This window comes from Hippocampus bargibanti, linkage group LG13 (genome assembly GCF_051943395.1).
Source record: "Hippocampus bargibanti isolate YZ-2025 linkage group LG13, ASM5194339v1, whole genome shotgun sequence".
In the NCBI taxonomy this organism is placed as follows: domain Eukaryota; kingdom Metazoa; phylum Chordata; class Actinopteri; order Syngnathiformes; family Syngnathidae; genus Hippocampus; species Hippocampus bargibanti.
This window is the reverse complement of record NC_142746.1, coordinates 5,931,637-6,075,815: the sequence shown is the minus strand read 5'-3', so window position 1 is coordinate 6,075,815 and position 144,179 is coordinate 5,931,637. Positions and strand designations below refer to the sequence as shown.

Sequence of the window (144,179 nt, the reverse complement as noted above, 5' to 3'; positions counted from 1 at the left end):
CACTCATGGTTGGCCAACCTCATGAAACTCATGAAACACAAACTTTTTGGTGTTTAAATTATCTTAAAATTTACATTTCACAATACAAGTTTTGCAACCACGTAAATATGATAAACAATTTATGCATCTTAAATACCAAAAAACATAATGTTGAAGCCGACACTTCCAGATTTATTGGCAAATTCTGGGTGCCCCACATGTTGCGGTTATTGACAGTAGAATTTGGGGTACATGAATTGATATCCATGAAAATCCTCAGGTAAGTGAATTTGCGCAGTCAGTCAAAAGCATCAATTGTTATTAAAACATTCTTAACATTGCAATCATCGCTGCACCCTGTGACAGATTAATTTGTGCAGTCATCTAGCCACCAGTCAACTGTCCATCAAGTTCATGCTTCCTCTGATGATGAAACGTTTTTTCACCAGGTCAGTCACCACAGGCAGCCTCTGACATGGGCTTGGCCTATATGAAGTCCAGAGTGAAGGGATTGGGCGGGGTGACAGTGGATCCACATGGTCAATGGGCTGTTCGCTTCACCAGTCGTCAAATGGCCTGGGCTGCAGCCCAAAAGGAAACCCTTCACTACGGTTTATACACAGGGGAGTGCTTTACCCAAAGCATTGATGAACCTCAATGAGAGAAAACACACATGTCTGGAAGGTTTGCCATATTAATTCCTTTGGATTGATTATTTCTAAAAACAAACACACACAAAAATTATTTCCTTTTCTATAGCTATTCTAAAGGTTTTGCAAAGGGGCTCTCTTTCAACAAGTGCCATTCTGGACAAACAATTATACAATCTAAATCGCTTTTTATCTGAAATATGTTGTTTTGAAAGTGAAGGCAGTCATTTTTGCGTTGGTGATGGTTGCGGCTAAATCACAAAAACGACAGTGACATCTTCCAACCACAAGAGGGACGTGAGTTCTCATCTCATCTCATTTTCCGTATCGCTTATTCCTCATTTGGGTCGCCGGGGTTGCTGGAGCCTATCTCAGCTGTCTTCGGGCACGAGGCCGGGAACACCCTGAATTGGTTGCCAGCCAATCGCAGGGCACACAAAGACATACAACAGTCACTATCACACTCACACCTAGGGACAATTTGGAGTGGTCAATCTGCCTGCCATGCATGTTTTTGGAGTGTGGGAGGAAACCGGAGGACCTGGAGAAAACCCACGCGGGTCCGGGGAGAACATGCACAGGGAGGCGAACCGGCGACCTTTGCACTGTGAAGCCGGTGTGCGAACCACTCGACTACCGGGCCGCCCGAGCCTGAAACCGTTAATTGAAATGTATTCTCACATGACGAATCCACAAGATCCACCTAAAAATAAGGTTTGAAAATCATAATGAGCTCAAATTCAATAATGTACGGTTTGCTTGAGCCATTACACATGACAAATTGGTTTGGGTGCAGGATGGTACGTAACTCAAAATCATCTGTTAAAATGTTTTGAAATTATGCAATTTGTGACTAATACAGGAATACAATATCGCTCGATATAAAAATAATTCATCTGACCGACAGCTTTCCTCACAAAGGTCGCGGGGTCGATATAAAATGTTTGTCTTAATTTGTTTTTAGACTTTGCTGACGAGAATATTTTCATTGTATTTTGGGTTCATTTTCTGTGCAAAAGACAAGTTTATGATGTGAAACATCAATAAGAAGTACTATAAAGTGGATGATGTCATAGCTCGTCACCTGACAACATAACCGCACGTTGGTTTAAAAAAATAAAAGCTATTTGTATACAAACTTTGTGATCCCAATATACCAAATTTAAAGGACTTATGACAAATATGGGCGGCCCGGTAGTCGAGTGGTTAGCACACCGGCTTCACAGTCCGGAAAATGGATGGATGGATATTACAAATACACAACAGTTGGACAATTGAATCAAGGTCCTTGTATTCTTATATTCTACGTAGGTTTTATAAAATGTTTTATTTTGACGACAGCAATTTCTACCGGAAACTGAATGCCTTTGAGGCAAACGTGTGAATGGAGAAAAGACGCTTTCATGACACCGGGAGGAAGGGGCAGGACTCTGTCCGCACTTGCACCAACAAAAACCTTTTTGCAGTTTGACGACACGAGCTACCATAAGAAGTTGGTTGAGGGCAAGACACGATGTAAAAATTGTTGTGAAGTATTCCGGAGAATTCAATTTAAATATCCACCTATGGGCGTTCGGTTCATATTTGTACGAAGGCGTTTTAAAGGACAACTACCCAACAGCTTTGACAGAAGTGTGAAGTTCGTATTTGATCCCTCAAATCACCTTTACAATAATATCCATTTCTAATAATCTCAGGGATGGAAACCTCCATACTATCTAAAGCTGCCCTTCTCCCCTAAAATTTTTCGAAGGTCAAGTAAACGTGGTGAGTAATTGTTAACTTCATAATTTGTCAGTTTCCTGTACGTTTGCATTAAAAAAAATAACAATTATAATCGTAATTTTAAGTCTCATAATATTTGTATGAGTTACCATAATAAACACTGTCATGTTTTAGTAATTTCACTTTATCTGTCTATTCATAATCTCCGTACTCCTGTTTCTCGTGAATGACATGAGTGGTACGGTGAGGTATATTACACATTTTGCAAAGTACAATTCTATTTTATTTGTTATTTCTTAAGAAACATGGTTGTTTACAACCCTTTACGTCTTTTTTAAGGGGCGTGGGGATTTGTGGGTGTTTGTACTCTTCAGGCTTGTTTGGTTGACGATTTATCAGTTGTGACTATCCCCTGCCCGCCCCCCAAATGTTTTTTTCCGTGTTAATTTAAAGCTCCAAATCCGTACACACAATAATCATAGTGCTGCCTGTTAGTGCCTTTTATTTTTTTCTCCCTTGGGACTCTTGATTTCTTTGATTCCTTACTAACTGGACTAAGAGTTTGTAAGAAGCAGTGAAGGAAGTATAGCATCATCCCAAAAAGATATAACAGAAGCCCAGTAAACACAACTACTGATCTGTCGACATAAGATACACATTTTCTGAATTTGTTCGGCGCAACAGCGTAACACACAATAATCACCACTCCAGATATTTTCATCAATTAGCTTTTAATATTGAAGTGAGTTACAGTATGTATTGATGTGGTGTACCATTAACACTCTTCTTGATTTAAGTGAAATTAATTACATCTTGACTTTGTGCATGTGTGTGTTTGTGCGTGCGCGCGATAGGTTGTTTGTGTTGATCTCGAGCTCTGGCCCTCTATGTTTGAGGAGGGGTCTCCGGCCTTGCTGAGTTGACCTCAGTGTTGCCATGGAGATTACCAGAGTCACTTCCTGAATTCTCAGCCCATCCCTGGGTGTATTCGTCAGGGAGAATGAAAAGCATGTCGACGTGGATTGTATTTGAGTTGTATTATTCACAGAGTGAACATGTAATGATGAAGCACGTTGCAGCCAGGTTAAGGGAGAGAGTTCAAAACAAGATATTAAGTGATGAAATCCATCCCCATTTTAGTGACTGCTCACTCATTATTTATGTACTCCAGCCTCTGATTATGATATTGGAAGACAATAGAGTAGTAGAGGTCCGTACTTGCCTATGTAATATACTGTATCTGTTTGTAACTTTTCATTTAGCATTGGTAAAAATGTCTAGGAATAATTAACACGGTAAACTTTTTGTTGATGCTGAACAGCCAGCAGTCTACAATGATGCTCAGTTGGAGATCACCCGAAGCTCAATAAAGAGATCTCACAATTGAAACTATTGTTAGATTGCATGCGGACAGTCGCTAATAAAATAGACACATGTATCACTTTATATCTTTATAACTTTCTGTTTTGTGTTCGGTCTTTGACAGCAATGCAACTAAATCCGTTGATTTAGCTTGTACCCTATGTGGATGGTTCATTTTGCTTTAAAGTGGTAAATTATACAATAAACAATGAGCGCACACACAAAAAAACTAACAAAAAAAGATTAGTGGGTACTATTATAAAATCACTTGGCTGTATTGCATGTCCATCTCCTGAGGAAGTGTTTTCTGCAAGCTACTCACAGGGTGTCAAGGAACATTAACCGGCATTGTAATCCTTTCGGAGTCCTCAGTGTTAATAATCACAGTTCTGGTTACACAGACCATCAGTTCTGTTAGTGTTCAGGAAGCTGTTTGGAATATCCGGCGGCCTGTTAAATTGCTGACATGGACAGATGTACAAGGTCAACTTGTCTAGGATAAGAAAACCGAGGGAAGGACGAAAGGAAGGTTTTCTGACAAAGAATGGAAACTTATGTCAAGCGTAGTTGCATGTATTTATTTTTTTTAATATCTTGAAAATTTGGACCTTTGTTCTTTTTACAGTGTCCTTATCCAGTGCATTGACAATATCTCCACCCGGACTTTGTGAAAAGAGGGATAAATAAGTTAAGAAAATCATAAATGTAAAAAAGCAGCCATTTATATGAGTATTTTCACTTCAAGATAAGTGGAAGCGTATGTGGAGCCCGAATGCACTTGCGTACCCTCAGGCTTAATTGTAGAAAAGTCACACTGTTGACATCAAGGCCATTCCAGGAAACCTGTAAATGTAAAACCCACTAAGCTGAGCAGTAACCAGCATAACGAGGGTTATACGTGACTCTACAAAAATCCAAGTACCCAAGTTACCAATTACATTTTTGTAAGTACCAGTGTTTCTGACAACACTGTGACAGTATGTCACTGTGTTTTTTTGTTTTTGTAGAATGTCTCAATAAATGGCCACGTATGTTTTTTTTTGGGGGGGGGGGGGCAATATTAAAAATTACAAAGCTGTGATTATTATTATTGTGAAAATAATAACCCCCTGAAATTATTTTAAAGACACTACATGCCATAGGTTCCTGGAACTCAATGGAACAGGACTTTGATAGAAATGAAGAGGATGTAGGCCATTGAAGAAAAAAAATACAAAGGTTGGCAAGATTTCTCACTTTTGTTTCAGACTTCTGACTTTATTCTCAGAATTCTGAATACTGAGAATAAAGTCAGAATCTTCGTTCCGTCCATTTTCTGCTCTTTGCTATTGACTTTGTTTGACATCATCTTACAAACATGGAAGGCTCTAATGAGAATGGGGGGTTACTTTATTTCTTCTTTACACTTACACAGGCAAGAAATCTCAGAATTACTGTAATTTTTACAGCGGGCAAGGCAAGAGGTTTCAAATCTTCACCCATTTTGAATGAGTTACCTGCAACAGATTCCCAACAAGCTTCTAAAATTGGAACACAAGATTGGTTGTGGGCTGTCCCCACTCAAAAAAAAATACACCAGTTTTGAACATTTCACATGTGAACAGGTTTATTGAACACTGGTGAGTGAAAAGAAGCATCCCTGAACCTGAAATGCTCAGTGGTTTCACAAGCAAGGATGTGGGGCATGGTTCACCCCTTTATAGGCAATTAATTTCGCAAAAGGGCTACATGAGAAACTGAAACACTTAGCCAGGGCCAAGCCTACATATTAACCTAAAGTTTGTCTCTATTTTTTTAATCTATTTAGAAAAAAACATATTGTCTTGTTTCAATAATAGAAATAGTTTGTGTAGTTATAAAATATATATCACACATTTTCCAAAAAACTATAAAAATTATAAGGCATTGAAATTATAACACATATTTATTGTGTGCAAATATTCCCTACTCAAATTTGACCTTCCAAGTCAGAACATAGTTTGGTAGGAAAGAGGTATTGACAGTGATATATACTTTTGCGATTGGCTGGCAACCAATTCAGGGTGTCCCCCGCCTCGTGCCCGAAGACAGCTGAGATAGGCTCCAGCAACCCCCGCGACCCTAATGAGGAATAAGCGGTACGGAAAATGAGATGAGATGAGATGAGATATACTTTATGGCACAGTGATGATTTATAATACCACATATATATACTGTATGATACTGAGCACATGACACATTTATTAAATACAACAAAGATTCTTAATTTGATGATGAAATATGTTGATTAATAATAATACATTTCATTTATAAGCGCCTTTCAAAACGTTCAAGGACGCTTTACAGTAACAGGATATTTTTTTCTGCGGGTGAGCAGTTTAATAGTATATTCATTACACTGCAGTCTTTCAGATGATTCACCATGAGAAAAAAGGCTCGCAGACTTCAAAGTTTCTTTTCTGGCACACAAAGGTATAGAGGTCATGTAATAATGTTACATTGTAATATACTGCCCCAATTTTGGCGTGCAACCAGCATGCTAGCTCACTCATTGTATTGTTGTCACATTCATGAAAGAGAATGGATGAAAGAACAAACATATCTCTTCTGTACGTTTATTATAAACAGAGCAAGAGCGAAGTCACATAACCTTCACGATTCCACAATGCCCTAAATACTGAAATGTGTCTTTTACTGAAATGCAGGTAAAGTGACTCCACCATCATGCAGTTGCGCTTGTTTGAACAGTTTCTCTACATTTGTGTTAGTTCATACTGAACTGTGAGGTGTAACAGCTGTATGTTAAAGAAGTAGTGTACAGTCATGTTTTATTTGACATTCAAAAGTTAGCGCCTAAGTTCGAGGGGGAAGGATTGGTTATGATTGGTCTGTTTGTTTTGTTCTGTCCTTTTAAGAGCTGCCAATTGGGCATTTTTAGAAAGTCCTGCCCCCAGTTCGTCACGTCACGCCCAGACGTCTTGCATTGCTTGTGAATCAAAACAATGGCTTCAGATTCGGAGAATATGCTTTCTTGTTACACATCCAGTTATGAATATGATTCAAATAGTTCTGAAGAGGAAAGCATACATGTTTGCAATCGATTAAAGAATTTATTTGTGCCATTTTGAGGCAAGATTGGGGGAAAATCTCTCACCCAAAAAAGAGTCACAAAATGGTGACCTCCTGTGGCCACCTCCGTTTCCACAGGCTGATAAATTCCTTATATGGCACTTGGACGCCCTCTTCTGGCGGCTTTTGGGTGCAACACGAGGTCCCCAGACAACACAAGTACAGCAAAATACATTGACGTGATGGAAGGACCGCTACAAAGCGTCTTTTTTACGGTCAAGGGCGGTCCTTCAGTGACGTCACGTACGGACTCGTCACCAACTCAAAAACAAGACTTCCTGAATATTCAGCGTGAGTCTTAAAATGTAAAATATAGCTATATGCGGTGGAATCTTTGTAAAATATGTTCAGAAGAAGTCATTTGAAGCCATTTTACAAATTATGGACACAACTTGTCCGGAGACATCGGTTGTCCTTTAAAGGACAACACAACCGACGCCTACGGACAAGTTTTGTCCATAATTTGTAAAATCACTTCAAATGACTTTTACTGAGCGTATTTTCCAAAGATTCCACAGAATATGCCTATATTTTACGTTCAATCCAATCCCTGATTCTGTGTTTAAGCTGCACCTGTACCCTAATTGTGTCACGTTTCGGTGTGCGACCAACGGGTGACACTGTAGGGCCCCGCCTACAGCTGCACATTTGTTGGTCGTTTTAATCAGTGGCAGTTGAAAGGACTCCTGGCACGACCATTCAGTTGGGTCAGTGTTTGTTTCGTCTTGTCAGGTTTATTTCTTGTTGTCTGGTTTGCATTTTTTTCAGTCATCTTTTAGGCATGGTTTTGTTTGTTACTTTGGACCTTTTTTTTCTGACGACTTTGTTGTTTTACATTTCGTTCCTGCCAACTTGATTTAATACAATTTGCCAAATACGGCATGCTCCTCTCTCCTGTCTGCCTTTTTTTGTGGTCCACAACCACCACCACCACCTTGCAAATCATGGCAATTTGTTTTTGGGAAACAAGGCAGGTGACTGGGAAGTCCTTCATTTATGAGTGTGTTTGTTCAAGACGTTTCCATTTCCCTGTAGTGACTTGTCTTCAGCTAAGGTACAAATTGAAATACTTTTTGTCTTGCCTCTCTAACGCTGCAAGAGATTAGGAAAAATACAACTGATGCTCTGCTTGGGCCTCATAATTTCAAACCCCAATAAAAATATGTCCTGGAAGTGTCGATCATCACTCAAGAATGAGATGGAACTGCAGATACAAAAAGTAATGTCACAACAGTTTAATAACAGAGTATACTTATAAACAATGACATAACTGATTACTATTAGGAATCCAAAACTGGTTGCTGAACAGTGAAGTAAATGTTCCCACTTGTACCTTGCGCAACTATTTTTGGAAACGCATTTTTTTTAACTTGTGAGATAGTCATAGCACCAGCCCCAAGTATATGGCAATTATAATTATGTTATATTAATTGGTGTGGAAAAAAACACCATCGGTGCTAGCTGACTTTTTTTCTACATTTGCCACTTGTCAAGTCCCAATTCGTACCGGTACAGTGTCGAGTTGTTAGTGTGTATTGGATTATTAGAAACATAAATGCATAAATTAAATGCTCTTTTAAAGTAACCTGTGTGAGGTACGGACAAATCATTTTACTAAGATCGTTTTAACTTTTAAATCCACTAAGCAAGTTCATTTAATTTTTACAATCAAACACATTTTCCAAATGGGTTGCTATGGAATTCTCTTGTGTCATGAAAACTATCTGATCCGGAAATTCGGGCCACTTTCAGTCTTCACCGACTTATGCCTCTTTGGTACTTGCACATGAATTTCCAAATTGCACATAGTAGGTGCGTCAAGAGCAAACATGGTTTGTGACGGTGACGCAAAGGCTCCAGTGTTGACTAAATTATCAGTTATTTGTAAGGAGGTTATCACAATATTGGCCAACATCAGTATTGTAAGGTCCGCAACAATTGCAACAAAGTACACATTTGAAATGTGAGAACTGGAAAGTGTCACTTTGTCATGCATGATCCAGGATAAATGTTAGCTGATTAGACGTGCCCTTTGTATTTCACATTTCCCCATGCAAAGGAAGCTTACTGCAGGTCACTGCATAACCGTTTCCCTGTTAATGAGGACCACTGAATGTTATATTTACTCAAAGTTGTTTAGCGTGTTTTACACATAAATATATACACATAAATACATACCATATTTTCTGTTGTGTAAGGCGCACCTTCAATGAATGAAAAACGTTTTCCAAATATAATATATAAAGATAGAAACATTACACAGTAGAGGTGGTGTTAAACACGACTTCTTCTACAGAGGGAAATGGAGTTGGTTGCTGCTGACATTGTTTGCGAGATCTGTTGGGATTCTACTTTGCATATAAGGCGCTGGGCCATCTTTTTTTTTAATTGAGGCTTTTGGGTGCACCTTCTACATCGGAAAATATGGTACATAAATATCAATATGATAAAATAAGTAAATAAAGTAAAGTAAAAATCACAGCTTGATTGATCATTGGTTCTTTCTCACTTATAGTTCTGGGCAATGACGTCAGACTGGAGATTGCATTGAAACATTCGAATACAGTACTGACGGGAGTGGAAGTTACTACGGATACCTGCACTTTTTTAAGTCATGCTCTCTTTCTCATTTGGTAATCTTTTGTGTTTTACCAGGTTTCTCTCTCTCTCTCTCTCTCTCTCTCTCTCTCTCTCTCTCTCTCTCTCTCTCTCTCTCTCTCTCTCTCTCTCTCTCTCTCTCTCTCTCTCTCTCTCTCTCTCAACCCCACCACCCTTCCATTCTACATTTACTGGTTGCCAAGAATCTGAGGAATGCAGGAATCCAATGTTCTGATAAAGTTTGCTTTGTTCCGCAAGAGACCTTTGTGCGTGTGTGTGTGTTTTCCTGAAATATTCTATGCCATCAGGTCTTGCGCATGTGAAAGCATACCAACAGCCTGCTGTGCATACATACAGTACATACAGGATGCACAAACCACTGACGTCGGGATACTGTGTTCAGCAAAAATAACACAAACACTGGTTTACCAATAATGTTTGACCTATATGTAATTTGATACATTTGACGACAAGATATTTTGTTGATTATTCCAGTCGCAAAATTCAAAGTTAATCATTATTTGCTAAAAATCATAGTTTATCAATTTCCATATCTTCAATTAAATATGGGTTGAATCTGATTTGCAAATCATAATATTGTGTTTTTATAAATGTTTAACACAACAACTTCATTGTAATTGGACTTGTACATGCGGTTCTGATCCTCCAATTAGTCTTAAATAACATGTACTTAAAGTACAAGCATTCCTGTGGCATTATGTTTGCACTGCATTGTCAAGCATCCATTGTGACTTTTCACAGAGACCTCTGCTTAGAGTTAAGAACATTCAGACAATGAGGCACAAAATGTTGCGTGCTCCTTAGTTCCCAGGGAGAGGGACAGGACAGCCCCTGTCGAAAATTCTGCTGAGTCTTTCCACCTAATTTAATGGCTCCTGATGATTATTGTCCATGTAGTTGTAAAGCTAACTAATGAGGAATACCACGCACGACTAAATCATTTCAAAGCAAGCTTTTGCAACGCATGAATGGTGAATCCAATGTCAGCAAGCTCTGATATTGTTTTCCCAATTCAATGATTTAGGCAAAAGACCATTTGAGACCTCCAGTACTCAACTCAACTCAATTGTATTTATAGAGCACTCTAAAACAATCACCACTGTTTGCAAAGTGCTCTACACAAAGCAAAAATAATTCGTACAACAACCAATAAATTTATAAGCGAGACAGCATAAACCACAAAAACAGTCACACTAAAATCAAGTCTCATGCTGAGTCAAAAGCCAAGGAATAAGAATGAGGGGACGATGGGAGTTCTTCACAATCATTCATGTGTGTGATGTACTCGTAATTTACTTGCTTCTTGTTTGTGTGTGTGTGTGTGTGTGTGTGTGTGTGTGTGTGTGTGTGTGTGTGTGTGTGTGTGTGTGTGTGTGTGTGTGTGTGTGTGTGTGTATAGCGTATAATGGATCAACAGAGTGTATGATGGCTCAACAGAAGTTGAGAGGTATTTACATGGTAAATATGTGCATGTATGTGGGATAGGAGTTTAATGTTGCAGAATGTCTGACACGATGCTTACTGAAAAACGGAATGAGCCAGAGTGTAAACTAACAACTCTCCTGGCGTTCTGCATTACTTTTATTCATCATATGATTTTACCAGGCCTTCAGTACTGCTACGTCCGAATCAATCCACAGCTGCAAGGGTGGTGTGATTTACTACACGTACACTAGAGGAGGCCATTATCGAGGAAATAACTTGCGACTTGAAGGAACTTAAAGGACAACCGCCACCAAAAACGTTTGAAGCATGTAAAATACCCAAAACACGCAGGATGATATTTTAATCAAATGCAAAACACCAATAAAAATGATTTGAAGTGTCCCAAAACTGCCACAAATGAGCTCGAAACTGGGGAGATTCAGAGAGTCCTGCTCCCTTGTTCGTGACGTCATGTTATAATTGGCCCACCCACAAACTGCCTTGCTCCAGAATCAAAACAATGGCTTAAAAAAATCCCATGACTGTAAAGTGTCCTTGAGAGTTTTGAAAGGCGCTTAGAAATTAAATGGATTATTAAGAGAGTTCAGATTCGGAGAAGATGCTTTCTTGTTACTCATCCAGTTCAGAATATGATTCAAATAGTTCTGAAGAGGAATAAATGTTTGCAATCGATTAAAGAAGTCCTTCCATATCAATTTGAGCCGTCTGCAAGCGATGGAATCGGGGAAGGAGATCTGGACTCCGATGTAGCAGCCCAGAAAATGCACAACATGGCGCACAAGCGGTGTTTCGTGTGGCGCAGTGTGACTAAATGAGTAAACATACATCAAACCTCCGCTATCCAAGTGCCGAATCTCTGGTTAGCTTCCTCGTTTCGCTGGTGCTCTACTGCTCTTCTTGTTTTCCTTTCGGCTTTTCCCCTCAAGGGGTCGCCACAGCAAATCAGTGTCCTTCATCTTTAGAGGTTTGGTCCGCATGTTTGTTTTGGCCAAGCTTTTGCTCCGTTGGAAATGGCTGGTTTGTCCGCTGGGAATTTGTGTAAACTTACACCTTCTTTATGCATGTTACCGCAATTGGCTGCCACACAACGATTCACCATCGCATTATTTATGTAGTTTTCCTTCTAATTTAGCGAAGTGTTTTCAGTTGAAAAAAGTACCCATAATGCATTGTGTGTCGCTTTCTCGGTCAGGGGTGTACCGAATGTGATGTCACTTCCGGTATTAAGAAATACTGTCATTAAACTGTTCAAATTTTACTATGAATGTGTGGATTCTTGATAACCTCATAAAATTGGAATATTTGCTCTTTTTGCTAGCTTCAGAGCTGTCCAACCTTTCTTAATGATGTCCATCTATTCTTGAAAAGTCCGTCTTGAAAATGGCTTTAACAGTATATCTGCAACCAAATCCATTTCTTCTCCTACTTCAGCCATTGACAAAACCACTATTAAATTGGCACAACAATACATTTGCTCATGCAGCTCGCTACAGATAGTATATTAACTCTGGCTCGTATGCTCTTGTCACTTGCCATGATTGTCTAGTGACTAGCCAATCATGTGACTAGTCAATCATAGTTTGCGAAAACACAGACGTTTCTAGCGGCTCCCAGCAGGCCTTGGGTTGCTAACTCGAACTCTGATTGGTTCAAGCAACAGTTTCAAGCAGCATCACCCAGAGTCTGAAGAGCAAAATAAAATATCTTCAGGAAGCCATTGTCAGAAGTGGCACTTTTTTATCATTGCCAAAACATTGTTAGAATCTGTCAACTATTTTCAAAGGTTCTTGATATAACTTTATCACGAAGAAAACATTTTGGAGTTAAAGTCAGCAAACAGAGACCTATGCCAGCAATAATCACTGTTGTGCAGTGATGTTAGTGGACTGTAATTCATTTGAAACGGTGTTGCCCTTTCCCATGTTTGAAAGGAAACATCTTTTCATTGCTCCTGATTGCTGTTCATAGAGTGTGTCTCCGGGGTCTTCATTGGTAGCCCGTGAAAAATTAATGCTTGGAACACTATGTTTGTCGTGCTTTGTCCTCTGCTCACCAAGACAAATCATGAACTCTTATGTGTTTCAGGCCTCTGCTGCGTCAGACTACGGGAGCATCAGACCAGGCCGGTTGAATCCTTGACTAACTGATCCTCACAAAAGTGTTGGTTTCAAATCCATGATGGACATTGTTTCGTTTTTTTGGGGGGGAGATATTGTGTCAAGGTTTACCTCCTTGTTTGGCAGTCAGGCTACTGTAAACATCCTTGACTGTAAGCTGATGTTGGGACTTGGAGCTTTCAGTCGGATGTTTGCAGCAGCCACCTGCTAGTACCATCATACCACACTTCCCTAAGACGCTTGATGATTGGGATAAATGGACATTTAAAATGCTCTTCTATTGGTGTTGTCCTTCACGTGACCAAATAAGGGGAAAGCTTGCCGCATTGTTGTACAAGTTGGCAGACCAGTTTCCCTCAAGCTGGGTGGCAGAAATTCATCAAAACCTAGGACTGCTCGGACCACATCCAAGTGCCAGTGCAAGAGAAATAGCTGGACTGCAATGACATATAAATACAAGACAATACAATACATCTTGATTTTTATAGCGCTTTAACAACAGCTCAAGCTGTAACAAATACCCAGAGAAAACCCATGCAGGCTCTGGGAGAACATGCAAACTCCACATAGGAAGGCCGGAGTCAGAAGCGAACCTCGGAACTCTGCACTGTAGGGCAGATGTGCTGTGCAGTCGTCCACTGTGCCGCCCAATTATTATTATTATTATATATTAGTTTTTTATGTTTTTAATCCATGCCCAAAATCTAGAGTGTCAAATTGTGTAAAGTTTTTCCGAACTACTATAGGTCGCTGAAGTAATATTTGTCTGCTTTATATGGCCCAGAGTTACTTTTTCATAGTTATAATGTATGTTCCAACAGACAAGAAATAGTCATTAATTATGAAATTATTACTCAATGAAACAAAAGAATGTTATCTTTTTCGTCATTTGGTCATGTTGCTTATGTTTCAATTGTTGCTGGGCAGATTTTTTTTTCATTTCATTTTGCATTTGCCTTTTTTTCTCTTTTTCCTAGACAAAGAGCAGAGAGACTATTTTTATTTATTTATTTGTAAATACAAAGGATAGGTTAACTGCGATGTCAACGGCGGCATCCTAAATGGCACGGCTGCTTTATTTTAGAGATATCGAACCGTCAAAGCAAGCGAAGTAAAGATCCCAAGTAAAATCCGAAACTGTTGAGCGGAAACGTGTGATTGCATGCAGTAGATACTTATCTGTTCCCAGTGGATGGGAGTGGCCTCCATCCTCTTTTGAGGGACAAGAACTCATTTAAACCAAAACAGCGGTGAAAGTTCAGATATTGATTGATGTCTGCGCATATTAGTCGTACTGTGCAAAACATAACAGGACCTCAGATGCGAGAGGAAGGACGGAAGGAAGGAAGTAGGCGTGCCGCTATTGCAAACACTTTCCCGCCACATCCATCATTCCATGCCGTGGTTCTTGCAGATTTTGTTTAAACAGTTCTCTGCTCTCTTCAGTAGTCATGGAAAAACTCAAGAACAGATTACTCAGAAAATACTGTCCATATATATACGTACATATATTACACGTATATAGATATTTATAGATAATATGTCAATTTGAACTAAGAGCATACATGATATTTCTATCAATAAATGAATAAAAAATGTGGCGTGCCAAAGTATTCAGCCCCCTTTTCTCTGAATGCAACAAATTGCCTTCAGAGGTTGTCTGATGACTGTTGCCGTTTACCTAATGATCAAATGGAGTCCACCATTGTTTAATCTAACCTTAGTATAAATACAGCTGTTCTGTGATGGCCTCAGAGGTTTGCTAAGAGGACACTTGTCAATGAACAGCATCATGAAGTCCAAGAAACACACCAAACAGGTCAGGGATAAAGTTGCTAAGAGGACACTTGTCAATGAACAGCATCATGAAGTCCAAGAAACACACCAAACAGGTCAGGGATAAAGTTGTGGAGAAGTTTAAAGCAGGGTTAGGTTATAATAAGATTTCCCAAGCTTTGGACATCTCACGGCGCACTGTTCAATCCATCAACAAGAAATGGAAAAAGTGGCACAACTGCAAACCTACCAAGACATGGCTGTCCACCGACTTCAGAGACGCAGCCAAAACACCACGGGTAACTCTCGAGGACTGCAGAGATCCACAGCTCGGGTGGGGGAGTCTGTCAATAGGACAACAATTAGTCGTGCACTGCACAAATGTGGCCTTTATGGAGGAGATGCAAGAATAAAGCAGTGAATAATTTTTCAAACCACTGTATATAAGTCATGCTTTATTGGATTTTTGATCCTTTTTTTCTGGGGAGAAAAACACGTTGGTCGGGGCCAGGGGGTCTCACTTGCAACGACTGCTGAGTTACAGGAAGTGTAAACATCCTACACTCTCGGCATCCACCCCCCTGGTGGCCGGGAGTGGGCCTGTTTGCACTACATGGCTCAGGAATTCAGCTCTTGGTTGGGGTCGACAGAGAGCATGTCAGCGAGTATTTATTATGCTTGGAGCAAGTCAAACAATAGCCGCATCCTGTTCATACTGTCCACCTAATGTCATACGTATCTTAACATTGATATACAAGGATCTGAAAATAGGGAAAAGCTTATTCACTCAAAGCCGGTTAACAAATAGTTTTGCAGGGATCGCATATTATGACATGCACATAAATCAATAATAACATAAATTCAAATGAAATACTGCAAATGTAAAAGATTGCATCGTTTGATTCGTGTTGTAATGAAGTAACACTACCGTTGAACTCATTCACTGCAAGACGATGTGCAAATATGTGTCCACTCCAGTGCCAGGGTTTTTGTCATTTTCACTCAAATTGCAGGACCCACAGAATATTGAGGTTTAGGACTACATAAACATTTAATGCGGCGTAAGAAACTTTTAAAAACGTTTCTGTTGAGCTACAGTTAGCTGCAGTGAAAATGGGGCGGCTGTACCAAAGGCCTCTCTTCCATAAAGGCCAGATTTGTGGGTGGGAAAAACATTGCCAGAGGCCTGACCAGCACTTTATTGGCGCACACACATCCCCCCCCCACAAGAAAAAACAAAACCCGAACAATTTCGGGAATGGCGCTCCACGTCATGCTTTTCGATTCCCGAATATATTCGAGAATGGTAGTGAATGAGTTAATATATCATTGACGTCTTCAGTGAGTTATTGCAAGTATGAAAATGATTGTCGTTTATGAATTATGTGCATAACAGATGCTGATACAGAGATGCTGCTGATCATAATAACTATGTTTTGGATTATAAATAAAATCGGTTGCAAATTTTTGGCAGCCTTGGGTTTTTTTTTTCTACCTCTGGACAATGTTGTACCATTAATCGTGTTATGAAAATGAGAAATTTTAGAAAAATGTGAAAATACCGCTTATTCCTCATTAGGGTCCTCTGGGGGTGTTGGAGCCTATCCCAGCTGTCTTCGGGCACGAGGCGGGGTAAACCCAGAATTGGTTGCCAGCCAATCCCAGGGCACACAAAGACATACAACATCCACTCTCACACTCACACCTAGGGTCAATCTGGAGTGTTCAATCAGCCTACCATGCATACTTTTAGAATGTGGGAGGAAACCGGAGCACCCGGAGAAAACCCATGCGGGCCCGGGGAGAACATGCAATACTCCACACAGGGAGGCCGCAGCAGGACGCAAAGCGGCGACCTCTGCACTGTGAAGGCGGCGTGCTAACCACTCGACTACCAGGCCGCCCTGTTTGATTATATGATTGAGAATATTCATATTATTTGAACAGCATATTAAATGTTTCCCTTAGGCGAGAGTATGATCTCCTTAAAACACCAGTCTTGACTGAGAGACATCGTTTTTTTCGGGAGCTGTGAATATTCACTCATTTTGACAACATGAAAAAAAAAAAAAGAGTACATGAACACTATTTGTGAAAGTGGCACATGAATGGTGTCACAATGCTGAAACCACTGGCGGCAATCTTACCATGCCTCAGCCCGCCACACCTCAATACATTCATTTCTGTCACATGGAAGTCAAGCAAATTTCTTGGAAAGAAATGCAATTTGAAATGTTGTCTTATCAGGTGAGAATGTGTCTAAGTGCTCCATCTGGTGTACAGTATAAGGTGCACACAAAAGCCTTCATTTTCTTCAAAAGATGACCCTGCGCCTTATATGCCGATGCACCTTCTGTGCTTTGCTCATGTATTGATCCATGTGTCCCATTCTTAGCCACAATGAGGCCAGACATGAGCTTCCATGTTGCGGAGAGACAGGTTTGGCAGTTTTGAGTGCTTCGTGTATGGTCATCTGGATGTACCTCTTGGGTATTGGCCTTTTATTTACACCTCTCTGGGCCTCCGTCAATTGACTCACATCTTTCCGAGCCGTCTTGATCTTAGCCTCCAACCGTCTTTTTCATGGTGGGTAACATACCTCATGGCTTTCACGGTTGCTCTTATAACCAAGCATCTCTAGGATCACTGATGCTGAAGCGTATATCAGCTCATTGGTTTCCGTGGTCGTTACGGTAGGGATCGCCCTCAGTGCTGCATTAACAGTTTCCATAAGACTTTCTGGTACTACTTAACATAGCCATTGTCAAAGGTAATAAATGAAGCTATAATTTGTCCAAATTCCTGTGAACACAAAAATGCACTTTTGTAAAAGGCTTTTAATTATTCAAGGCTACATTTGTGGAAATAAATACTAAACTCACAACCACAAGGCCAATATTTTATTTTATATTGTGTGCATACATTTTGAGTGACTGTGTCCTACATAGGCTGATTAACACTGTAAATTTCTGGAAGTACTAATGTAACCATAGTCGAACATTGAATCATATTGACATAATGAGCCTATTACAAACTACACCAAGATTTCCTTCCACAAAGTGTATGATATATATATATATATATATATATATATATATATATATATATATATATATATATATATATATATATATATATATATAAACTCACGCACACAGCAATAAACTACAAAAGAGGCACTTAATAGTCTCAGTTACACTCACTGGCATGCCCACGTTCTGTATACAGATAATCCATACAGTGTGCTAAAAATCAATTAGTTTAGTCCATGTGAGCACATGTTACCTGAAAAGTTTATTTTCCGCATTTATCCACATACATGGCTGTGGAATAATCTAGTCAGCCATAAGGAAGTCAGTGAAGGAAGGCGTTTCAGCTTATACAAACACAAGCATCTGCCACATATTTGAAAGTGGTGTGATGCCAAGTCCTGTTGTGGCTGAGTAGAAGACAGGCGTTCTGTGGTGCTCTCATATTTCTCATACACCTACCAGAAGTGAGGACCTGAACCTTATACACGATTACAATTAAATACTCAATGGAGACTGATCTAGAACATTAGCATCAATTTAGTGTAAGGCGCTCCTCACTCAAACAAATACAAAAAATGAGAATTACAATGTTCAGACCCCTATAATAAAGTATTAAAACCTCACATTTATGGGCTTTAGTGCTTACACAATTTACAGTCACAGTAGGTTTGTCATCTTGCCTTGCTTTAACGATTTCAGGAACAGAGTTTTATATATAGCCTTCAGCTAGTAGGCTCCGCGGAGTACACTGTAAACTGGTTGCTGGACAATCGCACGACAAACAACTATTTGCAGTCACTGGAGTACGGTACCTGTAGTCACTTGTTAAGTATTATCGTGATTTTGAATGTAAAATGGAAACTTATCTGGTAGTAGAGAGGTTTTTTTTTTGCTTTTCAAACAAAAAAAAAAGATACATCATATCGTATACCGTTTGACAAAACAATCACTGTTGATAAACAATTTTCTGAATAAATATTTGGAGATACTGTACACCACACTTGACAAATGAATGTCATGATTAAAGATCTAGAAACCGTTTAATGTGTATCACTTTGATGGGAAGTGATTAGGATTTACGAATAGGTGGTTTAAAATGCATATTATTGTCATTCTATAGTCAATCACAATTATACGAGTAGATCCCATGGGCCAGGCACTAAAAATTAGATCTTGCAGAAATACAAACAATTTTAGGTTCATTATGACTGCAGAATGTCTTTTAAATCACATGAAGTACATTTGGCCATTTTTTGTATCATTAACCTGCGCTAATTTATTGCATCATTTTTTTTTTGAAAGAGTAATAAAATGCACAGCCCGTCTTAAAGATCCACAAAACACAAGTGAGTCACATTATTACAGTAATATTTGCAAAAGGTATGCAACTATCTTGAAAAGGAACATTTCAATACGTATGAATCACCTCGCACCGACTATTTTTACAGGGACAAAACCTGAATTTCCTGTTACTCTACAATATGTATCATTAATTAAGTATTGCTGTGATCCTCAACTACACTGAATAATATTTAGTTTTTTTATTTTACTGAGTTTCGAAAGTCAAAAAAATGTTTTCCCTGAAAACTCATTGTTATAAAAAGTAGGCCTTGTCTTGGTTCCAATAATGGGGGAGCCCACAGGAGTCAAAATGAAACTAATCCAAACAACTTTTTGAAATAAATACCAGAAATAAATACAGAAAGATATATTACAAAATCTAGCAAATGTATTTCAAGATTTCCTTCCTCTTCTTTAATATGTAATTACTGTAATTTATGACAATTAAATATATCATAATAGTTGTTTTTGTCAGATATTTTTAAATAACTGATTATTTTTCCATGACTTTATGACAAATGTTTATTTTTTTTTCATTTTAAAATTGCCTTTTTTCCCAGTTTTGTTTAATATTATTTCTTGAATCTTGCCATTTTATATAGGAAAACTGACGTCTCCGGACAAGTTGTGTCCATAATTTGTAAAATGGCTTGAAATGACTTCTACTGAGCGTATTTTACAAAGATTCCACCACATATAGCTATATTTTACATTTTAAGACTCGCGCTGAATATTCCGGAAGTCTTGTTTTTGAGTTGATGACGAGTCCGTACGTGACGTCACTAAAGGAACGCCCCTGAGCGAGAAAGGACATACCTTGCATCACCTCAATGCATTTTGCAATACTTTGTTTGGTCTGAAAACTTCGTGTTGATGGCGAAATTAGAAGGAAAACATAAATAATGCAATGGTGAAACTTGTGTGTGGTACCGAGAAGCTATTTGATATTCACTGACAAAAATTGTAAGGAATTAATCAGCCCGTTTCCACTGAGCTTTCCACGGAGCTTTGTCGCCCTCTTCTGCCTCTTTTCTGAGCCTTATACTCCGCCAAAATGTTGGAAAATACACCATTCATTGGGGGTGGGGCTTGTACTCTGGTGCGCCTTATACACCAGAAAATACGGTAATGCAATAATCTGTTTGGCCGTAATTTACTTACCTATTGTATAGAGTAAAAAAAAATCAAGAAAAAGCTGATTTTTCCTCAAGTTAATATGTGTACTTTACTTTTAAACAGCAGTTTCAGTCAAAGCAGAAAACTGGCATGTTACAATGGAACAGCCCCACTGTAATTATTCCTCTCTTACATCATTGTAAATCCTTCCTCAGGTCCATCCATGCTGGAGTCCAGCGTTGTGCATCCATTCAGGTTCTCTGCATCCACGTCCTGGCAAACGGTGGCATCGTGGTAAGACACAAGTGTCCCGCTACATCCAGAGGCAGGGATGCGGCTCCTGTCCCCCTTCCTCTGTGGTTCAGGTGTGGGAGCCGGAGCTCGGATCCCACTGCTCCCAGCACCCACACTAGCACCTACATCTCCACTTTTAGGTTTGGATCTCTTAGGTGGCGGACCCCAGAGGAAGGCGTGAGCAGGCTTGTAGTATTGGCGGGCGTAGCGCAGCAGGCGTCTACGGGCGGCTGGCCGGCGAACGGTGTATACAAAATATTCCAGGATGCTGTGCTGCATGTTGGGAAGCGTGTTGCGATGTAGCGACTCCTCCAAAAACAGGCGGACCAATGGTGCTTTGAAGGCCTCATAGCCGAGCTCGCCCAGCGACTTCAGGATGCGTGTAATGCGCAGGTAGTTGTGCTGTGACCTTCACAAAGTGACACATTCGAGACAATAAGTTAATGCGCTAAATCCAGGGATCCCAGCCAAGGGAAGTTAAAATCGAGGAAAATGATACAGATCAGCCGGGGATGAGGGGGGCCATAAATATATGAATGCAAGACTGCCTATTAAATATTTGCTACATAATTATACAAATACCATTTATTATGTTTATAGAGGTTTTTCACCAACTTTGGTCATCCCCCATCAGGTCTTATTCAAGTTAGTTAGTTTAGTATTATAAATCCTAATTCAAATCATGGTATACTACAGGTCAGCATTAATAAATATGCCCTATCATAATTTCCTTGATTAGAATCATCATTTATGAATTCAAATGACTCACCAGGTAGTTTGTGATTCTGCTTTCCTCAATCTTTTTTCTCTGCATGTTTGCTTCCCTCACAATGCTGTTTGAGTGACGCCAACCTTTGCCACCATAGTTGATCACATTTCCATCACAAAGACTGCAAAGGGCTTTCCCCAGCCGGATTTCTATATTTGAATATGAAATCTGAAAGCAGGCATCCCTCGACTTGTTTTTCTAACCATGCCCAATTCCACGAATTCTTTATCGCTCCATACAGAGACGTCACCGTTCCACTATGACTCTTGTGTAGCATATCTCTCTTCCACGACATGTTTACAATGTGAAAAGTCGTGCGCTCTCCGAGCGAGCAATCACACGGAACACGTGTACGAAAGCTTTACATCAAAACAAAATCTATATTCTGTACTGTATATCTAACCTACACTGTCTATACTATTAACACACAAAACATATAAGTACCAAAAATACGATGATGTTTTCGTCAGTCTCGAGGTATTTTACTCCCGAGCGATCCGATTGTCAACGGAAGCAACCGACATCGCCCAAAACACACAAAAGCATGCCAACTTAAGCACTACGCATTCTGATCATCCGATTACTCTTCAAAACAAATGTTTTAGCGGTTGTGTACGAAAATAAAAGAACTTTTATATGAAAACAGAAAATATCACTTTGGCGGAAAAAAATAACTGAATTCCACTAAATAGCGGACGTCTGGGATCCCTGTAAATACTGTCGCTTAGTAGACACTCCCCAGAATTGCGCTCAGATTGTGTAGATCAGTGGTCCCTAACCACCAGTTTGCACAAACAAATTGGAAAAAGAAAGAATGAATAGGTTTTTTTTTTGTAAGTGGAGCATGTACCCGGAATACAGAATATGTCAGCAGGTTGCATTTGGAAATACACAAACATTCTGTATTCTGGCAGTAGGCGGGATAAACCCTGAACTGGTGGCCAACCTCCTGTGACAAACTGTGAACGAAACGAAAAATAAATAAATATTTATACGTTTGTTTAGGGCAAGGGTGTCAAACTCATTTTTCGCTGCGGGCCGCATTGTAATTATGGTTTCCTCATGGGGGGCGTTCTGAATTTGGGGAATGATTAACTAGTTTTCTAATTTGACGTAAAAAATAATGACTGTTATCGTGGATTACATGCGACAATTTGAAATTTTGGTTCGGACTTTAGCAAGCGTCATGGAATTTCACAAGTTTGATTTGCTTTCGCTGGCCAAATAAAATGATGTCGTGGGGCACATTTGGCCCCCGGGCCTTGACTATGACACCTGTGATTTACACCCATGATCGTGATTGAGGTAATAGGCGCCCCTGATTTCGAGCATTTCCTTACTCTGCCAAGTATGCTCTTGGTATAATATGTATTATGTAACTGTACAAAATTTTCACTTGGATACTTTGAAGGTGATACCTCTTCCTTTCAACTGCCGTATTCGCTCGCGTCATCCACCATTTCCGGTCTTCATGACTGTATGTTAGTCTGTCTCATTTTCTCCCCACTGACTTAAAAAGTGGAAAATGTGCTGTTAGAAGTGAGTTACTCTCCACTGTGACACGGTTTCATGTGACAAGTGCAATAAACAAACGAGAGCATACAGTATGTTGGTATTTTGACACCGCATTTCACTACTTTAGCAATTAGCATGGCTTCCTATCATTCTCCCCGACTTCCTTTTGTCTTCATCGTAACACAATAACAAAAGTGCAGCATTTTTGCCGCTGCGGAGGCGATGATTAATAACTTACCCTTTGTTGAAATCAGATGGAAAATGAACTTTTGCCGTTGCAACAGGTTTAGTCATATCAGCTATCTATCCGCAGCGAGTAGGTCGCAAAGTGCTTACGAAATTGTGTGCATCGAGCATTTCTACGACCCTAAGCAGTGCGTACCAAAGAAGGACACAAAAACATAACAATCATGCATTACAGGTACTACGATTAAACAGTCGTGTCCACGTCTCTATGTGCATAAACGGACCGTCTAAGATATCATATGAAGTGTACACAACCAGTGTTGATGATGTTCAAGTAAGAAATAATGTGTTTACTGACTCGTTAAGGTGATGGAAGCGTTCCTGCCAGTTGGAAGAACGAGCAACATTTCCGCTCTTATCGAGTAGCTTGATGCCGTAGAAGTCCAACATCAGGGAATAAGCTGCCAAGAACCTCCGCTTGGCTTCTCGAGTGCTTTGGAATTCCTGTAAGGAGACATTAATGGTGGTTAAAAATCTGTGTGTCATGGTGATGGTCATGACCGTCATCACAAACACAGAGAAATATTTTGAGGGACTTTAATCTCTTACTTTAATCTCATCCTGAGTTAGTTCATGTGCGTAGAAGTTTAGCCCTTGTTCTCGTAATGGGAACAGCCTTCCACCCAGCAATGAAGAAATAAAAATCAGTGATCAACAATGTACAGAATATCAGGACGAATATCATCCACTCAAACCTTTCTGGCGAGATACAGTTTAACTCATTCGCTGACATTCCCGAATTTATTTGGGAATTGAAAAGTGTGAAATGGAACGCCATACCGAAATGTGTTCTGGTTTTTCGCTGGTCAGACCTCTGGCAATGTTTTTCCCTTCCACGAGGGAGGGGGGCCTTTTGTCCATGTTAGCGCTTTGTTACAGCTTCAACTGTTGTTCAAGCGCTATATAAATCAATGTGTGTATTGTATTATATTTTGGACAGCCGTCCCCATTTCAAGCTCAGATAACTCCCGACCCATATTACTTAGGAATGAACTCTTTTTTTCTGATGAAAGAAGAGAGTCTAGCGTTTCTTACGCTGCATTGAATGTTTGTGTTGTCCTATAACTCAATATTCTGTGGGTCCTGAAATTTGAGTGAAAATGACACAAAACCCTGGCACGGAGTAGACATACTTGCACACCGTCTGGCAGTGAATGAGTTAAATGATGCAGTGCATTGTAACCTATAGTGTCTTACTTACCACTGAATGTAGGTGTGATTGTGCTCCAGTTTGTCATAATCACCTCGCCACCTTGTCAAAATTTCTTCGATATAGATACCTAATAAGACAACGTACGTGATAAATTGAGAGACATTTAGCTCTAAGTGGGGAGTCTCTTGACAAATGTCCATGTACACATACTGTATTCGAGTATATTTTTGGCTCACCGTCGGGTACAAGTGGGATCTTGTTCAGGTAGAAACGCAGGTTACGGAACTCGTTGGGTTGCCGGGACTTTTTGTAATTCTGCACAAACACACACACATGAAAAAGCAACATTGTTATATTATCACTCTGCACGCCCAGTGTGGACCTCAGACAAAGCCAAACTGTGAAAACAGACAGCTATAGTTATAGTGATATCTCGGCTCACGAACTTAATTGGTTCCCAGAAAGTGTGTGTAAGGCGAAAAGTTCATCTGCCAAACATTCATTTCCCATAAGAAATCATTAAAAATCAGAATAATGCATTCCCAGGTCCCCATAAAATATAATTTTCTACTAAATAAGCCTTAAAACTACACAAAATATACCTTATTTAATGTATAATAAATGTGCTATTGTAATGTATTAAAGAAACTGTACTGTATAATAGTCGTTTTATTTACCTTTGTGATGGTCGTTGATGTAGTTGCCTCTTGATGATATCCGAGTGAATTTGGCGTGCTTTCTCTGCGATAATACCCTCACTCACACTTTCCCCTGCTAGCTGCTTTTCGTTAATCCAAATCACCAGAAGTTTTTCAACCTAATTTAAACCAGATTCGTTTCTTACATACAGTGAATTGTAGGTGTTCAAATACATCAAGTAGAAAGGATGAACTTAGTACAACTATTACGCCAAAGTTTTTCAACCTCTTCTATTGCCTGAGACCGTTGCTTAAACAACAGGGGAAACACCCTTAGCCACACACGCATCCTTAATAGCTTCCTTGTACTTAAGGATGGTAGCAATGTTCGGCTTAGCGTACAGTGACGCTAAGTCACACAAACGCACACCTCGTTTGTGTTTTTGGATGATCTTCTTCTACTCAACCGTAATTATCTTTTGTGTCTTCTTCGGCTTAACACTAGCCTGTGGTGGGGTCTTTTTCTGTCCCATAATAGTAAAAGTACTACACTTGATAACAAACCACGTCCGCACTCAAAGAAAGGGGGTGACGAAAACTAGTCCGCCAGCCACCGTGGCGCCGTGTGGTTTGGTTCGTCCGCCGAAAACTAGTTTGTCAGCCGAGACCATATGCTCGCGAATGTAATGTTCGTGAAGCGAAATGTTCGTGAGCTGAAGCGATCGTATACCGATGTATCACTGTATTGGAGTGACGGAAATTTGATGACGTTCCGCCTTCAAGTAAATCTCCGGTGTCATTATGGTTTCAAGGTGATAAACAATGATGAAGGGGTGCACAAATTTACGGTCTGGAAGCATTGCTGAAAATATGCACACGGCTTTAAAGGAACTAAATGACTTTATTCAAGGAATTCCTGTGCTTGGGATGCAGGAAAATGCTTAAAAACATTTTGAGCATTTGTCAACTAAACCTAGATATAAAACCTTATTCATTTTTTGTCAAATAAAACTAGACTAAAACTGCCATGAGTAGTAAAGACTAAAATGTTATGAAGACTATAAGACTTTTTTTTCTCAAAAAGCATCGACTAAATATAAAATGACTGCCAAACATTTTACTCTAAGTGTTATCAGGATACCACATGCTTTTTGTTGTGAAATCTCATGTGACTAAAAAGCATTTTGTATTAGATTAAATCTGCAAAGCTTTGATGGCATTTGCCTGCAGGTTCAAATAGCAGAAAACTAAAGGCTGACTGTCACCCACTGAAGAAACCTTGTTGTTGAACCTTGCACAATATACAACAGTTCAGTCCAGTTCACCCATGTATTTGGCACATAACTGTTTGTGTCTGCAGTTACCGGATAGCAGTGGCGATATTTGTACAAATCTCTGGCAGCGTAAAAACTCCTCTTCATCTTTGGTAGAAACTCTGGAGAACCAGTCAGCTGCAAGAAGAGGAAAGATAGAAATGCTATAGAATCACATGAAACAAGGTCATAGAGTTTCCCAGAGGGAGGTGTGATCTAATACTCAAGCGTCAACCGGCTGTAATGAAGCATGTTCATTGCCTTATAAATTGAGCAATACAGTATTGTCAAGCAAGCAAGAATGAATGATCTTGATCCAGATTCATTTAAATTGGCTATACCTGTACTTAGACTATACAGTGACGCAGTGTAGTGTTCAAATCAAGTCCCTGGCTTTCCAGTGTGCAATTTGCATAATCTCTCCCTGCCTGCGTGGGTTTTCTACTTGTCCTCCGGTTTCCCCCTACTTTCCAAAAACATGCATGGTAGGTTACTGAAAACTCTAAATTGCCCCTTTATGTGAGGGTGAGTGTGAGTGCGGATAGTTGTTTGTCTCTGTGTGCCCTGCGATTAGCTGGCAAGCGGTTCAGGATGCCCCCCCCCCACCCCACCCCACAGCTCAATAACTGCCCCCCATGACCCTGTCAGGATTAAGCAGATGACAAAATGAATGAATGAATGATAGTTTCCTCTGCTCATATCAATCAAAACCCAGCATTAATAACTTTGCAAGGTAAGCGTATTCTGAACAACAGCAAATATGGGGTACAGTATCTTTATTTTGTGCGGGGAATTCATAATGGCTGTCAGATTGTGGCAGTCTACCATTTGACAGTTGAAGAAATAAACAGCCGCATTCCACCACCACAACGTAGCCTGACGCAGGGACTTCAAGGGTTTGTTATATACAGGACAGCAGTGTAAATGTTATATGAACAGTTTTGGAGATAATTCATCTTCTTTTCCTTTCGGCTTTTCCCTTCAGGGGTCGACACAGCGAATCAATGTCCTCCATCTATCCCGGTTTTGTGCATCCTCTTCTCTCACACCAGCTACCTTCATGTCCTCTTTGACCACATCCATAAACCTCCTCTTCGGTCTTCCTCGCAGGAGATAGGAGTTTTGGAGATAGTTGAAAGCGCTAAATAGATGAATATGTATTGGATTGTACTGTATGTGAGGCTGTCCTATATGGTTTCACGCAGCCTCCAGTCGCGACAAGGAAGTGCTGCTGGCTTATATTTAACATTACGTGAAGAGAATTAGTAAAATGTGAATATGTTCTGAGTTAAGTTCACAACATAAAATTACTGCTGTCAAAAATAAGGGTAACCTTCGAATTACGTAATATCGAGGTGAAATTTAATTTGCCCTTTCTTGTTTGTGCTTTGTCTGCCTCCAAACGTGTTGGAGCCCCATTGCTTCACTCCTCCGCTCCGTACGCGACCATCTAGCGAAAGCGCCCCTGCGTACCTTGGTGGGCAAGTCTCCATTGTTTCCGGCCGGCCACTCGCTCTCCCCCGGGTTTAAGCTCTCGGAGATGCCGCTGTCGTCTTCCGCCGCAGCTTCGTCGCTGTCGGAATCCGATCCCCACGTCGAGTCGCATTCTTCCACGGTGCTCGGCTCCTTGAATCGCCAGTTGGCCAACAAATTTCCCATTTAACACACGCTACGCCCGATGCTCTCAAATGGTTCCTCTCACCTAAAATGCATTATTAAGAAGAAAATATTGCGAAGCGGCATTTGTTTGCCACTGTCGAGCCCCGCCCACCTGAACTATCTTAGACCCTATTCAGTGGTAAATGACGGACAAAAGGTTTTAAGCCTGGCAATGAGGATGCGTGTCGATGAGGGCTGGCTTTTGCAAATACAGTCTTGCCCAATAGGAATTGCACACTACAATAAATCAAGTTATATTTGATGTGTGACTGACTATCGCATCCATATAAAATAACCGCTTTTCTTTGTATTTTATAATTCCAATTGGCGGCGTTTTGTTTTCCTCACCAGCATTTTAATTTGTTTTGCACCTTAGTCGACACAAAGTAAACACATTCCAAATATAATTTGTGTTGATTTCTGAAATATTTACATATCATGCAATATACATATTGCACAATTTGACATTAAAAACGCGTCACGTCAATGACAGTAAATAAAAACGAAAGAAAAAATCGCAAGCAATCGCCAATATTGCTCGAATGCTGACGGGTACACCTCTAACGGAGTATGTCACACATTCCAATCCAGTTTGCTGTGAAAGGATTCCGTCATCCAACCAGCTATTGCGCGTAGAATTGATCACTCTTTACACGACAGCCTTCCAAGCATCATCAGAACGAAGCTGTAGCACGTGACTTTAGAGGCTACGGCCCCATCACCAGGTCACAATTTGAGATTTTGCCATTCCAACAAAGACAGGGAAGACTCCCTGCAAAGGCTTAATGAGCCAACATTGTCCTTTTTTTCCTGATCCTCCACCATTATGGAGAATACTACTGACTTCACCTTAGTCCAAAATATATTTATTATCATCCTCTATTAGGAAACCACTTCAAACAAGGTTATCGCTAAAAACCGAAAATCCATTAGCTTTGCTTAACTGACCAGCAAACTCATCAATGGCAATTGCCAAGAAGGAAGCAAGACCCAATAATGCTGACGACGCATTAAAACAATTACCTTTGGACTCTGACATGCCCATAACATGCGCTTCATTTATTGATTTATTTTTTGTTAGCCATTCAAAGGACTTGGTGGCATGCTTCCCCTATGAGGAAGCATACTGATTGTGATTTGATTGCATACTATTTTGGTAGACTGCACAATGTGATAACATCGCCTCTGTTTTCAAATTTGGGAAGGGGTTTTAAAACACAGAGTCATCCCACTGAGTCCAAACCATGAAATCGTTACATTTGCAAATCTTTACATCCTTGAATGATATCATACCCCATGTATCTCCAATCATGTTAAATTGTATAGAGTTATTCTCCACAACATATTTTCAATATTAAAGAATTGCACCTGAAGCAGTTCTGGATTTAATTCTCACATTAAATAGTAGTTGCACCTTAAAGATGTCTTTTCTCATTCACTCTGTATGTTGCAAGCACCAAAATAACAGGTCAAAACAAAACACAAGAATGCATAAACAATTTCCTCATGTCAAATGAAACTGGGAAGTTGGGCAATTAGAGTGGTCACATCCACTGCAGCCCTCGCCGAAGGAGGAACGAGGAGAGTACATATGTTTATATAAATTATCAGGACGTGTGAACAAGTAAAATTGCATTATTATTTTTGCAATTGACTGGTGACTCGTGCAAAAAGAAATTTGCCTGATCATCAAATGTGAATGTGAGTTATTTTGTTGTTGAATGGTTGTTTCTCTATGCGTGCCTTGCGATTGGCTGGGAACAAATTCATGCAGTAACCCGCTCGCTTCCCTCCTAAACACTCTCTCTTTCACAGAGCTCAGCTCTTTCACAGAAGTGGGCAAACTTCTGTGACTTGGATCTTTTTCTTTTTCTTATTTTCCTTTCAGCTTTCCCTTCAAGGGGTCGCCACAGCGAATCAGTGTCCTCCATCTTCATAGGTTTAATTCGCATGTTTGTTTTGGCCAAGTTTATACGTCTGATGCCCTTCCTGACACAACCCTCTGTATTTATTTGATGACAATTCTCTGATCTTACCGTGAAATGGGCATCTCGTTGGTCTTTTTAATATTTTTAATCCTCGAATCTAGCACATGCCACAACCCTTGTGAGGGGAAGCAAATCATAAAATAGATGGATTGGATAAAACATGAAATAATTATACATTGTATAACATTTGACCATGTATTTATTAAAATGTATATGCTTTTCATTCCATTCAATAATACATTGTCCACTTTGTTAGGTGCATGTTACACCCTCTTCAATTTGTCTGCTGAATAAGGTTTAACCAAACAGGATTATTTTTTTTTTTAATAAATTATCTTGTGCTCTGTCAGTCATGTATGTGTCGCTAGCTTGCTTTAATACAAAAACTTGAATATATATCTTGCTAGCTTTCAATTATTTCAGAATGTTGCTGACTTTCTTTGCAATTCAGCATAACAGGATGTAAAGGTAAGAATAGGACATTGCAAAACTTGAATAAATAATAAAGACAAATAGATAAATACATAATACGCAGAACACAGACAGGAAACTGGTTCTTAAAATGTCATGTAATGTAATGTATTATTATTATTACTGCTCCTTGTTCATTGAAATGTCCATGTATGATCATGATGAGGATTATTATGTATATCATGTACATTTAAAGCATCTTAAAGAAGAAGTTCTGTTATTGATTAAATGTAGGGAAAGAGCATTGTCATCAAATGGGTCTAGTTTTGCTTTGTTTGAATGCTGCTGTGCCGATGACCCGTTTGTGTTTGGGAGTCTGTTCCTCCCAAAAAAAGGAAAAAAAGACAGCAGCAGCAAACTAACTACTTGCTGTACAGATATTGCTTTCTAGATATTTTTTTGTCTTTTGAAAGTCACGTGTTGTACCACAACTGCTGAGTTTTTTCCACTAGAGAGCAGTGTTTTACAATGTAATACAGAACCACTTGTCATTTGGAGCGAGAGATAAATACAATGGGCGGCAACATAACCGCACATTGGTTTAAAAAATACTGTTCCAGACGAAGTGCTTCAGAGGCCGCTTCCCAAGCACAGGATCATCGGGCCTTTTTGGTTCGGACATGATGACGGCCGATCTCAGAGAGCGATACATGTCTGTTCTGAACAAGTACTGGTCGGCGCTGGGACACCAGAGAGGGGTTGTGAGAGCTTCACAATGGTTTCAGCAAGACGGGGCCAACGAAACCATTGCTTGATTGAGGCAGAGGTTCGAAGAGAGACTCATAAGCAGAAGATGCGATGTGGAATGGGCCCTGCACTCACCAGATCTTAACCCTCCAGATTTTTATCTGTGGGGGTTTCCTCAAAGACAATGTCTCATCTCTCATCTCATTTTCCGTACCGCTTATTCCTCATTAGGGTCGCAGGGGTTGCTGGAGCCTATCTCAGCTGTCTTCGGGCACGAGGCAGGGGACACCCTGAATTGGTTGCCAGCCAATCGAAGGGCACACATACAACAGTCACTCTCACACTCACACCTAGGGACAATTTGGAGTGGTCAATCTGCCTGCCATGCATGTTTTTGGATTGTGGGAGGAAACCGGAGGACCCGGAGGAAACCCACGCAGGTCCGGGGAGAACATGCAAACTCCACACAGGGAGGCCGGACCGGGATGCGAACCGGCGACCTCTGCACTGTGAAGCCGGTGTGCTAACCACTCGGCTACCGGGCCGCCCTTCCAAAGACAATGTATACCAGGGAAATCCACAAACAATTGTAGAACTGAAAACTGCCATCACAGCAATAATAAGAGCCATCCCGAAAGAGGAGTGTGTAAAAGTGCGTGACAACTTTATCAGACGAGTACAGGTTTGCTTGCAACAAAACGGTGGACATTTGGAACACATCTTGGGAAAGCCATTAATTGACTAAAAATTGACAGAAATTGCTGAAACGCTGGTGAATGGTCTTCCATAAACTGAATAATGTGTGACTGTAATTTGAAATAAATGGATTTTTCATCAAAGCCACAATTGAAACTTTCATGGGTACGGATCTTTTTCGGCATTTATCTAAATAATAAACAAAAATGGATGGCCAAGCATTCAAACCTCAGCTGGGAGAAGAGTTTGGCGAGGCTGTGTTAGCTGACCTCCGGCTGGCTTCCAGGAAATCCTGGTTGACCACCTGATGTCTCAGCATAGGAAAGCAGTGCACCATGAAAACCATGTACAATGGAGATGGTGCACTGATGACCTCAACTCCGGACATTGTGACTTCATGAGCAGAATATTCAAGTGATCAAGTTCACCAACGTGCCTTCCTTCGAGGGAAGAGAGCCTGGGGACTCTGTGGTGGACTCTGGTGGACTCTGTGGTGAAACAGTGGGCCGGCTCTAGACTGCCCTTTGTCACTGACTTTTTTAATAACTTTTGAAATCATTTCTAGGGAGAGCGGAGGCATCGAGGGGCCCAGGTTTGGTGGCCTCAGTATGGCCTCAGTATTTTTGGGATGTGACATTTTGGGATGAAAATCATCTATCCATCCATTTTGCATCCCGCTTTGTCCTCCCAAGGGTCACGCTTGGTGCTAGACCCTATTCCAGTCACCTTTAGGCAGTCGGCGGGGGACACCCAGGTTGCCTGGGAACGCCTTGGGATGCCCTGGGAAGAGCTGGAATACGTATCTGAGGTGGGGGACTCTGGGCTATTGCCCCCATGCCTCAACCTTGGAAAAACAGTCGGGAATTGATGGATGGGTAGTTTCGACCTTTATTCTCCCAGTTGGTCCTCATATGGAAGTCAATATGAGGGGTGTCTAACTAAAGTTTGTCGTTGTCGGAAAGGTTTCCTTGAGAGTGCCGTTATCACTGAGGAAACAAATATTTCACCGCATCATCATATTATTAGAAATTGATGGATGATTCGTGCAAGTTACTGTTGCCCAACTCCCACCGGTATCACCTCAAATAGGCCAGTCGTTAGTCAGGAATGTAGGAACAATCAGTGGGGCCACAGGGAGTGGTCCTCGCTCCCCCCAACCTGAGAGTAGGGACCTATCATAGCTGTGTCCGGCGCCGCCATGTCCGGACATTAGGGATATATAAATAGGGCCGATACGACCAGTCAGACTTTAGTTCGCTGACGAAGCCTCTTGGATAGGAGGCGAAACGTCCGAAACCTTCAAAATTGTACAGATGACGGCTGAAGAAACCTTCTCATTGATGGCCCACTCCTGTACGACTGAGAGCTTACACAGACTTTAGAGATTGTTGACCAAAAAATTGCTTGCAGTATCATAATGTTATTAATTCAATGACCAAAATTCAAATCATCCTCCCTGTTAATCTTGCAAACAATGTGGACTTGTATTACTTGATCTTTTGTCAATCCTGCAGCTCCCCAACTGGGAAGGGCAATTCATCGCAGGACAGCTTGTCCTCAATGTGTGACAATCAATTGACAAACACCTTATGTTTTTCCTAAAAAAGTACCTATACATACAGTTCATTTACTGGAAACTCTTATTGATGATCATGTCACAGAGAAATATATTGTGTTGAATTGCACCTCCATTTTCCTCTTCCCCAGAGCTGTAAAGTAGCAGTGCATGAAAGGCTAATCTCTCAACCCGACGGACTGGCCAATGCTAAGTGTCAATGTAACTGATGAGGCTGCTGTCCACATTGACCTGTTTAGAGACATTACATTTTACGTCCGTGAATGGTGCCCATGATAAATGTCAAATCCACAATAACTAAAATATCTAGCAGAAAAGAATCATCAGGATACATGGTAGCATTTGACATGTGGTTTTCCTCATCAATCAAACATTGTGTTGCATTAGTTTGATCTGAAGTCAAGCTGATCTACTGAATCATTTGTCATTTGAAGCTGAAGCCATAATACGCAGTTCGATTGTTTAAACATTAGTTTTAGTTCAATCTGGCAGCAATGGTGTTTTTGCACTAGGATGTAAAAGTGGATATGATGAATGTTCTGTCAGAAGAAAGATAATAAGAGGTGTCTCATCCACACCGAGACAAAAGTCAGTCATGCAGAAAAGATGTATGGCAAGTTTGAAGAGGCCTGTGGATTATTGTCAAGATGCCTGTGTCACGGTTTGCAAGGTGGTGATGGCGGTTGTGGATCCCAAAAAAGCAGGCAAGAGGGAGCAGCAGGTTGTGTTTGACAAATTGTATTAAAATAATGTCAGAAATACGTCTGTGGAAGCTCCCAGTCGTACCGGAGTGGTGCATCGATGATGACGGCTGAAGAAACCTTTTCATCAATAATATCAGCAGGAACAAAATATTAAACATCAAAATCATCTGAACAGAAAAATACAAAGTATCGAAGAAAACCAAGAGTAAAATCTGCTAAGGTGAAACACACCTGACACGGTGCAGAAAACACATACACACTACAATGATTCGACACCGAATGGTCGTGCCGGGAGTCCTTTTAACTGCCACTGATGAAGACGACCAGCACCTGTGCAACTGAGGGCGGAGCCGACAGCACTACCCGTTGGTCGCCAACCAGAACGTGACAGTCTGCCACTGATCGGAACGACCAGCACCTGTGCAGGTACAGGCGGGGCCGACAGCGCCACCCGTTGGTCGCCAACCAGATCGTGACAGCCTGCACTGTCTGAATTGTTGAAGCGATGGTACCCAAATATTGATGACTCAAAACTTACATAATAACAAAAATGCATTGTATGTATTGCTTTAAATAAATGTCGTTCAAAGATAACCATTCAAACACAAACACAAAGGAGCATTACGAAAATGTAATATGCTTGTGTATTCTTGAACAATTGTAGCTGCGATTGAACAGTTTCAGTAGATAAACGCCCACGTTCATGAAGAGTAAGTTCCCTCGCCTGTCTTTTCCCCTCCAACTGCAGCACTGGGTGAACTGCACCCATGCGCAAAATGCGGGTCATTAGAGAAGCCTGCCCAATATTACATTTTCATTTTGCAGTTTGCACTCTACCTTCAATTTATATCTATCCAAAGTTGATTTAATTTCACATTTTTGACATTGCCTTTTTTTTACATTAACTCGATGCTGTCACTCATTTTTTTCCTCACATGCTCGTCACACTTGCTCTTCAAATTGCCGATGCACTGGCGCATGTCTACAAGTCCCCCTTTGATCCTTCTGCTTAGTGTGGACACGTCACACTTTGACCGATCACATGTTGTATTAAAGGACAACCGAAGTCACTTTTTGTTTCTTAACTGACATCAGAAAAACGTTTTATAGCATCTAAAATACCCAAAACATGCAGTATGATATTTTTATTCAAATGCAAAACACCAATAAAAATGACTAAAAGTGTCCAAAATCTGCAAAAAATTGAGCTGCGAATTGGGCATTTTCAGAAAGTCCCGCCCCCAGTTTGTGACGTCACGCCAAGACGTCTTGCATTGCTGGAGAATCAAAACAATTGCTTCAGATTCGGAGAATATGCTTTCTTGTTACACATCCAGTTATGAATAACACTATCAGAATCAGAATCAGAATCAGAATCAGAATCAGAATCATCTTTATTGCCAAGTATGTAGGACACACAAGGAATTTGTTTCCAGTAGAACACGCTGCACTAGTATCAATGTCAAAAAAACTGCTAAGTGGCACTATACAGTTCCATTTTGGCTACTGTTGAAAGAGTTCAAAGAGTTAATGGCTTGGGGGAAGAAGCTGTTTAAATGTCTGCTGGATTTGGTGCGCATCAGTGTCGTCCATCTTCAGAGGTTTGATTCGCATGTTTGTTTGGGCCAAGCTTTTCCGTCAGATGCCGTTCCTGACACAACCCTGTTTATTTATCCGGGTTTGGGACCGCCACAATGAGACATTGGCTTGAGTCCCCTTGTGGCTACAGAACAAGCAATGCTACAAACCTGTCTGTTTTACCTTCCTGAAAATAAAACTTCAAGATCAAATCAAATTGCAAAAAAATAGTTCTGTTTCTGAATCAAACTTCAACCAGTCTTAAAGTGAGGACATAATTTCAACAATAGTTGAAGATTCATTGATAAGCACTCCAACAACTACAGAGCAAGCAACTCTATGAACTTAATAAAGATGAAGATGCTCAGGAAAAGGCTCCCAAACACAAAATGGTCATTGGCACATCAACAATCGAAAAAGCAAAACTATACTCACCATTTGATGGCAATGCTCACAACTGAATGACTCACTATTTGAATAATAATTCTGGCTTCAGGGTCAATTTTCATTATTCATTATTTGTATATGTCACATGTAACGAATAACCTCAATATGACCTAAACATGCTACCACAATGTTCCACGTTTGCCAAAACTGTCTCTACTTTAAAAGCTATCTAAAAATAGGACAATGAGTGTATGATGACTACACGATGTTTATAATATTCTATACAATGTACTGTATTTACCATGTTTCGCAATGTGTCACTCAAGTCAAGAAAATCCTTTGTCTATGAGTCACTGTTAACTTGGTTGTTTGGAGCGCCGAGGACCTGCTACAGGCCTTCCTATACTGCCTACTCAAAGAGCTGCCAGAGGCACAGGCATCAATGTCAACAACATCATTTGTTTCCCAGTCTGTGTCTGGTGTGATGCACAAAAGTGAGAAGGAAGGCCAAGTGCCAGCGGAAGATGTCATTGACAAAATTGTGTTGGTGTGTGTGTGTGTGTGTGTGTGTGTGTGTGTGTGTGTGTGGTGTGCGTGCGTGTGTGCAGCTGACACCACAGTGTAGAGTCTGCACTATGATTTGAACAAACTAACTCACTTCAATCAATTCTGTGTTGGTTTTGCGTATCCATCCATTTTCCAGACCACTTAATCCTCATTAGGGTACTGGAGCCTATCCCAGTTGTCCTCGGGCATTAGGCGGGGGGCACCCTGAACTAGTTACCCAGGCGCGGGGAAAACATGCAAACTACTCACAAGGAGGCTGGACCAAGTATTGAACTCACAACCTCTCTGGTCTTGTAGCTAATCACTATTCATAAAAACCAAAATGAACAATGTAACTAAGAATGGAGCAGCTGATTTCCTTAACCTTTATAATGACAATTTCATCAAACAGCGGTCGATACTCCCTCACCCATGTGAAGAAAGTGCAGGAAAGAAATGTATTCTGTTACTCATGGTGTTGACAAATGTGGTTTAACTGGATTGCCATTTTACAGCCCGATCAAATTGCCCCACACGGAATTGCATTAGTCTGCCAGTTATCATATAATTGCGTTTTCATGTGCACATCAGGTCAGGGTGCTTCACTTACCTGTATTTTTAGTTGCTTTTTAAGCACCGCATGTTTCATACTCTTGCACATTATTTTTTCTTATGCTTTTCACCTTCATTCATTAGTTTATCATATCTTCAACAGTAGCCAAAATGGAACTGTATAGTGCCACTTAGCAGTTTTTTTTGACGACGATACTAGTGCAGCGTGTTCTACCGGGAACAAATTCCTTGTGTGTTCTATATACTTGGCAATAAAGATGATTCTGATTCTGATTCTGATTCCTCCCCCTCCCTGACATGTTCCTGCAGACCAAATTTGCATGCACACTTTCACATTTCCCTTCATTTTCGAACTATGTCCACTGTATTTTAAGGATGACAGAGAGCAATTCACAGCTGCTGTGCCTCCATGAATGAGCCCACAAGCATGCTATCATCTCCAACATTGTTATTTTGTCCACACATTTCTTTTTAAATATTTTATGTTTTAAGAAACTGGGTGGTTGTGGATAACATACTGTAATTTGCCAGATGATAAAAAATGCAATTTTGCTCTATAATAATAATAAATATAAATAAAAATAAGAAAAAAATACATTAAAATAAACAATAAAATATAATATTTTGTGTATGAGCAACAATTCAATTTCACTTCATTTATATTTATTCATATTTGTAGGAAAAAAATGTGATCTGTGTTATTTCTAACGTAAAGAATATTTTATATTATCTGCCAGTTGATAAAAATTATAGTTCCCATATAAAAGGATTAAATTGACTAGTTGTCAGACTTGACCTGAAAATGTATTCTTGGGATATCAGAAATGTAGGCTGAGACCAAGTGCCCCTGCCGATGCCCATTAGGTGGAAGCGCCCAGAGATGGACTAAAATCATCAAGATGTGACCCGAACTCACCAAGATATTCGATACAATACAAAACAATACAATACATCCTAATTCATGGACCGCTTTCACAACAGCGGCAGCTCTAACAAAGTGCTTCACATAATAGTCAACACAGTAGGCTGATTGAACACCAAATTGTCCCAAGGTGTGAGTGTGAGTGAATGTTTGTTTATCTCTGTGTGCCCTGCGGTTGACTGCAACACAATTCAGGGAGTACCCCGCCTAGTGCCCGAAGACGGCTGGGAGAGGCTCCAGCACCACCCGCGACCATTATGAGGATAAAGCGGTACAGAAAATGGATGGATGGATGAAAGAAAGACAAGACATGGTTACAAAATCTTAAACGAGCAACATGAAAGATCTTTAACATTTTCTTAAAATGATCAGACTCGTCTCCAAAGTTCTGCCTTCACATAGAGCGCTTTATTGAGTGTAAATAAACAATGAATGCATAACTTTTATAATACTCGGGTTGATTATGTATTCTGCTCATTAAGTTATAACCTCTCCACAAATGCTGACACATAAATGAATCGCTTCAATTCAAACACAATGTATTTAACACACCTTCCTGTGGAGGAAGTGTTTTCTGGGTTAAATGATGAGAATAAAGCTAATTTAAAGCGACATGCTGCTATTTCCGAGTACTCTATGCTTGATGATTTTTATTTCTGAACTGCACATTGTGCCAACAGATGGAGGAACACACAATCAAGGTTGATCAAGCTTAACAATTTAGTATTGGAACAGAGCCTATTAAACCATTTGCTGTCATCCCATCAGTCCCGGGAGTGATTTATCCCCGGACGAACTTGTTAAATCCAAATCACTAAGCATAGGATTGATTTTAGTCTCCAAAAGCTACTTTGTCTGAGGACTGTGTCACATCCAATAAAATGTGGAGTAAAATGATCGAATTGTATACTTATGCGTATGAGTCTGGTGTGGACTACAGCGATATTATTTTGTGATATGCATATAATGTAATGCAAACACACCTATCCTAAGACATAAATCTATTTTGCTTATATTGTATTGTTATTTTTTTATTTGAGCGAATGCTGTCGTTTCGTTTCCTCCCCTTATTATGCAGAGTAGGGGGGGCAGCTGAAAAACTTAATGAGAAATGTTTTGTTTAGTTTTTCCTTGGGTTGTGCAGATTTTGCATCCAAACACACTAAATTGTGATGCTCCGTATGTCATAAATAACACCTTCAGGACATGCAGAGAAGCCTCACTGGCATACGCCCTCGTATTCAATGGAAGGGCGTGAAAAAATGTTGGAAGGGCCCCTAATCAGGGTATCCAGGGCTTCAGACGGAATAGAGAAAAAGATCTTCAAACCTCCATTTCTGCAGACACACACACACACACACACACACACACACACACACACACACACACACACACACACACACACACACACACACACACACACACACACACACACATGAACACTCGTCACTGTTATGCTCACACACCTAAGGACAATTTAGAATACAGTACAGTACAGGCACAGAAAGCCAGAATTGAACTTCCACCCCTGCACTGTGAGGTGAACGTGCTCACCAGTCAATGACCAAGCCACCAGAATACTTGACTGGATTGGATTAGCCTTTATTAGTCTCGCAGTGGAGAAATCAACCATGTGAACATTTTGAGATGTTCGACCATGCAAATGTTGACAGTTTATTGACAAGGTGTGGCTCTGCATATATTTCATTTTGTTTGTACTTCTAAATGAACTGGATAAACGGGCGCTCTCTCTTTCTCGCTCCTCTCCCTCGCCCCCCACTCGTTTTATCTCTCTCTCTCTCTCTCTCTCTCTCTCTCTCTCTCTCTCTCTCTCTCTCTCTCTCTCTCTCTCTCTCTCTCTCTCTCTCTCTCTCTCTCTCTGTCTTCAAGCCGCTATACCCCTGCTTGGGCCGCCTCCCACCTCTTCCACTGCACCTGCTCCTCCCCATCCTTCCCTTTTTATCCTCTTGTTCTTTCCAAGTGATGCTTCTCAGCTCCGGGAGCGAGTGACACAGAAGAAGCCCGCTCATAGGACCGATCTCTTGGGTTTTTTTTTTTTTTTTTTTGCCCCGTTGAGTCGCCGTATTGACGGACGAAGGATTCTAGACAAGTGGACTTCTCCCGAGAGCAAACTGGAAGTGGACAGGAATACGTTGTGACAGGGAATGAGAGCGACTTCTGGGAAACATGACCGCGTGGAGCGTGGAGATCAGCCGAGGAACAACATTATTTTTGACTAGGTAATCGAAAAAGAGAAAGATAGAGAGAGACAGAGATGGTCGGCAATTTGCAATGAAGTAACTAGAAGAGTAAACGCTCAATAACTTCACCATGAAATCAGTGTTCTTCAGCCGATTTTTCATCCTACTGCCTTGGGTCCTGATCGTCATCATCATGATCGATATTGATAGCAAAAGAACGATCTGGACTCCAAACGGTGTTCCGCGCAGCAGGGGTCAGCGTGCTGGCCGAACAGCGGGACTCGGTGGCTCGAAGAACCAATCTGCCCTGCCGGTCATCTACGCGATAACTCCCACTTATAAGCGACCGGTGCAGAAAGCCGAGTTGACCCGATTGGCGCACGCTTTCCGCCAGGTTCCTCAGTTCCACTGGATCGTGGTGGAGGACTCCTCCGTGCGCACGGATCTGGTGAGCCGCTTTTTGGCTCGGTGCGGAGTGCCCTACACGCACTTGCACGTCTTGACGCCGCGCAGGTTTAAGCGCGTTGGGATGCCCCGTGGCAACGAGCAGAGAAATTTGGCCCTGGGCTGGCTCAGGCAACACCGGTCAAGCAGGGACGCCGGGGTGGTCTTCTTTGCCGACGATGACAATACTTACAGCCTGGAGCTGTTTCAAGAGGTGACCCTTTTTACATTTTCATCACACATCGATCTTAATCGGACAGTAATACACTTGACCATGCAGTGGTGTGGTGTTCCCCTCATACGAACACGATATATGAAGCGTAGTAATTCAATTTCTAATAATTAACTTTGATCGACATATGTCTACATTATCTTTTTCAAATGTAGAACATGTTAAATTATATAATTTATAACTTGACTGTGTTTTTCAATAATATTCATTTGTTCATTCATTTGTTCATTCATTTGTGAATTTGTGAATCACAAATGAATCACAAAATATGAATCACAAAAGAAACTACAGATATGGGTGGCTACCTTTAATATAACATAAATCCATACTGTACTGTACACTCCAAAAACATGCATTACAGGCAGATTGACCACTCCGAATTGTCCCTAGATGTGAGTGTGAGAGTGACTGTTGTACGTCTTTGTGTGCCCTCCAATTGTCTGGCAACCAATTCAGGGTGTCCCCCGCTTTGTGTCCAAAGCCGGCTGCGATAGGCTCCAGCACACCCCGCAACCTTAATGAGGATTAGGCGGTCTGGAAAATGGATGGACGGCTGGAGAAATACATACTGTACGAATTGTCCCGACCCGATGGTCTGCAAAATTAGAAGATGGATACTACAAAATATTGTATTTGCTGCTTATATGTTTGGTTGACTCGTCCTCCTGTATTTAAATCTCTACAATTTTATTAGCAGCCGTTCATTACTTCCGTGGGCATCCACAGACCCGCGAACATGCTAATATATTTTATAGCTATGTGAATAATGCCGACACACCTCATATGATATAGTATGTGCGTAGTTTGCACGTTGCACGGCTGGTCTCGTACTGAGTTTGAGTGAGAAGCCTTGTTTGTGTTGATGTGCTCTGCTATTTACTGGCAAGCGTACCAGATAACCTATTATCCATAATTAATTGTGGGAGGTTCATCTGTGACCTTGATGGGAACGATCAAGTATTAAAAAAATGCATTATGGATGGTTGGATTTAGATTGTTTTTAATTGGCAGTTTGATTAAATGTTTTTTTTTTTCAAGATGGCGCCTGACTAGGCAACCGTCTGCATGTACTCTCTTGAGCCTTGCTTTTTTTGTGGTTTTTGTGTTGTCTGTGTTTTATTTTGTCACTTTATGTTATTGTACGTTTTGTGGACCGGATGCAGATCGGCACACATAGTGACCATTTTTTTATTCATGTCACAAACTGTACCTATACGCCAGTACAGGGAAGTAAACAAACATATCTGACTATATCCATCCGTCGGCTCCTCAAGCTGCACTGGTTGCTTCAATAACCCAACAGGAGTCCTTTCAACAATTTATAGACTGTTCGACTGTTTTTGGTTTTTGCTTATATATATTTTTTCTTTGGCTAGTAGCTTCCATTTTTTTGCAGCAAAGATAATTGATGGTGAAAGCAGACCAGAGACAAAAGGATAATTTACACATATGGAGGGACATGGTGAAGTTAAATCACAGCACCACCTGGTATGTATACACCATAAAATTCCGCAGACTCACGCATCACTGAAAAGATTGTCTTCAGACAAAATAATGAACGGAGATGCATTGACATCTTTGTGCCTGTCCTTGGCGCAAAAATCTTTGGAGATCACTGCACTATGGAGTGTTTGCTGTCTCACCGATGACAGCATACCAAAAATATTATGATGAAGTATGTTGGATGAAACAAAGCTTTCCTTAAAATGCAATGCTACTGTAATCTAACATATGATACATTTGTTGCCAGTCAATCGCAAGGCACACTGAAACGAACAACAATTCACACTCACACCGAGAGAAAGTTTTCAGAGTTCCATGCATGTTTGTGGAATGTGGATGTTAACAGGAGAACCCAAAGAAAACCCACACAGGGCCAGGGAGAACATGCATACTCCACACAGGAAGGCCGGAACTGGAAATGAACCTGCTACCTCTGTACTGTGAAGTCGACGTGCCAACCACTTGTCCACCAATGATAAATCAGAGCCAACAAATTGATCAAAAGGATCACAACTGAAATTAGCATCTCTCGAGTATATCTTGCCTGTAATTCACAGGTGTCAAAGTCAAGGCCCGCGGGCCAAATCCGGCCCGCCACATCATTTTTTTTTTGGCCCGCGAAAGCAAATCAAACGTGTTAAATTCCAAATCTGAGCCAAAATGTCATATTTTTGGATGTCAACCACAATAAAAGTCATTATTCTTGACTTCAGATTTGAAAACGAGTTATTCATTAATTTGCTGTGTGCTCTATATGTAATATTTGAAGGGATTTAAACATTCTAATGGGTTCCCCAAATTCATAACGGCCCTCGAGAGGAAACCATAACTACAATATGGCCCGCGGCAAAAAATGACTTTGACACCACTGCTGTAATTGATCTGTTTTTTCTTCCTTATATCACATTACACTTCGACATGTTAACAGAGATTATCAGACTCAGTCCACACTGCACAATTGACCAATGATGACATTCATTCTTATTCGTATTCTTATTCTTATTCTTATTCTTATTCTTATTCTTATTCTTATTCTTATTCTTATTCTTATTCTTATTCTTATTCTTTTATTCTTGTATTCTTATTCTTATTCTTATTCTTATTCTTATTCTTATTCTTATTCTTATTCTTATTCTTATTCTTATTTATTCTTATTTATTCTTATTTATTCTTATTCTTATATTCTTTTATTCTTTTATTCTTATTCTTATTCTTATTCTTATTCTTATTCTTATCCTTATCCTTATCCTTATGCTTATGCTTATGCTTATGCTTATGCTTATGCTTATGCTTACGCTTATGCTTATTCCTATTCCTATTCCTATTCCTATTCCTATTCCTATTCCTACTCCTATTGTAAGCATAGGCATTTCAATGCTAGGTACAGTAAAGTCTCGTTATATCGATATCGGTTATATCGATAGTACCGCTTATTACGATACTATTTCTATGAACGCAAGGAGAAAATTACATGCGCGCAGGGTCGGATATATCGATAGTCCCGGTTATATCGATATTTTTCAGACTCCCGAGAATAACGATATAACGAGACTTTACTGTAATTGCGTAATTCACTTGTGCCATAATGTAACTGCATGGACAAGTCATTTGAAGAAATTCCCAAAATGGGAACATTTCAAAGGAATATGGGAAGGACTTTTTCTGTCGATGGTTGCCATGATTACCCCATGGAAGCTCAAAGCGTGTTCCACCAGGGACGCCTTACTAAAACCCTAGGTATAATGCTCAGAAATCTGCACGGCTGCACAGCATTAAATGATAGGGATATGCATCTCAGAAAAAACTAGAGCTGTGTGATTGCTGCGAAAAAATATGAAATGAGCACACAGGCTTGTTGCTTGCGCTTAGGTTGTTCGTCCCAGTTCACCTGAATTTGATCCAGATACCTGCACGGAATTTAGAGTCAAGATTGTGTTTGGATGATCTGGAGCAGCTTGCAAGTGTCAAAGGGTGGCATTGATCTTGAAAGATCACAAGAAGACATCCACATGCTGGTTTTATCCATCCATCTGCTCACCGTGTGCAGAGTGGCAGTGGGACTGGCGAGGATCCTTGCTGCGTGGTTATGCTTTGAACAGATCTGTAGTCAATCACATGGATGGCAGATGAAGTCGTCATACCCACATTTTGCCATCTTCAGTACCCAGTACTTCTCAAATAGTAGCCCCTGGGACGGGCGCAAGGTTCCGTCAAGGCGGGTGTGTTTGACCTTGGGGAAAATGCTTTTTTATTTGTATTTTTTCTGTGATTTGTTGTCGAATAAAGTGCACCTCCACAACGTTTGGGGACCGTGGTGCTCTCATTGGCAGAGCGGAGCATTCACTGTTTTTTTGTGTGCACTGGGCATGTGGGGTTTGCACACAGTACAGAGGATGAGTATGAAGGGACACAAAGTGTAGCAGACCCTTAAATGACTCCATGAAAAAAAAAAACATTTAAAGTCTCCCAATGGCTAAGACGAGAAAATATGGCGAAGCGTATGTAGCGCTTGGCTTCACCGTAACTACGGTGGGAGACAAGTTTGCTTACTGTGTCTAAAATGTTGGCAGTTGAGAAAATGAAGCCAAATAAAATAAGGGGTCACTTAAAGACATTGCGCCCCAATTATGCTTTTTTTCAGTGACAATGTGCCGAATATCATCAAAAATCATCCCACTTAATGAATGCTACTTTAATCATTTATTCAGACATCATCTTTGGTTAAAAAGACAGCACAAATTCATTCATTCATTCATTCATTCGTGTCATGGGGCACTCGGTGGGGGACACCCTGAAATGCTTGCCAGCCAATCACGGGTCACACAAAAACATTTTCCATGATAAAGTTTTTATGTAATATCGTGCTCCTGTTGGTGATCAGTTTAAAAGTTGTATTATTTATTAATTTATGTAATTATGTTTTTCAGTTTCGTACGGTTTGCCGTAGTTAGTCAAAAATGTTTATGGTTTAAAGGACAACCGACGCCTCCTGACAAGATGTGTCCATAATTTGTAAAATCACTTCAAATGACTTTTACTGAGCATATTTTACAAAAATTACACGGCATATAGCTAGATTTTACGTTTTAAGCCTCGCGCTGAATATTCAGGAAGTCTTGTTTTCGAGTTGGTGACGATTCCTGACGTGACGTCACGTCTGGAACGCCCCTGACCGAGAAAGCGACATACAATGCATTTTGGGTACTTTGTTTGGTCTGAAAACTTTGTGTTGATCCGTGTTGATGGCGAAATTAGAAGGAAAACACATAAATAACGCAATGGTGAATGGTTGTGTGTTGTACCAACACTACTATTTCATATTAGATGACACAAATTCCCAGCAGACAAATCAGCCCATGTCCGATGGAGCTTGGGCGCCATCTTGTGCATTTTCTGGGACGCTACATTGGAGTCCTGACGCCTCAAAATGATACGGAAGGACTACTTTAATCGATTGCAAACATTTATGCTTTCCTCTTCAGAAGTATTTGAATCATATTCATAACTGGATGAGTAACAAGAAAGCATCTTCTCCGAATCTGAAGCCATTATTTTGTTTCTAGAGCAAGGCAAGACGTCCTGGCGTGACGTCACGAACAAGGGGGGAGGAAACTCACCATCTCCGGGGTCATTTTGAAATAATTTTGGGACACTTTAAGTCATTTTTATTGGTGTATTGCATTTGACTAAAAATATCAGCCTGCGTGTTTTGGGTATTTTAGATGCTATAAAATGTTTTTCTGATGTCAGTAAGGAAACAAAAAAATGGTGTTGATTGTCCTTTAAGGATGTAATTTTATTTTTGAATTTCACATTCAGTTAAACATCTTTTTTGTTAGTTAATCAGGGTATTCTTTGTTGTAAATTGGTCCACATTTGTTTCTTAAGTCTCTCATAGGTTAGTAAGGAAACAGTGTTATGCATAGGTGTACTTAAAACAATTGTTTTAGAGTCTCGTGGGGATCAGGCGGGGGTTTCTTCTTCCTATTGGGGGCATAACAGAAGCTAATTGAGAAGCACTGATTTAACTGTTCGACATGTACTGTACTTCGTTCAAGAGCCTTCTTAGTGCAATAACTATCATCCCAATCCCCTACAGTTTGGAAGTATCCTGTGGTAAAATCAAAGTCACGCTCAGGGTTTGAAATGCTGGAGTCCGTGTCGAGTGTGCTCATTGTTGAACGCGCTGCTGTAATTCTAAAAAGGAGCATCTGTTTTAGGTTCTCTGATAGAAGCCTGTCCTCCCCTCTCACTTGCTTCTTATTTCATTAGCAGCACCACTGTGCCAGTAATGGCCTGTCATAGAGAGACAATGGGCTGCCATGCAGCGGGAATAACCTGGAGCGAACCACGACAGGCTCAACAGTGGATGAAGACAAAAATAGTTTAACATAGAAAGGAAGCTTTATATTAGAAATGCCATTCTATGAAAGTTACGCAGTACTTGTTTCGAAGAGATTATGATAGACTATCGAAAGAGCGACGCTATTAATTTCCTTCCACCTTGAATTGAGTTAGATAGAAGCAGTCTGGCATTATGAATCATTAATGAATGAAAAGTGAAAATTGGATGCCATCTGAGTAGTGTCTTTTCACAATAACAGAATATAATTGAATCAATAAGACATTCTTTTTTTTGCCTGTTAAATAATTAATATAAATGGAATAGCCCCGTATTTGCCCAGAGTGAAACTCATCAGCATGTTAACGAACACTTATTTAAAAAAAAACGTGTCAATTGACAGAAAGAAAAATAAATTCTACTTTACAATTGTCTTCCAGGCCCTAGATGAAAAATTGCAAATGTGTTTTGATAACAGTGCATCTTGAGATCAAGCATCCAAATTGGATCATCATTTGTACTGCTTTACGTAAATATATAGACGCCTTCTTTAAATGCATTGTTAAGACCAACTCATCAAAAGTACAAACGGGCCTAGAACAAATTAAATGCTCTGTTTTGAATTCATTTCATGAAAACACGATACAATGCACAATAATTTTAAATGAAGACAAAGAGACATGTTTTGCACTGGTGCATGTTGTTGCGTGAAATGTTGTTCTTCCTGGTTCAGCTCTCCATTTGTCTAGTCTAACTATTAAATCAGCAGGAAGCAAGGTGATGTACAATAAAGGAATATTTATTATCAGGCAGCGAGAGGATGTTTTCGAGGGGAGAAGCTAAGCCAAGTGACAGAGAGAAAAGAGCGCGCTCAAGCGCGCGTCCCGGTCAGATATCTAGACAACAGGAGTGATGTCACTTTTAGAAAGGACCTATCATTTGCTAGATACAATCATGAATATTTATTATTAGACTGAAACATGATAGTTAGATTTGTACACTAAGTACAAGCTGAGTACATGTAAAAACAGTAAACTAAACTACATACATGTATGGACTTATAAATTGATAAGAAGTAGCCTTCATCGAGTTGCTTGTTCTGTAGCCACAAGGGGACACAAGCCAATGTCTTATTGTGCCGGTCCCAAGCCCGGATAAATACAGAGGGTTGTGTCAGGAAGGGCATCTGACGTACAAGCTTGGTCAAAACAAACATCCGAATCAAACCTCTGAAGAAGGAAGACACTGATTCACTTCCCTTGAAGGGAAAAGCCGAAAGGAAAAGAAGAAGATCTTAAGCACATCCGATCATATGCAAGCTCACTGACAAAAAGGGATGTCATCTTCCTGTTTATGAAGAAATAAATAACAAAGAGACAACTACATCTTCTTTTTTTTGCTAGCCACATTAGTGCTATATTTTGTTGTAAAAGTGACAGTCTATCCTGCAAAACATGATCCGTATCCTGATGTCATTTAACCTTAAGCCAATTCTATAGATTCATTTTGACAAGTAGCTTTTATACTGAGTGGATGTGCATTTGGGCAATTATTTAGAAACCCTGGCGGGGACCAAATCCATCTTAGTGCTGGCTCTATACCCCAAACACTACTCTGCTTTGTTGTTGATTACACATGAAAGAGACTGCCCAGTCAGTTATGCCCTAAGAGACTACAGCACAATAATGAGCTAAATGTGTTACAAACAACCCCTACTTGCCTCTTATGAAAAAAACATTGGTACGAAGCAAATGTTTAACAAGGCTCCTCACTCTCTCACCAGAAAGAAATCAGGTGGAAAGGCAATTTGCATTAGGACAAGAGTAAGGAAGTCTCATTGTCAGTTTGTTAATGTTGGCAAGGTCATTGTTTTGCTTGTTTTGTTCGGCTCGTTATTTGTTCCTATGTCTCCAGAGTGAGGCTTGGGTGAGGGTCAAAAAATGCATTCAAGCTAATAAAAGTCCTCGATGTGATTAGCTGCATTTCTCCTTGAGACCGTGTTTTTATCTTTTTGGCTTTGAATGTTGTTTTTCATTGTGGAGCAGGATTTAATCAATTATCATGTGGACTTTGCATGTATTGGGTTTCACTCAACACTGTGGATGCCAGATAATTGTTGATAAAGTTCAAGATTGAGAAGCTACCTTCATACCCAGCACTACTCATCTGTATTTCAATGGTACGCTTGCTTATCATGTGATCTTAATCATTTCCATGGTGACCCAGGATCATCTACTATTGACTTGGACCAAGACAACTAATGTTGCATTCACACTAGCATCTCTGTTCATATTACCTTTTAGAGTTATGTACATTGCATGTGCACACCACCATTATTTTTTCTTGATATTGTGCAAATTACCTGGACTTGTTTACCTAGAAATTAAAACCATTTCCATATCCTTGCCATACCCAGCAGACATGATATGCTAACCAGCATGTTATCTTAGCACAAAGGTATCAAATTGTTGCCGCGAACCACATTCTAGTTATGAATTTGGGGAAGACATTAGAATGTTAAATCCCCTCCACATATTACATATCAAGCACAGAACAAATTAATGAATAATTATAGTTTTCAAATTTGAAGTCAATAAATGACTGTTATTGTGGTTAACGTGGGACAATTTGAAATTTGGGTTCGGTCTCATTTTGGCGACTCACTGATTTATTTATTTACTTGCTTTTTTTGGTAACAAATCTAGTTCTGTCATGTTGTTAACAACTTTGTTCTCTGTGGTCTGTCAAATTTGCATGGCATGTTTCATTTAACTTGACAGCGACTGTAGATACACATCTTTGCAAATCACTACAGAAATGGTTTGTTTGCCTAAGTTGGCTCACTCTTACCAACAAATCAGAGGGCATAGTAAAACTGAATTTTATTGTGGGGTGCCTATCAAACTCCCCTCAGCAAATTTTTCAGTAAATCTGATTTGTTAAAGACAGCTTATTAATACTGCATAGATAAATTATGCCTGTCCAATAATGGCAAAGCAACACATGGAATTTAAATAATGATTGACCAAAAAATACATAAAACAAAGTCCAGATACACAAGAAAAGCACGACAGAAGGATGGGAATAGACTGGAATACATTAATGCAATTTAATGGATCAAATGTTTGGTTGTAAATGAAGGCAACTTTAGGTCAGCAGGGAAGTCTTTGCTGGCCGTGACAGCTCTTCATTGACATGACATCATTTTTGATGAACAATGGGGATGACTGCAATGAAGATATGGATTGTTGTGGGTACCTCACTACCTTGTTCCTGAAAAGCTAAGAGAGGGAATGGAGGGGCTTTCAGTTGACAGCAACGTAGCACACTCGTTTGATGCACCTTCAGCAGCTTGTCGTCTAGGCAAGACTTTCGTCAGACTTTTTTTGAATAATTTAACTCCACTAAACCCAAACAGCTTCACAGGACTCTGGACATCTTTTGTTAAATGGAGATTGCATTTACAATGACACAATGAAACTAACAGAGAGGAGCTATCCCTGTCATTTAAAACACATTCAAATGAATACACTGTCTACAAAATCTCATCAAATCAGTTGTTTGGTCCAAGTTGAATGGACCTGTTGTGTTCTCTTTTTTTTGACAGTCACTAAGAGGGTTGGAGAAGTTGCAGTGTTTTCAATACTGCAAACACAGACTGCAACACTTAAAATTTGTAATCTAAAGATGCATTTGCCTCGTGGACTGTGTTACATTGGATTCAAAAGCAACTCAGATTTGCTTTGCTGTAACACTAATTTTGTAGCTGTTCTGCTTCTTTTAGACAGCTCGGTTGGTACACTGACACAGCAGGTCTCGAACATTCTCTTCTGATTAATATGTAACACCAAGAGGAACAGTTCAAATCAAAGAACTGGTGGGATTTGAGAAATTCAATTTTCCCTCGTCCCTATGAGCAATTAATATCATTTCAAAGTGTAGTGAGAGAAGTGAAGCTCGAGGTTGTAATGTCAAAGAAGCGAAGTGGAAACCTTGCTGGCAGAAATTATCTGTTGTTTGGTAGGTGCTCTAATAGGAATGGAGAAAAAAGGATGGTGACAGGAAGGCAGAAGGCTTTTAAGGACCAATGTAAATGTAAAAAGGTGTTATCATCTCCAAGCTCATTTCCCTGGTCTCTTTTTTTGCTGATCTGACAATTTCACCCAGAGTGCTGTCCGTGGCATGAGCTCCCCCAACGATCATTTTGCCCTATCCTCATTCTGAACAGGAGAAGCAAAAATAGATTTTTATTTTCCAAAACACATTAAAAGATTGCAAAAGTCGTGACTCGGTTTTAATCTATTTCACCCCATTCAATGTTTAATGACCCTAAAGTTATGAGTGTGGTTTTTATTTATTTATTTTTGCTAGTAACTAGTCAGTGAAATCCCATCCATAGTTCAAAACTCCTTAACCGATTCAAAAGCTTTTGAATTAGTTGATTCTTAACGTTCCAAATGCGCTTGGCTCTTTCAAAATTAACAATGGCTTAGAGGGGAAGAGTTGCAGGTTGCCGTCACCTTTTTTGGCAACAAATGTGACACATAGGAGTATGTGTCTCCTGAGGCATCCTATTCTTCGTTTTGTCTCGTACTGTCAGACAAATATTTCCTGGTTGGCTACGTTGTCAAGGCTGTCCTACACATAAAATCCGAATTTGAGCTCTTTGACTAAAGATAAATTCACTGGGGATGCCTGTGTTTGGGGACAGTTGAAGTGACTTAAATGTGATGCATTTGCAAGTCTACTTCGATTTGCTTTTTTGGCAGAAGTGCACAAACGGAAGGGTGAAATGACAGCCAGCCTTTGTTTGGGCTGCTGATAATAGAAGTGCAATCATTCTCCCCATGTTTCTCAACAGATTGCGTTTTTACCTGTACCGTACGCTTTGATGACAGATGAACTCCACAGGGGCTATGTCACATAGAGTTGCCCCTTTTTTTGCTTTTTTCCTTTTCTCACAAGGGTTATTTGTTCTTATGCAATGTTCTGTTCTCATAATTTTACATTTAAAATCCTTTAGGGTCTTTTTTATATTTTAATGAATTTTGTGATTATTGATAACAAACAAATGTTTTACATTGCACAATTCTGCTAATGTGAGGAAAAATACAATAAAAAAAATACAATGCGTGTATTGAACTGGTGGCAGATGTTGTCTGTCTTTCGCCCCGAATGATTGAAAACCGCATAAGCAAGCCTCCATTGCGTGTTATAAAATGAAGGTGTGCTGATGTGCTGCAGGTTGGCACATAGACCGAGCTGCCAAAATATTCTGCCTATCCCCGACATCAATTTGGCATGGTTGCTACCGCGACTGCTGGATTATCAGCATAACATATCCTCTCCATCTGTGTAGTTTCTACAGAAAAAAAAGCAGCAGATTTATTGCAGAGAAACAGCTGTGTTAAAACTGCAATTAATCCACATTCATCTCTACTCTTATGCAAAGGACATTCTGGTGCATGGCACCATTAAGTTACGTAACGTACTGCCCATTAATATTATGCAATTCATTCTGATTATTTGGAGTTATTACAATGCATCCTTATTAAATAAATAAATAAATAAATAGGGCGGCCTGGTAGTCGAGTGGTTAGCACACCGGCTTCACAGTGCAGAGGTCACCGAATCGCGTCCCGGTCCGGCCTCCCTGTGTGGAGTTTGCATGTTCTCCTCGGGCCCGCGTGGGTTTTCTCCGGGTCCTCCGGTTTCCTCCCACACTCCAAAAATATGCATGGCAGGCACATTGACCACTCCAAATTGTCCCTAGGTGTGTGTGAGAGTGACTGTTGTACGTCTTTGTGTGCCCTGCGATTGGCTGGCAACCAATTCAGGGTGTCCCCTGCCTCGTGCCCGAAGACAGCTGAGATACGCTCCAGCACCCCTGCGACCCTAATGAGGAATAAGCGGTACGGAAAATGGATGGATGGATGGATGGAAATAAATAATAATAAATAAATAAATAAATAAATAAATAAATAAATAAATACGTACATACGTACATACGTACATACCTACATACGCAAGTACGCGCGCAGGTACGCACATACATACGCACGCACATACATACACACATACACACACATACATACATAAATGAATGAATGAATGAATGAATGAATAGAAAAAAAATCGTAATGCTGATGAGGTGATACCTGTGGGAGTGGGGGAAATGGGCCAGTCGTTAGTCAGGAATGTAGGAACAATCAGTGGGGCCACAAGGAGTGGTCCTCTGCTCCCCCCAACCTGAGAGTAGGGACCTAGCAGAGCTGTGTCCGGTGCCGCCATGTCTGGACATTAGGGATATATAAACAGGGCCAATACGACCAGTCAGACTTTAGTTCGCTGACGAAGCCTCTTGGATAGGAGGCGAAACGTCCAAAACCTTCAAATTTGTACAGATGACGGCTGAAGAAACCTTCTCATCGATGGACCACTCCTGTACGACTGAGAACTTACACAGACTTATCTTACAAACTTTTCGTCTTAAGAACGTCAAATTTATGACAATTAAACCTTATAATAAGCACTATTTTCATAATACACACCCGCCACGGCTGGCGGAGTGATCTTTGGCGGAAGCACACGGCGCTACTTTCCACACCCCCTCTCATTGAATGCACACGTCGATCGCATACTTGGAGCTTTTTGCTGATAATTTTACTATGATGTGACCGAAAAAAAAACCCACCACAGGCTTGTGTTCAGCCCAAGAAGACACAAAATAAAATCACCGTCGCTAAGAAGGAGATAATTGAAAAACACGAACGAGGTGTGCGTTTGTGTTAGTGTCAAAGGTGCGTCTGTTGCGAAAGGTGTTTCCGTGCTCTCAAAGCGACGGTCTCGGGCAATCGAAGAAGTTGAAAAACTTCTGTTAATTTGATTCACGAAAAGCAGCTATCCGACGGCAGCGTGAGTAAAGCTATTTTATGCGAGAAAGCACGGCTAATTCACGCCGATATCGTCATGCGCCAACCTGGAAGTTCGGCGCTTATTGAGGATTTTAAAGTCAGTAACGGATGGTTCAAGAACATCTGAGGGCGAGGAGGAGAAGGCAATGTTGGCAAAGTGGAATGATGTGCAGGCATTTACCGAACAGTTCCATCCAGAAAAGGCTATGATAATCATCAACATGATGAACGATAATGTGATGCCTCAGCTTCGTAAGACCTTACAAGTCAGAAAGCAACAGGTGTCAATTAAGAGGTTTTTTAATCAGCAAAAATGATGAGGAGTCTCCAAAAAAAAAAGAAGAGAAGCCACACCAGAGGTTAAATTACCAACAGTCCTTATGGAAGGTGACTGTCCTCCCATAAGCCATCAACGACCATCAAAAAGGTAAATAAAACTTTATTTTACAGCACAGTTTATTTCTTTAATTACAGTCCTCATGTAATGTGCCTCTCTTTGTGACTTTATGATACAATGCAGTGTATTTCTTTCATTACAATACAATAGCACATTTATTATACATAGAATAAGGTATGTTGTGTGTAGTTTTAAGGCTTATTTAGTTAAAAACTATATTTTATGGAAACCCGGGAATGGATTATTCCCATTTTAATGGTTTCCTATGGGATTTTTTTTAGATACACACTTTTCGCATTACACACTCTGTCTGGGAACCAATTAAGTTCGTAAGTTGAGGTCTCACTGTACATCAATACGTAAATAAATAAATATTCCCGATCTTCAAAAGGAACTGCTGATTTCCTCCCAGACAAACATTTTAAATAGAACTTACATTTCATGAAACAGGCACAGTAGGCGCATACAGTATGAAATCACCTTCATCTATTTGGTTTCAACGCATAAACCCATGAAGCATTCAACCTTCACACATATAATGCGCCATTGCATCCCAGTTTCAGAGCTCATACCCAACCCTTCTTAATTCGATTCATTCATTTTCTCCTCGCTCAGTTGCACCCCCTACTCGCGCGCACCTTTTCACTCATCTGACTGCCTCCTCCATGCATCTCCTCCATGCATATTAATAACACAAAGATAAAAATACACATGATTAAAATCATACCCAAACCCTCATCGTGGTACACAAACACCGCAAATCTCTTTCTTCGGAGAAGGAGGGAGAAATTGATGGATTTGATTTTGTCGACTGCATTATGAAACGTATGCACAATTCAGATCTCATCTACAGTATTTGTTTACCGGCAAGAAATCAGATTTGATTATCTGATGGTCCTGAACTGCTCAGAGATGTTGTGTCCCGGTTGTGGGTCCCATGAATAATATTCTGCACCCTCTTTTGTCTACCTGTGTGTCACATGTGTTTACTGACTGAGCCGGTGTCATTTGTCACGACTCACCGCCTGTCATTTCATGTGCAGGAAAGATGAATGATTTGTTATTGCCGGGGTAGCGTTTGCCCTCAGGTGAAGTGATAATGAGACGGGAGCCACAGAGAATTTTTAATGCACGTCATTGTGCACTGTTGGCTGCCAGCTGTAAAAGCTAAACTGATGTGTAGCTGAACATTTTACAGATTCATCAATGATTTTTATTAAACACGTATCAAAGAAGCTAGGCTATGACCAGTTTTCCAAAGTCCAAGTAAGCCGTGTGGTTGTAAAGTCTTAATCGTTTCATGAATCGATCCCTATTGTAATAATAACAAAAGTAATTAAACCTTCCTGTCTCCTGTTAGCTCTTCAACAGCAATCAAGATTTTGATCTTTTAAAATAAATTTGAATTCACATCTCTTCAAACCAAGCATATGTATTTACGGACATCATTAAATGTCCATTGTTGTATTTTTTTGCAAAACAAAAAATGTGGTTAATGGTTACGGAAAAGCATATGAAAAACATATTGGGCATGGATTTCAATCAGTCCCAAAAGTATATTGATGGATGGATGGATGGATGGATGGATGGATGGATGGATGGATGGATGGATGGATGGATGGATGGATGGATGGATGGATGGATGGATGGATGGATGGATGGTCCTCTCTGTTCAGCATTGGACTGAAAGCACAGCGATTTGCTATTACATCAACCCCTTTCTGCAAATCGAATTTGCCATTTACAAAAGTCAAAAAATACACCAACTGATTCAAAGTATCTTTCAGTTTCACTTTCAGGATCATCTTAACAAATGTTGGATAAAAGGGAGTTGGAGTTTGTGGAGTTTTGTACCACGAATTGCCAAGGCTGTTAATATGGAGAACGTGTCAGTTGCCATTTTATTTTAGGTTGTTTTTTCCAATAGCTTTCATCCGAGGCTGTGGCTCTTATAGAGGTATCGAAACCAACCAGTTCATATTCACATTCATCGAACTCTTCCTTTGTGAAAAATAAAGATTTTTTTTCCACAAATCAAAACATTAAAAAAATGCATTTATTAAAAACAAGAAATGAATCAAATAAATGTGCTCCTTCAGTTTTGCTGGTGTTAATCAGTCAAATCTATTAGTATTTCATGGATGATGAAAAACAATTTTCTCTCATAATGGCATGGTTTAGATCATACCGACTTTGGAGTCTTTTCTGGGATATTTTTGTGGGATGTGAAACCTGTTGTCATGGATGCAGCCACCTTGAAAATGGGACATAGCACATTGTTGCACAGAAAATTGAGTAAAAATACACAGGGTAGTAAACGGCAGTGCCTGATATGACACAATGCGATCTTTTTTTCATTATTATGAAGGATGTGCATTCCCCCAGTAAATTCTATGTTTAATTTAAATGACAAAATGTAGGTATTATTCAGTGGCTCAGTTGGAGCTACGTTTTCAAACAATTACATTTTTCATTTATGTTTAGCACATCTTTTCCCGAGTGATACGCTCAGAATAACTTATTCTGTGAATCAGCATTGTTTTTGGTTGTATGTTTCATCAAAGTACACGGACAAAAAAAGTTTGTTGTTGTTGTTTTAATGCAAACATGTATACGGTATTGTTTTCACATAATTAAATCAGAATATTTTTATTCTGGCCGATTATGTAAAAATTGAAGGTAGTCTCAAGTATGGGCTATAGTAGTATTTCAACAATAAGCAAACAAAATAATATATAAAATTACAAAACAATGTAATTTCCATGTGGAGGTGCAGGGAAGGCTGCAAGTCTGAAACTGGCCCGTTTTCTGCCTGCCATTTTCTGGCTCAATGTAAACCGGCCGTGTGTTCTTCTAATCAATCGTAGAAACCTTTTAGCGTGTCCTTTCTTCCTTTTAATTCAGTTACTTCCCCGTCGGGAACAGATTTAGTGACAGAAACGGTTGGTCTAATATTTATTTATTTTTTACTGTCAGCAGCTTTTAGGACACAATACAATTAATAAATAAACAAAAAGACTGTCTACATAAACATTATAGGAGATCTATGCGAAACATTATTGATTGGAAGACGACATTGCGCAACTCTACTTCACTTTAATCAAACTCACGCGCAAGTCATCTTCATCACCCCCCATAGTGAAGATGGTCATCTCTTGTCAAAGAGGCCGGACACTGTATTTCAGATGGCTTTGAAATGTATGCTTACTATCTTGGGCAGGTTTTGGGGGGTGTTAAAAAAATATATACACCATATATATATATTCTTTTCCTTTCGGCTTTTCCCTTCAAGGGGTCGCCATAGCAAATCAGTGTCCTCCATCTTTAGAGGTTTGATCCGCATGTTTGTTTTGGCCAAGCTTTTACGTCGGATGCCCTTCCTGACACAACCCTCTGTATTTATCCGGGCTTGGGACCGGCACAGGAAGACTTATGTCCCTTTGTTGCTACAGAACAAGCAACTCATTCAGTAAAAGTCTCCCAAACACAAAATGGTCATCGGCACAGCAACAAAGCAAAATATATATATATATATATATATATATATATATATATATATATATATATACACAAAATTCTCTTACAAAATTTTGAGTGGTATTCCCGTGCATCACAGCACAACGCAGACAGCATGGAATCACAATTCTCTCTCCGTATTGGCCCTGTATGAATATATTTTTGTTTTATGACCTATTGCTCATACGTATTGATTGTGTCTCACTATTTGTCCATTCTCGTCATGGATTTGGTCAAATAAAATCATTTGATGAGTTTACTATTAAACAGCCAGGCTGAATAGCAGCATGAGTGCAAGCTCATCCAAACCTATTTGTATAAATACAACCTTAACTTGAAGGTTGTGTTGTAAAATATCCCTGCGACAGCATTAATGTGCAGATGGTAGTGTGTGGAAAGCTGTTTCCTCCGTGAAAAATAATGCCATCTGTTGAAGCAGTCTCAGCACACAGCTAACCCTCTCATTTTCCTAAACAATGTCATCTTTATCGGTTTGAAATAAGTAGGAATTTTATGTTGCCAAAGGACTCTTTGTAATTTTTCAGAAACTCCTGCAATGTACGGTACTGCTACTCCTCTCCTTTTAGAATCTTGAGAATTATTGGTTTCGTTCGCTATTCTTTCTTTCTGACATTTGTTGAATGACCACTGAGGGTACCCACAGTTAGTGAGTGCTCTCCTGATATGTTTTGACTCCTTTTCTCTACCTTCAGTGCTAGTTGGTATTAGTTTAGCCCTATGCTGGAGGGTTCTGATAACTCCTAGTTTATGTTGTAAAGGGTGGTTAGAGTCAAAAAGTAAGTATTGGTCAGTGTGCGTAGCCTTCCTAAAGACTTCTGTTTTTAGCGCTCTGTCCTCTTTTATAATTACCTTACAATCCAAGAAGGCTAGTTGGTTCTCTTGAATGTCCTCACGAGTAAATTTAATGTTGAAGTCTACAGAGTTGAGATGATCTGTGAAGGATTGAATTTCTTGTTTCTTAATTATGACAAAAGTATCGTCCACATATCTAAACCAGTGTCGAGGTTGAAAAATTACAAAGAGTCCTTTGGCAACATAAAATTCCTACTTATTTCAAACCGATAAACACGTTAAGGCAAAAATTAGTGCATCCAAAAGATAGGCTACCAAATGAAAAACAAAGTAATGTAGTTTATTCCATACATTGTAAGAATGAAAATTGTAAAGAGCAGTACATTGGGGAGACTCAACAAATTCTCAAAAAAAGACTTTATCAACATCGCAGGGATAATACTAGTGGGCCTCAATCGGCAGTACATTTGCACCTAAAAGCTACTAACCACTCATTTGACGACAATGAGGTTAAAATCTTAGCGAAAGAACATAGATGGTTTGAAAGGGGGGTAAAAGAGGCGATTCTTATAAAACAACAAAATCCTTCATTAAACCGGTCGGGTGGTGTGAGGTTCAATTTGGATCGTTCATACAATAGCCTGCTCAGGCAAAACAGGTTAGGCAACTTTCGCAATGCTGATGAGGGTCGTTATGCTGATGAGGTGATACCGGGGGGAGTGGGGGTAATAGGCCAATCGTTAGTCAGGAATGTAGGAACAATCAGTGGGGCCACAGGGGGGGGTCCCGCGCCCCCCCCCAACCTGAGAGTAGGGACCTATCATAGCTGGGTCCGGCGCCACTAGGTCTGGACATTAGGGATATATAAATGGGGCCGATACGACCAGTCAGACTTTAGTTCGCTGACGAAGTCTCTTGGATAGGAGGCGAAACGTCCGAAACCTTCACTTTTGTACAGATGACGGCTGAAGAAACCTTCTCATCGATGGACCACTCCTGTACGACTGAGAGCTTACACAGACGTAAACAATGTCATCTTACCAAAACTGCAGGCATGTGTCAAGTATGTATGTGCGATGACATTTCAGAGGACTTAACTAATTGTGTCCTTGCTATAAGTGGTGCGGTCAATTCTGCTCACCGTAGCATTGTTTTGAGCCTGAAATCCCCTATTGGACGATATGTGAACCCCAACAAAATAGTAAATAGAGATACACCGTACCACATGATTAAATTCAAAGTGAAGAAGGGTAAACAAAAGAAAGCCAGGGATGAATATTTCATGCTTTCTTCACCACATGTGACTCTTGAGTAGAAGAGAAACGAGACTGGTACAAAAAAAAGTATGTTATTTTCATCCCCATGCAATTTTGCAGTAAAGGGAGCGAAATCAATCTCGTGCCACCACCCTTCAAGTGTGCATTGATATAGCCAAAACTGAGGATGCTCTGCAGTGGTAGGATCCAAATCCGTTAACCTATCACAACTTTCAACAACAAAATGCTAAATGTTGTTCACGAAAGTAAACTGTGCTGTTTGGTGAATACTGTACCCTAATTCTCCTAAACTGTCCGTGGTTCAGGCAACGTGGTCTAGATGAGGGCCTGCCTGGGCACCTTGTACTTGTATGGTTTATTCATCCAGTTACCAAGTGGTTTTTTTTGTCTATGTGTGGAGACCAGTCCAACGGGCAGGCTTTGTTTCAGGCCAGCTGATTATCGCAAGACAAAAAAAAGACCAGTGGAACACAAAATGAATGAATGTGTGTCCATGGTAGCCAGGATGTCTTTTTTGCTTTTTTCCGGCCAATAGAAAGAGCAACATAAGGTATTTTTCCAGATAAAACAGTGAACCTTTGTGGCACAAACTGGATAGAGAATAGTAGTAACATATGAATAAATGTTGAATTATTCTTTGAGCAACTACTAAGTGAGCAAGTAATGCACAGTGGAGGAAATGGAAAAAGCAAGCTCTCACATACAGCAGCATAGAATCAGATTAATTACATGCATTTTCCTGCTCATGCAGTAAAACGGCTGAAATCAAACGCTAGAATTCAAAGTGCATGAAGCTCAGCCTTAACTTATCCACTTGAGTCGTGAGCAGTTTTGCACGTTGCTGAACTCCAGTGGCAATAAAGTGTCAAACTAAACTGTGCTTTGAGGTAATGCATTCAAATAGCTCATCAGCAGTCAAAGCAGGACTTCACCACTAGGCCAAACAACATCCACGCTCGAGGATGATTGCCCAAGCGGTGTCAGCTTCTCTTCTATTCCCAAGCCTCCCTTTCATCCTGGAGTCCACAAGATGGAAGAGCTTGAGTCTTTTGAGAATCACCTAAAAGAGGGCGGCCAGGCAGTAGCTACAGAGAAACCAGTGATGGAGGTTTAAGTCCGATAAGGTTGAACTCGAGGGGGAACCAGTCAGAAGAGCGAAAGAGCTTCAAAGCAGTTGCTGTCTCATTGGCTCAGAGGCGGTAGACAAGGGGGTCTGGGCATGACACGGGTGTTACTGTGAAAAGTGGAAAAGAGCAAATTAAACAGAAGAAAGGGGGTAAAGTGAATCAGAGCTCCATGATGACCAGAGTCAAGTAGCCAAGGAGAATTTATGTTTTCATCACGAACCGCTGAATAGATATTGTTTTTAGGAGGATGCCAAAACTATTTACAATTGGGAATTGTTGTTTCGTCATGAGCAACTGGTCTGTGGGTGTCGCTCTGAGTGAACAGCAGTGGGTGGCCACAGTTGGAAAATAGAATTATACACAAGTGCACATTTTCACATAAAGTCACAGCAGGATAGGTGACAATTTGTGTCTAATTTAGAATTTTATATATATATAATACAAATTTTAATGAACAATTTAATCAGTGTGTGCACATTTCAACTCAAACCACTATTTGGATTTTTGCCACTTATCTTCAACCCTGTATGCCACGTCATGATATACCGCTGTGTTCTATTCAAGTCGTTCAATCACTACAAAAACCATTTTATTATTGCTTAGTGTATTAACAGAACGATCATTGTTTATTATTATTTTATTTCTAAATACATATATTTATTTATAGTTTTGTTTTTTGCTTTATGTTATTTCCGGGTTGAGTGAACGCTGGCGCGTGTGCCTGCCGCTGCCCACCCACAGTAAAAATATCCTGTGACTGTAAAGTGTCTTGAGAGTTTTGAAAGGCGCTTATAAATGAAATGTATTATTATTATTATTATTATTATTATTATTATTATTATTATTATTATTATTATTATTATTATTATTATTAACTGTGATGTGAAAAGGACATTACTTTCATCTTTTTGTTTTCCTAGATGCGAAGCACTCGAGGTGTGTCTGTTTGGCCAGTGGGATTTGTTGGTGGCAGATCATATGAGCGCCCAATCGTTTCAGGGGGCAGAGTTGTGGGCTGGTACTCGGGCTGGAGACCAGACCGTACGTTTGCCACCGACATGGCAGGTAAGACGCAAGTCATACAAAACCTGTTTTACTTTTTAATATATTGTACATAGTTGTCTAATAATAACAATGACAACATTTCAATGGTACTTTTGTTTGTCATGAGATCTTCATAAATGTGATGGTGACCCGGGATCATCTATTAGTGACTGCATCGATGGTACAGATGAACCAAGACAACTAATGTTGCGTTGGCACTAGCATCTGTGTTAAAATTACCTTTTAGAGTTGTGTGCATTGCATGTGCACACCACTATCACCACAGAGTTTATTGATATTATCTGGACTTGTTTAGCTTGAAATTACAATCATTTCCATTTCTTTGAGCTTGAACTTCTGGATGCTCAGCAGACATTAGACATAATATGCGAACCAACACATTATTTTAGCCCAAGGGTGTCGAATTCATTTTGCGCCACGTGCCGCATTGTAGTTACAGATTCCTCTCGGGGGCCGTTACGAATTTGGGGAAGCCATTAGAAGGTTTAATCCTCTCCCCATATTACATATAGAGCGGACAACAAAAGAATATGTAACTAGTTTCAAATCTGAAGTCAAGAACAATGACTGTTATTGTATGGGACAATTTGAAATTTGGGTAAGGACTTTAGCAAGCATCGTGGCACTTGACATGCTTGATTTGCTTTCGCGGGCCGAATAAAATGATGTCGTGGCCCAGATTTTCCCCTTGGGCCTGGAGTTTTACCAAAACTGCAGGCATGTGTCAAGTATGTATGTGCGATGACATTTCAGAGGACTTAACTAATTGTGTCCTTGCTATAAGTGGTGCGGTCAATTCTGCTCACCGTAGCATTGTTTTGAGCCTGAAATCCCCTATTGGACGATATGTGAACCCCAACAAAATAGTAAATAGAGTTACACCGTACCACATGATTAAATTCAAAGTGAAGAAGGGTAAACAAAAGAAAGCCAGGGATGAATATTTCATGCTTTCTTCACCACATGTGACTCTTGAGTAGAAGAGAAACGAGACTGGTACAAAAAAAAGTATGTTATTTTCATCCCCATGCAATTTTGCAGTAAAGGGAGCGAAATCAATCTCGTGCCACCACCCTTCAAGTGTGCATTGATATAGCCAAAACTGAGGATGCTCTGCAGTGGTAGGATCCAAATCCGTTAACCTATCACAACTTTCAACAACAAAATGCTAAATGTTGTTCACGAAAGTAAACTGTGCTGTTTGGTGAATACTGTACCCTAATTCTCTCAAACTGTCCGTGGTTCAGGCAACGTGGTCTAGATGAGGGCCTGCCTGGGCACCTTGTACTTGTATGGTTTATTCATCCAGTTACCAAGTGTTTTTTTTTGTCTATGTGTGGAGACCAGTCCAATGGGCAGGCTTTGTTTCAGGCCAGCTGATTATCGCAAGACAAAAAAAAGACCAGTGGAACACAAAATGAATGAATGTGTGTCCATGGTAGCCAGGATGTCTTTTTTGCTTTTTTCCGGCCAATAGAAAGAGCAACATAAGGTATTTTTCCAGATAAAACAGTGAACCTTTGTGGCACAAACTGGATAGAGAATAGTAGTAACATATGAATAAATGTTGAATTATTCTTTGAGCAACTACTAAGTGAGCAAGTAATGCACAGTGGAGGAAATGGAAAAAGCAAGCTCTCACATACAGCAGCATAGAATCAGATTAATTACATGCATTTTCCTGCTCATGCAGTAAAACGGCTGAAATCAAACGCTAGAATTCAAAGTGCATGAAGCTCAGCCTTAACTTATCCACTTGAGTCGTGAGCAGTTTTGCACGTTGCTGAACTCCAGTGGCAATAAAGTGTCAAACTAAACTGTGCTTTGAGGTAATGCATTCAAATAGCTCATCAGCAGTCAAAGCAGGACTTCACCACTAGGCCAAACAACATCCACGCTCGAGGATGATTGCCCAAGCGGTGTCAGCTTCTCTTCTATTCCCAAGCCTCCCTTTCATCCTGGAGTCCACAAGGTGGAAGAGCTTGAGTCTTTTGAGAATCACCTAAAAGAGGGCGGCCAGGCAGTAGCTACAGAGAAACCAGTGATGGAGGTTTAAGTCCGATAAGGTTGAACTCGAGGGGGAACCAGTCAGAAGAGCGAAAGAGCTTCAAAGCAGTTGCTGTCTCATTGGCTCAGAGGCGGTAGACAAGGGGGTCTGGGCATGACACGGGTGTTACTGTGAAAAGTGGAAAAGAGCAAATTAAACAGAAGAAAGGGGGTAAAGTGAATCAGAGCTCCATGATGACCAGAGTCAAGTAGACAAGGAGAATTTATGTTTTCATCACGAACCGCTGAATAGATATTGTTTTTAGGAGGATGCCAAAACTATTTACAATTGGGAATTGTTGTTTCGTCATGAGCAACTGGTCTGTGGGTGTCGCTCTGAGTGAACAGCAGTGGGTGGCCACAGTTGGAAAATAGAATTATACACAAGTGCACATTTTCACATAAAGTCACAGCAGGATAGGTGACAATTTGTGTGTAATTTAGAATTTTATATATATATATATATATATATATATATATATATATATATATATATATATATATATATATATATAATACACATTTTAATGAACAATTTAATCAGTGTGTGCACATTTCAACTCAAACCACTATTTGGATTTTTGCCACTTATCTTCAACCCTGTATGCCACGTCATGATATACCGCTGTGTTCTATTCAAGTCGTTCAATCACTACAAAAACCATTTTATTATTGCTTAGTGTATTAACAGAACGATCATTGTTTATTATTATTTTATTTCTAAATACATATATTTATTTATAGTTTTGTTTTTTGCTTTATGTTATTTCCGGGTTGAGTGAACGCTGGCGCGTGTGCCTGCCGCTGCCCACCCACAGTAAAAATATCCTGTGACTGTAAAGTGTCTTGAGAGTTTTGAAAGGCGCTTATAAATGAAATGTATTATTATTATTATTATTATTATTATTATTATTATTAACTGTGATGTGAAAAGGACATTACTTTCATCTTTTTGTTTTCCTAGATGCGAAGCACTCGAGGTGTGTCTGTTTGGCCAGTGGGATTTGTTGGTGGCAGATCATATGAGCGCCCAATCGTTTCAGGGGGCAGAGTTGTGGGCTGGTACTCGGGCTGGAGACCAGACCGTACGTTTGCCACCGACATGGCAGGTAAGACGCAAGTCATACAAAACCTGTTTTACTTTTTAATATATTGTACATAGTTGTCTAATAATAACAATGACAACATTTCAATGGTACTTTTGTTTGTCATGAGATCTTCATAAATGCCGTGGTGACCCGGGATCATCTATTAGTGACTGCATCGATGGTACAGATGAACCAAGACAACTAATGTTGCGTTAGCACTACCATCTGTGTTAAAATTACCTTTTAGAGTTGTGTGCATTGCATGTGCACACCACTATCACCACAGAGTTTATTGATATTACCTGGACTTGTTTAGCTTGAAATTACAATCATTTCCATTTCTTTGAGCTTGAACCTTTGGATGCTCAGCAGACATTAGACATAATATGCTAACCAACACATTATTTTAGCCCAAGGGTGTCGAATTCATTTTGCGCCACGTGCCGCATTGTAGTTACAGATTCCTCTCGGGGGCCGTTACGGATTTGGGGAAGCCATTAGAAGGTTTAATCCTCTCCCCATATTACATATAGAGCGGACAACAAAAGAATATGTAACTAGTTTCAAATCTGAAGTCAAGAACAATGACTGTTATTGTATGGGACAATTTGAAATTTGGGTAAGGACTTTAGCAAGCATCGTGGCACTTGACATGCTTGATTTGCTTTCGCGGGCCGAATAAAATGATGTCGTGGCCCAGATTTGCCCCTTGGGCCTGGAGTTTGACACCTGTGTGACTGAGCCCAAGCCCTTTTTCTCTTGTGATCATCAACAACTACCCCCTTTGTCTGTGTTTGCACAGTGACATTTATTGATTTATTCATTTATTGATTAAAAAGATCACCAATTTTAATTTAAAACAGATTCTTATCTTAAAGACAGTGTATTGTCGGTGTTCAAATACCTGACATGTCCGAAACATGTCAGGTATTTGACACGCGTTTCAGGGGGGGGGGGCGAATACCTGACATGTCCGAAACATGTCAGGTATTTGAACACCGACAATACACTGTCTTTAAGATAAGAATCTGTTTTAAATTAGATATCAAGTAGACAGGATGAACTTAATGCAACTAAAATGATCACCATTGTCAAAAGGCACTGTCTGAAGGATGGCCACAAAAACATTGTTCCTTTCTGTAAAACTAATGGCCGATTTGGTTTCCTCACATATATTGGTGTGGTCAGCACAAAACACGCTTCTCACTCTCGGCGGAGGTCAGCTGTTCTGATATACAGCAAAATGATGAAAGATGCTGAAACAGTTGTTGGGGTGTGTCTTATTGTAACCATTACGATGAAGAACATTTAAATTAAATGCTTGTCTGTGACTGTAAAGTGTAATTTAAAACAGATTCTTATCTTAGACAGTGTATTGTCGGTGTTCAAATACCTGATATGTTTCGGCGTCTACTGTAAAGTGTCCTTGAGAGCTTTGAAAGGCGCTTAAAATGTAATTTATAATAATAATAATAATAATTATTATTATTATTATTATTATTATTATTATTATTAAATTTGGCATAGCAGCTATGCCAGTGAAACACACACACAAACACACACACACACACACACACACACACACACACACACACACACACAGACACACATGGACACACACACACACACACACACACACACACACACACACACACACACACACACACACACACACACACACACACACACACACACACACACACACACAAATAATTGCTTTGAAATCAGAACAGAGTGAAAGTCCCAGAGCAGACTGTGGTTGACTTGGGAGGTTCCACTGCACTCCATCATAAAAAGCAGCGTTTTGCCCACACATTTACTTTATGTTAGTCATCAAGAACAAAAGCCTGATAAGTGTTGATTTCACAAAGGCTTTCAAAACACGTATACCCGCAAAAGTGACTGCGCTGTGGCCGACCACACATGCTTTCATTTTATCTCAAATATGCACGTCTGCCCCTGGGATTATTGTTAATTAAACGCAAACTAGAGTGATCATCTCTCCTTCATTGTACTCCCTTGTTCCACAGCAACTATCACTGCGAGCTTGCACATCTTTTTGGCCTAATCTCCCACTTAGACTCTCACATTCAATGCCCCTTCCTCTCAAATCGTGATTTTTTTGAATGGTTTCACAACATTTATCGTTAAAATCATCAAATTTATGTAATCCACCCAGTGACTTGTCGCATGTCATCATTGGCCATTGAAAACCTTAACATGAATTGACCAGCGAACTATATTGCGCTCAGTTATATCCTGCTAATTGACGAATAAGCCAAGAGTGAGTGATAGCAAAGATTTCAACTCTGCTAGTTTTTTGTTTTGTTTTTGTGACTGGCCACAAAGCACCCTGACGCAGCCGCAGCAGGCCAATGATCTTACCTTGTACACCTCCAGGGTGACTTAAAGACGACAGAGGTGACTGACCAATGTGTGTGTATTTATGGCTGAGCGGCTTCAAACCTGGAAATTGTGGCCGTGCATCTCGCGAATGAACGCATTTTTTTTTTTTCAATTTAGCAGGATATTTTGAGAGGGTATTATGCAATCATTTTTTGGTTGCAATTTTACATCCTATATAAATCGTCTGTGTAAGCTCTCAGTCGTACAGGAATGGTTCATCGATGGAAAGGTTTCTTCAGCCGTCATCTGTACTTCTTTGAAGGTGTCGGACGTTTCGCTTCTTATCCAAGACTTGCTGACGGAGCTTCTTCGATAAGAAGCGAAACGTCCGACACCTTCAAAGAACAGATGACGGCTGAAGAAACCTTTTCATCGACCATCCTATATAAAGTAACTTTTTCAATCCTGTGAATGTGGCATAGATCTCTGAGATAAAGATAATTTGATATCTATCGCAATATATCTTTTCAGAAGTGGAACATTTCAATTCTGTTTGTTAGACACAGTCGCATATATCAAAAGCCATCTGTCAACTTTCGGTTTGCGACCAATGGGTAGCACTCTAGGGCCCCGCCTGCAGCTACACAGGTGTTAGTCAATTTCATCAGTGGCAATTAAAAGGACTCCTGGAATGGCCGTTCAGTGTCAGGTCATTGTTTGTTTCATCCCTGTCAGTTTTCGTTTCATCTTGGCTTGTTTGCTTTGAACATTTTCCTTCATTAAAAAGAAGCACCATTTAAAAACTGCATATGTTTACTTGGAGGAAAGACATCCCAAAAAATGTCCTTTGGATTTATTTTTTTCAAACAATGTTTGCATGTGATGAGGTTTTTTGTTTCAGTGTGCATGTATACAACCTAATTATCATCCTGATATTTTTACTGCACTAAATACTCTCACAGTAACAAGATTTATGCAGTAGCAGCATAATAGAGGATTTTTTTAGCATGAAATTGTGCAAGAACAACAAAGGAAGCGGTGAACCAGTGACCAAACTTAATTCATTTTTAAACAATTATTCATAGGGATTACAATGGACTGACTGTAGGCCACCGAGTGGGTGCCAGCACTCGTCCAAAAAGTTGTGTTGCACAGAGCCACATTGTTATCAGTCCACTAAAGATGCGCGTCTACAATGTGACCTCACTGAGCTGGACACAAAAGAGCCTGACCAATTTTGTGCATGTGTGCCTGTAATTGTGTATGAAGAGAGCAAATGAATGCAGGCCTGCATACTCAATAGAATTGTGAATCTTTTCAGATTGACGCGTACGTCAGCACATACAAGAACTGATGCGAGCGGCCTTGTGTACATGTTCCGAAGAAATGACAAGCGTGCAATTGTCTAAGCGCATATCGGAGCATCATCTGTGCAAATCGTGGCAACGGTGCACCTGTGCTCACGCGACAAACAAGAAAACACACATAACCGCAACACGTCGCTGAGATGGCACTGGCTGCCTTCGCTGAAGTGATGCTCGCCACTGGAAATGCGGGTGCTGAGAAGGCGACAAGAAAGCATTTAACCCAGAGTGACCTTGTCGGTTCTACGTTGTTGTTCCTGAGGCTGTGAGATAAAGACTTTTTATAAGAAAAGTTAGAACATCCTCTCATCAATAAAAGCAAGCGAGTAGTCCAGATATGTGATGAACTACTAAAGCATAGTTTATGCGAGGTCAAACGCAGTATAAAACATTGAGTGTTGCATCCTTGTCGTCTTTCTTGTCAGTGCTTGAGGTGCAATTACCTACAATCTTCATAAATTATTATCTGACTCCAAAGGAAGAATTACTGTCTCCTTATATTCAAATGGACAAAGATAAATGTGTTGAGGTTCATGGGGCATGCAGACAACTAATTGAAAGCTGAACTGAAATACAGTGGGGCCTCGGCTTACGAATACCTTACCTTACGAACTTTTCGGTTTACGAACGTCAAATTTATGAAAATTAAACCTTGAAATACGCACAACTTTTCGCGATACAAACCCACCACGGCTGGCGGAGTGATCTTAGGATTGGGCGGAGTGATCTTCGGATCTTCGGCGGAAGCACACGAATGAAGAGCGCTTCAGCTGGCACACCTTTCCGCACCTCCTCTCTCTGAATTCACACGTCGATCGCCTCCGAGGAGCTATTTGCAGATAGTTTTGCTATTAATGGACCGAAAAAGACTGCACCACAAGCTTGTGTTCAGCCAAAGAAGACACAAAACAAAATCACAGTCGAGAAGAAGGAGATAATTGAAAAACACGAACGAGGCCAAATATCCATTTTTTTATTTCACCTTCTCGGCTAGAGTAAATTATGAAGCTTTACTTTCTACAGTACTACTGTATATCGAATTAAGAATGTATAAACCTGTCTTACCTACATATTTTTTTAAAATAGAATGGACAGTCGGGAGGCGACAGACAGCTGATCTGGCTTAAAACTGAGAAAAAAACTTAACCCACAAGGGCATTGCTATCTTAAAGTGTTTGCATGGCCACGGTTTCTCTGTGTGCGATGCATGCTGACACATATCTCAGAGGACTGCCGTCTGCGAGCCCTGCGTTTCATTAATTCAACATCGCTGCAGTCAACAAGATTCTGCTCAGGCTGGAGGAGAGGGAAATGAGAAGTGGTCAGGATGCTGAATTACTCAAGGTGAATTCCCCAACTCAAGCCTTGATTGCCAAGGCATGTTACTCACGAATGATTTGCATGAACAAATATTCAGTCGTTATGGCTAGGCCTTGCGTGAGGACTGCAGTCGGCCAGGAAGGGAACTGAACCCTTTAGTAATTCTGTTAGGGGAAGCGCACCAACCCTTCCATTTGTCACGTTGGCATTTGTGCCCATATTATGATCACACGAATGGAAATGCACTGGACTTTTCTGGTAGCATTAGTTCTTGCATGGCCTTCATTATTTAATCACACATACTGTATGTCCGACACCATGACCATCAAATAAATGATACAGATGTTATTGACATTGGGTATCGGAATGCTCAGAACTAAAATGAGCACCTTGTAAAGTATTTATTTTTTTTATTCACCCTTTCGCCACATATTACTTGCCGCCATGTTAACACGTGTACGTCTGTATGCGTATAATTTCAACTAGCAGAAAATTCGATATGAACCATGGGAGGGCAAAGTAGTGCAATTAAATAGAAAAGCTTGTGTGCTCCGCTTCATGTTTCAGTCAATGAATCACTGTTGCAATTGTTGTCTGGACACAAAGAGCAATAGAGTGGGTGGTGCAAATCCATGTTGAGTTAAATAAAATTATACAAATACAGATATGATGGCAAGGCAACAATGGGTACGGTGTGATATTGTTTCCGTGTATCAAACTAGAATAAGGAATAATTATTATTCACAAACCTTTGTAAATATAAATAAACAATTCAGCCCAGCCAAATGAGCCTTGTGAAAATCTCAACTACATGTGGGGGTATACGTTTAGTTTTTTTTTTTTTTTTAATTTATCAGTTTGAAGACTTAAAATACAAGAAAGTAGATATTAAATGTAGTCAAGTATAAACAAAAAGCTGTTTTGGGTAAACAACTAATTAAGGGCATGAAATATCATTGGATCAGAATGTGTCGATGACCATTTTGTCTTTGGGAGCCTTTTACTGAACGAGTTGCTTGTTTTGTAGCCACCAGGGGACATAAGTCTTCTTGTGCCGGATAAAGCCCGGATAAATGCAGAGGGTTGTGTCACGAAGGGCATCCGACGTAAAAGCTTGGCCAAAACAAAGATGTGAATCAAACCTCTGAAGATGGAGGACACTTATTCGCTGTGGAGACCCCTTGAAGGGAAAAGCCGAAAGGAAAAGAAGAAGACCAATAATGTGCTTTTCCAGGGCAAGTTGTCAAGCAACCACTGAAAACAGACCGTCAGCTTTAAGTTTTAACTTGGTGTGAGGGCCACGTAAGTATTTTTAAATGCCATTGGAATGTCACGGTTTGCAAGGTGGTGATGGCGGTTGTGGATCCCAAAAAGCAGGCAGGAGGGAGCAGCAGGTTGTAATAAAGAAATTGGATTAAAATAAAGTCAACAGGAACAAAATCTAAAACATCAAAATCATCTGAACAGAAAAATACAAAGTATCAAAGAAAAACCAAGAGTAAAAGTCTTGCCAAGATGAAACAAACACATGCACAGCATACAATGCAATGAATGCACTGCACAATGCAATGACCTGACACCGACTGGTCGTGACGAGAGTCATTTTCACTGCCACTGATGAAGACGACCAACACCTGAGCAACTGAGGGTGGGGCCGACAGCACTATCCGTTGGTCGCCAACAAGATCATGACATGGAGAGGACTTTTTTTTCTTCAATTGCAGCCATTGAGTGATCTCAAGGTTGTCGGTGGAGTATTAAATTAGATTATAACAGAAGCTAGAGTGGACACTTTTATATTTTAGAGCTTGTCAATCAGACACGGCTGTTCGAGTGTGGCTGAACTGCATCTGCTGAGTCAAATACTTAGCTGAATGTTACAAAAAATATCATGCTCAATACAATACAACAAGGGTGTCAAAACATTTTTACTTTTCAAATGGACAAAAATATATACCTGAGTGGGCCGGACTGGTAAACTCATGACATGTAATTTCAGAAAATGTATGTCTATATGACATAGATTTTTCCCGTTTGTTGGTCATCTTAATCAGCAATGAAAAAAAAATTGGTTGTCACGGACAGCATGTACCCGTCTCAACCGGTCCATGGCACAAGAAAAGGTTGGCAACAACTGATGTACATGCCAGAAGAAAAAGAAAGCCCACTCAGAAGAAATGATGACAGTATGTCGAATACCATACTTTTGTGTGCTAAACTACAAAAATAAATAAACAAAGAAATACAGAAATGGATGACTAAACAAATAACCGAATAAATAAAGGAACAAATGCATGGATACATGCACACATGCACACGTACACTCATGCATACCACACTTGCACACGTTTGCACACTTTTGCACACTTGCACACCTGCACACATACATACATACATACATACATACATACATACATACATACATACATACATACATACATACATACATACATACATACATACATGTATTCATACTGCACATACATACTGTACACACTATACAGACAGACAGACAGACAGACAGACAGACATCAGTTAGCCAGCTATTAGCTTTTTACAAATGAAAGGTCACTGCGATTGGCTGGCAAACAATTCAGGGTGTCCCCCGCCTCGTGCCCGAAGACAGCTGAGATAGGCTCCAGCAACCCCCGCGCCCCTAATGAGGAATAAGCGGTACGGAAAATGAGATGAGATGAGATGAGAAATGAAAGGTCACTTCAATTGCCATGATTAGATGAGATTTGTAGACACTATGGATGTCGAGGTAAAAGCGAGACAAAATAAAATGGAAGCGTTGTTGCCACCAGTCCCGCCGCACACTAAGTACGGTGGCCGAACGCAAAACAACAGATCAACAGCGAAGGGTGACGAACACACACAAAGCAGGCGATTGACCTTGGCACCAATAATCACTTGGGTTATTATCTGTTGGCCAACTGGTTTGCACATCTGCTTTACCCATCAGGATCTGGCCCTTTGGTGAACTAGAAAGACAAACTACAAGGGCTATGCTTTTGGACAGAGAATCTGGATCAGGACCTCTACACCAATGCATACTGTCCTGAGTAAATAACCTGAAGTATAAAGATCTGGAGATAAATTCAATTGCAATTGAAACATTTGTCCATTATTTTCCTGTCTTGCTTGTCCTCTACAGGCTATACACTAGACTGACTCCCTGTTGGCTAGTTTCAGGGGGGCATTTAAACTCACAACCTTTCATACTCATTTTCAACACTAATGAGTACCGTATTTTCCGGTGTATAAGGTGCACCCTTGATTTTCTTCAAGCAATGACCCTGTGTCTCATACGCAGGTGAGCCTTAAATGTGAAGAAACAGGCAAAAGGTCTTGCAACTACTGTCAGCAGCCACTAAATCCATTTCCCCCTTGCCTGTAGAAGTAATGCGTCACAGCCATTGTAGCATATTACAATGTTGTGTGACTTATACTTTGAAAACATTTATATATCATTGTCAGAGATGTTAGTTCGGACACTGAGAACAAAGGCTCGAACACAGGAAGATTGTGTTTTACTGCCGGCAGGGGACGCAGCCATTCATGACCAACACCCAACCTCTGCAGCCCTCTGGCAAGCTATTTATTGAGAGTATATGCAAATTGAAGTGAAACATTAGTAAAACATAGTCTTCTTGATTTGAATACCACACTCTTGGACGTCACATTGTACACGCAGCAACATCCACAAACCAACAGAACATAGACATTTTAATGGATTGTCTTTCCAAGAACTGATAGATTTGTAACCTGGCTAATGAGCTCTTCCTATGAAGGTGTTTACCAAGTCCTAAATTCCGCCTAAGGCCAGATCTCCTACCTGAGGATGACAGTTTAACAGGCTGTGCCAGTTCACCTCAAATTACCCCAGGTTTTCGGTGCTTCCATTGTGATCCAACTAAGCATGAAACATTTAAATATGATAACTTCTATTCTGTCTATTCTGTATCATTTATATTCAGAAAACATTTTTCATTCATTGAAGGTGCGCCTGAGATATGGAACAAGTTTGAAAAGACACCATTCTCAGAGATATGACAGTCAGACACGTTGGACAGAGACTTGGAACCAGAAAGATGGTCCCTACTACATACAACAGCATGAAACTTTTAAATATGATTACTTCTTATTCTATATGAACCATTCATTGGAGATTCGCCTTGTACTCCAGTGCGCCTTATACGTCATCACTTTGCTGCTGTGAAATGTAAATTTCTCCACTGCGAGACTAATAAAGGCAAATCCAAATACACCGGAAAATATGGTAATTTAATGTATCTTTTTCTGAATGTGTGAAGAAAGCGGAATACGAGAAGAAAACCAACCCACGTACCGGTAGAACATTTGATTTCCACTGTGGGGGCCGATTATCACATTAAAAATGGAACCATGAGTGAGACATGTTAGTCACAATGCCAATAAATTTGGAGTTGGTTGAATACTGCAAAAGATAATGAAGGGAGTCAGAGCACCCAAAAAAGACTGAAAAAAAAACAACCACACAATAGTAATGCAAGATAAGCTTGAAGGTGTGCAGTTACAAAGATGACTCTGGAGTAATGTCGGACCCCCAAACAGCAAACAAGCAATAAACAAGTTGATCTCGCTGAGCTGTGGGCCAATTAGCTTCGCTAGTCATCTTTCAATGAAGTCTGACGATCACAGCTTTTTATATGTTGAAAACAACTAGAGGCAGTCAGATATTCAGGGGCAAGGGTCTTGAATTTTAACACCTTCTGTCAATAAAAATGACTGACGATGCTCATAAAAGTCCTGGCAAACGCAGGCTTAACTGCTGGCTGGGGCGGAGAGAATAGTATCGCTATCCAAACGGAAGGGAACAATGCTCCTCAATCATCATTAACGACCACTCCGAAGACTGCATTTGACAAGCAGTGTGTCTGTCATTCTACTATCATTCTAGTTTACTTTGAATAACTCGTCAGACATGCCTTTTATTTTCGCATCAAGATTTCTAAAACACCAACAGTCTATTACATAGGTGTCAAAGTCAAGGCCCGGGTGCCAAATCTGGCCTGCCACATCATTTTATTCAGCCCGTGAAAGCAAACCGAGCATGTCAAATGCCATGATTCTTGGTAAAGTCCGAACAAAATTTCAAATTGTCTCATGTAAACCACAACAACAGTCATTATTCTTGACCACTAATTTGAAAAGTAGTTATTCATAGATAGTTATTCATTAATTTGTTGTGCGTTCTGTATGTAATATGAGGAAAGGATTAAACATTCTCATGGCTTCCCCAAATTCATAACGGCCCTGAAGAGGAAATCTTAACTACAATGTGGCCTCAATCGGCAGTACATATGCCCCTAAAAGCTAGCAACCACTCATTCAATGACAATGAGGTTAAAATCTTAGCGAAAGAAAATAGATGGTTTGAATGGGGAGTAAAAGAAGTTATTTTCATAAAACAGCAAAATCCTTCCCTTTACCGTAATGGTGGGGTGAGGTTCAATTTGGATCGTTCGTACAATAGACTGTTTAGGCAAGATAGGATTAGTCATGCTGATGAGGTGATACCTGGGCCAATTCGGCAATCAGACCAGTCGTCAGCCAGGACAATAGAAGCTATCAGTGGAGCTGCAGGGATTAGTCCTCTGCTCCCCCCAACCTGAGTGCAGCGACCTATCATAGCAGTGTCCGGCACCGCCATGTCTGGATATTATGGATACATATATAGGGCCTATACTACCAGTAAGACTTTAGTTCGCTGAAGAAGCATCTTGGATAAGAAGCGAAACATCTGACACCTTCAAAGAAGTACAGATGATGGCTGAAGAAACCTTTTCATCGATGGACCACTCCTGTACGACTGTGAGCTTACACAGACGTAAAACTGTAAAATGTAATTTCAAATATCAAATAATCAGTACCTCACTCATGCATTTTAATATATTTTTAAACAGGTTGATTCAATCGTTTCGCAGACAGTCATTATAAAACTATTAATGCTCCCCTCAGTCATCAGTCTTCTGAAGCTTTCCAAACCGTTCCATCTCCATAATGGAATTACCACAGAGGAATTTCATACCCCCATGGTAAATTAATTTCTTATCAGCCATATCGCAGTCATTAGCTATATGAATGTGTGCTATCATCATTACCTGGTGCGATTGTAATGGCCTCATAATGAAGCTTGGAATGGATGCTGGCTCACCTCTTCACACCTTCCTCTGTCCTTGTGTCACCTTGCCTGCCCCCCCCTCCTGCTTTCTCCTTTGCCGTAGGTTTCTCAGTGAACCTCCAAGTGATCCTGGCACATCCTAAGGCACAGTTCAAGAGGCGGGGCTCCCAACCAGGAATGCAGGAGTCCGACTTCCTCAAGCAGATAACCAAGGTGACGGACTTGGAGCCCAAGGCCAACAACTGTACTCAGGTTAGTGAGACGACATCTTTGTTTGGATGGAGAGTGAATAAAAGCGCTTTCCTCAATGCAACAATGCAATCTGACATACCCAGTCCATAATATTGGATTGGATTGGATTGGATTTGCCTTTATTAGTCTCACAGTGGAGAAATTTACATTTCACAGCAGCAAAGTGATGAAAGGAATGAAAGTACTAGTAAGCAAGTATTAGAAAGTATTAGCAAGGTTGTGAAGCTCAGTGTCGTACCTTTTAACTCTCCATCTTCATTTTTGTGACGTGTTTGGGAATTTAGCAGACCATGATCCACCATACCGTGCTTTCGGTGGACTAATAAAGCATTTCTTTTGCAATCCCACGGCGCATCTGAAAAGTTGGTGGTTGAAATAGCCTGGCTTTTACACCAGCTGAATGCAAGTGTAAGTTTCAGCGCAGGTGGTGTAGCACAGTTTTGTCTGTCATCTGTCGAGCTATCCATCTCATCTCTCCTTTTGTTTATTGATCCATCTCAACCCAATTAACCTTTTTTGAAAATGCAAAAGGAAGCCAGAATACTCGCAGAACAACGATGTAAGCACTAGAAGGACTATATAGTTATCGGATGTGGAACATAACAATGCTTCAGGATATTGTGTGTGTTTGTATGTGGTGTGTGTGCGTGTGTGTGTACACGTGTGTATGTGTGTGTGTGCGCGTGTATATGCGTGTGTTTGTGTGTATGCATGTGTGTGTATGTGTATGCGCACCTGCGTGTGTGTGTGAGTGTGTATGCATGTCTCTGTATGTGCGTGTGTTTGTGTGCGTGCGTGTTTGTGTTTATGGTGTGCGTGTGTGTGTGGTGAGTCTGCGTGTGCGTGCGTGTGTTTGCGCATGTGTGTGTGTATTTGCGTGCGTGTGTTTATGTGTGCGAGTGTATACGCGTGTGTTTGTGTGTTTCTGTGCGCACGTGTATATGTGTGTGTATATGAGCGTGCGTGTGTGTGTGTGTGTGTGTGTGTGTGTGTGTGTTTGTGTTTATGGTATGCGTGTGTGTGCGTGTGGTGAGTCTGCGGGTGCGTGTGTGTGTTTGCGCATGTGTGTGTGTTTATGTGTTTATGTGTGCGCGTGTATACGCGTGTGTTTGTGTGTATGGATGTGTGTGTACGTGTATGTACACAAATGCGTGTGTGCGTGTGTGTGTGTGCGTGTGTATGCGTGTGTGTGGGTGTGTTTATGGTGTGCGCGTGTGTGTGTGGTGAGTCTGCGTGTGTGTGTGTGTTTGCGCATGTGTGTGTGTATTTGTGTGTGTGTGTGTGTGCGTGTGCACGTATGTGAAAGAGTGTTTATGTGTCCAGGTGTATACGTGTGTGCGCGTGTGTATGCATGTGTGTGTACGTGTATGCACACGTATGTGTGTGTGCGTGCGTGCGTGTGTGTGTGTGTGTGTGTATGTGTGTGTGTATGTGTATTTGTGTGCGTGTCTGTATATGTTTGTGTGCGCACGTGTATATGTGTGCGCACGCGCCTGTGTGTGTGTGTGCATGTGTGTACGCGCATAGTGTGTGTGTGTGTGTGTGTGTGCGCGAATGCGTGTGTGTGTATGTGTGTGCATGTGTGTGAATTTGTGTGTATGTGTGCATGACTGCCTCCGTGCGTGCATGCATGCTATCAAGACAAAGGCTAGAAAAACTATATTTGCAATGGTCATGCATGAGTCATGCTTAAAGCCGGTGGCCTGCTCGCAACTTAGATGCACATATCTTGAATAGACTAGAAACAGTTTTATGTGACGCAGTCAATTGTAGGTCACTGCTTAGACAGCTAAGATCAATGCTGCTGATCCTAAATCACCACGGCCCCTTTTGGCAATTGATTTTATGAAGCCACTCATTCGCTTGACAATCATCACGTAGGCGCCTTCAAAGACCTGCTGAGAAATGGATTCTATTACCCGCTTTCAAGGGAATCATCAACTAAAAGTATTACAGTCCGGTGTTTCCCAACGAAACAGCTTGTTTTTTCCCCCTCTCCTGTTGTTTCGGCACTGTTGGAATCTGTGACTGAAAGGAAGATGACCTTCAGACCAAAATGCAATTTCCGTGCAGGCTTGCCACACATCTATTACACCATTATTCATTTGGAATTCCACATTGTTTAGTGATTGCCCCCAAAGTCATTTCAGGTATTAGTATTATTTATTCAACCCTTAATCACTCAAAAAGAGGCACTATACCGTTCGATTTGGGTTGCTGTTCAGAGAGTTCATGGCGAGGAGGTAGAAGCTGTTTAAATGTCTGCTGGATTTGGTGCGCATGGATCGGTAGCGCCTGCCTGAAGGGAGTATCAGGAAAAAGGTGGTGGGCAGGGTGTGAAGGGTCCAGTAGGATTTTCCGTGCCCTTGTGTTGGTTCTTGCGGTGTGCAAGTCTTCAAAAGTGGGTAGGAGGTGCCAATGATTTTTTCCGCCATCCTAACTGTCCGTTAAAGTCGTATTTTTTCCATTTTTGTGGCATCCCCGAACCAAACGGCGATGTAAGGACACAGGAAAGAGTCGATGACAACCATGTAGAACTGTCGTAGCACCTCCTGTGGCACGCCATGCTTCTTCAGCAGCCTCAGGAAATCCATCCTCTATTGGATTGGAGGTTTCTCAGGATAGAGTTGGTGTTGACCTCCCACTTCTTGTCTTGGGAGATTATACATTAGCATAATATGCCCCTGCCAGAAAAAGCTTGCACAGTGTCGTTATTTACTTTGAGAAAAGTAGAAATTTGAATGCAAATTACACAGTATTATTTACCATTAGGCAGTGACGTGCGGTGAGGTTCATGGCTGGTGAGGCACTGACGTCATCACAGTCAGATTTACAAACATGAACTCTACAGAGTAGCTTATTCACCATTTGATTGGCAACAGTTAACGTGTTTTGTTTAAAATGTCATGTCAGCATTCTTTATATAAACAGTAGCATAGAAAAAAAGAATGAAAAAAAATAATTACTTATAAATGAAGTCCATGCGGCGCTCCTTCTGAAGAAAGGCATCGATAACTTCTTTGTAGAAGCCTTCCTTATCTTAGATATATAATCCTCCATTCTGAAAATAAGGCCAAACAACACGAAAAAAATTACTGGATGGTTGCACTTAACTTGCTAATTGTTTACTGTAGCTTGCTGTCACTAATTCTATTATTCTGCAGCCGAGGAGGCGCAAGAAGAATCTGTAATCACCAGCGCCCCCTGTCATGAGGCAGGAGAACTGTGTGCCTCACCTAGGCACACAGTTTTGATAAAAATAAAATAAAATGAACACTGTAGTACAGTGTTTATAATGTAAAGTGACTCTACATTATATACACCAACTGTAGAACTTTAGTTACCAAAAGTGTTTGAACACTTTAATAGCGATATGCAGAGGCACGGCAATGCGGTCTCACTGCAGAGCAAGCCAGGCAAGTTAGCATAGTCATTGCGCAATCCATGGTGAGGCTCAGCCGGCTGCAGCCTCACCGCTCATCTCTACTTTGTATTTGAACAGTAAATGTGAAAATTCTGCGATTTTGAAAAAAAAATCCAAAAATGGTGAAGGTAAATAGAAAAGAACTTTAAAGTACAAATCACTAAATAAATATAACTGTTTAATTAATTTTTTTATTTGATATTTCCATGATGACAGGTGAGGCCGTGCCTCACCTGCCTCCCCTGACTGCACGTCACTGCCATTGGGAAAACATAACATAGTGAGAGCTTTTCTTAGAATTTGAATTCCGTACCATGTTATGTGGCTTTGCAAATTTCCCCATTGTGTGACGATGAAAGGTTTTCTGATTCTGATTTTGATTAACACTTTTGTACACCCGATAACCTGATATCATGATGACCTGTCCACTCTAGCAAGCGCTGGCCCTGAAAGGGTTAAATTGCAAACCCAATTACAGTTTCAGCTCAGTTTAGCCATAATAGTGATTGATGTATCAATGTCAAAGTTTGTTGCCACCAAAATGTTGAACCATGTATTCATGTTCGCAATTTTACATTTTCTCTTCTTTCACAGCATGTTGTGCCAATTGAATGATAAGTCAAATGTGCTAGCTATTGTTTTGCATTCATGTGCAGTAGAATAAAAACATGCATACAAAAACGTGCAGCCAAAAGATAGCTGGATAGCTTTAAGTTGCTTTCATGTCCAGTGATGGCATGATGTGGGACACGATAAATAATGTATCACACAGTATATAGGTGCTTTCAAAAATGTTGAAACATTTAAAGCTTTGAGCCACATTCATCTTGTGCCGTGTCAAAAAAAGGATCTTTAGCTTTATTTTATGTCACAATGAAAAGACCACAAGTGAAACTACAGAACTTCCCCTTGGGGAAAGTGAGCGCTCGGATGGACCTGTGTGTGTGTGTATGTGTGTGTGCGTGTGTGTGTGTGTGTGTGTGTGTGTGTGTGTGTGTGTGTGTGTGTGTGTGTGTGTGTGCGCGTGTGTGTGTGTGTGTGTGTGTGTGTGCGTGTGTGTGTACCTGTGTGTACCTGTGTGTACCATTCCAGTATGTCCCGAGAGGATTATTGGTTAATGTCTCCTGCAGGGAAGAGACTAAACATTCAGACCTGCTGGCTTATCATTTCCAGTCGACTGCTGCCGCAGCTGCTGCTGACAGCTCTCTGTTGAAACTATCGCAACGATTATCAGCCCCATTACCTTTAATGGGGATGCTATGAATGCTGGCCTTTCACAGGCTTTGACACCATCAGTCATTTCAATGGCAGTGACATCATTACTCAATAAAAGCTCATTCCAGTAACAGTATGATACCCCTCAGTACATTAATTAGCCTGGGGTGGTATTCAGAGCCAGCCATACCTCGTTGTTCTTCTCAAATGGGTTGCTTTACTCTGTAGTTTGGTACAAGTGCCTAAAATGCAGATTAGATGATCACTGTTTATGGAAAAAGTTTGAAAATACACCATTCATTGGGGGTCCTCTCTATGCTCCGATGTGCTTTATACACTGGAAAACATGAGATCTTTTTTTCCCTGAAAAATCCAAGAGGAGGAACCACAAAAAAACAAGACGCATTTCTTGTCTTGGGAGATTATACATTAGCATAATATGCCCCTGCCAGAAAAAGCTTGCACAGTGTCGTTATTTACCTTGAGAAAAGTAGAAATTTGAATGCAAATTACACAGTATTATTTACCATTAGGCAGTGACGTGCGGTGAGGTTCATGGCTGGTGAGGCACTGACGTCATCACAGTCAGATTTACAAACATGAACTCTACAGAGTAGCTTATTCACCATTTGATTGGCAACAGTTAACGTGTTTTGTTTAAAATGTCATGTCAGCATTCTTTATATAAACAGTAGCATAGAAAAAAAGAATGAAAAAAAATAATTACTTAGAAATGAAGTCCATGCGGCGCTCCTTCTGAAGAAAGGCATCGATAACTTCTTTGTAGAAGCCTTCCTTATCTTAGATATATAATCCTCCATTCTGAAAATAAGGCCAAACAACACGAAAAAAATTACTGGATGGTTGCACTTAACTTGCTAATTGTTTACTGTAGCTTGCTGTCACTAATTCTATTATTCTGCAGCCGAGGAGGCGCAAGAAGAATCTGTAATCACCAGCGCCCCCTGTCATGAGGCAGGAGAACTGTGTGCCTCACCTAGGCACACAGTTTTGATAAAAATAAAATAAAATGAACACTGTAGTACAGTGTTTATAATGTAAAGTGACTCTACATTATATACACCAACTGTAGAACTTTAGTTACCAAAAGTGTTTGAACACTTTAATAGCGATATGCAGAGGCACGGCAATGCGGTCTCACTGCAGAGCAAGCCAGGCAAGTTAGCATAGTCATTGCGCAATCCATGGTGAGGCTCAGCCGGCTGCAGCCTCACCGCTCATCTCTACTTTGTATTTGAACAGTAAATGTGAAAATTCTGCGATTTTGAAAAAAAAAATCCAAAAATGGTGAAGGTAAATAGAAAAGAACTTTAAAGTACAAATCACTAAATAAATATAACTGTTTAATTATTTTTTTTATTTGATATTTCCATGATGACAGGTGAGGCCGTGCCTCACCTGCCTCCCCTGACTGCACGTCACTGCCATTGGGAAAACATAACATAGTGAGAGCTTTTCTTAGAATTTGAATTCCGTACCATGTTATGTGGCTTTGCAAATTTCCCCATTGTGTGACAATGAAAGGTTTTCTGATTCTGATTTTGATTAACACTTTTGTACACCCGATAACCTGATATCATGATGACCTGTCCACTCTAGCAAGCGCTGGCCCTGAAAGGGTTAAATTGCAAACCCAATTACAGTTTGAGCTCAGTTTAGCCATAATAGTGATTGATGTATCAATGTCAAAGTTTGTTGCCACCAAAATGTTGAACCATGTATTCATGTTCGCAATTTTACATTTTCTCTTCTTTCACAGCATGTTGTGCCAATTGAATGATAAGTCAAATGTGCTAGCTATTGTTTTGCATTCATGTGCAGTAGAATAAAAACATGCATACAAAAACGTGCAGCCAAAAGATAGCTGGATAGCTTTAAGTTGCTTTCATGTCCAGTGATGGCATTATGTGGGACACGATAAATAATGTATCACACAGTATATAGGTGCTTTCAAAAATGTTGAAACATTTAAAGCTTTGAGCCACATTCATCTTGTGCCGTGTCAAAAAAAGGATCTTTAGCTTTATTTTATGTCACAATGAAAAGACCACAAGTGAAACTACAGAACTTCCCCTTGGGGAAAGTGAGCGCTCGGATGGACCTGTGTGTGTGTGTATGTGTGTGTGCGTGTGTGTGTGTGTGTGTGTGTGTGTGTGTGTGTGTGTGTGTGTGTGTGTGTGTGTGTGTGTGTGTGTGTGTGTGTGCGTGTGTGTGTACCTGTGTGTACCTGTGTGTACCATTCCAGTATGTCCCGAGAGGATTATTGGTTAATGTCTCCTGCAGGGAAGAGACTAAACATTCAGACCTGCTGGCTTATCATTTCCAGTCGACTGCTGCCGCAGCTGCTGCTGACAGCTCTCTGTTGAAACTATCGCAACGATTATCAGCCCCATTACCTTTAATGGGGATGCTATGAATGCTGGCCTTTCACAGGCTTTGACACCATCAGTCATTTCAATGGCAGTGACATCATTACTCAATAAAAGCTCATTCCAGTAACAGTATGATACCCCTCAGTACATTAATTAGCCTGGGGTGGTGTTCAGAGCCAGCCATACCTCGTTGTTCTTCTCAAATGGGTTGCTTTACTCTGTAGTTTGGTACAAGTGCCTAAAATGGAGATTAGATGATCACTGTTTATGGAAAAAGTTTGAAAATACACCATTCATTGGGGGTCCTCTTTATGCTCCGATGTGCTTTATACACTGGAAAACATGAGATCTTTTTTTCCCTGAAAAATCCAAGAGGAGGAACCACAAAAAAACAAGACGCATTCACTGAAAGCATCGGTCCGGAAGTGAATTAATAACCAACATAAGTTTCTTGCATTTTATCCGAGGTGGCGCCCAGGAAAAAAAAGATAATGACGGAATGCATCTGTGCATTCATTTTAATGTATTTGAGCAGAAAAGACTGAATATTGGCTGTTAAGTCTGTTTTCATCAACAGCTTTGAACTTTCGTTGAGCAGCAGTGTGCATAAAAAGCGCAGCAGTAAATCGATAGTAATGAAATTCCTCCTCCAGTTGCCACAATTGGAAAGATCTTCTTCATAAAGGAGTTGCTTGCTTCCATTCCCTCAAGGGTGAGTTTCACTGGTCTAAATTTGGCTGCGGATCCTGAGTAGCTGTTGTGAAAGCTGCTGCTAATGTCATGCAAAGTTGATCTACTATTAGTTTGACTTTCATCCAGCTTCAGTTTGTACTCTGGATGTGATCACTTTCAATCCTGTCAAGCTCCCCACGGCACCGAACAGGACAATCAGTGTTGAAAATGGATGACAGAAAAATGACATGTTGATTGATTTAATTCGTATTGACTTTCAGGTATTGGATACGCTGCGTTGTGTTCTATTACTGTGGACTTGATGCGTCTGTGGCAACCTGCTCTTGTGGTTTGTCTTCTTTGGAGGCTTTTAGTGTGGATTGTATGCTGTTGGATCCATTTGTTGATGAGGTTTATTGCAAGAGTGCTAATTAATCATAATTTGGAAGGGAAACAAAGAAGTACACTTATGTTACAGAACACTTCCACACCTTAAAAATGTATTTTAGGTGACTCTTGGAGGTCAGAAGTCCATCCATCCATCCATTTTCCGTACCGCTTATTCCTCATTAGGGTTGCGGGTCTCAGCTGTCTTTGGGCACGAGGCGGGGGACACCCTGAATTGGTTGCCAGCCAATCGCGGGGCACACAAAGACGTACAACAGTCACTCTCACACTCACACCAAGGGACAATTTGGAGTGGTCAATTTGCCTGTCATGCATGTTTTTGGAGGCAATGTCAGCGATAGCAAACGTGATCAAAAAGAGAAAAATATTGAAGGACATTTTTAGTGCAAGTGGGCATGCACTCACGTTAATGCTCAAACAGACACGCGCGAACACACACACACACGCACACATACACACACACACATCACTGGCATAGTTCTTACTGGATGCAGCGTTAGTCTCATTAAGTATGCAAAGTGGACCAATTAGTGGCAGAGTGGGCAGGGAGTGACAACTTCCAAGTGGAGAAGCCCATAAGCGCACACTTGTGGTATTTTCAGCCTGCTATAAATCAAAACCCTGTGACTCTCAGAGCGCAAAATGTTCGTGTGGAGCCACAAATGTCACTGGCAGCTGAATTATAAGATAATTAGCATCAGGCCAGAACCAATTTAAAAAAAGAGTGAGGGGACTAATGAAATGACTCTTGGCACTCTTGCTGAAAGGATGGCTATTTGCGTGTCTTGCAGTGTTTTCTCAGCGATGCGCAGTGGCACTGGCTGCTCAGTGTGTAAAGAGCTGCAGGGCGTGCATTGCTTTTTGTTTGGAGATGTGAGGTGAAGTGTCAGATTGAAGAATCTCTCCTGGCACATACCACCAACGACAAGCAAAATACAATTGAATGCAGCATTCACCCCCATCAACCCCCCACTCCACACCCCTGAAAAAAAATCCAACAAAAGATATCAGGGTAATTGTTTAAGAATTGCAAAAAAAACATTGAGCCTACCTTCTGAGTAGCAATGACTTGATCTGTACTTCCCTCCTCACAATGGGGACCCCGCTAGAAATTTAACAATCCTGTCTATCCAGGTCACAGGCAGTGAGGAAGCTTCTGATGGTGCATTAAAAGGGTTGAGCAGCACTTTTCAAATATATTTCATGTCACATTTCTTATCATTTTTTAACATATACTGCATGTCGCGGCTTAGAAATGAAGCAGATTTACGTGGGACAGGAGATGTGAGAACGTCTCTTTTTGTCAAAGGATGCTACAGCTTATTTCGTCTTAAACTGCGTCATACAACAAAGAGGGTGCAGAAAGTGCTTCAGAATGAATGACTGTCTGTGTCTTTTGTGTTGTGTCACATTATTAGAAAGGAGCGTCAGCGCAGAGCGTCAATGCGTATGTGGAACTTGCGCAGCTTGGAATTGAAGCGGGTTTATGTAGGACAGGAGATGTGAGGCAATCTCTTTTCGTCAATGGATGCTACAGCTTTGTGTTTGCTTTCAACAGTTAGCTTGTAATAGACGTGCACATTCCACCATGACGTCCCTGATCCACTGCTGAAAAGGATGCTTTGATCCTCTCCTCTTTCAACTAGAACTGCTTCATGTCACAAAGAGAGTACAGCAAGTGATGAAGAATGAATGACTCTCTGTGTCTTTGTGTTGTCATATTATTTGTTATTTTGGGTTTTTTTTTCCCAAGATGGCGGCGCGTGAACACACAGCGGCTCCTCTCTCTACCAGCAAATTGGTGTTTTCGTGTTTATTATGTTTGTCAAAGTCATTATAAGTGCCTTGCACGCTGGGTCCAAGAGGACAGTAATTTCATCTGTGCTGTATGTCATGCATATTAGCATATTTGACAATAAAGCTGACTTTGATTTGTTATTTTATGCCCTCTTTTTGCCTTCTGATCGCTTTTCTGTTACCCTTGAAGACCCTTGGTATTTTAAGTAGAATTATTTGTGCCAAAACATCCAAGGGCCTAATATTTATTGTGTTTAACCAACCAGATGAGAAGTACTGCAGAGAAATGTGGAAAAAAATGGTTACTTGGGGCATCGTATTGCAAAATGTTTTAGGGTGTGATTGTTGCCAAAGATGCCTCAACCAAACAAGGTATCAAGCCAAGTCCATGTGGTTTCTTCTCATTTATTTTTTGTGTGGGGAGGATAAACAATGAATGTACAGTAAAGTCTCGTTATATCGATATTCAAGGGAGTCCGAAAAAATATCGATATAACCGGGACCATCGATATATCCGACCCTGTTTGCATGTAATTTTCTCTGTGCGTGCATAGAAATAGTATCGATATAACCGGGACTATCGATATATCCGATATCGATATAACGAGACTTTACTGTATTTCCATGTCATAAGCAGGTGCTGTTCTTGTGTGTGGAATTGTTTTTTACATTTTGACATAAGGTTCAAACAAAAAGCAGTAAATATTGTATTACCGTATTTAATAGTAGTTTTGGATGCAGTGAAGGCATTGGTAACAGCAGCTGCTTGATAGCTGTAAAACTGTATATCACCTGCATTCAAACAAACCAACAATGGGTTGTTCTTTCTTAATTCACCCTCTTTCTTTGTTCTTTCTTCCGTTCCCTCTCAGGTGCTGGTTTGGCACACACGCACTGAGAAACCACAATTTATAAAGGAGTCCTCTAATCCCAAAGACACAGTGCTGATTGAGGTGTGAGTAACTGCATGAAGAAAAGTGGATTTTAAAGGATAAAGGGACTCTAAACATCTTTGCTGCTAGCATACGGCGAACGCTGTTCAAAGAAGTACATCAGTCAAGACCTCGTCAAGAGGAACAGTGAGAGCTGGACAACACTGAACAATGATACTCCATCTATTTTTAAGAAATGAAGGACTCTTGGGACTGGAGTAAATTCCAGCTGACCTTGTTCCCAGACCGATCATCTATCCATTAGAGAGCAGCTACGGGATGTCCATCGTGGTCATGGTTCCACCACAAATGACCCCAAACAAGACAATGACAACCTTGTGTTTCTTCCATTGTTAGTCGTAAATGTAAACAGCATTGTATTAAATTCTGAATGTGATTATTTTTGAAGCATTTAAATATTAGTGTGGTGCAATACTGATGTAACACTAAACAACCAAGAACTGTGGTCTTTTCAAAAGTACTTGCCTACATCGCCTGACATGGTTAATTGCAAGGGTGTCAAATTCATTTTTTGCCACGGGTTAGTTACAGGTTCCTCTCAGGGGTCGTTATTAATTTGGGGATGCCATAAGAATGTATATTCCCATCCACATATTACCTATAGAGCACACACAAATTAAGGAATCACTAGTTTTCAAATTTGAAGTAAAAATAATGACTTATTGTAGTTTACATGGGAGAATTAGAAATTTTGGTTCGGACTTTAGCAAACATCGTGGTTTGATTTGCTTTCACGGGCCGAATTAAATGATGTGGTGGGCGAAATTTGGCACCCTGGCCTTGACTTTGACACATGTGGTTTACTATAATGTTCCTCTGAATCAATGCTTATGAGAATTCACTTACTATTCTGTTAGACACCATTTTGTTTTCTTCATATGGATTGACAACCAGAGTGGAGATAGCCATTAAGCAATGGTTATTAAGCATTTTGTTTCAACTAATTTGCAGTCTCACGTACCAGCAATCAATCAGGAATTGGACAAAATCTACCACAGCATTTTACTGAATGTAAGAGTCAAACCATTCTGAGAGAGATTGTTAGTCAAGAAAACTTGTCAAATGTTCATCCTGAATGCTGAATTCCTAGATGAAAGCTAAATGGTCACGTGGCGGGCAGGGGGTTGTTGCCGCCTACACCTAATAATTACTTGGGCCACTCTCAGCAGCAACAACTGTAATCAAGTGCTTTGTGTAACTGGCAATGACTCTTTCTCATCTCCGATATTTTGGCCCACTCTTCCTTGCAGAATTGCTCAAATCCAGCAACCCTGGAGGGCTTTTGCGCATGAACGGCCTTTTTAAAGTCATTTCATAGCACTTTAGTCAGATCGAAATCTGTCCGGACTTTGACAAGGCCATTTCAAAACCTTCATTCCCACATTCGGCAACCCTCCAGCCCTCAATGCCTTTCTAAAGTTGACTTGCCCGAGCATTTTGGATTGTTGCCCAGTCATAACATCCAAGCGTGTTTTAGCTGAGGTCACAAACTGATGGGGGAACATTCTCTTCCGAAATTTTAAAACAAACAGGACAATTCTTGTTTGATCATTTACAGTAAGTAATCTGGGTCCTAAATGAGAAGAGCAGCCCAAGACTATTTGACTTGTATCACCACGTTTAACTGTTTTCGGAAATGTTGTGTTACATTTATGCTCATAACAATTCTCCCCAGGCTTTGGAATAATTTATGATATTTTATTTTTTATTTATTTAAGGCGAGCCTCATGCAAGACTTTATTTTTGGTCCAGAGTCATTTTGGTTTTGGAAATCCGCCATTTTCGTCCAATCTCTTCCTTATTGTTGCATTGTTTTATTGATTTGTGGTAATGTTTCTCACTGTGGTTTGCTTGAGTGCCAAGTCTTGACCAATGGCTTTGTACAACAGACTGATGGATGTCAATTACTTTGTTTTGTCATCTGGTGTCGAATAGCTTTGGACTGTGCCATTTTGTTGTAGGTTTTTAATCTTTTTGGCCGAATGGTTCTATTTAAGTGATTTCTTGATTAACTCATTCACTGCCAGACATTTGCAAAAATGTGACCACTCCAGTGCCAGGGTTTTTGTTATTGTCACTTGAATTCCAGGACCCACAGAATATTGAGTTTTAGGACTACATAAACATTCAATACAGCGTTAAAAACCTTAGACTCTCTTCTTTCATCAGAAAAGAGTTAATTCCTAAATGATACGGATCTCGAGTTATATGAGCTTGAAATGAGGGGGGCTGTCCAAAATACAATGCAAATACACACATGTTGGTTTATATAGCGCCTTAACAACAGCTGAAGCTTATACAAAGCACTAACAAGGAAAAAAGGGAAATGCTGTCCCGTTGTGGAAAGGAAAAAAAAACATTTCCTGAGGCCACGGCCAGTGCTTTATCAAGCATGAAAACACAAAACCCGAACAAATTGGCGCTCTACGTCATATTTTCAATTCCCGAATAAATTCATGAATGGCAGTGAATGAGTTATATAGGTCTGGAGGTAATCAGAGAGAAGAGTGTAAATACTTTTTCACTGAATCGTGTTTGCTCCGATCTTATAAAAAGCAAAGAAAAAGGGGTGATTTCTTTGTGAATTGCAAAGTAGAGTGGCTCATGCAGTGACCCTTGAGGCGCCCTTTTGACGAGGTCATTGAATACACATGGACAACCAGTTGACAAAGCAATCAGAAGGGCATTATTATACCAGAACTTTGATAAGCAGGTTGCCTTGCTGGGTGCTTATGTCCACCAAGATGGAAGTTACTGTACTTTCACAGAAGCCAAAATCCTTCATATTGCGATTTGTCAATATCACCCCAACTAAACATATTTTGTCAGTTATATGTTAACATAGAATGCTCACTACACAAAACCAATTTGTTACAAGTTGAAGGAGCTCACAGAAAAGAACAATGCGGATATTTTAGTATCCTGGTTTTCACTCAACTTCCAGATTATGTGATGTCTTGGCACTATTCCAAATGAATAAAATGTTCACGTGATGTCTATTAAGTAATGCCTCAATTATTATTTCTACCTACAGTATTGTGTTGTACCCAAAGTGAACATACTGTCCACATTGTTACAGTTTATAGTTACGGTGTAAAAGGTGCACCAAAAGCCTTCATTTTCTCCGTGACCCTACGCCTAATATGCCAGTCCGCCTTATATGTCAAGTCATACTGAGCCGCAACAGGTCTTGCAACTCCTGTCAGCAGCCACTGACTCCATTTCACCCTCATCGTAGAAGAAGTAGTGTGCGGTGCATGCTGGAATATGTATAAACGTAACCCCAGCCTCTACTGTAGCACCTTATAATGTAGTGTGCCTTAAAATGTGGATTTTTTTAACATATCTATATATTATATTTGGAAAATGTGTTTCATTCATTAAAGATGTGCCTTATATTCCAGTGCGCTTTATATATAGAAAAAGTTTGAAAATACACCTTTCATTGCGGGTACACCTTATACAACGGTGCACCTTATGCACCAGAAAATACGGTACATGTACAATGCACAACACATTAATGAATAACTAGTTTTCTAATTTGAAGTAAAAAAAAAATAATGACTGTGTGGTTTACATGGGAACATTTGGTTTGGACTTTAGCAAGCATCATGGCACTTGACATGCTTGATTTGCTTTCACTGGCCGAATAAAATGATGTGACGGGCCAGACGTAGCCCTTGCGCTTTGATTTTGACACCTGTGCTATAAGCAATGTTTCCCTCTCACAGGAAATATGTCAAACGATTTGACAGTAGCCAACAATGACAACGATAAACAATCAAAAAAGTGGTCAAATAGAAAAAAAAAACTTCAGCAAAATAGAGTTCTGCATGTCACGTTCCGAACGAAATGTGACACTGCAAACAGAAAGTATCAGTGGGAACTGCAAATGCAGCACACAAGTCATGAATAATACAGGCGAAATAGTACATAGTGAACTGGGCACGATTGAATCTGTGATTCAACATCCTTTATTCTGGGTGATCTGGTAAATGCTGGGACCAATACAAAGACAATGGACTTCCCAAATGACAAAAGGCTATTTATGCATTAAATTATAGCCTTTGGACAGTAAAGGACATGGACAAATTGATGTTACAGAGACACGTTTAGTATTAGGCACCAGAAAATGTAAAAGGAAATGTAAATAAACCTAGAGGATATGTTGAGTATTGATGTGTCATCCACACAAACCACATTTATTTTATGCCTCGTACTGAATATTTATTGCATGGCAGAGTGACCCTGTGACAAGTGAATGCAATTCCCTGTATTGGTGTGGCAATGAATTTACTGTCATCTTTATTTTTTGCTGGTGTGCACATGGATAGCGTTGCTTTTAATCTCAACATGAACTCAACAGCAACAAAGGGACGAGTCAAAAATTTTCATACAGGTCACAATCATCATCATTGGTCATCCGGGTTTATTTTTCTTCACAATAATTGTGCTTCTCTTGTACAGCACGCAACAATGGACACAATACAAATGGTGGAGGGCTAAACAATGGGTTAAGACTCACTTATGGATTCAAAAATAGCATTGTTATGGAAATGACGGGTTTGGTCAATGTCTTACGGTTAAAAGTTAATACATATTTCACTTATCTGTTCCCTGATGACAATATTACGAGACCGACACACAACATACTGAGATACAGCACTCGCTCGGCGGTATTTAATGTGGGATGAATCACTGTGATTCTGCGGTGGTTTAATTTGAACAATTCACTGGCATTTTGTTTCAGAAAGGACAACCTTTTGTCATTGGGAGGAATGTCAGTGCCATTTGACTGTTATCGCTGGACAGTTCTGGGGCGATTGTGCTTTTGTTGCACCTGTGGATGCATGTCTTCAGGAACCCACGACGAGAAGAAAGCGTATGTGGAACTGTCGCGGCTTGGAATTGAAGCGGATTTACGTGGAAGAGGAGATGTGAGGCAATCCCTTTTCGTCAATGGATGCTACAGCTTCGTGTTTGCTTTTGACATTTAGCTTGTAGCAGACATGCGCATTCCACCATGATGTTTCTGATCCACTGGTGAAAAGGACACTTTGATCCTCTACTCTTTCATCTAGAACTGCTTCATGCAACCAAGAGGGCACAGCAAGTGCTTAAGAGTGAATGACTGTAACTTTGTCTTGTCATATTATTTGTTATTTAGTGTTTTTGTTCTTTTGACTTCAAGATGGCACCGCGAGAGTGGCTGCCTTTCCAGCAACTCCTGTGTTTTGTTTTTCTAATTATTCCCTTCCTTTCCTCTTCCTTTCATAGCTTTGTTGATGTGAAATGTAAATTTCTCCACTGCGTGACTAAAAAAGGCTAATCTAATCCAATCCAACAGTTAATGGTTTGTTCACTGTCATTGTCTGATTTACATCAATATGAAATAGTGGGGGGCTAAATTGCGTGTTTAAAATAATCAGGATGATCTGATGGTGGACAATGTGAGCAACTAAGACTGCATTCCTATCATTTGGAATCAGTTATGAATGATTTCACCTTGCACAGCTGGCCTTTCTGGACAAGAACTCATCAGATGGGAAACATTGCTTAATCTACAGCGATCGCAATATGTCCCATTTACAGTCTTCCAAAACAGAAATGTATGAAAAATTGAATGCGTTGGATCCCTATGCCGTAATAAATGGCCACTGTGATACAAAATCGAAAGATATTAACAAATAGTGATAAAGCATACATCATAAAATGTGTATTCGCCACGCAGTAATGAATGTGTCAAGTTAGGGCAATGCATAAAGCCGAAACACAAATCACATAAGGCCAATGCCGCATCGCTCTTTTTCAATTACACTTGATTTATTGTTGACGACGCCGTCGTATGCTTATCAAGACGGATGCGTGTACTGAATGACTGACTGATTTGCATAAGAAAGAAAACCAGAACAAGGCACTGCGTCGCATTTGGTGTGCAGTCAAGACCGCTCAATGTTGGCCTGCTTTTCATTGTTGCTATTTTATTACTAAACATTGTCATGAGTTGTCACGATAGAGATGTGTTTACTGCTTTTCGGAGACGTCCATTTCCGGTTCTACTGTTTCAATTGATTATCATCTTGGGGAAACAAAAGACAAGAAAACAAAAGATGGAATCACAAAATCTTTGTGAAGCTCACTGAGATGACGTGTGATTTGACTTCCATGTTTTTGTGTGACTTTTGAGGATTCTTTTGAGAAGGTGAAGGTTTTAAAACAGTGTGACCTCAGAGTCAGACCTTCAAGTTTCACATTTAAGGTTTCACTGTAATTCCAAATGGATCTCAAGAAAAAAAATAATCTGTCATTGAATATAATTAACAAATTAGTATGCAACAAGTTTCTTGGAGATGACTCATTGACCTAACCGCCGGCGATGATGGCTCAGGGGGTTGTGCCTCATTTTCACACAAATACAAGACTAGTCACACTATTAGCGGCACACGATTCTCTGCTGGCTCTAAACAAGGTAGGGGAAGTCACGAGAGGAGTATAACATACAAAGTAGAGCGAGGAGACAAACCACGACAAGGGAACCTCATCTACTCTACACACTCAATGACTATTTGCTATCTATTCATTTTTAAAATGCTATGATAGAACTATAACATTACTTGAGGGCATGGGTGTCAAACTCATTTTTTGTCATGGGCCACATTGTACTGGTGGTTTCCTTTTGGAGGATGTTAAGAATTTGGAGAAGCCATTAGAATGTTTAATCCCTTCCTCATAATGCATACAGTATAGAGAGCACAACAAATTAATGAATACCATATTTTCCGGTGTATACGGTGCACCCAAAAGCCTTGATTTTCTTCAAAAGATTACCCTGCGCATACCCTGAGCCACGACAGGTCTCGTAACTAATGTAATGTAACTTAAAATAAGGTATATTTTGTGTAGTTTTAAGGCTTATTTTGTAGAAAATTATCTTTTATGGGGATCTGAGAACGGATTATTCTAATTTTAATGGGTTCTTATGGGAAAAAAATGTTTGGCAGATGAACTATTCGTCTTATACACACTTTCTAGGAACCAATTAAGTTTGTACGCTGAGGTATCTCTGTATATGGAAAAAGTTTGAAAATACACCAATCATTGGGGTTGCGTTTTATACTCCAGTGCACCTTATACAACGGAAAATATGATAACTGGTTTTCAAATTTGAAGTAAAAGATAATGACTGTTAATGTGGTTTACATGACAATGTGAAATTTTGATTCAGAGTTTAGCAAGCATCATGGAATTTCACATTTCTTTGATTTGCTTTCGTGGGCCAAATAAAATGATGTGGCGGGCCAGATTGGGCCCCCGGGGTTTGAGTTTGACACCTGTGCTTTCGGGGACACTCTGTCCAGCAGGGTTCTCTATTTGCTTATTGGACTACTCTTCACACAACATCAATAGGAAATCCAAATGAGATCCAATTTAGACAAACCATGATGGCAACCTGCCTTATTGTCTTGGCTTTTTAAAGGAAACCTTGAGGATGGTGTGGAGGAGTGGTTTTTGAGTAAGTGCCACGACCCAAAAAATCTGTGCTGCAGACTCATCACTTCCACAGTTGAGTGCTGAGGGTCTGTCCAGAAACTGTTGAAGCTGCAGGCCAACTGGCTGCAGGAGTGCCCGATGGGGTTGCACCTCCATTTGTGGCCATGCCCGACATCTGATGGGATAACTGAGAGGAGAAAGATGCAAGTGTATTAAAATAATGACAGAGAGAAGGGGGTGTAGGGTGAATAGTAAAGAAAAACAGACTTTTGCTCACTTTTATCGCTGATTACTGCTCTCCCTACCACTCCCCAAGTCACCTCGTGACAATTTGCCTCAGGCTTCTCTATTCCGCACCTCATCTGCTTCTCTCTGCTTGCCCTCGGTCGTCCATTTTGTCTTATCTATTATGAATGTGCCTTGCTGCTCCACCACTCTCTTATCTGGCCATCTGAGAGCTTTGTGCAGGTACTGTATGTGCGTACGCACACACGTGAACCACACGCGCGCTCATGCGCCGATGCGATCTCAAATTTGGCCGGCTTTCAGTCGCTGCACCGTGGCTCACACTTACTTTATCATGCTGACAATAGGAAAGACACACACAGATTGAAGTTCTGAAACAGGTGTTCAAGGCGGGTGTTGCTCTCTCCCTCTCCCCCTCTATCTTTCTCACTCCCCGTGTCTCTGTGTTTCCCACTCACCTCTCTCTCTCACTTTCTCTCGATATCTCCCCCTCCATCTCTCCCCCTCCCTATATCTCTCTCCCTCCCTCCATCTACCACTCCTCCCCTATTTCTCTCTCTCTCTCCCTATGTCTCTCCCTCCCCACCTCTCTCTCACTTTCTCTGTCTCCCTCTCACTGTCTCTCTCTTTCTGTCTCTCACTCTCCCCCCACTCTTTGTCATCCTCTCCCTATTTCTCCCTCTCTCTCTTTTCCTCTCCCCTCTTTCTCTCTCTCCCAACCCCTCTCTCTGTGTCTGTCTCTATCGCTCTCACTCTCCACATCCCTTTTTCTCCCTCTGTCTCACTATCTCTCACTGTCCTCACTGTCTCTCTATTCCCCCTACTACCCTGCTCGCTCTCGCTCTCTCTCTCTCTCTCTCTCTCTCTCTCTCTCTCTCTCTCTCTCTCTCTCTCTCTCTCTCTCTCTCTCTCTCTCTCTCTCTCTTGAGAGAGAGAGAGTTTTGAAAAGCGCTTATAAATGAAAATGTGTATTATTATTATTATTATTATTATTATTATTATTATTATTCTCTCTCACACACACACACACACACACACACACACACACACACACACACACACACATACACACATACACACATGGGTGGGGTATCACTGTGTCGACATGTCTGTTGTGCGATCACAATGGGCTAGTTTACGTTGACGATGCTGGCCACCCAATCGACACTATTATTTTTACAAGTTACTGATTCATTGACTATTGGATGTTTTTACCTGGTCGACACTCCACTGTCCTTGCTGAGTGCCGTGAGTGCTCTGGCGTATGTCCACGTAGGTGCCGTTAGGTCGAGTCAAGGCCCCTCCTCCCATCATGACGCTGTTTAAGACCGGCTGTGTTACGTGAGGCTGGCCCACGTGTATGCCTGTCGCGCACAATAATACACAATAATATAACGCTGATTCAGAACGTAAGCCCATTTTAACTTCAAGACAGAAATAAATGGCCTTTATCTTCAATCCCATTTCTAATCCTCTAGTCAAGTCAGTGTCATCACAAAGCAACATAATCAATGCGCACATGTAAATTCCACGTGAGGCTACTGCCCCCTCCTCTCAATGAATAAATGTCACAGTGATTTCTCCATATTTGACACACATGCTTAGAACACTCTACTGCACCTGCACACACAGACAACTCCACACTTTCTGTCGAATAATAAAAGGAGACGAAGAGTGTGAATATGCGTTCACTTCCATGGTTAAGGCGGACACCAGAAAATGGAGCTGATTGCAAGAAAGATCAAAATCACTGTCAGCTGTGGTGGAAGTTAAGAGCAGATTCATTGACAATCATTGATTAATGTCTAATGTCTACTCAGCGTGTTGTAAATGCAGAAAAGTCGATGATGACCCGCTCAAAGTATCTTTCTTGACAATCACAGAGAAGACAAACATGACAGCGCTCGATGTATGACAAAACTGTAATGGTTGTCATTTATCCAGCAATAGGCTGTGTCGTCTCAAATTATTAAGTAACTGTTTCAAAATGTGATCATTACCTCCCCCAAGCATAAAATCTCATGTTTTGATAATGATAGTGTGTTCATGTGGATTATAGATGTATTGTAATGTATGCGTGCATATGCTTTGCATATTACCTTGCCCAGTAGCGGGCTGCTGCTGGCTCTGTGGCTGACTGCCCGCTGAGCTGCTGGCGTAGAGAGACAGGATGGAGTCTTTAGATAAGAGCTTTTTCTCCACCGCCCTTGTAGTGGTGCAGGTGGAGGTAGACGAAGAAGATGAAGAGGTGGAGGGATCTGATGCCTGAGGTGTTCTCTGTTTGGGTGGAGGGAAATGGACAGAATTTCTCCATCAAAAAATGGATATGGCTTAAGCGTTTTTATCCCTTTCCAATGAAAAGCAGAGTGACTGGATAGTCAATTGGTGGCTGTGCCTGTGCTGAGAAAATGACTGTCACTGTGTGCAAGGTACACACCTTTGAATATAATTTAAGGCAGATTTTTCCAAAACAGGACATTGGGAACAGTTTAAAAAAATCTCATTGTCAACTTTTTGACTTTTCAATATCTGTCACATATCAAAAGAAGTTTGAGGATTGAAGTAAGGCGAATGAGAGCTACGTTTCAGGATAAGAAACAACACGAGACATTTTGTCAAAAATCGATTCCAATTGGATCACTGCCAACAGTACATAAAGGTTGGACTCTTAGTGTGTGTGTGTGTGTGTGTGTGTGTGTGTGTGTGTGTGTGTGTGTGTGTGTGTGTGTGTGTGTGTGTGTGTGTGTGTGTGTGTGTGTGTGTGTGTGTGTGTGTGTGTGTGTGTGTGAGCAAGAGTGTAGGCATGAGTGTGAAAAAGGGGAAGCAGAAGCGACAATAAGGAGACTGAGAAATAGGGGCCACTGAGAAACATTTTCTCTCTCTCTCTTTCACTCACTCACACACACACGCACACGCGCGCGCACACACACACACGCGCACACACACACACCACTTTGAAAGTATGTTTGGCTCAACTACTTAGCAGGCAGCACTGCACTCATCTGACTTACTCAACTGACTCTTCTTTTTGACTAGCAGAGAGGAAGACAGGCAAAGCGAGCGCTGAAAGCGGTCGAGTGCAGAGGAGTACAGAAAAAGCAAATTTGAGAAGGAGGCACAACTTACTTGGGAGAAAGGAAAGCTGGGGGGGGGGTTAAGGAGGATGCACCCAAAACATAAGAGAAGGCAGGGGATAGAGGGGAAAGGAGGCAGAGGGGCAAGCAGGGAGGATGATGGGTAGAGACAAGTAGAGCATCGGTAAAAGGATTGTGAGAGTGATGAGGGGGAAAAAAATTAAGTGCAGAGGTTGAAGAGGTTGGAGGAAAAACACCCTTTGATGCAAAAGCGGGGCAAGTCGGAGCGATTTTAAAAAGGTGGAGAGGAATCGGCCTGCAGCTTGAAAAAGACACAATTCTTTGAAGAGATGGCTGGTCAGGTACTCAGAAAATAATGATGGTATTACAATGATGGGTCATCAGGACCTGCAAGGCCTCCTCTGCTGGCCTAAAAAAATCTGAAGCACAGACATAATGTTAATTTTATTTTGTCTATGAATTTTTATTAAATGATTCCAAATTGTCTTTCATCTTCCTTTCATTGTGTTTCCCTTGCTGTGCTGCTTCCAGATGTGTAAGCATTTAACCAATCACATTTCAGCCATCATTTTTTACCATGCTCAGAAATCTACTTGGACGCCTCCACAATCATTTCTGCGGGCCCTGTAGCATTAAAATCAATGTCAATGAAACTGCTGCTTTAACAAATCAGAGTTTGAGTTAGTAACCCAAGGCCTGCTGGAAGGCGCTGGAAACGTTTTCACGAACTATGATTGGCTAGTCACATAATTGGCTCGTCACTAGCCAATCATAGTATCACTCGCACCTAGTGATAAGAGCATACTGGCCATCACTAGCACACTGTATCTGTAACGAGCTGCATAATAATAATAATAATAATAATAATAATAATAATAATAATAATAATAATAATAATAATAATAAATTTCATTTACAAGCAAATATATTGTGTTCGTTTAACAGCGTTTTATCCGCCCATAATGGCTGAAGGAGAAGAAGAAATGGATTTGGTTGCAGATATGCTGTTCATCATTAAGAAAGGATGGACATCTCCAAAGCAAGCTAGCAAAAATTGCAAATAATAATACAATTTTATGAGATCATAAATCCACACGTTACTCATAAAAAAATCCAACAGTTTAATGATAATATTTCTTAGATCTCTTCAAGTCATGTTATTTTCTGGCTCTAGTGGACGTGTAGTAAATCACACCACACTCGCAGCTGTGGATTAATTCAGACGTAGCACTACTGAAGGCCTAGGGTTGATATGCACGGCCTGCCACTAGGCTATTAATAGATGCAGCACATATGCAGCAATACAGTATTGCTGCAAAATTAAGGAGTAAACAGAATGACAATGATCATGACTCGAATGCAGAGCAAAGCCTGTATGCGCCGAAGAGACTTCACGCATCGGAAACACGTCAGATTTCAAATCCCCAGTGACAGTCAAGGCATTAAGCATCATTCCTTCCTGGAAATAATGTGTTTTTTTAAGAATGGAAGCTGTGACTTGTAAATCATATTGCTCTGCGATTCTGTGATAACACCATCTTCGATGCCTAATGGAACACGTTCAGCAAAAAATAAATAAAAATTGCTTGGAGGAATGACAATTTTGATTAAGTTTGCATGAAGATATGTTTGCTGTGCATAGCTCAGATTATCTGAGTTAATTTGAACTATGGTGAGAAAATTTGTGAGATTTGCCAGCCTGCAAGGCAAACTAAGACTGATCTGCCTCGCTTCCCTTTCAAAACCTTTCCACCGCCCTAGAGTAGAGTTACAAACTAATACGATTACATTATTGCAGCATATGATTTCCTTTGAAAAAGCAATTTTAGTCCTCACACATCTGGCATAATTTTAGGTTTGTACGTACTAAATACATTTTGATCTTTGGTGAAGTGCATTCTCAATACAGGGCATTTTGTACTCTGTCAAGATTTTAAATTTTAGGATTTGATTGCCGCCGCCAAAATGTGTTGCACCCTTCCCCATATCTTTCTTTTCGTTTTCATCCAGGGCCAATGCTATACGGTGATTGGTAAGATTTTCAATCTCTGTACAAGCAGTGAATGGGCAATGTAATAACAGATTAAATCATGATGTATTCATTTTGTACTGATAATATGATCAGGATTGTGTCTGATCTGGATATTATCTTAAGTCATTCACTGCCAGACGATGTGCAAAAATGTGTCCACTGCAGTGGCGGGGTTTTTGTCATTTTTACTCAAATTGCGGGACCCACAAAATATTGAGTTTTACGACCACATAAACATTCATTTCAGCGTAAGAAACCTTTGACTCTCTTCTTTCACCAGAAAAAAAACAGTAATTCCTAAATTACATGGGTCTGGAATTATCTGAGCTTGAAATAACAATATAATTCATACATATTGATTTATATAACAACAGCTGAAGCGCGAGCGCTAACATGGACAAAAGGCAAATGATGACCCGTCGTGGAAGGGAAAGACATTGCCAGAATTCTGACCAGCGCTTTATTGGCACCCCAGCAAGACAAACCAAAACCGGAACAAATTCGTGAATGGCAGCCAATTGGTTAATTAGGGAGGGTCGCAACGTCCACCTTGCACTGTCTGCTAAATAATCACAGGTAACAACAGTGGCTGAAAGCACAACAAGATGATGATACCTAACCAAACAAAAAAAACAACAAAGATCATGTTAGTTAGCAACAAATTTGCACCAGGTGTGAGTGAAGGGTTCCCAATTTCCTGTCCACGGAAGATTTGATGATGGGAACTAGTCATCCTAGTCACAAGGTGAGGAAACAGCGAACAAATTTATCGCACAGTGAAGGCAAGGTCACAGCTTTGAATGACTGTACATAAACTTCTCCTGGGATCAAGAGAAGCAAGTAAGAAAAGACCTTTCAGGCTAACCAGGTCAATGTTCAGATCAATGTTGAGAATGCAGGTTGCCCGAAAACAAACAACTGAAAAATATTTGCTGATCCAATGATGGTTTGCAATCATATGTTTACTTTCATATCGATTGTCTGTACCAACATGTTTGCTCATCTTTGGAGTTTTATTTATTAACCTAATATTCCAAAGCATGGATCAGATGAAGTAAATACATTAAAATGGAAATAATGATCTTGCCTTACATTTAATTTTTGACATAACACCCACTAAAATCCAAAAATAAGTGCTCCAATACATTTGCAAGAGAGTGTCGAGAGTTATCACCAACATTTTTTAAATTGAGACATCCTTATTGGCTACTGATTAATGTGGAGGGCTACCAGTTTGATAGATTAGATTAGATTAGCTGGAGAAATGTACATTTCACAGCACCACAGTGATGAAAGTAAAGAAAACAAGTAGCAAAACAAAATACAGGAGCTGCTGTAAAAGCTGCTGTAAAAGCAGCAACTCTTTCTCGAAGTCAAAAGAACAAAAAAAATAACAAACTAACAAATAATATGACAACACAAAGGACGCACATTTGAAATAAATGTGTCCCAACCACCTTAATAGGTTATACTCAATGATGAATGAGATTCATTTCTGAGAAGACACTGATCACATTAGCGATTTCTCACAATAATTATGAAACATACATTCCAACTGACCACGCGTTACTATAAATATCTGCCAGTATTCACGTGGTTCGTTGATCGCTTCTAAAATATTCCTGGAGAGCGACAGTATCTCATCTCCAGTGAGTTATTTTTGGAATACTGTTGGCCCGCAGGGTAGTCATGTATACCCCTTGAGGGCTCCCTGATGCTCGCGGGCACTGTGTTGGTGAGCCCCAGAGTAGACAAACAACCAAGCATTTTCGTGGTGATTCAAGTAACATAACATAAATACTTGGCAAACTACGACCCGACCACCGAAACAGAACGACACAGCGTAAAACCTGAGCTGATGCTCCAAAGATAAGCTCCCCGTGTATGTTTCACAAGCCGAAGGCCCCCACATGCCCCTCCCCTCCGTTTTTCAACCAGCGATGTTGAAAGGCAACTAGCCAGCGGAGTAAAATGGAACAAAAGAAGCACTTTGCATTGGCTTCACATGCAGTATATGGAGTGTGGTAACCAAACAAATCATTTCCTGAGATGTGACCGCCCTCTAAACACAGTCCAAACCTCCATGATATTTACTCCTTTGAGAGAACCTTTGGTGTAAACGAAGAACCTTGCCATTAATCATTTGAACCGGAACATATCGAATGGAACCCAGTCAGGTCGTCCTTCATGCTCAATTCTGTTTTTTCGTCAAGACTATATAGGATGCGCACTGTAGATGTGCCACTCAGACTTTGAAAACCACAATGACTTAACATTCCTCTGCGCACATGTGCACGCCCACATAGCATGTGATATGTAGGGGGGCTCCTAGCAGCACATTGTGCCACAGAAAGCCTCCACAACAAGGCTCCTCTATGTTCAACCGGTGCTGTGCTGGATGGTGAATTACCATCTTTCACAGCATTGTCCCCGCTGTTGCTATTCACACATGCACATGCACACAAACTTTTCCCGCTATGGTTTTCAATCACTGCTTGAAACATCCATATACTCCCCTCTGTTCGACCATCTGTGTCTTTAAACCCCCAGTAAGGTTTGTGCGGATGTGTAAAAACAATTTTTTTAATTGAACAAAGAAATGAGTGCAGTAAAAAAAGAGACAGAAAAAAAGGTGGGAAAAAGTTAATCATGAGTCACCAGTTCATTGCATGACTTGTCCGCCCCATTTTGTTTCACTCCCTCGTCAGCAATTAATTGCATGTGTGTCTTTTTCCAAATCCCGAGCTCAGTGTTTTCCATTTCTCTTGACACTTTTAATCCTGTTTAGCACTGAACTTGAGCACTTCAATAGGTCAACTAGCAATTAAGGCCGTGTTCATTTTGATGATAAAATTAAAATTTACAAGGCGTCTTGAATGAGCCTCCCAATCAGTTTGGTATGGATTCATGTCCGTCATTTTATCTGCGAGAGGAAACAATGACACTTCCCGGAGAAATGCTCCATTTACAGTTTATTACAGCTACAAAGTGGCTGTTACGGTTTCGTGGTTTTAATTAGTGTAGCCTTGCCAAGGACATTTTTAACAACAGTAGAAATATAATATTTATGGCTGAATCCATCACAGATAACCTCGTTTAAGGGCAATTGTTTGACATTTTGCTGATTTTACGCTCCGCTGCTTTCAGAAATCATTTATGTAAATAATTAATTCCTTATCCATCATTTAAATGTGTGAAATGAAAACAAATAGAAACTGTCAGTTGGACTCAAAAAATACAGTAAAATTACTTATACTACTTTCAAGATTAGAAATGACTTCAAAATGAAAAAAAAAAAAAATCCTGAGAATCTTTTTCGTGCTGTTTGCATTTGTGTTAGTACGAGAGCGAAAACATGTGAATATTGACACATTCCCCTTACAATACTTAATAACTGTTTATATTAGAGATCCAGCCATAAATAACGCACAGCATGGCAGAAGAAATGCATTACACTAAAAAGAAACATGGCTGCCTGCCCTGAGCTTTGTAATAAATAGCCACTTAAAGGACAACCGACGTCACTTTTTTGGTTCCTAACTGACATCAGAAAACCGTTTCATAGCATCTAAAATACCCAAAACACGCAGTATGATATTTTTACTCAAATGCAAAACACCAATAAAAATGACTTAAAGTGTCTAATAAGTACTTCAATTTGAAACCGGAAGTGGCCAGTTTCAGAAGGTCCCGCCCCCATGTTCGTGGTGTCACGGCAAGACGTCTTGCCTTGCTCGAGAATCAAAACAATGGCTTCAGATTCGGAGAATATGCTTTGTTGTTACTCATCCAGTTATGAATATGATTCAAATAGTTCTGAAGAAGAAAGCATACATGTTTGCAATTGATTAAAGACTTTTGTTCCGTGTCATTTTGAGGCATCAGGGGTGGGAAATGTCGCACCCAAAAAAGGCAGAACATGGCGACAACGCCGTGTAAGGAATTAATCAGCCCGTTTCCACAGGCTGATTAATTTCTTACATGGAGCTTTGTTGCCCTCTTCTGCCTCTTTTTGGTCCTACACGACGTTTTCAGACCAAAGTACAGCAAAATGCATTGACGTGATTGAAGGACTGCTACAATGTGTCCTTTTTTCGGTCAGGGGCGTTCCTTCAGTGACGTAACGTGCAGACTTGTCACCAACTCAAATAAGACTTCCGGAATATTCAGTGCGAGTCTTAAAACGTAAAATATAGCTATATGCGGTGGAATCTTTGTAAAATACGCTCAGTAGAAGTCATTTGAAGACATTTAACAAATTATGGACACAACTTGTCCGAAGACGTGAGTTGTCCTTTAACAAAGCAAAAACAGCCAAATGCAGCCAATACAATCCGTAACTTCCATTAACAACAAAGACTAAAATGAGCTCTTCTGGGAAGTACAAAGAAATTAGGGCCTGATTTACTAGTGGGTATTAAATTGGGTATTCACTCTATTAGAATGGTTACATGCTACTGATGGCCATATTGAATGTGATCCACTAAGGCTTTGTCTAAAATCCTCACACAGTTTAAAGACATCAACGTGTTAGGTGACTTGAAAACTGAAATTTGGCCATCAGTGAAATGTGAGAGGCTCAGTAATTGCTTGGTGACCAATCGGGTGTACACTCCACAAGCTTACACGAGGCCTTCAAATATCTATTTAAGATGAGTATAAAAGCTTCTACACAAATAAGACATGCCGGAAATACGTTCGCAAGGGAGACAGAAAGTAAGAGAGCCGAAAAACAAATCCTCTCCCTCCCACAAGGCTGTAATCACAATCTTGTAATTGCCATTCACAGATAAGCAAGCACTTCCAGATGACAGTTAATAGCTGCAAGAATCGGCAAGTGAGAGTGTCCCGCTTTTTTCATATGCACCTGGATAATCACAGAAGGAAAGCAAAATCCCAAAGCCATGCGTGGCGTCGAGCAAGAAGCAGATGTAAAAGTTGAGCCCGTCGCATGCACAGTGCAATCATCCACTTTCAAGACTGCCTGCCAATTTCAGAGCAGCAATGGCCATCATGCCGGTCCTTTTAGAGATCCACTGAATATAATGTTCTCTGACTATATAAACACCAAAATTACAAAAATAATGTGAAAGATGTCTACTTTGACCTGAGAAAATCCTACTCTTTCTTTAGCTATAAGCAGTAGGACACAGATCGGTTGACCAAACACATTTGCTTCGAACAATTGTAGAAACTCGCTTTTCGAAAAAGATAATCATGACAGGCAGAGTAGTGATTTTGATGCAAATATTGTTTCCTTTAGTGACACATCAAGTATCTGAATTAGGCCTAAAGCTGACAATTATTTCTATAATAAATTTTCTGTTGATTATTTTCTCGAATCAGAATCCTGGGGGGGGGGACACATTCAATTTTCATCACTTCATTTAAAACAGTGTACAAACATGAATCAATTATGACTGTTTTTATGGTTGGGGCCATTAAAAAAAGATGGCACAGATGTTGATCATTGCTTTTCAAAGATAAAGCAATTTTAAACAAATATCAATATTTCCTGATTACAAGCTAAAATTGTGAGCGTTTGCACAGCTTTTGTTTAAAAAGATATCTAGACAATTCATTGGTCATCAAAAAATAATGTATGTTCAGATTATTATTATTATTATTATTATTATTATTATTATTATTATTATTATTATTATTATTAAAAGCTCAAAATCGTAATTGCAGTAAGTTTCATTTTCCCCCTATGTCATTAACTCATTCGCTGATTCCCGGATTTATTCGGGAATTGAAAAGTGTGAGCACCATTCCCAAATTTGTTCGGGTTCTGTTTTTTCTTGCAAGAGGGGTGCTGATAAAGTGCTGGAGAGACCTCTGGCAATGTTTTTCCCTTTCACAAGGGGCAGCATTAGCCTTTTGTCCATGTTAGCGCTTTGTTACAGCTTCAGCTGCTGTTAAAGCACTATATAAATCAACATGTATTTATTGTATTGTAGTTTGTACAGTCGCCCCAATTTCAAGCTCAGACAACACCAGACCCATGTAATTTATGAATTAACTCTTCTTTTCTGATGAAAGAAGAGTCTAAGGTTTCTTACGGTGAATGAAATTTTTATGTAGTCCTGAAACTCAACATTCTGTGGTTCCTGCAATTTGAGTGAAAATGACAAAAACCCTGGCACTGCAGTGGACACATTTTTGCACATCGTCTGGCAGTGAATGAGTAAATTCAAGGTTGTTGTTATTCAAATTCCTTGTTTTCTTTATTATACATTTGAAGTGTTGTGGGTATAAATTCTTCATTTAACCAATTGCCTGTTTGGCTTTGTGAGAAAGGCCCAAGGTTTTTTTCAAGGACACGCCTAGATGATTTTTACAAATTAAAGAGTGTGGCACTTAGCTTTGATGAAGCGTAAATAATTTCTCTGTGAAATAACAGTAAATTTGTGGCAGCACTGGTCTCCCAGTGATTTAAAAATGAAGTTACTGCAACAGTGGATTACTATATTTTGAATTAGTGTATTGCTTTAGGACAACGGTGGGTCGTGGTAATTTCAAAGTGCCTCCACAGAATAATAAACGAATAAAGGGGTTTAAGAAATGATGAGTATAATGCACTTGCAGACCAATGTTGAAAAGAGAGTGCCATCAAGAGGAGTCCACCATGGGTGCGTGAAGCAAATTTGAACCTTCATTTTCCCATCACAAGCATGTAATAAAAATAAATAAATGTGGTGCCTCCTTTCCACCGCTGTAAAATTCCATTTTGTAATTTGCAACCAAGCATCCACTGTTAATTTACATGTGGGTATAAATATTTCATGGTATATAGATTTTATTTTCAGAATATGAGAAGATCCTGTTCTTCCAAAAGAAATGGAGAGCAATCTGTAGTTGTACAGTATGCTGTCAAATTACAGTTTGTGTTAACTGACTGATTTGACTGTTAATTTACATACTACGGATGGATATTTAACCATGTTTTACAATTGTTATGAAAAACACTTGGATTCTGTCAATGCCTTGGGGGGGGGGGGGGGGCAAATCTGGCCCGCCACGTCATTTTATTCAGCCTGCGAAAGCAAATAGAGCATGTCAAGAGCCATGATGCTTGTTAAAGTCCGAACCAAAATTTCAAATTGTCCCATGTAAACCACAATAACAATCATTATTTGTACTTCAAATTTAAAAGCTAATGGCTTCTCCAAATTCAAAACAGCCTCCGAGAGGAAACCGTAGCCACAATGTCGCCCGCGACAAAAGAATGAGTTTGCCATCCTTGTGTTACATACAGAGTATCTGCGGTGTGTGTCCAGATGCTGTCATGGCATTCATTATTGAAGAGGTGTTGCAATTTTAGACATGACCGTGTTTGTGTATGTGTGTCGTTGATTCAGTGGTGTTCGTCAATTCCCTTTAAAGCAGCCAGTATACTGATACGAAGATGATGAGAGACATTGTGTCTGTTCACGTGGATATTACCTTCGCCTGTTGGGTGTTGGAGGGTGGGAGAGGGTTGGAGACCATTGGTCCAAAAATGTCCAGCTCATCATTTATCGGTGAGCCTTTTGCTTGACCGTCTGGAGTATCTGAAAAACAGAATACGAAATTTCCTGTTGCTGAAGACTCTATTGCCAAAAAAGGCCACATGTTTGTGATTGAGAAAGAACATCTGAATATAAAAACCCTGACTGATTTAATTTTAAAATCAAATGATTTTCGTAGGTTATGAACCCTTTCAGGGACAATGGTTACTACCGTGCACAGTTTATCATCTCATCAGGTTACAGGGTGTATTTAAGGGTTAAATGCATGTCGGCCTCCATGTGAACAGGTAGAGGTATTGAATAATTATTGGCAAGTAGCAAACTAGGAACATCATTTCAAAGTGCATATAAATGTCCGGCATTACTCTAAACGCGGATACCTAAATGAACTACAAGTTAGGTTTACATTCTGGTTTATTTCACAAAGTTCCTTCTCTCATGTCTCAAAATAAGTACTGGTAGAGTAAAAAGGCCTAAAAAAGGCAGAAGCAATTGAGAAAGATTTGTGGGGAATGTGCCATATTCAAACAGGTTTCATCTTGAGAATCAAAATACACTTTCTGGCGTCATGTGGAACACATACAGATTGTTTTGTCAGCATTTTTGGCCACAACATTCATCAAGGAGGAGACTGTGCAGAGCAGTTTTCCCTTTTAGGCAGCACAAATATGCCAGCACTGTTTTTGATTAGGAGGAATGTCGGTGCCCTTTGACTGTCATTGCTGGACTGCTCTGGGGCGATTGTGCTTTTTTACGCCTGCAATGGGCAGCATTTTCACAGCCCCGCTTTGTTCAGCGGAAAGGTTGGTGCTGTTGGACAGTCTGCGGCTGGGTTGATGCATGGCTTGTGGAGCCCGCAATGACAGGAAAGGAGCGTCAGAGCAGAGGGCCAATGCGTATGTAGAACTTTTGCGGCTTGGAATTGAAGCGGATTTACATGGGACAGGAGATGTGACACAACCCCCTTTCACAACCCCTACAGCTTTATGTTTACTTTCAACATTTAGCTCGTCGCAGACATGCACATTCCACCATGATGTCCCTGATCCACTGGTGAAAAGGACGCTTTGATCCGATGCTCTTTTAGAACACCTTCATACAACAAAGAGGGTGCAGAAAGTGCTTAAGATTGAATGACTGTCTGTGTCTTTGTGTTGTCATATTATTTGTTATTTAGTGTTTTTGTTCTTTTGAATTCAAGAAGGTGCCGTGAGAGTGGCTGCCTTTACAGCAGCTCTGTATTTTGTTTTTCTACTTCTTCCTTTCCTCTCCTATTCCTTTCATAACTTTGTTGCTGTGAAATGTAAATTTCTCCACTTCAAGACTGATAAAGGCTAATCCAATACAATCCAATATTGTTTTCATTTCTCAATAAATATTCAAGTTTAGATTTAATTTTTGCCTTGCCTCACACCAAAAGGCATATTAAAGGCCTAGGAGTGGAGTTTATTTTCACTGAAGAGGTGATTTATGTGATACCGGAGTGGAATATGAAAAGGTAGACTTCAATTTACTAAAATACAGCATACAGATGATTTTACAACTCAGCTAAGGGCTCAATTAATTTAGTATAATTGTCTTCCAAGTGGTGTGCTTGTAAGATTAGAAATCACTGATGAACTCTGTGATTGTTGTGTTCCATCCTGTCACGGTTTGCAAGGTGGTGATGGTGGTTGTGGATCCCAGAAAGCAGGCAGGAGGGAGCAGCATGTTGTATTTGACAAATTGTATTAAAATAAAGTCAGCAGGAACAAAATCTAAAAACATCAAAGTCATCCGAACACAAAAGTAAAAAGTATCAAAGAAAACTATGGGTAAAAATCTGTCAAGATGAAACAAACCTGACAGGGTGAAGCAAACACATTCACAGTACACAATGACCCGACACGGAATGGTCGTGCCGGGAGTCCTTTTAACTGCCACTGATTGGAACGACCAACACCTGTGCGGCTGCAGGCAGGGCCGACAGCGCGACCGTTGGTCGGCAACCAGACCGTGACAGTACCCCCCTCCCTCAAGGGACTGCTTCCAGAAGTCCCAACAGTCTCCCAAATGGCCCAACTCGCCAGGGAATAAAGTGGAGACGGCAGTCATTGCGTCTCCAGTAAATAAAAGGCGGCAGGCTGATGGGAACGGGACTCAGCCTGACGTGGACATGGCACGGCTCGTCCTGTGACGCAATTCAAACTCGACGAGGCATGGCATAACGTGGACGTGCTCTGCCAGGCGCAGAGTGGCACCCCGGACGGTCGTATGAGAAAAGGTCTCGGACGGACGTGGAAGTGGCACGGCTTGTCGTGGACGTGTGACCCCTTTTCACACAGTCATGAGGCGATGCATGGCTCGACATGGACGTGCAGTGCCCGGCACCGGGGAAACGAGAACAGTCCTGAGCAGCTGCGGGATCCAGCAGTGAGTGGGGTCTCAGCCTGACGTGGATGCGGAAGTGTCACGGCTCATCGTGGATGCGACTCAATTCAACATGCACGACGACGCGTGGCTGGACGTGGGCGTGCACTGCCAGACACCGAGTGTCACCCTGGACAGCCACCTGGAAAGTGGTCTCGGCCTGACGTGGACGTGGATGCGGCACCGCTTGTCGTGGACGTGAGTGTGACCCTTTTCACACAATCACGGGACGAAGCATCGGCTCGACATGGACGTTGCACTGCCAGGCACAGGGAGGAAATGAGATCGGTCCGTTGTACCTGCGCAATCCGATGGCTGGGCGGGTCATTCTGTCACGGTTTTCAAGGTGGTGATGGTGGTTGTCGATACCAAAAAAAGCAGGCAGGAGGGAGCAGCAGGTTGTACTTGACAAATTGTATTAAAATAAAATCAGTAGGAATAAAATCTAAAAACATCAAAGTCATCCGAGCAGAAAAGTTAAAAGTATCAAAAAAAGCCATGGATAAAAATCTGCCAAGATGAAACAAAACTGACAGGGTGAAGCAAACACATTCAAAGTACACAATGACCCGACACGGAATGGTCGTACCGGGAGTCCTTTTAACTGCCAGCGCTATCTGTTGGTCGCCAACCGGAACGTGACAGTCTGCCATTGATCGGAACAACCAGCACCTGTGCAGGTGCAGGCAGGACCGACAGCGTGACAGAGTGTAAGAACATGTAAATGTTCTTATTATTTCGTATATTTTCGTACTGCATATAATTATGTTGTACACTCACGTGCAGTTGTGTGTGTAGGAGTGGGTACACACACACACACGCACACACGGACGCACGGACACACGCACACACAAACACGTGCAGTTTTATTTTTGTTTAACACAGTTATACTGTATACTTATGTGGCCTGTCTGATAAAGCTGCAGCTTTGATAGACATTTGCTTTTTATCCACAATTCTAAGTGGCAAGATTCCATTATGAAGACTAACAGCAAGGAGAGAAGGGCCCATCATCATCATCATCATCATCATCATCATCATCATCATCATCATCTTTTCCTCCATGGTTGCAATGAGATGGGGCTGCCTCTTTAGACTGGAGTACTCTCAACTTCTCCATGGAAACAGACCAACTGTACAAGATGTGGGAGTTTTTTTTTTCTTAAGGTAATCATTCAGTATCCCTTTCCGCCACACACAAAAAAAAAATCACTCAGGCATCCAATATAATTGCAGTTCTAAAAAAATGTGACAGAATGTGTAGTATTAATTGGTAGAAGCAAAATATTAAGTACATGGGATATATAAAGTACCAGTATTCTGGTTCTTGTTCAAATGCCATATCAACAACTGCAAATTTCCCCATTGAGGGACAATTAAAGGCTCTCTATCGTCTCTTTCTCGTCTTTTTGTTGTTGTTGTTTTTTCAAATGTGGCAGAAAATCATCGCACTATGTCCCAAGATGGGATATGGAAATATTCTCATGAAAGAGTGAGAGGGTTCCTCATGTCTTACCCATGACCAAAAGGTCCACAGTTGCCTCTTGGTTTTTCTTGGGACTGGCTCGAGACTCCGACTGAATTTAAAAAAAAGAACAAAACAACCAAGCCCATTAACAACATCAATTGTACAATGACAATACCTTTCTATATTAAATTGAATTAAAATGATACAAATATTGTCATGTAAAACAGATCCACAAGATGGAGAAAGTGAAAGGCAGATTATTCAATGTTGAAGAAATGTCAAAAAAAGCTTGAATACGGAAGAGAGAATCGATAATATCAGACAGCAAATTGAGGTGGGTGGGTGAAACAAGCGTAATGAGGTTGACAGCGTTAAAAGCTCTACAATGTTGCTCAGAAAAAACAATTTCCCCTCCAACTAAAGATCGATGGGTCACATTAAAGGCAATACCTTCCCAATTTCAGGCAATGAAAACAATTACAGTGCCGAAGCCTAATCAGTAATGCATTGGCTGTGAATTGGGGTTAGGGACTGCAGAAGCATGTGAAAAGTAGCAGACCCTATCCCTGCAGGACGCCACCTGGCTAACTGCGGAAAATTGTTGTTTCTACAGTCATATTGGTTCGAAACCTAAGTAAAAAATAATTACTGTTATTTTGGTATACATCAGACAAATTGGACAGGCCAGATTTGGCGCCCAGGCCTTGACACCTGTGGTCTAAAATGATATATTATCGAGCAATGGGGATATAAGTCTATAAATAAATAAATAAGGAAATAAGCAAATTATATATATATATATCATCTCATTTTCCGTACCGCTTATTCCTCATTAGGGTCACAGGGGTTGCTGGAGCCTATCTCAGCTGTCTTCGGACACGAGGCGGGGGACACCCTGAATTGGTTGCCAGCCAATTGCAGGGCACACAAAGACATACAACAGTCACTCTCACACTCACACCTAGGGACAATTTGGAGTGGTCAATCTGCCTGCCATGCATGTTTTTGGAGTGTGGGAGGAAACCGGAGGACCCGGAGAAAACCCACGCGGGTCCGGGGAGAACATGCAAACTCCACACAGGGAGGTCGGACCGGGACGCGAACCGGCGACCTCTGCACTGTGAAGCCGGTGTGCTAACCACTCGACTACCGGCCCGCCCTTATATATATATATATATATATATATATATACACAGAGAGAGAGAGAGAGAGAGAGAGAGAGAGAGAGAGAGAGAGAGAGAGAGAGAGAGAGAGAGAGAGAGAGAGAGAGAGAGAGAGAGAGAGAGCGTTAGCTCGCAGTGTAAACTTCTGATAAATGGTTCATGCTTAATTTTTTAAATTCAATTGTTAAAGCAGTGGAGATGTGCATTTGGAGTGTATTGTTTGTTTTAACGTGTCCATGCACCGCATTACAATGACATGCGGTGGGTACAAACAAGCAGACATTCTCCCTGGCCATTCGTCTTGTAATGAAAGTCGTATTGACCATCAGTGCTGCAGTATCTGCAGCGCAGGATAACAACTCGTATTTGGACCAAAACATGTCATGGACATTTGATTAAGATGTCTCAGAGTGTTTTTCAGTTGTGAATGGCAGAAATCCCAACATATATTCTGTTGATGGATTTTGGGAGTAAAAAACAGAACAAACAGCTCCAAGTATCATCTCAGGAAAGATGTGCATGTGTTGTTCAAATATAGTCACCGGTTAGAAAAGGTATCACATCGGATTCTCAGGATACAGATTGCATGTGGACTAAATAAACAAACACTAACTAATTTCTTTGTAGTCATGGTCAAAGAAAGTTTTTTAAAAGATCTTGTTGGGCAACTTTGACTAAACCCGCTTCATGTGTGGGGTGAACAAATAGCAAAACAAAACCTAAATACTATGAATTGTCACAGCATAATTTCATTGAATAACACTGTGTTTTGCACCTACAGTAAAAGGAGGAATCGAAACAAAGGGTGTGATTGTCAGAGGAAAACAATGACTCAGGGAAGAGCAAACAACAATGAGTGTTGGGGGGAGGAAAACAAATAATGAAAGCAATAGAGTAGGAGACGAGGGTTGCCAATTGGCTTGCAGGGATAGCAAGTGTCCAAGACGGGATGGAAACAAAAGGGGCAGGAAAGAGAAGACAAATAAGAGAGCGAGAGAGAGGGGGAAAAAAATTGAGGGCATTCGCAGAACATAAAACAGTGCAGCAAATGAATTGTGAGCGCTGTCCACATTCGACATACTGGAAGGACAACTGAGAAAATAGTCCCTCTCAGACAGTTGTACACAGTTTGTGCGTGTGCTGCACCATTATTTAAGCAGGCATGTTCCCGACACTTTGGGAAAATGCCACATGTTCATGCTGCGAGGGTGGCGGGTGGGGACATTTCCTTAGCTTTTACAAACGCTATCTAATCCGTGAAGAGGGGTTGCCAGCACACACCATTCACAGCAATATTGTGCAATCTAAATCACTATGAAATGAGGCCCACGACATTATGCATCTTTTCATGCAGTTTGAAAGAGCGACTTCTGACACCATATATAACACGTTCATGGTAAAAACCCGAACTGTTTAATGACAGTATTTCTTTCTTCAAGTTAATTCCTGGCTAACGGTACCCTCTAGTAAATCACACCACATTTTTTCTTTATAGTCGCAGCTTGGATTGGATTGATTCAGATGTAGCACTACTGAAGGGGCGCCTAGGGGTGATACGCACGGCCCATCATTGAAGGAGACACCATAGTGTCCACTGCTAAATGTGCATGTGAAAGTATCGTGTCGTTGTATTGACTGATTTTGTTGTCACCAGCTTTGCCGTCTTTGGCTTTTGTCACAAATGGTTTATGGCAAAGTTTAATATGGTGAAGATACAACTCTGGAAAAAACATCTGGTAGAAGGAGAATGCTTCAAAATTATCAGTGAAATATCAGTTTCACTGATAATTTTGGCGATGTAAAAGGAATGTTATGTTTTATTTTGGAATAACAACAAAATACGTACATTCCAACCACAAATATGTTCATTCATTTCAGAGCACTGGTGTCAAAGTCAAGGCCCAGGGGCAAAATGTTATTGTTATTTTTACCTCAAATTTGAAAACTAGTTATTCATTAATTTGCTGGGCGCTTTATATGTAATATATGGAGGGGATTAAACATTCTAATGGTTTCACCGAACTCATAACGGCACCCAAGAGGAAACCATAACTACAATGTGGGCCGCTGCAAAAAAAAATAGTTTGACACCCTTGTTTTAGAGAATTGTGGAATGGCTAAAAAAAACTAAAACAATGATTTTTTTTTAAACAGTAAATAATGCAAGACATATATCATGATCAAATTGCAATTATATAAATGTTGAAGTCAACCCCAAATTAGTGACAATAATCTGTTCTATGCCCCCTATCAGATAAAATATTGCATTGTGATATTTATCTTTGTGCAATATGGATTAACCAGAAAAATCAGCCCCTTTTAGCCATCTCAGGGGATGACCATCCTGCCACTTTCTGTCGGCTAAAATTGACCTCATGGTTGCTCAGGACTCAGATAGCGACCAATCACGGCTCACTTGTTAAAGCTGAGCACCCAGTCAATATCTTGTAATGTGATGTTGACAATGAAACACTACTAATTTTTTTCCAGCCTCCCGCCAAAATTAAACCCATTTTTTGTTGTGAAAAGTTGGCAGAATCATTTTTGATATAAATATACCGGTCATGTTTTGATTCATTAAATTGTGCATGTCCATTACTGTGTCTTCATGCATCGGCTGTATATGTAACCCGATGTCATGGAGATTGATAATGGGCTTTTACTAAGATCTATAGGGGTTGCAATGTTGACAAAAACAGTCCTATGCAACAATCAGAGGTGGTGCATTTCGAGGCTGCAGGGAGTGGATCACCTTTTTTTTTTGTTGACAGCTGCTGCACTAAGTCCATGAAAGAGAACAATAAAACTGCCAACGGCTAGATGAGTCAATAATACTGAAAATAAGACAGCTGCAGTGGTGTTTGAGTTTGGAAAAAAATCATGTGGATGTAAAGGAAAGGAAAGTTTTTATACTTAAATGATCGGGGAAGAAATGCGAAGGAAAAACAAAAGGTGATGCCGGGTTATAATCGAAGATTTCTCCTTGTGAAGTCGTGACAAGAGATGGAAGAAGTGAGAAATGGGTATTGGGTGCGGAAAGGGGGAGGATAAAAACAATGAAGATGGCAATCAGGATTAAAAAAAAAGAAAATTGATTGCAGGTGGAGATGGAGACGGGGAAACTGAGGTGGAAGGAAACGGCATAACAGCAATGCTGATGAAATTAGGACACAGGAAAATGTGTGGTGAATCGTTGCAGTTCTGCACCATTCACCATGGACTGATTCTCCGCTGGAATATTTTAGTTTAGACACATATGCACACCCAGTATTGAAACGTTTCCACATGGGGCCCAGGCCGATGAAATGTTACATGTTTGTGCGAAACTGTCAATGGGGGAAATACGAAGCGATACACGTCGGAGGAAAGTCATCACACAACATTAAACATACATAAAAAAAGAAGTCCAATATGGCGCCCGAGTGGGCAGCCGTCAGCAAGTGCTCTCACGAACTTTGCTTTTTTTGTTGTTTTGTGTTATTTTTGTGTTTTCTTTTGTCACTTTAAGTTGTTGTGCGCCGTGTGGAAAGGATACGGCTGGTTTTTTCAGCATTTTTGACCACGGCATTCATTAAGGAGGAGACTCTGCTGAACGGTTGCACCTTTTCGGCAGCACAAATATGCCAGCACTGGTTTTGATTTGGGAGGAATTTCAGTGCCATTTGACTGTCATCGCTGGACAGCTCTGGGGCAATTGTGCTTTTTTGCGCCTGTAATGGGCAGCATTTTCACAGCCCCACTTTGTTCAGCAGAAAGGTCGGTGCTGTTGGACAGTCTGCAGCTGTATGGATGCATGGCTTGGGGAGAGCGCGATGAGAAGAAAGGAACGTCAGCACAGAGCGCCTATGCTTATGTGGAACTGTTGCGGCTTGGAATTGAAGCGGATTTACATGGGACAGGAGATGTGAGAAAGTCTCTTTTCGTCAATTGATTCTACAGCTTCATGTTTGCTTTCAACATTTAGCTTGTAGCAGACGTGTACATTTCACCATGACTTCCCTGATCCGCTGGTCAAAAGGAAGCTGTGATCCTCTCCTCTTTCATCTAGAACTGCTTCATACAACAAAGAGGGTACAGAAAAAGCTGACGATTGAATGATTGTGTCTTTTGTGTTGTGTCATATTATTTGTTATTTAGTTTTTTGTTGTTTTGACTTCAAGATGGCGCCGTGAGAGTGGCTGCCTTTACAGCAGCTTCTGTAATTTATTTTTCTACTTCATCCTTTCCTTTACGCTTACTTTCATCACTTTGCTGCTGTGAAATGTAAATTTATCCTCTGCGAGACTAATAAAGGCTAATCTAATCCAATCCAATCAAAATACTTTGAAATATGGTGACTGAAATGCAATCAGTAAAATCAGCGGTGACTCATAAATGTCTGCAATGCAAACAAATTGAGAAAATGTCAGCATGGCCCAACCCTGACTATCAGATCTATCCTGCTGTTTTCTTACTTTGATTCACGACAATTGGATTGTATTTTGGATAGGATTGGATTGGATTGCCTTTATTAGTCTCACAGTGGAGAAATTTACATTTCACAGCAGCAAAGTGATGGAACGAATGAAAGTAGAAAAACAAAATACATGAGCTGCTGGAAAGGCCATATCTCATCCTTCATTTTTCCCACCCTGAGCTGTCATTATCTTTTCTTTCTTTTCTCTCCTCTTGTCTGTTGCTCTCTTTCCAGACACTGAATCGGTGTCATCCTATTAGGCTGCTGGCATATGTTGTCTTTTTCTTTGCCATCATGAATAAATCATCAAAGAGCACGGGACGCTGCTCATGGAACTCACTTGTCTATGTTGGATATAGAAATGAGACTGATTTTGGATGAGTTTGAGGGTACAGTAGTCATATGTTCATTCAACACATGATAATGGCGGTGTTTTTTATGTTTTTTTTTTTTAAACGCATGACTTGAGGAGGAGAGTGTGGGTGCGTAACTGCAGTAAAGTGCGATGACTAAATAACCGCATTTGAGACTGGTCAGCATTAGATTGATTGCACAAGGAGCATGCAGGCAACCAGCAATCAGTGACTCCGAACAACACATTGCACCCAGCAACTGCAGCAGTGCTCTTTCAGGTCTCGCAGTTAGGGGGGGTCGATAGCTCAGCCACAATGAGGCTAATCAATAAAATGGATTTGTACTGCTAAAGGAGGAGACCCAATCCTGCTGCCGAGAAAAGACGCGTGAAAAACAGTCACATCATAAATGCACATACATCCACTCCCCCAACAGGCACAAACATTCTATTGTTGTAATTATGTATGAGTGCATTCATTTAATTGAAATAGTTAAAACTCAGCTTCTCAAGCAGAATGAACAGTATCCTTGAGCCAGGATATATTTTTAGGGGGTTGTTTTGGTAACACAGATGAGTAATAGTTTTGGAATGGTTTGAGCCTGTCAATCCATTGGACAGGTGTATATTTTCAAATTTTGCAACTTAATGTATTTGTGATTTCTGTAGTGCGACGGAAATCATTTATTAAGTTTTCAAAGTAGTGCCTGAAAATACTCAACCAGGTAGTAAATATATTGTTTTAACATTGCCTAAATTTGTTCTTATTAAACTTTGTGATCCATTTTACTATTATACAATATGTCATGGGGTAATGACATTGAAACCCAGTATCTGAAATCTAAGTCTCTGTCTGAATTGACACACAGCAAAATTTCCTGTCTTCAACAATCATCAAAAGAAGATAATGTTTGTCTTGGAATGTTTGTCTTGGAAAAAAATCATTACATCTCAGTAATAAAAAATGCTCCAATGGCCAAACCACAATTTTATTTAGGCAGGAAAAAGAAAACATTAGAACTCGTTATATACACATCCTAAAAACATCCAATGTTATTTCATTTCTACTTATTCTTATCAGTTAGTTAGTCTATATATGTATGTAGTTTAGTTATGTGTATATCTTAGTTTAGTGTACATGTACGTAGCTCAGTTAAAACCTTAAGCTATCTTGTTTCAGTCTAATATAATATTCATGATTGTATGTACACTGTAAACCCGAACAGTACTACTGACTCAAAGTCATTGAGGTCAGTCAACTCAAAAGCCGATTTTTTGTTTCAAAAACTTAAACGTTTTGAGTTTTCGGAATAGTCATGCGTTTTTAATTTGCAATAAATCAATACTTTTGAGTTCATGGCTGTCGTATACTTATATATTTTGAGTAAACGGCAGAACGCTGCGTGATGACGTCACCGCAGGCGTGGTCTCACCGGGCGTGGTCTCACCGGGGCCATTTTTACTTCTCGACGGCTGAAGCGTGCAGAGACCCACGAATTCAGGTGAGAAGACAAACAACATTATTTAATATTACGAGGACCCAGTGTATCAATGCTGTAGTCGGTGCACAGAAAAAGGATATTTTGTTGTGTCGACGGCAAAATTGGAAAGTCAGTTTGTGGAACTTGCCGCCTTTCACAAGTTAGCAAAGATGCTAGTCCGTGTTCGTGCTTGCGACTGAGGCCTTCTCATCCACTCTTTCAGCTGCGTTGTCTTGAGCCCGGGACTTCTTCTATGTTAAGCGCTGTGGCGATATATGTATGAATTTTTCTTAAACGTCTCTTGTCTGTTGAAAGACACAGAAGTGTTATTTAGAGAATAGTACCGCGCAGGTTTAGTTGGGCGGTGGCCGAGTAATATCTGTTGCAGGTTATGTTTGTGTCCGCGAAGGTCCGAGAGTAATCGTCAAATGGGTGTAAAATTAAGGTTTATATAAAAGGGTCACACGAAATCCTCCACGCCGTGGCTGCAACGCCCAGCAGGTTAATGCTTTGAGTTAACTTTGTTTGCAAACGACAGGACCGCGTGTCAGTGTCCAGCACAAGCTATAGGCTTAAGATATCTATACACGTGCAGCGGTAGTGCTGCAGTCTTAAGAATGCACTAAGTAAATATAATGATAGCCAAAAAATGTACAGTGGATTGGAATATGTACAATTGATGCAGTTTAAATGGTTATACATGTGTAAATTAAACATGAACTTTTTTTAAAATGTATTTTTGGCATTTTAAGGATACAGAGAGAGCTGCTGGAGGCCAAGTCATCAAACTGCAAACGCCTGACTGGTTTGATTGCATCATTTAATCTGGTACATTAGATTTATTAAACTTAAAAAGTTAACATGGATAAATGTGTTTTATTAAATTAAAGGATTACATTCATTGTCATGTTTTTTTTTCTCTTCAACCTTTCAGCCCCCTGTGCTATATTCTTAATTACCTGATGAATATCATACTACATGTAGGTATTTTTTATATTGAACATAATTTTACCTTTTTAACATATATTGGAGTATTTTACACCATTAGTTGAGACTTCATTGGTTGAGAAGGTTTCTTCAGCCGTCATCTGTACAAAAGTGACTTTTGTACAGATGACGGCTGAAGAAACCTTCTCATCGATGGACCACTCCTGTACGACTGAGAGCTTACACAGACGACTTCATTGGTTGTTCTTTCTTTAAAACAATCTCAAGTCTCACATTCTATTCTGCTCTTACCAACAACTGATGTTCATTAATCATTACAGTGATGCAGTTGTTAAATTGCAATAGGGATAGTGCGGCGGTTCCAAACTATTACGAAGGATATGCTTGGATTTGAGCTATAATAATCCGTAACTGTCTTTAATTTGGACCCACTAGAATCACACCAACTTTACTTTGCTTATCCAAACACGTACTCATTCTTGAAAAATGTTTAATGTAATTGCTGGCCTAACATGGACTGGAGATGCAAACTGTGTTCTACATCCCTGGATACTCGGGCGAAGATGACTCCGAGTTCTTCAAGACATGCAATGTATGTATTACCTGACTTAACACAAATGTCTATCTATGGCCACAATATATGCTATAACCTTTTACTTTATTCTGTATGTGTACGTTTCTGTGTATTTTGCAGTGGGAAGAGGATCCAGACATTGAAAACACTCCTGTCGCACTTCTCTCCGTAACAACTGACAACCTCACTGGTGCCATCTTGTTTAACCCCGACAGCATTTCTGTTGTGATAGAAGATGGCATTATTGTGAGATGTCTCCCCAGGTTGGCTGATGCACACCTCCTCTTGTTTGGTTTAATGTATGCATTGCATTTAGATTATCCAAGAAAATTAATCCTCACATTCACCTTCATTCAGAAAATACTGCTGTGTCTTCATGATAACAGACCACTCAAACCATGCTTGCTAAGTTTGAAAAATGCTTTGCTCCGCAATATTGAAGGCCTCCAATATTACGGAACAAAGCAACACTCGATAAGTAACTTTAGTTTTACTCTGCTTTGTATACCTGTTTGTGACTGATTTTATATTAATACTTTGATATGTAAACTTGGATTCCACCAGAATGTCTTTTTTCGTTTCAGGAATACTGTGTTTGTTTTTAGTAAGTTTTACCTTGATTTGCACCTTATAACGAGTACATTGAAATGTATTCGGTTGTATTTATTCAAGTATATGCTTTTCAAAGAATTTATTTTTTTAACAGAACAGCAGAGTATAATTTGTTGTTTTTTTCTGTTTTGTTGTGTTTATTTCACATCTTCTGCTCAGGGGTTTATTTGTTGTTTTGGTACGTGGACATGCTGTGCATTTTGGTACTGTTATCATTTGTTTTATCAAAGGTTGTTTTAAACCTTAATTAAAAAATGTGAACTAAAACAGACGTGAGGTGTGTTTTTGTTTTTAGACATAGAAGGCAAATGTAAGTACAGTATACATGAATATATGTTTTCATGGAACATTATAAATTTGAGTTGGCTTAATATGAGCTTAAATATGAAACCTAATTTTAATTTAAAAATTAAGAAAACATTAGAGTAAACTGAAAGTACATCTTTTAAGTTCAGGCAAACTCATAACATTTAAGCTCAATCAAACTCATAACTTTTAAGTTCAGACAAACTCATAAAATTTATTTACACTACTCAAACATTTTGAGTAAACTACTTGAACATTTTGAGTTAACTGTACTCAATCATTTTGAGTTAACTCTACTCAAACATTTTGAGTTAACTGTACTCAAAAATTTTGACGTAATCAGTTGCCATATAAATTTTGAGTACTTTCAACTTGTTGGGTTTTACAGTGTAGCAGATGATAGGTCCTTTTCAAAATGACATCATTCCTGTTGTCTATATGTGATGGAGACACACTCTCCCTCCCGCTCTTGATTCCCTCTTTCTTTGGCTTGTCCCTTCTCTCCCGTGAAGAGCATTCTCTAGCTGCCTGATAAATACATATTCTTTTTTGTATATCATCTTGCTTCCTGCTGATTGAATATTTAGACCAAATGAAGAACTGAACGATCTGACACTGACAATGCATGTGTTGGATATACAATACTGGAGGTGTGACTCCCAAATGGAAAAATTGGTCAATTAAAAGAAACAATCTACATTTCAATCAAAATTTGGTTGTTTGATTTCAAGAGGATTTCCGGTGGATTTCCTTACCAAAAAGCAAACTCACTGTACAATTACTTCTAAACTGGACTGAAATGATCCATCATGAAAAAACAGTACCTTTACATTGTGTCGATTAGCTTTTTCTGAGTCCTTTTCTTTTGTCTTCTCATCCTTCTTCATTTCACGCTCTTTCTGTAGAGGAAGCAAAGTTTTCTTTCAAGACACATTTTTGGACGTCCGCATCTGATTTTGTACAATACACTCTCAATGTACATCAATGTACAAGTCAACGTTTTGGGTTTACTATATCGTAACATCCGACTTACGACCGGGTTCTGTTCCGACAAAATCAGCGTAAATCAAAATGGTCGTAAGTCAAAATCCAGCCTCGGTTTTCGTCCTGGCCGGCGTTGGGGCACCATCCACCCATTCTCCTCGTGGCGGTCCCGCGCGCCCGAGCGCCGACACCCACCACCCTCGGTGGACACTCCTGGTGCCATCACATGAGCGATTGCTGTGCGAGAGTGAGATAGTGGCTGGCTGGCCAAAGTTGTCGTACGCATTTGTTAAGAAACAGTTATTTTGTATCCTCATTTTGTGCAATGCTGTAATATTCTTTTTTAAGATAAATGCGGCATAATGCTGAATGTTGAGCGGATCTGGCAACGCAGCCACAACGCTACATCTGATTTTTTAAAAAAAGTTATTGTACAATGCTGAGATAAGCGGTTGCTCTCTGGGCTCCGGCAAATAAACATCCTACTTGTTCCATCGAAAGAAGGACAATCTCGAGTCTGTTTTCTCCCAAATGCATCGCAAACACGTTGCAGACATCAACAGCGTTGCCGGGCTGCTAACGTGTAGCAGTGCCAGGCGTCGATATAAATTAAAACAAAATCTATTTAAAAAGGGGTCAGGCGGTCATAGTCGTAAGTTGCGCTGGCCGTAAATCGGATGTTACCTGTACTTCCTTCAGTTTAAACTAACCGTCACTCCTTGCAAAATGACAAAGATTGTTCAACAAATTGGCAAGACCTTTTTTAATGTGGAGCTCTCCTTTATTGTGCTTTGATGGTGGTGGAGCGAAATATTGTAGGAAAAAAAGAAGCGAAATATTGTTCTAATGTGACACAGTGAAAGCTTTGGATCCATGCTGTAATCCTTCAAATCTCCAGCCAGCAATTAAGTAGTGAGTGTTTGAAACGTATAATTGTGAGTGTATTTTCACAGTAGATGTTGATGAATGTGAAGAACCAAATGTATTTTTTGTTAGGCAGTTTGTTCAGTGTTTGTTCTCCATGTGACTCTTCCATGGCAGAAGGCCATTCTCATTCAAAATGCCACACAGGAGAAATGATCATTTAACATCCTTCATCGTGAATTCTTTCAAGGACAGTGGTTACTACAGAGGACAGTTTACAATGTTATCAGGCTATGGTGTGTATGAAAGCTTTAATTGAATTTTAAATCAATTAAAACCCAAGTGGCTGATAGCAATGAAAACACCCATTTCAAAAGATTTGTTTTCAGATTTGGTCTTCACCCATTGGCTAATTTTGCTGTCTGTTTCGTCAGGGTGGCCCTGCCTTAGAAATTCACTTGATGAGACGATGAGACTAAACAATCGGTGTGGATTTTCTGACTAATGCCTTCCCTCAATGGGTTACATATTCTTTTGTTTCCTTCATTCCTGTTGCTGAGCATTGTCTAGAAAAATATATCGCAAGCGGCATGATCGGGTTCAGTGTTCCACACCAGGGCCCATGGAGACAACAGTCACTCTAGATGACCGGTATGACAGTATTGCCTATGTGACACAATGTAAACCCAAAAAAATGGCAAAAATAAATTGAATGTGATACACAAGTATTCTGACACAAAAGAAACTCAAGTGTTGTATTTAGCATGCCAATCAATCAATCAATCAATCAATCAATCAATCAATCAATCAATCAATCAATCAATCAATCAATCAATCAATCAATCAATCAATCAATCAATCAATCAATCAATCAATCAATCAATCAATCAATCAATCAGATGATAATAATAATAATAATAATAGTAATAATAATAATAATAATAATAATAATAATAATAATAATAATAATAATAATACAAAACTCCCCTAAAAAACAGAAAAACAAAGAAATGTGAAACAAAAATAAAACTTCATTAATGCCTATTTTATATTCTATAAAGCCCGAGTGAAGCCCCATTTGATACTGATGTTCTCACACACAAGTGTTGTGTGGTATGCTATTTTGTGAATGCGAATCGTAGAGCCTCGGGGTTTTAAAGGCGCTTATAAATGAAATGCATTATTATTATTATTATTATTATCATTATTATTATTATTTACAAACAGGCACTGAATTTGTCTTCGGCAAAAATATGTTGACTATCCCAGTAAACAATCTAGCAATGTCAACAGAAACACCAAAATACTGTTGTATTGAAGTACAGTTGTGAGAGCAGGATACCAAAAGCTGTACCACAGCACTTTAACACAAGGGGGAAACTGTACCTCCTGTTTGATCTTGTCACCCTGGAAGGATGGTGAGTTGGAGTGAGTAGCACCTTCACCTGATTTCTGCAAGAAAAAAAAAGGAATCTGATATTGGCACGTTTCAGTTTGCGACCAACGGGGGGCACTGCAGGGCCCCACCTGCAGCTGCACAGGTGTTGGCCCGTTCTCCTAACAAGAAAACAGTGGCCACTGTTTTTGTGCTCTATTCCCCGCCCCCAGTCCTCGGTTAAAGCCATGTGATTGGTCAGGAACCCAGCAGTGGGGGCCGAGGGGTTAAACATTAAAGAGAAAGGCAGTCAGAGAGAGAGTGATAAAACACACACACATGAAAGGGAGATGACAGAGCTTGAAACAAAAAAAAACAAAAGTGTGAGAGTGTGAGAATAGTGAGAAAATGGAATAAAATAGTTAAAATATCCCATCAATCAGGCTCCACAAATAACCTGCACAAGTCATCTGTACACTTGATGCAAAAAGCTATCAACCCAGAACTCGATACAATTATCATAGAGAAAGCACCTACAAGGGATCATTCCTCAAGATGGTGAAAGAAGCCTATGTTCCTCAGTGTTTAATGCTGAGGAAACCGGACACTGCATTCCATCAAGCCATTAACGACCATCACAAAGGTAAATAAAATGACTTTATTGTACAGTACAGTCTATTTCTTTAATCATAATACTACAGCACATTTATTATACATAAAATAAGGTATATTTTGTGTAGTTTTAAGGCTTAGAAAATTAGAAAGTAGAAAATTATGTTTTATGGGGACCTGGGAAAGGATTATTCTCATTTTCATGGGAAATTAATTTTTGGGATACACACTTTTCGCCTGACACACTCTGTCTGGGAACCAATTAAGTTCGTAAGCCAAGTACCACTCTATCTATATAACATAAAAGTGTTGAGAATTACTGTTTCTATTGAGATATGAATATTTGTTCAATTGTCTGATACACTTAGTATGCTGTGAAAGTATGCATTTACCGTGAGAATTTTAAGAAGCATGAAATTCTCCAAGTAAACTCCCTGTGACCCAAACCCAAACAACATTAGTAACCAACTCAGGGCAGCCTCGCTCATTGAATGTGAGTGTGCCGTCAAACCTAAATTCTTTGTATACTTAAATCAGAACCTTGTTAGCACCTCTATCTAAATACAGTTCATTTGAATATTGCTAAGGAGAATAAACTATTGAACACTAAATGTCATTTGACATCATTGACTATCCCTAACACTGTAAGGGAACAACATCAGGTCAAATTTCCCAACCCATTAATAACAATGAATGTTGCATTGGTAGTGTAGTCGTACTGCTGCTGACTTTTGTTTTGATTCCTGGCCAGCGCCACAATTGTCAATGTATGAATGAAAAAAGAAGAAATACTATACATTGATTAACAGAGTCAGTCGGGGCAACTGGTGTAAAAATGTTATCCAATTGATTGTGTGAGTGACCTGCAGAAGTGACCTCAAATGGGACAAACCAAAAGTAAAAAAAAACAAAAAAAAATTAAGTACCTGGAAGGTTTTTTTTTTGTAAAATACAATACAATACATATTGGTTTATATAGCGCTTTACCAACAGCTGAAGCTGCAACAAACCGCATAACATAGACAGGTATCATATACAGGAAATAAAGTCGTCACAAAGTTAGTAGAAAGCACCGGGGAGTCAAACCATGATCAAGTTGGAATCATGCTGAATGAATAACAAATGAATGAATAACAGCAAGGCTTCTATCGCACAGTGGATTTCAACCTCCCTCATTTAGTAAAATTAGACAGAAAAATGCAGATTAACAGGAAGCCAGTCACATAAAAACACAGTTGTATGTTCCACCTACAGTTAAATTATTGCTATGCTACAGAATGAGGAATATCTTACTATATTATAGGTCATATCAAGTCAACGTTTCTGTAATGCCAAAAGTTTACTTTCACAGGTTAAAAATGTTCCTTCCTACACAACATGCAGAATATCTTGGATTACATTCAAAGCTAGTACTCGAGGAGTTAGGACGTCACATTCACATTCCAAAAACATGCATGGCGGACTGATTGACCACTCCAAATTGTCCAGAGGTGTGAGCGCGAATGGCTGTTTGTTTCTTGTGCCCTGCGAGTGGCTGCCTACCGGTTCAGGGTGCCCCCCGCCTACAGCCCGGAGACGGCTAGAATATACTCTGTGACCCTCGTGAGGATAAATGGATTGGAAAAGAAATGAATGAACGAACGAACGAACGAACGAACGAACGAACGAACGAACGAACGAACGAACGAATGAATGAATGAATGAATGAACAAACATTCAAATCATGGGCAACCAATTCCAAGGCAGGAGCATGTTACAGCTGAAAAGGCAATCTTACACAAATTGTTTCACCTATGAAAGAAATATTTTGCTCCACAGCAAAGACTGAGGAGGTTATTCCAGTCTGCCTCTCCTTTGTCAACGCTCCCCTCCGCATCTACACCCTAGTGCTTAAAGTGATAATGACTTGTTTTTAATAATTAATTTGCATATAAAAGCACGGCATATAAGTGGGTGGCAGAAACAGATCCGAGATCACAGTCTAGCTGCTGGCAGTGCTTAACAGAGAGCCGAAGAAAAACAGGGATGCAAAATGTGAGAAATCTCAGATGTGACGAATGAAGGAAGCAAAATAGAAAACACAGCATAAGGAAAATATATTCAGAGAACAAAAGAAGGCAGGTGGATTAGAATCAAAACCCTGGTCAGATTATTATCATTTTAAGAAATTGAACTCGATTAATATTTTCATTCTTTAATTATTTTTTTAAGGAAGCACTTTGATTGATAATTTGTGGGCTGATTCCTTGTAGTGTAATAGCTTGCGGGTTGAGTGCTCGGGGTACCTTGCTCCAATTTATGCCGCCAACTTTGTTTTTGGTGATTAGCAGAGAACTGAAAGTGCAAGGACAGTCACTAGAGTGGACACTTACTCAAAAGTTGTTTTCTTCTGTATGAAACAAAAACCTTCAAAATCTCCATGTAGGTTATCCTATTTTATTTTATTTTATTGCCTGTGCTTGTGTAAGGTGATATAACATATCCCAAAATTAATTCAGCAATATCAATCAAGTGAAAGGCATTGAATTTGGCAAGCGTGTGCATGAGCGAAGGGATAACAGCATGAGCTGCGTAATGTGTCAGAAGCGCTATTCAATGTGCAAGCAAATCAGCCAATTGCTACGAATACAATACGAATCTGAATTCCCTCTCATAAAAACACTTTTACAGCCATTGAAACAATGACATTCATTTTTAACAAGTCAGTAAACGCATAGGAGCTGACGCACACAGAGTAGGTGATGTGACATTCAGTACACAATTGACGGTCGTCGCGGCGGGGGAGCTGATATGATATCCAACAAACAGGCCATTTAGATATCGCCTCCACTTATTGTCTCTTACATTTTGCATCTCTCTCTCTATCTATCCATCCATCAATTTATTTATTTTTCTCACCATCTTAGGTGTAGAGCAGGGGTCGGGAACTCATAGCTCGCGAGCCATACATGGCTCGCGAGCTATAAGATTGCATCTGGCTCGCAGATCAAACAAAATGCATATTCTCGCTTTTCATTTCCTGGTTGGGCTGCAGTTGGCGGAAAGCGCTATTTTGATTGGATGATACTGACCTAAGATGGCCGTTGATCTTCAATGAGCAATTTTGATTGGATGGTAGCCAAAACAGGGCTTTTTAAATAAGTCCGAGGAGTAAAAAAGGTGACGAGTATCGTACACTTTAGGTTGAATGCAATGAAACAATACCATCGATGAAACAGTTGAATGTCAGTGGCACTTTGACAAGCCCCATGCTAACCTTAGCATCAATATACTTCTGCGAGAGACAGCAGAAAGCAAGCGTGGAAGCTAATGAGCCGTGTGCAGGTTAGCTAGCAGTAACTTCGCGTATTGACCGGCAAGTTGACTTTCATTCCGATCGTTTGGCTGGATGTTTACCAATCATGAGGAACGGAAAACCATTCATAATAATGGTGAGTATTATCACAAAGTTATTTTAAATAATACATTCTGACATTTTGTTGAAAAGTGGCCGCGCGTATGTGCCTGTGTGTGTGCGTGCGCGTGCGTGAGTGCGTGCGGCTCTCACTGAAAGACATTTCTAAATATTTTACTTTTATAGCTCTCTTAGTCAAAAAAGTTCTTGACCCCTGGTGTAGAGGATAGCATTCAAGTGTTAATTTGAATGCATAACATACTTCTCAACAGCTTTTTAACTGTCTCCAACTATATTTGATTAATCTGGAGAAGGAGACACAGAAAGACTTTATAGACACAAATGTCTTGCATCAAACATGCTTCAAAAGATCTTTATGCCAAGACACTTAGAAACGCTAGCTCTAAGGCCACACATGCAACACAGCTTTGATCATGCACGCATGGCAAGAGGGAGGTCTGTGTTTGCTGAAAAAAGAAAATCTTGAAAGACGAGATGAGTGACAGGATTCTCAAAGTCAACCAAGAGCCCCACGCATGTGACATCAAGGGAAATGACATCAAATATCAACTTAAACTGTCGGTATCAACTTAAACTGTAATCATAAACTATGAAAACTTTGTGAAAGACCTATGTATGAAATACAAAAAACTTTGACTTTTACTTTTTTTCCTCATAAAAGTACTTTTACATGTTTCGAATTAAAGCAATGGGACAATAAATGAAAGACAATAGTTATGAAGACAATTGATTCAACAAGCTTGTGTGGAAATTACATGCATGTACACCACTTATTCCATTAATTTTTCCATAATAAGGTGTTGTTTAACATTTAACGGGTTTTGGGATTCGGGGAATCCTAGTGCAGGTTCATATCATGGCAGCTGAATAAAAACTTGTCAGCAATAACAAAAAAATAATATTTATACTCACCAGAACCAGGGACTCTTTGTCATAGTATTTTTTCCTCTCATATTTGTCACGGATGAATACTTCCACAGATCTGACAATTTCAGTTGAGGACAGCAAGGCTTCCTCAGTTGTATTCAATCAATGAATTCGTGTGAAATTCAGCACCGAAAAAGTACGTAAAATATTTCTTCCGCGTAGGTGACCAACATTTTTTTGCAAGATGTAGTTACGGTTAATATGCTAAAAATATATGGTAGACTAGTATTTTTTGCCGAAATTTGCCCCGAACTCCCCACAAAGTAAAGTTCATTAATTATCATTCAAGCGTAAAGCCACCGTCATGTGTAGCCATTGTTTTCCAAGAGAGAGAGAGGGGCTGGATTTAAACTTGATTTATTTTTTAAAGCCTTTGGCACATTGGTAACCACTGAGAGCTTCAAGTGTCATTGCCAAACTGAAGTGCTCCTCAAATTCCCCCATTGTGGGACTATTAAATGCTTTCTGATCCTGATTTCATGCAAACAGAGCCCTTGGCGTTGTTGGCATGTAAAGTGTTCAAGAGTTAAACAAATAATAATTTTGTAATACAAAATCAAAATGTTGACTTTCCATGGTCAGTGAAGCGTTCGCGCAATGGACAAAAGAAGCGCAATGCTCTTCCCAAAACTGCAAAAAACACAAGGCCAGAGGAAGTTTATGTGGGTTGAAGGTGTGCAGACCGAGCCACCATCTTTAACCTGGAATTCCCTGGTGATATTTTCCATTCACTTATAATTAGGTGACTATCTTTGGCTGCAATAAACTCATCCTCTTCTTCTTTTCCTTTTGGCTTTTTCCTTCAGGGGTCGCCACAATAAATCAGTGTACTCCATCTAACCCTGTTTTGTGCATCTCAAACCAGCTACCTTCATGGCATCTTTCAAAAGATCCATAAACCTCTTTCTCGCAGCATCCTTCTCCCAATATATTCACTCCCTCTCCTATGAAAATGTCCAGACCATCTCAGTCTGGCCTCCCTGACTTTTTTCTCCAAATCTTGTTAAATTCTGTTCTGATTTTGACATGCACGACCTGCCACTAGTCACCAGGTAGGCATAATGGGCCGAATGCTCCTGGTGGCAAAGCATTGTGGGTAGTCCCAAGAAGATGCTTGTTAAGTGACAGGCTCAAGTTGATGGGAGGATTGAGACAGCAAAAAAAGTATTTTTCAGAAAAAGCAGCTTTTCTGACATGAGCACACGGGAGTATATGCTCCATGCTGCATTCGTAACAGATGCTCAAATCACTTCAATTGGCTCCTCTTGATGTGGAGGAGCACAGCTCGGTCGGCTCAGAGGGTGTGCTCATACTTCACGGGTTTCATCAGTTAAAATGAACTGTGGTGCAATTACTTTGAAAGGGGTCAGGTTTGGGGGAGGTCAGATGAGTATATGTGAATGCAGTGGCCAGCCGTGCATATCACACCTAATCCTTCAGTAGTGCTATGTCTGAATCAATCCAACCCTTAATAATTATTTTATGACTCTACAAGATTTACTGCAGCTACAGCTGCGACTCATAAAAAAAGAGTGTGGTGTAATTTACTACAAGTCCACTAGAGGGTACCGTTAGCCAGGAAATAAGGCCTGCGAGAAAGGCCAACTCTAAATGTGATTGATTTAAGTAACAGTTTTATCTACACTTATTTTATGCGACAGGGCCCGCAGAACTAATTGTGAAGGCGTCCAGGTACATTTCTGACCAGAGTAACAAATAATGGCTGAAATGTGATTGGTGAAATGCTTAAATACAAAAACACATGTTTGGAAGCAGTGCAACAGTGGAAAGCTAATGAAAGGAACCGGAAAGACAACTTGGAATTATTTAATAAGAATTCATGGACAAACTATAATTAACAAGTCTGAGATTCAGATTTTTTTAGGCCAGCAGAGAAAGCTTTGCAGGCCCTGACGGTGCACCACTGTATGAATGTTCCCTTCTAAACTGTAGTGCTGAGCAAACACCGGATCAATAATATAGAATAGTGTAGTTCAAAAAAAGTGCAGTTCTATTGAAGTCTGAATGCTGCACAGAAAAACAGCAGTGTTCAAATGACATGAGTCCTTCCGGGCAGTCAAATTCCAAGCGCCTGACAGTATTTTCTGTATACGTGTGCAAAGAAAGAAGACCGGACAGGTGATATCAAAAAAGCAATCCAAACACAAATCAAATAAGTGTCCGTCACCGAGCTGCCGGCATTGCCACACTCAGCACTAAACACAACACTGGGGTTGTCTTTCATCAAGTCTTTCATTTCAAGTGCTGTCGAATTACACAAAGACTTGATCTATAATCCATATGCATAAGACTTTGTCCATTCTTGTCCAATGGAGAACTTTAATGCCATTGTGAATACTATCAGTACCAAATGTATGATTGTCTGATTTGGTCCAAAACAGAGAAACAAACTGCAAGTGTAAGCACACCCACTGTGCCTCCGGGATGACCAAATTCCTAACCATATCTCAAAGGGTGAGCCCAGGCACCCTGCAGCGGAAACCAATTTCTGCGGCTGGTTTCCGTGACCTTGTCCTTTCGCTCAGTACCTCGCAGCTTGGCCATTAAATTGGGAACTCTGCCTTTCAGCTCAACTCTTATTGCAAACACCATCAAATCTCACACTTCAACTCTCCACCCCTCATAAAACATGACTTTGCTCATGATTCACCTCTAAACCGTAGGGCTCCATCTAACCTTTTCCGTAAACCTCAAACTTGGACGTGTGGATTCTCATCCTCGGGGTTAAGTGGTCAGCAGTGACATAGGAGTAAACTCTGAAGGTCATACAGAGACCGTGTCATCTGCAAATAGCAGATGACATGGCTTCTCACCACACCTTGGTAGAACCAAGACATTCAGACAGTGAACACCAATTTGAATGTCAAACGCCGTTTTTTTTTTACTTGCTGCTTGCAATACAGATCCGGTTTGGTGTCTGCTCTGTGAAGAATGATGGGGTCACACACAACAACCTTCCAGATTAAAAATATGTTATTAGAGCGCCATTTCCAACTGTGTAATTATTCACTTCAGTCTGCTAATGGAATGATGATGATTCGCTGCTGTGTTAACTATGCAATTGTCTCATCGTGCAAAGCAAAAAAGGGCAAACTTGTAACATTGTCATACAGACTCTGAGCTTGCAGTGCATTAATGCCTCAACAGTCACAACTTTTTACTCTCGGATTTGTAGAAGATGCTCAAACGGACAGGATCTTTATGTGGTGTACAGTAACTAACTTGAAAATGGGGTGTATGTGCAAGGCCAAACACAAGCTGCTTGCATTGGGAGGATACTGGTCAGTTTGTGGCCGACTGAAGTTCTCTGGGAGGTGGGCTTCATACAGCTGTTTGGCCCGACCGTTTCCCATGTCCACCATACTCTGAAAAGAGAAAACCATAGAAAAATACTATTGTTAATCTCAAAGAGAGAGAACCAAAGAGAGTAAATACACATTGACCCTAGATATTTTGACCAAAATACTCACTTTATAAAGTCACTATTGATACAATACAGACAGTTCATTTGTGAGGTGAAACAAAAGACAATGTAAAAAAATACAATTTTAGACTAATTGAATGTATAAATAAACAATGAAAGCATTTTTTGTGTTTTATTTACTTGTACTTTACACCTTTGTAACGCTCCCATTATTTTAACACGCACCACAGAGTCGTGAGTACGAAAATCTCCCGATTTATGATTTCTGAAACTTAACATATATGAGATTGGGACAGGGATATGTACTGTATGGCGATGATCAAGACCATGTCAGAATAATCAGGCATCTGTATTATTTTTTTTTTTTTAGATTGAGTGTTTTCTTTTGTGGGGCCTCGCAGACCACGGGCAGAACATGCAAACTGCACGGAGGAAGAATACCCGAATCTGCTCTGGGGTCCACTGGTCTAGATTAACAGATTTCACTCTGGAGATATGGACGCCCAGGTTGCGGTGGATGCCAGCACAGCGGATGCACATGAACACTCCAAGGTTCCATGAGGCCCAGCGAGGACCTAAAGGAGAGAGAGGGAAATGAAAAACACGCGTCTGTCATAAGAGCCACAGTAAAACAGAAGACAAGATCATCCCCAATTGAGATCATTTGCAGCGTAATTTACACTCCATACTCTCTTCGAATTTACATAATGCCATGCTAAAGTCCATGAGAAATATGCATCACAAATATAGCGGCTTTCAAATGTATTTGGCTCCCTTTTGCCATATTTCAGGCTTAAAACATAAAAATTGAATCGTAATTACAATTAACACGTACAAAACAATTGTGAAAAAGGCTCTAAAGCAAAGTCAAGGCCCGGGGGGCAGAACTGGCCCACCACATCATTTTATTCGGCCCGGGAAAGCAAATCAAACTTGTGAAATTCCATGATGCTTGCAAAAGTCCGAACCATAATTTAAAATTGTCTCATGTACACTACAATAACAGTCATTAATTTTGACTTTTAATTTGAAAACAAGTCATTCATTTAGTCATTCACTGACAGACGATGTGCAAAAATGTGTCCACTCCAGTGCCAGGGTTTTAGTAATTTTCACTCAAATTGCAGGACCCACTGAATATTGAGTTTTAGGGCTACAAAAACATCAGCATAAGAAACCTTGGACTCTCTTCTTTCATCAGAAAAAAAGAGTTAATTCCTAAGTTATATGGATCTGGAGTTATATAAGCTTGAAATGGGGGTGGCTGTGCAAAAGGCACCTGCTGCCCCCTCATGGGAGGGAAAAACATTGCCAGAGGCTTGCTTTACCGGCACCCCCCCAAACCCTGCAAGAAAAACCAAAAACCCGCACAAATTCAGGAATGGCGCTCCACGTCATACTTTTCGATTCCCGAATAAATTTGGGGGGCTCCATTCATGACCAATGAAGGTCTGGGATAAGGTGTGGGTCTCAATCTGCGGGGCAGCCTTGACTTTGTATGTTTGGAAATGCATGTAACGTGACGCAGTTGGAAATGCCTCTGGTGGGCTATGACTGTTATGAGAGGGAACACCGCCCACCTTTTGAAAATTGGTGATTGAGAGGCGCACAGTGTTTGACATGGCAGAAACTCATTTGATGGAGTCATTGCAGGACATGTACGAGGAACAGAAAGCCGACCTCCGCAGGCAGATGACATAAGCTTGACTCGGGAAACCACAGAACTGGGCAGGGGGCTCTTGGAAACCGCCTTCCACTCTAATTATACTTGTCCATGTTTGACCGAAACACCCTCGCGCCCACTTCTGTGGATGCTGAACAACCAAGATGAAGTTACATAACAGTCTGAGCTGAAAAGAAACAATGCCGAGAGCAATTTGCACAGCTCAAACATGTCCCGGACCTCTATGAGGATATAAACTGGATTTTTATTCTCGTTGACATATATTTGGGAGAGTGAGATGGGCATTTTAAATGCTCAGACACCTTTGCACAATCATGATGGTTTGAATATGTAAAATTGTGTAAAAATTTCCCTTAAAACTCAAGATGTAATTGAAAAGAGCACATCTAATCCATTTTACTTCATTGGGCATAATTAAACAAGGGCCGTTTCTACAAAGCAGTGCAGTTTGAGTTTTGAGCTGCCCAATTGCTTTGCATTTCAATGGTATTTATGTCATGCAGTTTTGGTTTTGTGACAATGTAATGTAAAAATGTAATCGGGTGTGCAGGACTGTACCACTTTTGTCTTTCTGCTTCAAGTCGCTGATGAGTATAATGGTTTAAATTCACTGTAACGCTGTTTGTGTTTCTGCTGCATAGATACACAGACCAACTACGGATGGCTTTTACTTGGGGTAGTGAGGGTGTTCTGTCTGCAAAATATGGAGGCAGTTGACTTGGCCTAATTTCCAGCAACCTTCAACTCTGTTAACATTTGACCAACTAATTTTTTAACTGCAATTCAAATATGTGCCACAGCAGTGATATGGTGCTGTATCAGAAGCAGTTTAAAGTCCAAATCAACCAAGCCAAGAGAACGAGCCACAACGGAAGAGTTTTCTTTCTTATTGGAAAAGCAGTGGAAGAACTTGTGGATTTTAAAACTGTTTACTGTTTCTTTTGTAACTATTCATCTCTCCAGGCAGCCTTTTTCCAAAGTGCTTTATCCTCACAACGGTCGCAAAGGGTGCCGGTCGGTGCCTATCACGGCTGTCTTTGGGCAGTAGGTGAGGGACACTCTGAACTGATTGCCAAATGACTTTAAAAATCAGACAAACCTAGGATTGGCTGGCAACCAGTTAAGGGTGTCCCTCTCCCGGTGCCCGAAGACACCTGGGATAGGCTCTGGCACGACAATGACCCCCATGAGAATAAGAGGATGGATGGATGGATGGATGGATGGATGGATGGATGGATGGATGGATGGATGGATGGATGGATGGATGGATGGATGGATGGATGGATGGATGGATGGATGGATGGATGGAATGAAGGATATATTGATTGATGGAGGGAAAAAAATCACACATTTTCAGTGATTTCAACGATAACTTCAAGTAATCTTTTTAATATTTGCTTTTTTTTTTCTTCCAAAAACACGGAGCCAGCAGGTTTTATCCTCAGTGGTTGCACATAATGGCATGCCGTGTAATATATACCAGATGCCTTGATGCCCCATAGCGACAACTTGTCGGAGACACCTTTCACAAGCTACGGGCTGGAGAAATGGTGGCTTTCCACAAGTCAAGAGTAGAAAAAAAAAAACGAATTAAAGAAGGAAGCTCTTTAAAACAGCTTCCGATAAAAGCAAAATACAAAAAAATGTTGTATTTTAGTGTAATATATGTTTATGAGACATGAATGGATGCGTGTGTGTGTGTGTGTGTGTGTGTGTGTGTGTGTGTGTGTGTGTGTGTGTGTGTGTGCGTGCGTGCGTGCGTGCGTGCGTGCGTGCGTGTGTGTGTGTGTGTGTGTGTGTAAATTTATAAATATTATTTTATAGGCACATTCATTCTCACTTTATTGACACGTTTACGAACAAGACTCCATTAAAAGAAGCCTTTACTAAACTCGTGATATCTTTCAACTAGCACTTGACTTTTTCCTCACTTTTTTGGAGGGCCTGTTGTGAAAGTAAATCATTCATCCATCCATTTTCTGGTCTACCTATCCTCACAAAGGTCACAAGGGATGCTGGAGCCTATCCCAACCATCTTTGGGCAGTCGCGGGGGACACCCTCAGTCCGATTGCCAGTCAATCGCAGGGCACAATCATCATCACTCACACTCACACTCACACCAAGGAGCAATTTTGAGTCTTCAATCATCCTGCCATGCATGCATGTTTTTGGAATGTGGGAGGAAACCCGAGTACCTATAGAAACCCGATGCATATCCGGGGAGAACATGCAAACTCCACAGAGGGACGCTGGAGATGGAATTGAACCCGGTACTTCTCCACTGTGAGGTTGATGTGCTAGCCACTAGTGCACCGCCCGTATAGTTTTATATTCGGAGTCCTTCTGTTAGTGTTATCATCTCAGAAATATACGTGAAGGAAGTTGCGAACTGTGGCCAGGCTCTGATCTTTTGAGAAACATTTTCAAATACAATCCTCATGGGGAACTGGCACTTTGAAGCTGTCATCCAACAAAACACTTAGAGAACTCAGCAAAGCAGTGGAGTGCTTGAATCTCCCTGTGGACTAAACTATAGATGTCAGTACTGGAGACATGCTATCGTCTGCTATAATGTCTTCAGCACTGTTAAAGCGCCTCTCTTATTTTTAGCAAATACATCATGCCAGCCGAATCATCATCTGGACAAATTGTATTAGACAGTCAAATGAGAAACGGGCTGGTGGCTGGTGATCCTCAGCGCTGTATCCAGGGCAATCAGATTATATGGAAGTGACTTTTAGAGCTCTAGGATACAAAATATTGGTGCAGCACGGTTTGCAGAAAGGGGGCAGAATTGGGCACAGGGCAGTGGGATGGCTGGTTTCGGGTTAGAGCATCTGAGTGTTAATTCAGTGGCACTAATATGCGGGACGACCTAAAGGGGCATTAAAGCAGGGATGACTGAGTGTTAAGCCTAAATCAACAAGCCGAGCCTCCCATAAGCACGCCTCTATCTGCTGGATATCTGGCACATTAGTTTGCTCTCTCGAAAAAGATGCCGCGCGCATGAAATTATCTCTGCAACAGACTCATAAAAGGCTCTTGAAAATTATCCATAAAGTGTGCGACAGTCCAATCAAAACAGCAAGCATTGCCTTGACTTTGTGGACGGGTGGATAGGATATTCTTAAAACACTCATTTTGCTCTGTATTCTTGTCTGCAAAGTTTTGGAGCTGGGTGAAGTTAGCACTTGTTTCCCCAAACATAATTTAGGTATTACATTTCACGGCAGCCACAATGAACCCTAAAACTGCTAAAACAACTTTTCATAAAATGTACGTGACAACTATGACCGGATACTTATGACCGGTACAGTCAGAACCAAGTCTTGTTACATGAACAGATGAAGCCTACTAGGATGAGAGGTGAATTGTCTTCTGAGACAAACAGAGCAGTCCAGCTGCAATTCATTCACTGCCCTAATAATAGAATGACAAGTGTATCGAGGAAAATATCCACAAACACACTTGTGGCTACAGAACAAGATCATGAAGTACCAGGTAATATCGGAATAACCCCCCCATCCTCCATAAAAAAGTAAATACAGAATGATTATAGCAGTAATAATAATAATAGCAATAATAGTAATAGCAATAAAAATACTACTATTACTACTACTACTACTACTAATACTACTACTAATAATAATAATAATAATAATAATAATAATAATAATAATAATAATAAGTAAACAAAATAGTTGATAACTTGCACCAGCAAGAGTGAATCTGAAAAGCAACCCTTGCCCATGCATCTTTTTACACCCGGTTCCCTAAATGCCTCAGGCACACGTCAACAAAAGCAAAAGCAAGACTGCTGACCTGATTTGGCACAACTCTGCACATTACGCTCACTGTTTCATGCAGGTAAATTGGTGCAACTAATGAAGAGTGACAAAACCAGGGCATACACATACAGTTGTCAAATGAAATGGACCAAGTCATAGTTGAGTTTCAATGCATGGCACGAACATACGCATACATGCACTCGCATTCACATAAATACACGCGATCACAAAACAAGTCATCGGCGCTGAGAGAACGGCAAACACGCATGAGCACGCTCATGTGCACACACCCTGGAGACTTGATGAGGGACAGTGGAACTCAACGACAGCACGGACTGGGGAGGCAGCCAACAGAGCATAAAATTAAAGCCCCGACACCCCGTGTGAGTGTGTGTGCGTTTGTAATGAGCTTTGACAGTGGTCTGAAGAAACCACTCAGAAACGAGAAGTGTTAGACTGGTTAAACTGCCAATGAACACATGTAAACATACCCTGGTGTGGTTAATAAAATAAAATAAAATAAAATAGGTCTGAATCCGAAAGACTTTCATAGTCCCGCAGTGGGGAAAATTGTAATCGACAGCAGCAAAATTGAAAGGGGTGCTGGAGGGGGTTAAAAAGTTTTGCATGTACCAAAAAAATGACAGAAGACTGAACTGTACAACTGCACAAAAATGTTTCATAAAAAGAACTGTAAAGTGTCCTTGACAGTTTTGAAAGGCTCTTGTAAATGAAATGTATTGTTATTATAACTGTACATAGTGCAAAACATAAAAATACAGTGTAAAGCATAGATGGTATATGTAACTGTATTTACTCTATTTAAAATGTATAAGTCCAGTTTTTGTCATAAATAATTACATAAATACATAAAAGAACCCCATTTGGAAAAGCACACACTTTCTCAAAATTATCCGCCTGACATTGTCATCGACGGTTTGTGGACAGAACGTAGCTCACAGATTTAATTTAAATTGCATTTTTAATGGAAAATGAGCTCTCGACCAGAATTTTACCAGTTTCGTTTTTTTGGTATGGCATTCATCAATGTATTTATTGTTTTATTGTTTTGTATGAATACATTTTATGGTACATAATTATACCTTAAAATAAACTGATGCTGGGTGAAATACAGAGTGGTCTTCCCCATCTAATGTTTACTGTACATCTTGTAGGTGTAGAAAGTTATTTCATTTCCTTCGTATTTCAAGACAGGAAATTCCTGCATTCTCACTGTTGTTGTTTGTTTTACTTATTTCTTGCATTTTCTTATGCTGTTTCGGCTATCTATATGCGCAGTTGTCTCTGTAACAGCTTTGTATGGCAATTATATGATTAGGAATGCATAATCTGTCATATTGTTTTCGATGTCTTATCTGTGACGGATGAGTTTAAAGTTAATAACGAAAACGATTCACACGCACGATAACAATTATTTAGAGTCTTCAATTAACCTAACATGCATGTCGCAAACTCTTGAAAACCACCATGATTCCTCATTTACATGTAGTATGATAATACTATATACAGACAGTTCATCCTGTGAAACAGGGCTAAAGCAAGATATGTGGGCAGGAAATTCTACAGATCTTGTCTTTTAGGGACTCACATGAGCAACAAGGAAATTTCATAAAAATATGAATTTACATAGACTTGCTGAGTAAATAACTCATAGGCAGAACATCTTTGGAACTATTTTAAAGCAAAGTGGGAAAGATGAGTCATCCTCATGACAACAATGATGTTTCACCTGCCTTAAGTCAGTTCAGTGACGCACACGTCACAGGCTTGTTGGATGTTAAAGGCTATGCTGCCCTCTACTGGTCTTTTGATGTGATTCGCGGTCACGATTTACAAGCAAACAGCCCATGACAAGGCCAGACTTACATCCATCTCCATTGTTGTGGTGTATTACAGGGTCTGTTTGGGCATTTTGTTATCATTCAGACGGTCATTAAATATGATAATTCATAACTGTCCTGATGAAATGCATAAAAAAACAAACACAATAAGAAAGAGACTGAAAATATGTGCTAAAAGTGCTGTACATGCAGCAAATATCAAATACACAACAAATTTATAATAAAGACAGTATAAAGCACCAATAAGTAAGACTAAGATCAAGGCTGAGTCATCGCGTGTCAAATTCCAAAGAATGCATTTGAATTTTGATACAATTTTGATACAAGAAAGTTGATACAAGAGAGCGAGGGAGCTTGCAGAATGTTCACATTGTAAAATGACACATTATATATTTCATCTCAAACGTTAAAAAAAAAGTTGGTCTGTCACATTTGTTTGCTGTTAGAGTGATCTACTACATTTCTTGCGTGTGGTGTGGTTTCCTGGCCATTCACAAATGTACTGAATGTACAGTTGTACGACCTTTTGAAGGTTTCACTCCCTTTTGCCAAATGTTATAGCTAATACTGATGTAAATACTGTATCTGATAACAAAAGCTGCTGTAATGATGATCTTTCTTCACAGTCAGTGTGTTAGGGCAATTCACTATACGAACACATTCTTCCAATTGCCCTAGCAGTTTTAAGACGAAATCCAAATGTCCTCAGTCATCCACGGTCTATTGACGGGAGTGCAATTACTGTACATGCGTCACAGCCTATTGTAGCATCCACCAACCCAGTTGTTGTCTTTTCCATTCAGCTTGTCTCGTTAATGGTCGCCAAACCACATAATCGGTTGTCATCTTCACCAATCTTTTGCCTTTTCCTTTCACGCACCAACTGCCCCCAGTGTTTCCTTTCACTATACAGTAAAGTCTCGTTATATCGATATCGGATATATCGATAGTCCCGGTTATATCGATACTATTTCTATGCACGCACGGAGAAAATTACATGCAAACAGGGTCGGATATATCGATAGTCCCGGTTATATCGATATTTTTTCGGACTCCCTTGAATATCGATATAACGAGACTTTACTGTATTTGTCAACGCTACCTTCGGTCTTCCTCTAACTCTCTTGCCTGGCCAATCTTGGTTTTGTGGTTTCAATGATTGTGCTTGATCATGTGTGATTGACCTGGGATACCTTTAGGTAACTTCGATTTTTCTGTTGACGCATACAAATAATATTGAGTGCTTGTGGACAATATCCACAATCGATGATGCTTCAATCATGTGAACTGAAAAATGTGCTCATTTTCATCTATGCTGCTGTCTTCTATTTGGAAAATTAATCCTAAAATTTATTGTGATTGTGCTGTACTGTATTACGTTTTGGACGCTAAATATAGAAAGGTAATAAACTGATTTTATAATAGACCATACATTTGTCATATGATTGGTTAGTTCAGTTAAACACACTCAGACTGAGTGTTTGTCAAATATGCCCAGCGGATGTTTTCATCAACATTATAACGGAGAAAACTGAAAATAAACATCATCATATATGACGCTAAAGTATGCAATTTTAGGATCAACAATTCAACTTTAACAAAAATAATACGTATCCGTTTTGTTTGTCTTTGTTTGCCCAGTCTATTTGTATATTTTGATGACCGGATTGCAATTCATAGCCGGACCCCACAATTATTTTTATAAGAGCAGTACATTTTACGCACATAAATGAAGATGCAAATGAATTGACATCCACGTATCATTCACCCCATCAAGTTAGTGGGTATTTTACAAAGCGGAAGAACGGAACCGTTGTATTTCAAACTACAATACATTTCGATTTAGGTTTCTACTTACTAAAAGCAATACTTTCGTAAATATAGACACACGAAACGTAAGAGAGAGTTTTAAATTACATTTGGCAACATTTTTTATAATTCATTGAAAATGGGAACACGAAAGGCGTTCTATATTTTTACTTGGTGTTGTGTATCTGTAGAACTAGTTAATTCCCCCGTTTTCAAATAATTCTATGCCAATTGTTATTCCAAATTCCAAAGTACACTAATAAATCATTTCGTAAAGGATGCATTTTTTCGAATGTTATGTTACCGATTGCAACTTAACACATTAAAGAATGACAGGAAAGCAAGCTGCACTTAAAATGAGTTTTGGAAACGGTGCTGCTTTGGTCGAGCACACACACGCAAAACAGTTTGACATTTTGCACAGGTATTTGTTATTCGAACGTACACTTTACCTTTTGCTTCACAGTCGGCACAGTATTTGTTCTCATCCTCTCTCAGCAGTTTCGACAGAATGGCCTGATGCTGCTCATTCAGTTTCTGTGCTTTTTCTCTTTCTGAACGCGTCGTCATGCCTGCCCACGTTTGGTTGTTAGTCCTTTATTGTGGACAGCCGACAAATATGACAGGGAGAACAGTGTGATCAAAAAATGGTTGTGTCATGCCCCTGTAGCTCTTCCTCACTGAAGTGTATGTATGCACTGCTAGCATCCAACCTGCTAACCAAGGTAATATGGACACAGAGCAGCAGCATCCCTGCTGCGTTCAATGTCATCGAATATTTCATAGACTGTGTTAAACAACCATTCGGCATCTTCTTTAATCATAGTGAGAGGGTGGCAAGACTTCATCAAGCACGCAAGAAAGATGTATTTATCTTAGGAAACAAATGGTTAAATTCTATACATTTGCTAGAGTAATGTCAATTGATGAGGATTTAAAAAAGGCTGGTCATTGTGTGATTATTGTACCTCTGTTCTACGGAAATATCAAATAAAAACACACTACGACTGTAAATTGCACAGGTGTATGAAATGTAATGTATAGGTCACATGAAATAAGGATACTGTATTTAGTTTTGGAGTGCCATGTCAGGATGAGCATGAAAACCACAGTGGTCTTTACAGGTTAACCTAACTTGCTCTTCTTGTACTTGCATCAACAAGTGCATTGGTTGATTCGTGGATCAACTTATGAAATTTGCATTTCGTGCGCAGCAAAAAATAGCCTATCTTCTGTGACGTTTAACACTGATTTGTTTGTTGACAGTGGCACAATTATATTCAAATTTTAGAAGTGATTGGAATACTGTAGCTGGAGGAAACTCAGAAAATTATATTGTCATTCTTTTTGGCAGTATGGTGGCCTTCCTGACCGATTTCAGGTTTCAAAATTTGCTGGATGGAATTTGTTTTTTCTTTCCAAAACATCCATCTTTAGTGAATAAAAATTTCCACCATATGTGCAGAAATGTTTGTTGTTTTTTAGGTGCCGTGCATTAATTTTCTCCAAGTATTCCATCTTTATCCAAGAACAATTCACTGAAGCCTTTTTATTGAAAGTCAGTGTGAATGGCTGTTCACTGTGATTGACTGTCATCTCGCCCAATGTTTACCATACTTTTCACACAAAATCTGCATTGATGCATTGACTCAAACTCATCAAAGAACCAGATGGGGATAGTCACTATCCATACAATGACAATATACATACACACATTGACAAAAAAACAATATGTAGATTGCAGTAAGCTGCAACTTCTTTTTAATGGTGACAGACAGCAGAATCAAAGGCAAAATAAAATAACTACTGTAACATTGTGATACTGGCAAAATAACAAAAAACAATGGAGCTAATCATTAGAACAGTTACAAGTAATGGTAGTTTCTAACAGGTGAGTGATCTAGCAGGGATGTCCTTTTTTAGAAAGTACCATTGATAATAATAACTACAACGAAAAGTACTGGTAATTGTGTTAATACACCAACTATTTTTAAAAGGAAGATAGAAA

General features: G+C 40.2%; 3 protein-coding genes, 1 long non-coding RNA gene and 1 pseudogene across 6 annotated transcripts in view; 3 read left to right on the top strand and 2 right to left on the bottom strand.

Annotated features, from left to right (window-relative positions):
- LOC148889138 (isoaspartyl peptidase/L-asparaginase-like) overlaps positions 1-16,255 on the top strand; it is a 22,908-nt pseudogene extending 6,653 nt beyond the window's left edge. The window contains exons 5-6 of the transcript XR_016116904.1: positions 429-2,396; positions 12,975-16,255. The product of XR_016116904.1 is annotated as an isoaspartyl peptidase/L-asparaginase-like (transcript). The remainder of the gene's footprint in view (positions 1-428; positions 2,397-12,974) is intronic.
- Positions 16,256-17,881: 1,626 nt separating this feature from the next.
- LOC148889137 (opioid growth factor receptor-like protein 1) lies at positions 17,882-28,483 on the bottom strand. Its single transcript, XM_089012463.1, has 7 exons — positions 27,673-28,483; positions 26,251-26,337; positions 24,485-24,563; positions 24,297-24,375; positions 23,645-23,711; positions 23,394-23,539; positions 17,882-20,974 (listed from the first exon to the last, which is right to left on the bottom strand). Exons 1-7 carry the CDS (start codon positions 27,856-27,858, stop codon positions 20,461-20,463), a joined length of 1,158 nt encoding a protein of 385 aa, XP_088868589.1. The 5' UTR covers positions 27,859-28,483; the 3' UTR covers positions 17,882-20,460.
- An 11,419-nt stretch (positions 28,484-39,902) lies between these two features.
- b3gat2 (beta-1,3-glucuronyltransferase 2 (glucuronosyltransferase S)) lies at positions 39,903-90,445 on the top strand. The gene is made up of 4 exons (XM_089012500.1): positions 39,903-40,845; positions 61,673-61,817; positions 76,251-76,399; positions 87,181-90,445. Exons 1-4 carry the CDS (start codon positions 40,318-40,320, stop codon positions 87,265-87,267), a joined length of 909 nt encoding a protein of 302 aa, XP_088868626.1. The 5' UTR covers positions 39,903-40,317; the 3' UTR covers positions 87,268-90,445.
- A 774-nt stretch (positions 90,446-91,219) lies between these two features.
- Positions 91,220-142,906, bottom strand: LOC148889134 (stromal membrane-associated protein 1-like). The gene is made up of 11 exons (XM_089012465.1): positions 142,624-142,906; positions 133,469-133,602; positions 132,883-132,968; positions 129,568-129,637; positions 124,640-124,705; positions 122,230-122,304; positions 111,562-111,622; positions 107,572-107,678; positions 97,098-97,275; positions 96,214-96,362; positions 91,220-94,939 (listed from the first exon to the last, which is right to left on the bottom strand). The coding sequence occupies exons 1-11, from the start codon at positions 142,739-142,741 to the stop codon at positions 94,814-94,816; spliced, it is 1,170 nt and encodes a 389-aa protein (XP_088868591.1). The 5' UTR covers positions 142,742-142,906; the 3' UTR covers positions 91,220-94,813.
- Positions 118,832-121,370, top strand: LOC148889135 (uncharacterized). 2 transcript variants are annotated; one of them, XR_016116948.1, is made up of 4 exons: positions 118,832-118,986; positions 119,718-119,793; positions 119,900-120,505; positions 120,608-121,370. It is a non-coding gene; the product is annotated as an uncharacterized LOC148889135 (long non-coding RNA). The 2 variants fall into 2 exon arrangements; XR_016116947.1 differs by having other exon boundaries at positions 118,938-118,986; positions 119,718-120,505.
- Positions 142,907-144,179: the final 1,273 nt, after the last annotated feature.

Excerpts from the sequence above, each read along its gene's own strand:
- b3gat2 (XM_089012500.1), top strand. The coding sequence starts at position 40,318 with ATGAAATCAGTGTTCTTCAGCCGATTTTTCATCCTACTGCCTTGGGTC. Across the intron at positions 40,846-61,672 it reads GCCTGGAGCTGTTTCAAGAG|ATGCGAAGCACTCGAGGTGT; the intron begins GTGACCCTTTTT and ends TTGTTTTCCTAG. Across the intron at positions 76,400-87,180 it reads AGGCCAACAACTGTACTCAG|GTGCTGGTTTGGCACACACG; the intron begins GTTAGTGAGACG and ends GTTCCCTCTCAG.
- LOC148889134 (XM_089012465.1), bottom strand. The coding sequence starts at position 142,741 with ATGACGACGCGTTCAGAAAGAGAAAAAGCACAGAAACTGAATGAGCAG. Across the intron at positions 133,603-142,623 it reads TGCCGACTGTGAAGCAAAAG|GTCCTCGCTGGGCCTCATGG; the intron begins GTAAAGTGTACG and ends TCTCTCCTTTAG. Across the intron at positions 122,305-124,639 it reads GTGACAAGATCAAACAGGAG|AAAGAGCGTGAAATGAAGAA; the intron begins GTACAGTTTCCC and ends CTTCCTCTACAG.
- LOC148889137 (XM_089012463.1), bottom strand. The coding sequence starts at position 27,858 with ATGGGAAATTTGTTGGCCAACTGGCGATTCAAGGAGCCGAGCACCGTG. Across the intron at positions 24,376-24,484 it reads GATCCCACTTGTACCCGACG|GTATCTATATCGAAGAAATT; the intron begins GTGAGCCAAAAA and ends TTGTCTTATTAG. Across the intron at positions 20,975-23,393 it reads CGCTTCCATCACCTTAACGA|GTCACAGCACAACTACCTGC; the intron begins GTCAGTAAACAC and ends CACTTTGTGAAG.